Raw genomic sequence first — 109,177 nt, forward strand, 5'->3', positions numbered from 1 at the left:
TTTAAACCAAGTTCCTCTAAAGGTGAGTTGGTCCAATTAAGGATCAGAACAGAGAGGAAATTGTTCTTGCGAATAAATGACTGACTTTAAAAAAAGAAAATGTCTTGTGTCACTTCAGGGACCTTGGAGTGATCTCGGCGCTGCTAATGTGGGTTAACACAAAAGGCAACAGGACTCTGGATCAGAAAGACAAAGTGGAAGTAAATAAGTGAGACACTAATTGGCCTTTATCGGCTGTTCTGTGAGCGGCAGGGATCTGATTTGTTGCCGAGCTTGTGTCCTGGCCGAGAAGTCGGAGGTGAGCCGCCTGTCGCCTGGAGCTCTTCACTTCCAGGCATATCTCAAACTGATCTGCTGTCAGGACAGAGCAAAAATATCAATGTTTGTCTTGTCTTGTGGACGGAAGGCAAGTGCTGAGGTCCGTGAAAACCCACGTTGCAGTTCCATTCAGTACTTCACAATAAAAGTCAACTCTGTCTTTTAATGCGATGCTGCAACAGTAGGAATCAAGAAGAAAAGGGCAACTTCTGAAGCCGAGAACTGTCAGCTAACTACATTTTACATAGATATTACTCACTGGTTCGGCTATTGACCTTCTCCCCCATTGTAAGTTTGTGCAATCAAAATGATTTACATTTTTCTTTGCACAGCTTTGAATCATTCACCCACTTTTTCCCTGATACAACAGGGGATAAAGGGAAGAGTGGCTCGATGCTAATTGGTCTGTGTCTCTTCACAGCTACCCCCCCCCGATCGATTCCAGAATCGATGCATATCACACTTCACGGCCACACGTGTTCTTTTCAGTTGTGGCTTCCCGATGAAAACTAAATAAGCACTTTTGTTCAATTCACAGTTTCTCAGAAGACAAAACAACATTTACATTCACTTGATGTTTTATGTCGGGGAGAATGCGTGTGTCTCTCCGCGCTTCAAACGCAGCCTGACAGTCGGAATCAATTACCATTTTTATTTGCACTTGAATCACTGACTCACCAGCACAAGGGTGAATCAGGTTAAGAGTCAACTTTCATCAGTTATTTTCCATCATCTTCTTGACCAGTGGAGACGAGCTGGTTATCTTGAGGCGTTTTATAGACCGAGGGTAGTCATCACCTTATATCATCGTGAAACAGGGATAATTAAATGCTAAATTAATAGGGTCTAATCCCATATCGATGATAGCACAAGAAGCTTATACCTTCTAAATCACACTTCATTCTTTTATTCTCTTCAAAGAGATTACAAAACAAACCGTTCAAATATCAATGAAGATAAAAACAAGTGCAGAGAGGGAAATAAAAAGAGAAAGAAATAATTGAAAATTAAAACCATTTATTTTATCACAACTTGTTTACAAAAAGCAGAATCCTAAACATGAGAGCGTTAATATTATACGGGTCTCAGATGTAATAAAAAAAAAAAGACGACCTATCGCAGAACATGTAAGAGTTTACTGTCAAAGCAAAACTGATCTGAAAACACCAACACGGTTCAAACGCTAAATTCCACGGGCAAAACTAAACAAGAGAAGGTCGGTGGAGTTGGTTTCTCTCCGGCAGCTGCTGTGTTGAATAAAAGTCAGAGAAGTTTTTAATAATACACTGTACAAAAAAAAAAAGGAATATCATCAAACCCTCAAAACTCTTGGCGCATTGAAACTTTTTGACTTCTGTTTTATATCTATAAAAAAGTTGGAGGTCGGTTCACTTGCTGCTCAGCTTTGCTTTTCATCCCAGCAGCGCGTCTGCGTTTTGAATCTCGGAGCAGAGTGTGTGTGTGTGTGTGTGTGTGAGCGCTCTGGTCACCAGCAGGGCGATATGATGGATGACAACCCACTGGGAATGAGCTGGATCGTATTTTGTTCAATGAGGACGAAAAACATGGGTAAATTACTTATGTCAAATAAAAAGCAAATATTTTTGGGAAAATGTTGATCTTAAATAAAAAATATCATTTGCATTTCAATGTGCTCTCGCCAATAACAGCAGAAAACAAGGAATAGTTTGAAGGGAAGCTTTAGCAGAATAACAACGCCGCACGCAGAGACACAAAACTCTCAGGCTCCATCCACACTACTACGTTATAGAAAATGTATCTTTGTCTATATAAGGGTTTTGGCTCCATAACAGTTTTTTTAACCTTAAGGATTTGGTTTTTAGTTACGAATTGTTGCATATTCCTCAAATGTAAAAGCTTGTTGCAATCCTCACGAAATTCAGAATTTAAACTCTACGTCCTTTCCAAACATTTCAGTTCCTGTGTCCACGTGGACATTGATCTGGACTTGTTATTTTTGGTGTACATTTCTGTGAACTACACGTTTAACTGTTTGGCACAACAAATTATAGTTTGCTCAAGTTGAACAAAACCACAATCAGACATGTCTCTTTGATCCATTGCTGCCCCCCCCCCTACCCACCCACACACATAAATAATAATCAGATCTTCAACATGTCGACAAACAGAGTCAACAAAAATACACTATGAACAATATAATGATATTGTTGAATAGGTGAGGTAAGATAAAGAAGTAAAGCAGTTTTCACAACACAACTGATGGTCGGGTTCATGCTCAGTGGAAATGACCACATAGCTTCATTCCAATATTCACTTCATATGGCAGAATGAATGGGATCCTGATGAGTCCTCATGGCTTCACCTGAACTTATCCCCATCTTATCAAAACGTCAGCACTTTGGTCCGTTACATTGGTTCTGATTCACCTGAACTTTGCGAGGGATATTCATGGCCCCCTGGAGAAGATCTCTGCTGGTTCTGACCCTGTGATATTCCCCGTCCCTTTCTTCTAAAGTTTCCCAAGAGACTGGATATTCAGTGAACTCATCCAGTCTCTCGCTGCGCTCACTACTCATTTCATAATTCCGCCCCAAAGAAAGACTCTGATTGGTACGTTTTTTGTTTTTTTTTAAGGCTTGTGAGGCTCGGCGAAGACATTAACACAAGTGAGACGGTGCAACCCGACCAAACGCTGCAGTATCATTAATTCATGGCAGAGAGTTTGAGATGAAAGAGTTTCTATCAAGTTTCTGTCCACGGTGGGAGCGGCTCGGACTTTCTTCAAGACTTGTTATCACCAAGCTGCTCAAAAAGAAGAGGAAGGACTTTACATATCTTCGTCTTCACCCTCAACTGCACAAGCTCTGTGTCACTGTCACTGTCATCATTTGTCATCTCTGCCATAATCTCCGGTAAACGCATGTTGGGATCAGATCTGGTCCACCCCCACTCCTCGGCCTCCACTCTGGAATGACACGTGGAAGCCTCGGTCTCATCATGATGAGGAGGAGGAGGAGGAGGACGACAGCATCTTCATCTCTGCCCTGCTCATTGAGAGTTTGACAGTTTCAAACAGCCGTCTCCTGGTCCTCCCTCTGTATCATCTGGTAATGTTGCCTGTTCTCCAGATAGGCTGCCAGCTCAGCGTCCTGAGCCTTCTCTGCTCGGTTCTTTGGCGTGTCGCCCTGAAGGGACACAGAGACACTTTCAGAAACAGACACAGTTACAGATCTGGTATTTGCAACTGTTTGACTCTTTGACCAAGATTTACAGTCCACATCAGGCTTGATACAATTTCTCAAAAATCCCAAACCATGTTTCATATGATTTAATATCAATTTTATGCACAGTTTAAGTAGTCTACATTCAAAAAATGTATGGATCTGCAATTAATATCAAAATGCAATTTCACAGACAGTAAAACAAAAGGTATTTTAATAAAACAGAGGGTCTTGCAAAAAACAAGGCTCAAAAGAAAACACGGTCAAAAAACTAGGTTAGAAGTAACAACGTAAAACTGAAAATCAAATGAAACACGAGGAGCAACAGGACACTGGAAACATAGAAGCAACAGACGATGCAGAACTGACAAAGGGAAGCACAGATACTTATATACACCAGGGTCGATTGAACACAGGTGAAACACACGAGGAACAGGTGCAGACGATCACAGGACAAAGACAGGAAGTGGAGAACTTGGGGGGGGAGAGAGAGAAACAACTGAACACCGAACTAGACACAAGGACACACAGCTAAAAGTCAATAAACCAAAAGAGCCCATTATCAAAGACAATAGCACATTCACATCATTTAATTTAAAACCCAATAAAACATTTAAATGGGCTGTATCACTTTAACTGAAGCTCCTGACCTGTATCTGCAGGATCTGTTGCCACACTGCCGGCTGATTGGATAACTGCATAAATTAGCCTGTGTACAGGTTCCCTAACAAAGTGCTTGGTGAGTGTATCTCAGTATAAAGCGGGAGCACAGCCCACCGGCTGTACCTTCATCTGAAGAAGCCTGGTTTTGCCTCTGAGCTGAGCGGTGGATGTTCTTACTCGTCCCTAAAACTCCCCCTTATTATTTAAAACCTATCTGCCGAACAAACAGCGTAGAAGTTTCGTCCATTGTGAGGTATCTTAAAGTCTAATGGGCAGATTGGCAGCTTGCTGAACCCGCTCCTCAAGACGTGGATCTTACGAACCGGTCGTCTTCCCTCTTGTGACGGCCTCACCACGAGCGTGGTCAGGCCGCCGCTAAGCCTCCGACAACAGCATCAATATGTTGTTCAGTCTGTCAGACGCTAAGCCTTCAGGCTTTGATTCCTCCTCACAACAAAATGCGCTTTTGTTCCAGTCTGGCTCCCACTTGCCACAGTGACCAGTCTCCACTCGGCGCTGGAAACACACCGAGGTATTTCATGAGGCTCCAGCTGCCTGTGTGATAGCGAGTTTACAGGCCTGTGTCGGCAGCTTCTTCCGTTTCTTATTTCCGGATAATTGAAAAGTGCAGTTGTTGTTGAAGCAGCATTGTCTCCGACTGATAAAGCGGAGATAATGAGAAACAGCTGAATGTGAAATGAAATACGCAGCGTGTGTCCTTGGAAAGAAACAGAACACAACGCGTACAGTATTCTAAGCGGCTGTTTATGGGGAAGGGGCCACTGAATTTAGAACAGACACTAATTAGCTGGGTCCAGTGTGTACGAGTGTGTGTGTGTGTGTGTGTGCGCACATTTGTCTTTGCCGTTTATTTGGAGACATTCCCAGAGAGAGAGCGAGACAGAAACCAGCACAGCCCAACTGTTCCTGACGCCACAAGTTTGCATTAAGCATCCAGACAATGAGCAAAGTATCTCAGAGCGAGGAATGCTAAAATCCTGGTCTCCCGCAGGTCATCGGTCTCTTTCTCAGTGTCTCTCTCTTTCCTCTGCACTGTCTCTAACTCGCTCTCCCTACTGTCTTTCTTCCCCTCTCTCCCCCTCTTCTCTGTATCTAGGTCACTGCTGAGTCCAGACAGTTACAGGAGCTTTTCTACACGGCTGAAACCTCCACGGAAAAACCCAACACAAACGCGGGAGGATGCAGCACGGCCGCGCACACGCGTCCCCGCCAGTGGCAAGCTCTTAATTCCTGTGCCTTGTTCATTTGTTCTGCACACAGTCACGTACAGTGTTCCAACTCATCCACATCCACAATGGTGCTCGACCTCGCCGGACTCTACAAAGGAGTGTTCTCCATAAAAAAACACACGCACAAAAAAAAGAAGAACCAAACAAACTTTTTCGAGGACACCAACGTGAGCTCGGGGAAATAGTTTCAGAATAAAATGACTGTAATAAATGTATGTATGCAGTTAGTTTGGTTTCACTTCTTTCTGTGCTTCTTGTAGATGTCGATGTTCTGAGCTTCATCTCTTACTGCAACTGGTCTGATCTCTATTTTTTCTGGCCAAACCCTCGCAAATCACCTACTTCACACTTGGCTGCAGAAACCCATCCCAGCAGCTGCAGACCAAGCTAGAAAAACTTCATCGTGCACAAAAAATAAAAAGATAAAAAGCAGGAATCCAATCTCAGGTGCCCGGTTACAGGTCGCACACCCGCCCAGTTGCCATGCACAGGCAGATGGAGATGTTAACCAGCCCCAGTGATCCCATTTAGCCCATAGCTGTGACTCTGGGCCTCGCTGAACAACCCGTGTCGTCGGTGTGAAGCTCACCCAGGAGCTGCTTTCTGCTTAAACGGCGGTCGAGCCTACCTGCAGGTCGGTTTTCATCAGGGACGCCCCCGCTTCCACCAGATAGTGACAGATGGTCCTGTGGCACAGGGACGCAGCTCGATGAAGGACCGTCTCCCCACTGGTGGACAGTTCAGACACACAGGGAGAGAGAAGGAGTGAGTGAGTGATGAGGTAACGGTGGCTCGCGTCTTCAAGGAGTCAAACGCGACTGACAGTCGGACGTCCCGCTGCTTCGGTTTGCTGTCTTATGTTTATTCTCTTTTAAAATTTGCTTTACTAGCTCAGCTGCCCCGGCACATAGAGACAGAGCGGGGGGGCCCAGCTGCGCTCTATCAAAGCTGCTGCAGCAGTCACACAGCCAGACTTTCTCCCATGTCCAGGAAACTATTTGAATTTATTGTGACAGAATAAAAAGAAAAACTATTTTAAGAGCGGAACTTTAAAAACCTCTTTATGATTTATTCAAAGTTAACACTGAATATTTGATATTGTTGCGTGGTTTAGATGACAACAGCCACCGTTGACGGGACTTACTGAAGTTTCTCGGTGACATCCAGCAGGTCGTTCGGAGCTGAAAGACACGGGGAGCACACCGTGAGTCAAAACATCTGCTCTTACAGGATTCAGCTAATTAAACATGCGACTTCTCTGTGTCATGTTGTCAACTTACAATCAATGGGATGGGGAGCAATGATAATTTAGCTGAGACAATGTGATTTATGTTGCTGCTTTAATTTTTTCGGGCCAAGGACAACAATCAGAACCATCACATTTTGAAGAAGCAATAAAATAAAAACATCTTCCTCCTCTATCCAGTCTGATAAAATATATTTGAGGATTTATTCAATATATGGTTATGTGGTAATCTGTACTTCACAATGGAGGCTGGTGTGCTGCAGTTACCGTTGTCCAGGATGTAGCGGACCGTGTCTTTGCTCCCCGTGCTGACGGCGTGGTGCAACAGGCTGCAGTCCGATTGGTCCAGCGCCGTGAGGTCCGCCCCCTTCAGGTGCAGCTCCTGCAGCTTTTAGTGAAGGAGGGTCAGATGGGCTTTGAAAATGAAAACAAGATGCAAGTTTCGAGGCAACATTTTTCGACGGAAACAGAAACATCTTTCCTCTCAAAGATGCGTCAGGTTGTTAAGCCACTATCTGATTAGTGATCCTATAAAGCCGACATGCTGAATGGGCTCTGTGTGCCCTGTTCACTCTCCTATATTAAACTGTAAGTGCCTTCAGTGTGGTGCCGAGCAGCAGGTGTCTTCCAGTTGCCTGAAGCCTCGGGCCAAAATGATGCATGTCAGGGATGAGTGTGGAAACGCAAGATGATGGATCGGTTAATGAAACTGTTACTCACCCCCTTCACGTCCTTGTTCTTCACGCACTCAATCAACATCTCTGGCAGGAGAGAGACAGAGAGGCTGTTAGAGAGGAGCTGTCATGATGTCAATGCAGTTTATGGTTTAAAAACATGGATGAGAGCTTTGTGCGGATAAATCAGGGACAGAACAACATTATTTTGAGCTTAAGATGATGTCAGGTTAAAGAAAACAAGATGCAAACACACAACAAAGTGGATCTGAATCTTAGTCCTTGCCCTCAAATTAAACATATCTTGAATTCTATCGATCAGTGAAAGCAAGATTGAGCTGGCCAGAGGGATAGCGTGTAAAGACGCCTTAAAAAAACCCTAGACAGGCCTAAAAGCATCACGACAATACTATGTTATATTATATTGTATTATACATTATATCATATCCTTGTTAAAGCTATGAAATGCTCAGCATCTCTGTTTTAATTACTTATCTCACATTGATTGTGATATCTTGTAACCGGTTGCCTTCTAGGAATAAAATAAGAAACAGATATTGCTGAAATGTATAAAGAATTGTATTGAGTGTGTATAATACAAAGGGTCCTGTATTAAATCCCCTTTCATGTAGGGATGTGATGTTCTAATTCAGCTGTTTGGCCGAGGAGCCGATTCAACTCTATGATCCGCTGAGGTGTTCCCATTATTTTCGTTCACCCCCTCTGTGCCATTGTGGGCAGGTTGAAAACATCCCCCTTGCAAACGCAACTCAATTTAACACACCACAGTCTCCACCTGCCAAAAACAGCATCATGACGGCAGCGTACAGGACATCCTAATCCACCCCACTTCACACACACAGACACACACAGACAGACAGACACACAGTGTGCTCATGTCACTGAAACACATGCCGCTCGCTCGTATGCTGGAACACATTGAAACACTGTGTGTACGGCTGAAGCCAGGCTGGGATACGAGATGAATGTTTATTAGGCTGACCTCAATACTCGCTCGCACTCCTTCTCTCTCTAAATAGCTGAGTCCTAATCCAGTTATGTTAGGCTTAGTGTGTGTGCGTGTGCGTGTGAGTGAGGTTGGGGGGGGGGGACTTCAAAAAATCTCTAATAGCTTTTGTGGCTGCAAGACAAATCAAAAAACAACACACAAACCACAAAACCCAACACACTCCCTGAATGGAGGAATTAAATTAATCTAGCCCAGGGACAGAATTAAGAAGACAGGAGAGGAGGAAGAGGAGGAAGAGGAAGGACATATGAAAACAAAGGAGCAATGCATAGACCTCCCAGACTTATCAATTGGACACATCTTTCTGTCTCTCCTCCCCCTCCGTCTCTCTCTCTCACACAAACACACAGGCGTCACTCGCTCCGCTGAGCTCTTGAGTTTGATGCAGTCAACCTGTCTGACCCTTATGGGAGATTGTGCGTGAGGATTAAAGGGAGAGGTGGAGAAACAGAAGATGCGTGCGCGGCAGGAAGAAAGAATGAATCGGTTCCTCTGAACAAATAATGCAAATGAGGGAGAATAGAAACAGAGAGAAAGAAGGAAAGAGTCGTCTGTTGTGTGTGAAGTTGAGCTGAGGCGAGGTCTGCAGCCATGTTTACAGTTTCCTCTATGTTCCTAATCACTGAGGGATTCTGGGCCGCCTGACGTATGTGTTTTGTATCAGGGACAAAGATCCACACTCCCAGAATCCCACATCACTCTGAGCTGAACTTTAATGTGACTGTGTGAGTGTGTGCCACTCTGTGCCGAACATAAACTGAAATAACAAGGAGCCCCAAGGTAACAGTCGTATTATTGCTTTATATTGAATCCTGTAGTACGGCACAGAATGTGACTCCTGGAGTTCAAATACACTTTTAAAGTCTTTATCATTGAATTTATATTATTCTTACACGGAGCATATATAAAGACTAATAAACACAATATGTCAACAGTGGGGTTTAAATGAAGCCATACACATACAGGTGCACCTAAAAGATTGAGAACATGAAAAGTAACTTTGTTGTAGTAATTTATTTCCAAAAAGTAAAACTTTGACATGTTCTAGAGTCATTACATGTGAATTGTTTTTTTTTTTACTTTGAAGATTACGGCTTAGAGCTCATAAAAATCGAAAAAAATCCAGTTGTTCATCGCTAAATATTCAAATATTTCCCATGCATGATCATTGAAAAATAGATTACATTTAAAATTCAGAAATGTCCGACTTCTGACAAGTAAGTTCATGCAGTCAATCCTTTAGCACAAATGACCACCTCGGATCTGAAAAGACTCTGGACCCCCGAGGGCCGGTCCAGTTCTTTTTCCCCTCAGCCCAGTTCAGACACCTCTGAGGTCTCTGGTTCAGGACGGACCTGGTACGATAGGAATGTGACAGTCGTCGTCCATTTGCTGAAGACGTGTTCTCGATGCACTGACTCCAGCTTCAGTCCAACTTCCCAAGAATTTGGTTTGATGAGGAGCGATCAGCGAGGACATTATGTGACTCGTCCTCCATCTTCCAGACAACTTTTAAGACAACACTGTAATTATACGATATAAATAGAAATGTACTCAAACTCGAAATATTTCAGTATTTTGAGATGCTGAAGGCCTTCATTATCAATGTAGTTTACATGTTATGAGTCTTGTATGTTATAAACTTGCACTTTCTTATATAACTGACGGAAAAATGTTTCATGATATTCAGAATTGTTTAAATGCATCTGTCGTGATTCTCAACCAATCACATTACTGATCTCATGGCTCTGAAACATCTGAGCCAATCGCAGTAAAGTGTGTCACCCACGGCTCGACCAATGACGAGCCAGGCCTTTCTATTGGCTGTGTTCGAGATGGACTCGGCCTGACTGGGGGCGGATTTCATGCGACAATGTGATATGACCCTTTCTACTTCCTGTAGCGCATCAGACAAGTCTTTATCACATCTCAATTAAATTAAAGTACAGTTTCACTTAAGACACAGGGTGATGGGGTTAAGTTATATGAGGGAAAAGTTACACATGTAATAACTGTAAAGGTGTACTGTAAAAAAACAAAACACAAAAACCCTCTTATCTATACCAAAGATATAGAAATATATAAGTATATATACACATACTTTCATACATGTGCTTTATGCCTTAAATATTCCTTGTATAGTTTGTTTTCCTTCTCAACAACTTCCAGTTTGTTCGATATTTAACATTCAGTAAAGCAATAAAGTCAAAGATAAAAATACAATCTACGAGAGCATTACTTATTTTAAACAACTAAACCGTTTTAACAGCCTGAAAATTAAAACCGGTGTACAAAGTGTGTAAACAAATAACTGCCAGGAAGAGAACGAATACATCACAACCTCTTTTTAGCGGAGAGAAATAAACAGCAGATAATGGAACTGGATTTTTCTCAGGATAAAAATGTGAGACGGGTCATGCGTGTCAGTGAAGCTTTCAGCCAATCAGGGCGGAGTTGTGTCGTCACAGAGGCGGCTCCCCGGTGCTGCAGTTGGAGGAGAACATGGTTTTAAGATCGCGTCACACGCCGACGTTCTGCAGCGCTGGAAAAACTCGGACAGTACTTTTAACCAGCATGCATTGGGTTAAGTCCAGCATGCATCACATTAACAAATCCAAACGCCTCTTTTGGGTGGATGGAGCAGAAAAGCATGATGGGAACTCAGCCATCCCATTCATCCACAGCATGAGGAGTCCTTCTATGTACATTATAAGCAATATTTTGTTACGACTGTAATTTCTTTAAGCATTGAGTTTGAAAATAAATAGGCAGTCGAAAGTCGTTGGTCTGGGACCCTGCGATCACCTGTTGCACCAGAACACCACAGTGACGGGCACGGCTAATTTCAAGGTGAGGTCGGAGCGCTGCCTCTTCTATCAGCCTTAAAGGACAATAATAATAATGAGCGCAATTATTGGTCCAGATAATCTAGATAAACTGTTTCCTGTCGCTGTAATCCTACATATTTAACTCTGGGATGTCTAACTAACACATTATGCACTTAATTAAAAAACATGAGCCACGTTATAATTGTCGTTATCCTTAAGGATGCCACTGTTGATGTGTGTATGCCACACAGCTGAGAGTTGTTCACAGTGCTTTCCCATGAGGCAGCTGGCTCTATCAGGGAGCACAGCAGGACTCTTGCTGCAGAATGGGGCTGATTCCCACAGTGGCACAGGGAACTGGGTTACACTGGGCTCACAACAACCAAAGCTGGAATCAAAAAAACTCACCACCACGACAGACACGACTGGAGACAATGCAAGCGCAGACGCAGATTGCGGCGGGAAAAATGTACGTGTTCCAGAGGAGAACAAAAGCACGGACACACTGACAGACAGGAACGAGGGCTCACACACAGACTCCCAGCATGCACTGCGAGCGTGGGGAGACAGAAGCTGGGACGATGTGTGTCAGAATAAAAGAGTTTGTCTGGAGGAACAGATGCTGTCTTACATCTCTGTCCCCCCCCCACCTTTCAGGTTCGAATCAGGTTAGGGTTCTTATCAGTGAGGGTGTTGACAAGGGTTCAAAGTAAGTGTGTGTGTGTGTGTGTGTGTGTGTGCGTGTTTGTGTGTGTGTGTGTGTGTTTGTGTGAGAGTGTGTGTGTGGGTGTGTGTTACCTTTCTCTCTCTCTCCATCGGTGTCTTCCGTCTTCTGGCTCTGCTCTCGTCTGTAGAGACAGTGAGACTGTCTAACCACTTCCTGTTTCTGTTTCTCTTCCCCACACAAGTTACACAAACTACACAGACCCAATGCATCTCATTCCTCTCAGGATCAGTAGCTTTATAGTGTCAAGCTTCTCTTTGGCAAACTGCAGGTGCTGGGATGTTAACCAGCTCCACTGATTCCTGTTGCTCTGTGCTTGGTTTTAACCTCATTGAGCACTTTGAGACAAACAGTCTGCAGTTATCAACACTCTCCTCTTTGTCGACTTTACAACCAGTAACCGGTCATGCAAAGCAACAACTCTTCGGAGATCTCCACTTAGCAAAAATCTTAAATCAACTCGGCTAATCGCGTTGGGCGATGTGCTAAAAATCTTCCAATAGGCCCCCATTGGCTAAGCAACCATTGTTTTACACTGTGAGCATGTGGAATTATGGAAGAGCTCTTTGCAAAGAATACAAACTGACTCATTTGGGATTATTGTGGCTTTTAAATTAGACAAAACCAGCAAGATTAAGGACCTTAGTGTAGTAATGTGTCTTTAACTTTCTTATGGGATGTCCCCTCCCTGCTCTATGTATAAATAATCACATGTCATTTGTATTCTAAAGTGGAGTCAGGAGGGGGGTGAATGAATATGTAATAAGTACCAGTTCCTGGATGAATTGAATGAATGAACTCTCGAGGAGGCTCCTCATTATATTAACAAAGAAAAGCGACAAATCAACAACAGAAACAACCAACAATGGACTCAACAATAAAACAGCCCTTAACATTTCTAACACACGTCTCCAACCGTTTTAAGCGGACTCCGTGTTTCCTAACGACTGACTCCACTTAGTTCTTGGTGAGAGCTTCACAACGGTGTAAACAAACAGTTTGCAGGTTTACTGACCTCAGTCTCGGTTTAAAATCGGCAGCAGTGGTGTTGGAGCGATGGATGCAGCCGGCCCTGCGGAAAAACAAAACAGTGACGCACGATGACAAACAGTAAGAACGGGGAGAAATCATCATCCAGTGATAGCAAACACGCAAAGCAGAAGAGTGTGTCAGTGCCCAGAAGCTGCGGCTTGTGAATCATCTTGTTCCGGATCACGTCTCCGCGGCACAAGCTGACATTTGGTTGTTGTCAGTAGAAGACAGATTTTAAACGAAGATTATCTAAGTTTATACAGATATATCACGTACAGTATCTCCCCTTCCTCACACCGTACGAACAAGTTACCTTGGGTCTATACAGATGCTGCCATCTTGTCAATCTCCTGCTGTTACACACGCTCGACCAATTTATTTTTATAGCATCAAATGACTCAAATGATCTGGCTCTCTGGTGTTCGGCTGGTACTTCAACCGAGTTAGTGAAAGCACTGAGAACAACCTGTACACAGCTTGCTCAGGCTCAAGTCTATTATTTGTGTTTGCCCGTCTTTGGATATTTCCTGGAACAGAACCAGCGTGTGTGACGTGGGGACCAGAGTCAAGACAGAATCTGTGTTTGTGATGATTAGGCAGCCTGGTGTAAAGCTCCTTTTAACACCAAGCTGAGTTTCCCTTTAGAAACCTGCTCAGACTCACCTCTGGTCTCAGCGGCATGACTTTGTGAAAAGCCGTATTTAAATCAGTGGACGTGGCGACAGGTCAGGATCTGACTTTAAGCTTCAATCAGTTTTTTCCTAAACTTATAGTGTGCAGCGGTTCGGAGTTGCATCCTGATTTATAGCTCTGGTCACAAAAATTGCAGAAACAAAGCTTTTATATGTGTGTGAACTCTGAGAATACAGTCCTTGATTTAACTTTGATGAGTGGGAGGAATTTTGGGAATCATTTTTTGAAGCAGGACTCCTCAGAGAGCCGCTGGTGGGTGGTACTTTTCCGTGCTCACGTCTTATTTCACTCCACAACCAGCAGCTTGGGCACATAACACAACACGTTGAACACACTAACCTGGTGAGTTTGCTGGCCACGGGCGCCGCGTTGAGCGCGAAAGCCTCGGCTGCGGAGCTGTCGCTGTTCACCCGCTGCCTCTGAGAACAACTGCAGCAGAACACAGAGGAAACGAAGTCAGTGAGGTGAGATCGCAGCCTGGACTCGATGTTCCCACACAGAGTTCTGGGTGTGCACTGAGGCCGTCAGCCTGCAGACAGCTCAGGGACTCCTCTGCAGAGGAGGTGATCCATGTGGCCTGTTTTAAAGGAACCTGTTCGGCTCATTTACAGCTCCCTTTTTGTATTCTGGGATTCCACCGGAGCAGCTTTGCATGATTCACAGTTCAAAAAGGTGCTTATTCGTTTCAAAGTGCCTGTTATGCTGCCCCTCGGTTTAGCTTATGACTGAAATAAGTGATATTAGCTTCGGGCCTGGTGAGGGTCAGCACATACTCATCCTCTTCACAGTCGTGGGGTTCTGAAAGCTAACTGTTAGCACACGGCCCTGTTCAGACCTGGTATTAATATCTGTCCTGAGAGATCCGATCACAAGTGGTCCGCGCTAAGTACCCACGTTAACGCCCGGTGTTAAATTCGTTTTCTGAAGTGTCTCCTGTGAGCACTTGGGATCAGATCCCACTTCCCCGCTCTAGATGCAAATAATCCCAAAAGGTAATTTGTGTTTGTGAAAACCAAAGGTCGTTATTCTTCTACCCAGTCATGGTTTACAGATGTGAAGGAAACACAAAAAGTTATGTTGTGAGTAAAATGTTATTGAATATTTGCAAAACCAGCGTTAATTGCATATTGTAATATAAGATAAGAAACAAGGAAAGTAATTATTCTATGACTTTTAAATTAAATGTTTTTCCATAATAAACGATCTCTATTCAATAAGGGGACATGTTCAATTATAAGGTTAATATGCTGTGCATCAGGATTTACAGATACTGAACCTACAAAGATGAAATGAGGACTGAACACCTTATAATGACCATTGTGAGGTAGATTTGTGTTTTAGGACTTTGGTGATGCATGTCCGCCTTCGAGCCAATTGTGTCCTTGTGCTCACTTAGTGGTAAAGCTTGGATCCTCGCTGGATAAAGAATTAAAGAGTCTGAACACAGGGATAACGAGCCTGAGTGAGATAAAGGCAGGCGGAGAGAAAAGGAGAAAGAAGAGAAAAGCATTATTTTTTTTTTTTTCAGGGCATTAATGCAGGATGAGCTGAGGGAAAAGCAGAAATATAGGAAATTCTCTTTGAATTTCAAGTACGTGAGGAAAGCATCGCAAAAAAGAGCCTTTGGAGAATTCCCCCAAACTGCAACACTTGGAAAAATGAATGGAGCGAAGAGGATGTATATGATCGAGTCTGAGTGAGGTGCAACAGGTGTGCAGGAGCTTCTCCACCCTCCAACGACCCGTGTCCATGTTTACCCGACGAGAAACCTATTGTGGTAACGACTGTCCTCTCTCAGGAGCAGAGGTGGAATCAAAGTGATGCTGTTCTCACACCGCAAATTATACAACAGGAAATAAATACTTTATAATTACATCTCATCTTTCTACATAGTTATTACAGGACATTAAACAGGCCTGTTTCATCAAATCAAGCTCCCCTATGTCCCTTTTCAGGGGGACCCCTCTGTACCTCTGACCTTTTTGTGCCATTTCAATTGTGTAGGTACAAAACTGACATGGGGTTTGTAATCTGAAATCATTTGAAACGCACAAATCCTGAGACACCACCAATTGAAACTATGCAACTACAAGTCTGCCCTGACATAAGCTGAACTCCAAACAATCTCCAGACGTTCTCCGGAGAGGCTGAATATGAGAACACAAATGTCCGAGCTAGAGGCTTCTCTGGCCAGCCCCCTAGTAAAAACACAAAGATACAGAAACAGGATGTCACTGGCAGAATGAATACGTGTCGCACCACCCCCCACCTTTACACCCCGGAGATTTCTGTGGAGAATTTCCTGCTGCGTTATTTACGTGTGCAAGGACAAACTACGGAGAAAGTCCGGACCCAATTCTACGGCTATTCTCTGGAGTTTATGTCTGAAAACAGCTGCGCAGTATTAATCCAAGAGAAAGTCGAGCATTTGTTATGTTTCGCTCGACAAACTCAGGAAGAGTGGAAAAAACACAAAGGGAAGTTATTTCTCACTCGTGTGAAACCTCCCACAATTAGTCCGAGTCAGGTTTTCTCTCCTGAAATAACGGATTCTCCGTCCTGTGGAGATCCAGACCGTCGCCGGGTCAGATGTTCACCTGACGCCGAAGAGCCAACTGACAGCATGTGAGGCTTAACTCATTTTCTTTTTTAAAAAAACAAAATGTTTTGTGTGTGGGCGGCGTTCCGTGTGTTTGACAGAGAGCCAGAGAGAAGCAGAAGAGAGAGAGGTAATTACAGTGGGAGGAATAACGTTCACCTCTGGCCCTGCGTGGGCACACTGCTACACTGTTGGAGTGTGTGTGTGTGTGTGTGTCTGTGTGTGTGTGTGTGCGTACAGTAGATTGGTGTGACTCTGGAGTGCTCTGACATGTGTTCCATCTCTCTCTCACCATCCACTGTTTTTCTGACTCTTCCTCCCAAACCCATCTCTCCCTCACTCTGCCCCTGCCTCTCGGCCTCATCTCTCCTCCTCGTCCTCCCACTCGGTGCACTCAGCATTGCAAATCAGCCCGCCAACACACACGCACGTACGCACACACACAAATAGCCAAAGGGAAGTGATGCTGGGATCAGGAGGTTGTGTTGTTCTGCCTGTACTCACATTGTACCTGTTTATTTATTCCCTCTTTTGTATTCTGAAGACTGATCTTCCAGCATAGCATTAAAAAACAGTTTCATTTCAAATCCGCACGGATATCGTGATCCCGAAAGTGTCCGTTTCACCGCCGAGCTGTTCTCCAGAGCCGCAGTGTTCGCGTGTTCAACTTGAGGTGACTGCACAAGTAAACAACAGATCCTGGCTCTGAAGCAAACACGTAGCCGCTCGCTTGGGTTAATTAAATAAAGCTCTGCGCCCACTCGTGTTTACACTAATAACCGCCATTAATTATTGAAATGGCCGCAAAGAGCTCTGCTGCTAATGTAGGCACTTGTTACATTAGGTGATTAGGAGGGAGAGCAAGTCACGTGACCATGTTTAACGGACCAGTTTCTCTCTGGCAGTTTGATCACTGGTCATGTTATAATGTGCCGTGATCACCGATTAAAAAACAATCCAGGCTAATGTGCCGTTTTCTGAGCTACAGTTGATATCGTGGGGAGACGGTAAACACCCACTGCTGTGGCTTGTAAACTCGCTTCACTGTAAATTCAAAGTGATTGTTGTCATAATTGCTTCACTTGTGCTTTTTCCTTCTCCTCCAGAACACACACATACACACTGACAAACACACACAGTGCACAGGAAAGTTCATGATTAGGTTCAACTGGGAAAAGTCTCTCGGCGGGGATCGACTGATATCATGAGCAAAGGTGGAACTATTGTCACATTGTGATATATTGTAACACAACTTTTAAGGTTTTAGTAGGATTTTTTTAATTCCATGAGTGAGAGAGAGAGAGAGAGAGAGAGAGAGAGAGAGAGAGAGAGAGAGAGAGAGAGAGAGAGCGAGAGCATCACCTCACAGCTGCTCTAACTAACAGGTTCCTTTAGGTGTGAATTTAATCTGTGTGAGTGTGTGTGTAAATATGGTTAAAAGGATTTAATATGGAGGCAGGGGATGAAAAATATGCTACCCACAAACACAAACAAACACACACACACATTACAGTAACACTGTGGTTCTGGAGCAGAAAAATTCAGACAGAAATATTATCATTAAATTAATATTAATAATATGTATTTATACATGTATTTACATACACCTACACATAAACATACAGTACGCACACACACACACATACTGATGCAGTTCTACTTCATGCAGGCTTACAGCTTTAACAGGCTCAATAGGCAACACACTACAATTTGCATGCACAAGCTTGACCAATGAGAGCGAGCGAGCCCACCCCACACTGCCTAGGAGACGATGGAGTGTAGAGTGTGCTTCCTTTTCACCTGGGAACAGGGGATGAAGATGAAGGAAAGGAGGAAGAGACAGGGTGAACAAAGACGACAGAGTTCTGATAAGAGGGGCCCTCACCAGAAAGACATCACTATCACCAGAGCACAGATCGGACACACTGACATCCTGTTGTCCATAGTAACTTTAAGTTTTGGATGCAACACTGACTTGTGTTACATTACGGATGCATTTTGACAAAAGTCGGGTTTTACAGACAAAAAGGCAGGGGTGGGGGGGTAGAAGCAAAAGACTGGCTCATTAAAATGTAAAGTAAAAGGTCAAAGATTGACAGTGATGTAAAAGTGCCATTAAGTCTGATTACAATGCTGCTTCGCCTTCCTGCCTGCTGTTTCCACTCAGGCTCCGAGTCGATATGATTGGTTCATGGTGAAAGAAAAATGTGTTGGCCACCATCTTTGCACTGAACGGCCCCATCTCCCCCTTTTATTCATTATTACATCATTTGATCCTATAGACACTCCTATAAGCCGAATACTGTTGTTTGACAGAATATTTGACTACAAAGAATATATATAAAGGGCAAGAATAAAGACGTTATATCACACACACACACACACACACACGCGCGCATGGTTTTCTTGTTGGCTGGACATTATCAGGATTAACAAGTAATTCTTCCCCGCTCTGTAATCCTCAACAGCCAGTATGATGTTATCTACAGGACATTTCTCCGATGAGTCTGTTTACAAAGAGCTTCTTCCATCTGCCGTCTCTAACACAAGCGATAACGCACACTGACGAAACCACAATCGGGAGCCGCAGATCTGCTGGGTACGTTTGACACGGATGTTGCCTCACATCCACAAAAGCCTCCTGTGGACATCAAACCTGTTGTTTCTCGGGCTGATCAACAGGCGTGTCGGACACCGATTCATTAAAAATCTTTCGCTGACGCCTCCCTCAGGACTGTCCATCCCCTGCTGGTGCTCCCACACTGTCTCAAGCCCCCACATTAAACATTTGGATGGACAGTATGATGTAGAAGAGACTGAAAGGAATTTTCTAGTTTTTTCCGTTGTAGAGCAGGAATTGATTTCACTCAAAACCCTGCGCTCACATTCAAATAGCCTCTGCTTGTGCTCAAACTGCGCTTGCACTTATTTTGTTGCTCAGACAGTTTGCCTGCGCTCCAGCTTCTACTCTTCTCGCGCTCACTCTGCTTCTGTCAATCGGAGCACAAGCAGGGACCTTAGGGGGGTAAAAAGTTCTACCCGGAACTTTATTTAGAACCTGGTTCCTGCAAGTTCCTGAAATGGTTCCACGTTCTGTTTCCCTTTTAGAAAAGCCTCCAAAACTAGACTAGGTTGCAGGTGGGCCAGGCTCACCAAAATACCATAGTGGATTTAGCAGTAGCCTGCAATCTGTGCTGTGCTGCAGGGTTAGGACACGACTCTTTGTCTGTGATGTGCCCCCATTTCAAAATGTCATCCAAATATCTCCGTAGACAATCAAAGAGCCACTTTCCCTCCATCTCCTTCCATTTCTGTCTTATTTTGGATTCAATTACAAATGGCAGTCTGTGCCTGCTGCTTGATAATCAGTTCACTATGCTTCTCTTTGGGTTGGTTTCACAGTTGCAACGCTTTCCTGCAGGTATCCATCGAACACATCTGCAGACTGTGTAAATATGTGATTTCCTGTGAGCGTTCACATTAGCGCTGTGTCTCTGTGGAGAAGAGATAAACTGATTCTGGAAACTGGATTCTCTCTGTTAAATCACACCTGGCCTTTTTTTTGCCAGGGTAGACAGTGGCTTTGAAAATGCTCAACATGATACGTTAATGTTCTCTAGTGGTTTTAAGGTGAGGGTTCATCTGGTGGGGAGGCTGACTCACCTGCTGTTCACCAGGCTGGAGGCAGGGGTCGCTACGTCAAGACTGTCAGAGGGGGAGGTGCCGACGGTCGAGGTGACGATGAGCTCAGGGTCCAGGATGAAAAGCTCTTCCTGGGAGATTTCGGTTACGTAGTTGAGATGCTCCTGATGAAGCAAGACAAACAGTTTTATCGGCACCGTGCTTTGAAACGGACATTTCACTGAGCTATTATATATGATCAGATATTATTCTATTATTCTATAGCATAATCTATCTCATTAACAAACCACAGAAACATCTGGAGCTGAAGCAGAAGTCACTTCAAAACTGGTTTTCTGTCATATTTTCTTTTTTTATTGGCTCCATTTATAATAATAAATTATAATCTTGGTATCAAAATGATTAAAATCCTGTATCACAATTTATACACATAATAAATTTGATGTTTTTGGCTGATCTATCAAATCAAATGGTTAATTTGTCACACTGGGACAAAAGCCATTAAAAATGATTAAAAACAATAACTCTTCTTCCTCCTCTACACCAGAAGGATCAGGTTTACACCGGCTTTTGAAGAGGGCGATGATTCATTTCCCTTTGCCAGGAGAAAGATTGGCTTTTCATGTTTAACAAAACGACCATGATGGAAACTGGGAAGCATTTTGACACATGCATGATGTGTTCATGGCTAGGGAATCCTGGGTCTTAGTGGGTTTAGGACTCTACACACCTCCGTGGTACTGTACATACTGAACATGTAACTTAAAGCTGCAGACAGCTGGGGGGGGGGGGGGGGGGGGGCAGACGTACCTGTGCTCTGTCGATCCTGTAGAAGCGATCCGCTGTCGTTGCTGAGGAGACAAACACAAACACACGCCGTTAACCACCGAGCAGCGGAGACGACTCCCAGAGATCGTCGGCTTCCAAAACAAGAGAGTTGTCAGAAGTTGTTTATCTTCTTTTTTTCTTGACAGTCCAAAAGATCGCCCGCTGTGACGAGGGGGGGGGGGGGGGGGGGGGGGGGGGGCAGGTCTGTCGTCTGATCCTACAAATCTGAGTCGGCGTGTCATGGATCGTCAGCGGCTGCTACAGATGGTGAGATAACGTCACGCTCTTTTTTATGGATCCAATGCTTTGCCATTCGAACAAAATAAAAATGTTTTCCAGTGTGATTACTTGATAGTCTGTGCTTTAAAATGAAGATCAGGCCTGGTGCTGTCATCACTGTTCAGGCTCATATACGGGGCCTTTACTAACGAAACATTGTTAAGCAATACATCCAATAGAGGGCAGCGCAGAGCCAAGAGTTCCTTAAACTACTTTGTGACTTTTGGTCGTCTCGCTTGAACTATTGGCTCCACTGCCCCCCAATGACTTCCATTGTTATCGCTCTGTCTCGTCTGTTTTGTCCGTATCCGAGAAGATGTGAACAATTATTTTAGAAATGAAGAGTACGGGTAGAAGACTCTGTTCTTTTTCAAAAACGAATCTAATGTAGAGCATAAATGAGCCTTTAAAGGACCGAGACACGTCAGAGGCTAAAAAGAGGAGATGAACATTTCTCAGTGCTGTTACAACTGTGTGGCTGATGTATGAGGTCACATGGTTAAAAGAGGTAACTTTAAAAGGATGTCTGTAAATGTAAAACACTGATATTGGTTGGAAAGTCCCTGTGTAAACTTTTAACACTTCTCTCTTCTCGTAAAACTTTGAGCTATCGTTTCTTTTTTAGTCTCAACTTCTCGGGCGGAAATTCCACCAGGACTAGACGCTAGAGGAGTGTGTGTGTGTGTGTGTGTGTGTGTGTGTGTGTGTGTGTTTAAAACCCAGTTTTTTTCTGTGTGATATTTTTGGTAAGCTGATATTAATATTCATGACTGTCACCAATAAACAAAAGCTGATGAAACTGTGCTTTTGTTATTTTTGAGGCGAGAACCACAAACAACTAGAAATCTGTTTGAATGTCACTAACGACACCTGAACCACCTTTGTAGTCCCCGGCCATCGCTGCTACTGGTCCTAATAACACTGCTTCAATCCGTGGTTCTGCTTCACAGAGGTTTTAAAGCATTAAATCAAAACTACAATGGATCCTTTGAGTGTTGCTCAGACTTTATTTCAGTTTTTTGTTTGTGGCAGACTGTCTGTATCTGTCGGTCTGATCTAGTGGTAACAAGACTGAGAAGGTGGGGCCTTAGAAAAATAATGATCTGCGTGGGTTGTCACTCTGCCCCCTTCCTCATCTCAGCTACTGATATAATGAACCTCATCTAAGTCTGAAATGTAAGCGATGGCTGAAGAAAGCCTACATGAATACATTTTAATAACTAAAAACATTTCTTTGTCTTCTACTGACTTCTGCCACTTCCCCGTGTATATTATATTTCTTCTTTAGCTGGTGTAAAGCATAAGTCAGCCCCCCCTAAGCCACTGCCCACTACCATGTGTCTACCAGTCGGTCTCTATGCAGGTCAGTGAACTGGTGCCATTGACACTTCACATGTGTAGGAGTGCCTATTTTCCTATTTTTAACTCCACTTGGAGGAGTGCATGCACAGTTGGTGCCCAGGCAGCGCAGTGAGCACACAGGCCGAAATTGAAACAATTGCAGAAGATAATTTAACGAGAAAATAAGTAAATATTACGAGAATTGAGGGGACAAAAAAATCGAAGCAAAATCAGTTTTCATTCCTACTGGATCAAAATCACTTAGAATGTAACATTTCCTCCAAGTCTGTTTGGCTCTTTCTTCAGAATAGACACAGTTTCTTGCAGCAACAAATTTATTCCTGTTTTATAATAAGACGTTTTGGTTCCAAGTATTTGTAAGTGAAAGCAAATCAAATGCTGAAATTATCTTTTCTGCCCCGATAGTTCACAGAGAAGATTTGCACTGAAATGAAGAAAATACCTTTTGTTATTATCTCTTATAATTATTTATTGGAAATATATAAATTTGATGTAATAAGCTGTGATCAGTGATTTTAGCAGTCGACCAGGCTGTTTTAGGACAAATTGTGTCCTTTCAGAGTGATGCAGTCGTTGCCACGGAGACTTCATTCTCTGTCGCATGGGATGGCTAATGGATTCGCTCTGCTTTCAAATAATTGTTTTTAACATTTCCCCTCATATTAATGTTGGCTTACATGTAAGTGTATTGAGTGCTCAGGCGTCATTCTTGCCTGAAACCAATGCACATGGCTCCCTGCATGTATCCCTACAGTGATTCATTAGTACCTTCCAACTCACTTTTCATTTTAAAAGCTCTTTAACATTGTACAGGAGCTACTGAGGCGAGGGAGTCAGAGTAATGAACAAAAATCCAATCAAGGGGAAAAAGTGCTTTGTTAAAAATGGGATTTACTTACAGTCAAGGAAACACCACTTTGGAGATAACCTCTGCGAGGAGAGGATCTTTGGTTTGCCGGCCTCCTCCTGAGTGACAGAGAGACAGAACAGTGAGATGCCGGACGGCGGGTCAAGCAGTGAATACCAAAGACCGGACCAACGAGGCCACTGCCCAGGGGCCTCTGATCACTGGGATCGCATGCTAACTGCTCATGCTCCTGTTCAAATATCATACAAGACGCACATGGACACCAACCCGCTCCTGATGGTCATTTTTTTCTTTCTGTGCAACAAATCTGTCAAAATTCAGAACGCCAGGTGTATTTCAATTTCATCAAGCAACAGATTTTTTTGAGTGCAAGCGTGGGGCTTAAAGATCGAAACACAAGCAGGGGTGGTTTGAGGGATATTTGAGTGTGAGCGAAAGGTATGACGTGCAAGCATTACAAAATCTAAACATACAAAATAAACAAGTCATGCTCTCAAGCCGAGACACCAGGCGCTCGAATAAAAATAATGAGAAAAACCTGTGCACATCACGTCGTCATGTGATTTTATGAATGCAGTGGAGTCGTTCATTCGTGATCCAAATCCGTGAATATCTTTCCCAAAGGGAGATATTTCAAAAAACTTTGCCTTAAACATTTCTTCTAACTGTTTGGCATCTTGATGCAGTGTTCATCATCCTCGTCTCCCTGTCGCTCTACACCCGACTGTTCTCTCTGTGAGTTCCAGAGTGCACGCTCTGCTGCGTCCCTGAGTTGAATCAGGTCACTGCCTTGATTGTCTTGTGTGTGAGCAACTTGCCGTCCTTGCTGGGATCGAGGCCTCCAGCAGAAGCGTGTCAGTTACATTATACTACTCCTCTCCTCCATTCATGTTTTACTCTACATTTACCCACACAATATCCCGTTGAATATCTACTGTAGCTCCAGACACACACACACACACTCACACACTTGCATAACACCGATGCCAAATACCATTAAGTTTCAGTGTGTGTGTTTCCCCAAAGTACATACAGGGGAAACTGAATCGTTCCTAAAATAATGACTTCTAAAGTTTAGTTTCAGTCAGCTTTGACAGTTGCGTCTTTACTTTTTTGGTATTTTAGTATCATCTAGACTTTTTTCATTTTTTCATCCTGTCTCCAATTAGTGCAGAATGCTGTAGGAACACTTTTAACAAGATCAGAAAACAGACAGCCTCCTGCTCGGCTGCCTGTTATGAGTAGACGCCTGTTTAAAACCCTGCCATTTGTTTGCAGAACACTAAATGTTCCCCGACCAGTGGAGTCCAGCCCCCGCAGCACACTGTCAGACTCCTCAGATCCGTGGACCAAAGACTCTCGTCTGTCCACAGGTCAGGGACTAAATGCTGTGGTGCTGGATCTTTTTCATCACGATGCAAGAGAAAGTTATAAAAATCCTCCTCCATCATTTTCGTCTTCTCACTCGACTGATGTTTCAACTTAAAAACCATCCCTCGCTTTTACATTTCTCCTCCAATCTTTTCACCTGCATTGTCTTGTTTCTTCTTGTGCGGTAAAACACTGGATAAACTTCGCTTATTCCTCTCTAACTCATTGTCGTCCAACAGAACACTAGAATAAACTACAGCAGTGGTCAGCAATTGTTTTGGGGATAATTTGGTTATTGTAATTTCAACATATCCGACTGAGACAGACGCAGAAGGACTATTCACAAAATCATTACCTTTTTGGAAATTTGAGTTAAAAGTAAAAGCATGTCACTTTGCAATGCTTTATACGGAGGGGAATAACAGAGCTTTTATTTTGAAAAAACTTTGCGAACTCTGGCATAAAGATTGTTTCCACTTCTTGACAGATGTCTGAAGTAGCCGATATGCTTGATACCAAGTTAAAGCAGTTCAGTAAATCATTAAAACTTATAAACTTATATTAACCACACACATGAGGAGTAATAAAGCAAATTCAGTTACATTTTTATTAAAAACTGAGACTACAGAATCCTCATTGCAGATAAACCAGGTAGAAAGAATAACAAAATGTTCTAATTCTGCACCACAGGCTGTTTATAAAAAGCTCAAACTCAACGTCCAGCACATAAACCATAAAAAGTATACGGCAGTGCAATTTTAGGACAAACTCCCTACTGACATGGAATAATTCTGAAGTAGCCCTGAAGCTTTACCAAAGGACAAACCAAACAGGCCCTGCACTGGTCCTGTCAAACTGTGATAATCTAAGGGGTTATGTAAGTCTATCACACAACGGTGGTGGGGATATGTTGTCAAGATGCTGTCGTCATAGAAACGAAACCCACTCGCTCCCCAGCGTCCCGATAATGTTTTTTTTTTTTCTTTTTGCCTGAGAAAATGCAACCTGGCTCCTCCACAGTAACTGAGATAACATCCTGCAAGAGGGAGATTCAGCATAAAAAATAAAGCATCAACACAACACAAAACCAGGTATTTCAGTGCAGCACTGCAAGAAATATCTGAATGTGAAAAGTCCCAGGGAAAGAAGCCAAAGAAGTTATTTTCCTTTCAAAGCGCTTGTTTCGTGCAGACGGTGACAGAAAGTCGGGCTGAAGTAAACACCTCGACTCGCGCTCTATGCGTTTGTCTGTATTTATCTAAATCTGCTGTCGGGTTCAGCGGCAGTCTCGAGCCGAGTGAATTGCCAGAGGCTTCCACAGCAAACCTACAAACACTGAATCAAACGCTGAACTTGTCTGGCTGACTCTTTTCTTCTACTCCTCCTTTCTTCCTCTGTCTCTTCTCCATTCACTCCCGCTCGTCTCCTCGCACTTGAAGCTGCCGAGTTCCTGCTCTGCTGTGGTCGGACTCGGTTCTCCCTGATTCGCTCTGAGCACGGAGTCAGGCGTGCCTTTTATCGAAGGGGGCATCCAGCCCTGCAGTGCAGCTGACCTGTCAGTCAGGTGTCAGCCCTGAGACGCATCCCTCTTCAACTCCGCTTTAAACTCACAATGCCAAACAAATCCTCGCTGCGTCCACAAGTTCCCGACGTTCTCCAAAGGCCTGTTGCAAAAAAAGTGCAGCTATAGATTGAAGTGCTGGTGTGAAATAACTCTGAATATTAATAATTACTATTTTGATAACGCTACCGCTTCAGAGGAAATAACAGCACTAAGGTAGAGAAGCTGAGTCGAGAAATAAATAGAACGTACTGTTTAAATAAATAGGATTAGTCAGTGTTAATAGGAGCCAATGCAAAGTATTTGTAAAAGCTTTCACAAAAATAAAAGCTTGAAGAATGATTTATACGAATGTAGACTTCAGTATGTCTCAGTTCAATGGATAGGGAGGGGGGGGACTACATTACATTTCATTTAGCTGACGCTTTTATCCAAAGCGACTTACAATAAGTGCATAAAACCCCAAGGGTACAGACCCAGGACAACAAGAATCAAGAAAGTACAATTTCTTCAAAATAAAGCGAAACTACAAAGTGCTATAAGTAAGTGCCATCAAAGTGCTACTAAAGTGTTAGGTTTTTTTTTTCTATCTAATCAAGGTAAAATCGGAAGAGACTATTGACAAAAAGTGACTTTAAGGAGTAGTATGTAACTTTTCACTGATTTGTTCAGGCTAAAGGCAAAAGATAGGTGACCCATTGTTACGAGGGGGACACCTGGATGTAATCAGTAGGGCTCCAGCTGCTGATCCCATTGGCCAAGAGGGAAAATACCCTAATCAATTTCTCAATTTAGTAAGCTGAGTAAACCTGAAATATAGCATTGTATGTGTTGGGTCATGGGTACCGTGTGATTGACAGCCTGTATCGTCCAATTGGTGCATGTCGCAGGTATTGGTGGGCGTGCCGTGTCCTCAAGCTATCAGTCAAGCTCCACCCCCCACATCTCCCCATATGGTAACTTCTGGTTTAAAACTAATTAACAAAATGCCAAACCCCAGGCTACGAAACATGAATTACCACTTGCCGTGTTGTTTGAATGAACTGAATACCCTGCGATCAACAGATCAACGGTCAACAGATCAGAAAGAAGCTTTTCCTCCCATGCACCAGAGAGCAGGCGAACAAACGTTACATAACTTTGGTTGCCATGCAACACAAAGTCTGACAACAACCCAATAGCTGTCTTCTTAGTATCTGTGATCTAACACATACAGGGTTTAAAAGTAGTATATTTGTGTTATAAATAACATTGATAGAATAAAGTGTGGCTCCTGAAGGGTGAGATGAAAAGCTATCTGGGAGATGAAGGATGTGGGAACATGTCATCCACATAAAGAGAACAGACACCGAGTTTCCTCTCATCGCTGGCGTCTGCCTCAACACAGCATGTGGAAGAGCTGCTTCCACGTTCACTGCATTCACATGTACTTCTGTAACGGATCATCTGGGCTTCTCAGCATTGTGCCGAGGTTTGAGTCGTTGTGTAAACACAATACAGCGTTCTGCTGGATTAGACGCAATAACTCTTCACTGGGCTTGTTAATGGAACGGATCATATCTGTGAAAAGTTACATACAATTCCTTAAAGTCACTTTCTGTCAAGCAGAGCATTTTAAAACAGACTTCAGGGGGTTATGCTTTTCGAACACCTCTCCAGTTGCTAGAGAGCAGTGTGCTGTAAAAGCACAGCGGCCCCGTCCTCACACCACACGTCAGGGTGACAGAGCATACCAGTATAGAGTCTCCATGTCCACTGAGAGGTCAGAACCAAAAGGAACGGACAGTGGAGTGAAAATGAGAATCTTTGAGAATGACTCACGGGAGCGGTGAGCAGGTGAGCTTCTTCTGTTCCTTCTCCTCCACAACTAGATACTGTTTAATTCAAAGAATCTTAACAATCATCACAGATTGTTACTGGCCAGCTATAACGAGATACTGCTCATAAGCTTTTAAAAAATAATAAAAAGCACCCGCTGTATTCATATTCTCCGACTAAGCCGGGAAGTGCATGATCTTTCAAGCAAAGGGTTTTCGGTGGCGTCTCTCGGGTCCCAGGAGAGAGAGAGAAGAGTGGGAGTGAAAATGTACTGGATCACCTCGGGGTGGCTTTTCATCCACACTGCCTACACTGGACCCCCACTTGCTTCAATCTCTGGTAAATGATTTTAGAAGTTATTGTGCACGTTATTATGAATTCATGTTGCTAAATACATGTCATCTTTGCTGTCAGGGCCCCAAGCATGTGGAAAAGTTCACCTGAGGATCTTGAAACCTAACTTTCTGTTTTTAAATAATCTCTCAAACCTCGTGATCGGCTTTCACTAATATGCTTATGTGTTTTTATTATTATCATTACTAGTAGTAATGCAACTTTGTATAATGTGTGTGTTCATCCAAAATATCAGATATGCACATATGCTGTATATACACAATTAAAATGATTTGGGAGAACATCTGTCCATGTTAATTCATACAGCATCTGAAGCTTGTTGTGTACATTTCACCATGATTAATGCAAACATGATGCATAACCAAATGTTCTGTGACCTGCTTTTGCAAATTCGGTGGCTTAAAGCTTTGAGCAACATGACACCGAGAGCATTATTTTCGGTAGCGGTGCAGCGACCAGCGTGCACAGCGCTCTAATCGTTTGGTATTTTCCTGAGCTTGAAATTGGCTTTGCCTACATGGGCGCATTTGTAATACGAGCGCAGGGTGCAGGGGTGTAAATAGGTGCAAGCAGGTGGGAGGTTCATTCAAATGAAGCCGCACAAAGCTGATTTCATTTGACAGAAACGGCACTGGGCTGAGTTGCCTGAATTATGTCCGTTGATATGAAATAATATCGTTATGGCTGCAGCTCCTCTAACAAATCGCACCGCCTGTGATGAGCATGAGGGAAATTGGGAAAGTTTATGTAATAAATGGAGCTCGTACTTTGAACGCAGCACAGGGACTAATTAATCCTTGAAATCTGTAGCCTGTGAAAGAAAATTAATATGAAATACCCTCTCTTTTGTGCGGACGACATTGACATCCTTCATATTATTTTATTAAGTGTGGTTCATGGTGAATTAAAAGGGCAAAATAACCTCCTGGTGCTGCAAGACTTCATTTTGAGGTCAAGATTCAACATCAAGAGAAACTTCTTCTTTGATTTTGATTTCTAACATTTATTAATAGGTTTTCTTTGTCTGATCCTGTCTCTCTGCTGCCAAACTGTGATTTTTCCTGAACACAACAATGAAAAGGCTTCAAACTTCTGCCGACACTGGGACCCATAAGAAAGAAGAGCGGATTAACCTCGCAATTAAAGCTAAGAAAATAAAAAAACCTGACTGACCTTACTCTGCACTTCCTACATCTTTAGTCTCTCCCTCTTCAGACCCAACAGGATAAACCGCCTCCACATTATCGGACAAACGCACACTTTCTAAAAATGGGTCACAACAAACACGGCCACACAAACACACCAAAGAATATAGATTCCATGAGCACACTATACAATCAATACACTAAGCAAAGGTCTCGCATGCAGATGCTCAAACACAACAGTCCATGCATTGTGTGGTAACACCGAGACACACGGGGGAAACTAATCTCTGACAGTTAAAGTAATATGATGTCACCTGAAAGAGTGTGTGTGGTTCCCTCTTTTCAGTTTGACTGAAGTGAAATGTGAGTCAGAGGTGGGGTGGGGGGGAATTCATTCTCCTCTCAGCCAGTCACATCACTTGAAAGATATGTTCTTGGAAAAAGGTTTGCAAGTGACAGTGGAGCGCGATGAAATAGGGGGATAATCAAAAGCAGAGGAGAGATTGTTTGGTTGGCTTTTGGAATTGGTCTTTTGAAGTTCAAATCTTTGGTGCAAATGTCTCAGTGTGTCATTAGTTTGTTACCCGGCTCCTGACAAGATCACAAAGCTGACAAACTCAAGTATTGCTGTATATCTTGAGGTACCATTTTGGGGATCCTTTAGAACTCAGGTCCTAAATAGAAGGGAAAGGCACCTGGGGTGTTGAACAGGCCCCTGTTAGAGCCACCATGGTTTGACCAGGCTTGGACTTAGTCAGATAAAGTTTTGGGACAGACACCGTCTCTGGGACGCAAACCCAGACCCTGGGCGAGGTCTTCAAGTCAGATCTGTCCTGAGCAGGGAAGATCAGGGCGTCCATGGACATTCAAGGCCTGGATCTGTCAACATGGTGCCCAAACACAGACTCTATGATCCCTGCTGATCTTCAGGCTTCAAAAGGAAGATCAATCACTTTTTCAAAAGGTGGCTTATACCCCCCCTGAAAAAAAAGAAGCCTAGCCAGCAACGCCGGGTGAAAGAACGAGCTCAGGCTACCCTTTAGCAGACTAACTGAGGAGTTCTCGGTTGCCCGCGAAAGGAAGGTGCTTCATAGATACTCTTCAGAGGTAGAAGTCTTCAGAGATCGCTTGGAGGGCAGAGCAGGAAGTTAAGTTGGACTTGCTTCACTAAGTCGTGGCTGCACTGACTGTATCAGTGCAGAGTGGTCAGCTGATTTATTTTATAATAAGGCTGTATTGTCTTTATTAGTCTGACACATGTAGATCCATTTATTTTGTCTCGAGTTCTGAACTGGGTTTGGCTGAATATAGCCATGTCAGGACATCTGTAACATCTCTCCTTTCATTCTTCTCTTTAAGTAATGTCCTTTTCAAATACGGGTCTCCATTAAGGAGATGTTCCATAATGACTGCTCCAACATGAAAGGACTAGGGTTAGGGTTAGAGCAGAATGGATAGAGCTGCAATGCTCATGTGATATTTAGGGTCTGACACAAGACAAAGGTCCATTTTCTTTCTCCTCGCCACAACATAGACCCCACAACATTTTGGGGCAGGTCTGGTGCATATCTATACAGATACACAACACTTCCTTTCTAACATTTTGACGTTTTCCCCGACTTCCCAGGGAATAAAAAGTGTATGGATGTTGATATCAGGGCATATAACAGAAAGAGGCAGTTGAGTGTTGCGTTTGTTTTAATTACCAGCATCTGTGGAGGTCTCAGTAATGCCACTGTGTTACCAGATCTCAGATTTAAACACAAGGAACTGAGAGGAATCATGTTGTCGAGGTATTCTTGAGGTGGTAGTAGACATTTTAATGAGCGTTCTAGCGCCTTACAAAGTTAGGATGTCTACATTTTCCTGGGATTTGAAATGACTGAGAGGATGTTTTATTTTATTTTTTTACCTGATGCTTAAACCATGTTTTTTGTGTGTATTTGTGTGTTTATATTGTGTGTAATACACTAGCTGCTCTGTTTGTGCGTGGGTGTTTTTTCTTTTTTTTGTGTGTATGTGTGTGTGTGTGTGTGGGTGTGTGCTCGTGGAATAGAAAGCAGGATTTCATGCTGGTGGGACATTTAGAGCCTTCAATAACAGACGTCTTCAGCTGAAAGTCTCAAAGCTCCGGTGTCAGGTGTCACCTTTCTACCAGAATCAGGAGGCTTCATTCAGGAGTTTAGTTTTTTCATTCGGGAAAAAAGCAGCAGCAACAAAAGTGAAGCGATCTGAATGTTTCCCTCCACAGATGCTGCGGTTGAATAATGTTGCCTGCATGTGTTTAGGAGAAAAACTGTTTTTTCAATCTTTGGGGATGCTTAGCCCACAATATTTCATGTTTATATTAATTTCTTGTTTTTTGGCAACTACAAAAACAATCTCTTTCTTAAGTGCCTTTATGATGGAAAGCCGTTTCAGTTTTATCTCCTCCAGTGAATATCCCTGCAAAGCATTTTGAATGGTCAATAAGACTCGAACAGTATATAAATAAAGTAAATTGACCATTTAGATAATGAGAGTCAGTTCTGCAGCCACTGATAAACACCAACCGGCTGCTTTGACCCTATTGTCTCGTTTCTTCTGTGATTGGTCCAAAGTCAATTTTACGACCACCGGAATATATTTTCAATATCCATTGTTTATTAAACTCGACTGCTCTCCATTTTCCAAATCATTAAAAGACGCCCACACCAATATTGATAGACATGTTGTGTTTGTGCCAACACACTGATGAAGAAGGTATTGTGCGTATTTCTCACAACTGAATAAACTGAATATAAGTGTCACTAGTTCTGACCTAACACTGTTGCATGCACATACACATTTAATATACTATTACGTATAAGTGTTTAATTATTATACTTATAATATATACTACTATACACTAGTTTTGACTGTATACAGACAGTTTTTACAGTTACCAGAATTATTCAGAGTGACCATATGGTGAGAACTACATTACTGACCTCTGTTTCATTCTGTTTACTTAGTTATTAGATCACAAAATAGCTTGAACTGTTTTTAGTCTGAGGATGAATGACAATAAACTTTATGTTGAAGTTGACTTGACTTTAGTTGAACATCTCTATCACTGCTTCTATTTATTTATACATCTTAGACTGTTATGCAGGTATATCCTTTTTATTTCCATTTTATTCATTTATTGTCTTTACTTAATGATTTACTTAGTTTCAATTGTTTCGACTTTGTTGCCCTTCTTTTTTTATCTGGTTTGACAAACTCTTCTTTGGGCTTTTTATTATTTCATCTTCATCTTTTTATCTTTTTTGGTTTACCTGCCTTTGGTGTTCGCTCATTTGAATTTCATGAGATTTACGACAGCGTTTCCTCACTTTTCAGTTCTGGATTCATGGATGGATGGATTCATGGGTGGGAGGGCTTGGTTTTTATTGCTTTTATCATGTGAAGCACGTTGTGTTACATTGTTTGTACGAAAAGTACAAAAGAAATAAAAACTGACTGATAATTTATTTGCTCCCTTGATTTGAAACATTCGCGCTCTGCCATCCACTTGTAAAAGTATTTTCAAAGTGTGACGAAAACTTGCTTGTGATTGTTGATGCCACCGAAATTAGCGACTGCCTATTGTGATCATTGCTGTAATCGGAAGTGTGAGTGGTAGTCGTTAGTTTCCCGTGTGTCTCTGAGCCAAACAAAAAACCACACAGCAAACCCGGGAACATACAACTACCAACCTGCGGTCCCAAGCACCTAAAGGGAGGATGGACAGAGCAGAAGTCCTAGAGAAGAAGACAGAAGCGTAGGAGGATGGAAAGTAGAGTAGCGCAGAAATGAAGAAGGTTAGGATACACACACACACACACACACACACACGCTCACACACCCAGCTTAATTGGCTTGGCTTCCAATTAATAAAACAAAGTTTTCATGCTTCCTCTCTTCTCGGTGTCACCGCCTTTTTCCTTTTCTCTCAGAGAGACGGAACCGTGACCTTTTCATCTCATCCCTCCCCCAACTCCCTCCCCTCTCAGTCTTACCTCCTGCAGGCGCTGGATGTGTTCTCGGCAGGTTTCTAAGTCACTGTCACCAGGAACCACGATCAGGCCCAGAGGAATGGCTGCAGAATACAGAGGAACAAGACAATTATCCAGCAGCACTTTGGCTTCACACGGTCCGGTCCTCAGGAGCCCGGACAGAGCGCCGGTGACTTTTCGCTCTGCTCTGACTGAGACATGGGACTCCAGATGTAATTAAATAAAGAAGGACCCAAAAAAATTACAAATAAATGACCGCAACACGTCAACTGATATTCAATCTTGCTGCGTCGAGTGTTGCGGGACACAGGAACACAGCAGTGTTACTTTGAAGGGAAAGCGACCAATGGTTGCTGATGAGGTCAAAACCAGAGCTGCTAGAAGCCCAGAGGCAAATTACAAGTCAAGGGGGATTTAGCGTTCTTTAAATTTGGCTGATGACGCAGCTATGGAGCTTATTGTGGATAACTGTGTTGAGCCTGTCCACGCCCTCATGTCCCTGCTGCTACAGAGACTCCGCTGCTGCTGCAGGTCGGTTTCTCTTTTTAATTCCGTTGAATCGTTCTCAAGGATCGGCTGCTTTTCACCAGCACGCGTCTAACAAAGACGTCTCAGCTGCAATGCCACCATCACTGCTCGGCATCACAGCAAATAAAGGAACGCATACAGGCGCCTCTTCCCATTTCAGGGATGAGACATAGCTGTAAAACTCCAGCTCTGGATGAGCCAAGTTGATGTTGGCGCGGCCGTCTTTTATTTCACCAAATGAGCCTGACTAAGCCGGCTCGTCATCAATGAGCCAACGTAGGTCGCCGGAACAATGGAGACGGCGCCTTCCCTGAGGAGGCGCGGGCCGGCCGGCTGCCCGACGCACCGCTGCTGGCTGAACATCACACGGCTCATTGTGCTGAAAGAGCTGTCAAATCGAGCGAGGAGATCCTGAACCCACACACAGACGCATACACACACACACACCTCTCATTGATACTAAACACCTTTGTGAGGAAAGGCTCTCACTGGGAGCGAACAGAAAACCAGTCCGATTTGAGAGCTTTTAGTGTCACTTGTTAATTCACGTATATCTCAAACTGTTCCTCAGAGGGCAGAACAGCGTTTCCTCATTTAAACAAGGAAACAATATGAATATTAAGTTCTGATATTCCCAGAATGTGCAATAAAACACTACGAACAGTTACCAGGAATACATGTAAGTCAGTCTGATACAACCTGTAATGAATCCTCCTTCATTCAGGTTGTAATGGACGCTCTGTCCTCATTTAACTCAACATTATAATCTCCATGACGGATGATTCAGCCAGACAGTAAGCTGATGATATATGGACTCAACCAAACCTGCACATAAAAAAATGAGTATGATACAGATCAGGGTATTTTCCAATAGGTTAACTTGGAGGATTAATTTAACTTGTCTAATAAAATAAATTTCGATTTGTAAATATATATATATACACAAAAAATATATATATATATATATATATTTATATATTACATTACTTAATTACTTTGACAGTCAAATTATAACCTGCTACAGCTTTTAGAATTAATATGTCAATTTCATTCACTGGCCTTGTCAACAGAAATCTGCCATCTGCCTCATGTTATCATTTCAAATCTCTAAGTGACAGCAGATCAGGAAGCTGCGTTTGTCCCGGTCGGTTGTTAACTTGTAACTAAACCTCTTACATGATAAGAAATCTGTGCTCTTGACAGGTTTAATCCGAATCTCTGCTAATAAAGAGTTTGTATAATCGCTTCATGTTCGGGGACGGAGTGCGCGGTGAGAGAATCGGCTTTGAGAGACGACAGAACAGCGGCGCCTCGGGGCAAGAGCCGTATTTTTACCATCTCCCCGAATGCCGCACATCCACCAGTTGAGAAGCAGTGATTGATTTGCATAATGGGTGAGCAGACTCAGACTTCAAAGAGCTAGAACAAAGGACGAGTCTCAGAAAAAGATAAGAATCGTTTTTGAACTGATATAAGAAAAAAAACATTTTGGAAACAAATACAAAAAAAAGACATATGATTATGAATTATTGATGTAAATTAGGGTAAGATATGTATCCATATATATTTACTTCCACCCCAGATAACGTGGGATTAAGTCCCAGGAGAGATGATGTGAAATAGAGAAACAAGAAGAACAATGTCTACTTTACCAGTATTATAAAACATGCTGTTTGCACTATTGTAAAAGGAAATAGTGCCACCTTGTGTCAACACTATGAACTCATCCTGACGTATGCCTGCACGTGTGTGTGTGTGGTGTGTGTGTGCGTGTGTGTGTGTGTGTGTGTGTGTGCGTGTTGCTGCTGAGGCAAGACCAGCTGAGTTTAACTGTTCTTAATGAGAGAAACAGGGCCCTTTCTTCAGTTATATTCCTCAAACATGTGAATGTGTGTGTATGAGTGTGTTTGTGTGTGTGTGTGTGTGTGTGTGTGTGTGTGTGTGTGTGTGTGTGTGTGTGTGTGTGTGTGTGTGTGAGTGAAGAGGATGGAGGCACAGCTGACAATAATCTCCTTGACCTTCACATCACTGCTCCACCCTCCAATCATTCCCCACTTGAAGATGAAAACGCTGCCGTCACTCAGGCGGCTCTGCGGCCGCATCACAAAGCTTTTCCACAAGCTGACGAGCAACAAGTGGCCGAGGGTGAAGCGCCGCGATGACGCATTCGTCTTTTTAACATGTCTAAAATCGGAAGACTGGGATTGATCAGCACCACTCTTGATCATACGATCTGCGACGGACCAGAACGTCAGCTCGACAATAAGCTGGAAGGCGACATCACGGCTGATCAGAATATCTTCTTCAACAGGCATTACTGTCTGTTAAAGCCGACTGCTTCTCAAGCTCAATGAATGTTTCACTTTGACATTTAAAAATCATTAAAAGACTCCCGCTCAACTGTGCTGTGTTTCTGTCTAAACATGTGGAAGTTATTATGCATACTTAACCCTAACCCTTAAATCATATTCAACAGATTTTGTGTTTGAAAATTCAAACCATTTTAGATAACATCCTTCACATTAGGGTAACACATGCTTGGTAATTGAGTGTGTGTGTGTGTGTATGTGTGTGTGTGTGTGTGTGTGTGTCCTTACATGCTTGCCGTAGTTTGTCCTTGTCGTAGTGCAGAGCCTCATAGTCGGTCATACCGATCCTGCTGACTCGGATCCTCAGCCTCTCGGGGACCTGCTGCTGACTGACACGCAAACAGCAACACAACGCTTTTAACAACACATACATGTACATGCCTTAACAACATAAAGCTAGCGTGTGTGTGTCTGTGTGTGTGTTTCTTACTCGTTGAGGTGTGGCAGTGAGGTCCGTCGTTTGGTTTTCTGGATCATGTTGGCCTGGTTCCTGAGGCTGATGTGGATGACAGAGGGAGCAAGTCTGCACGGTTCTCCGTCCACCTGAACACAATCAATATCAACCAATCAATCAATATCGTAATAATCATAATAACAGTCATCATCATAGACATGTATGCACAATGCGTACCTGTACTGGGAGAGGCTTAGTGGTGGTGAGGGTGACTTCTCTGCACTGGTTCAACCTCTCGCCATGGCCGCCAACTTGGAGAGTAGCCTACACACACACACACAGACACACACAAACGGATCCTTCAAATTAATGAGTATTTATCATATACTACACTAATTTATGAACTTGTGATGCTTTAAATCTCCGGCTCCATCTGTCATCGTGACATTAAAGCGCAAAGCATCTGTTTTACTAAAAGATAAATCCTGTGTTATTTAAAAACTTAATTCGCTGCTGTTCTTTTCCAAAACTTCTCAGAAACTTTCTGGCCATCTGGAGAGAAAGTTATTCCTCCCACTGCAGAAAAAATATGATTTGTTTTTTCTTTTACACGAAAATATTACAACTTCAGCCACTGTAGGTGAGATTTTTGAGAATAAAGACATAATATTTGGTGAAAATGTTGTAAATTCACAAGATTTTAATGAGAAAAAAAGGTCATTTTTAGGAATTAATCAGCAGTGACCATGTTTCACTCCTTCTGTAGCAAAAGATTACTCGAGAAACTAAGAAATTCCTCCAACAGATGAAAGCAACAGTAACCTCACAGCCGACCTCTGCAAAATATGTCTTTCTCCACTAAAGAGACAATTTACTCCAAGTTCGTGTTCTCAGGATGGACTCGGTTTCTTGCATAATCTTTTGAAAATCATTGAAAGTCATGTAACAACTTTATGGGCCCGAGGTACCACGGCTACCGGGTCACAGTGAGAGCTCCGTACCAGGGACGTCATAGTGAATCCGATGACCTCGATGTATCCGTCGTCGTGGCGTTGAGGTTCAAAGTCGTGATGCTCACTGGGATTCCCCCACGGTGTTGTGCCCGCACAGTACCTGAAGTTCACACGCAGACAGACACACACATTCAGGTTAACTTCATCGGAGGGCGACAGTAACCCTCATCTTTATCGCCGTCTCTGCCCATCAGAGCATGGACGTATGATGAGGCTCACCCAGCCGATCACTGCTCTGACACCACACAGTCATTTACCAACGACAACAAAATAGATATCACACACATGAATGGTGGCTTCTTTCCTCAGTGTCATTACAGCTTGTGTAACATCAGGCGCTTCGCAACAAAACACAAGTGAAACAAGGGAATCAACTCATTAAAACACAGCAGCCGCGGCAGAGAGGAAGCCGCAGCTGAGGTAAAACACAGTGACATTCACAGTGAGTGTTTTCGAGCTGACTGCTCTGGCTCCTTCGTGTGCTAAAAATAAACCACGTGAACCACAATTTCATAATTTAAAAGAAAAGAATCCCACTTTACAACTCGATGGAAAACAGCTGCCTTCTGTTGCAGCTGCTCCGAGTGACGGGAGAGAACATATTTATACAGAGCCCTGTGGATCCCAGTGGACCGATTAGTCTGATGGTAAACAAAAAGCAAGGGACGGACACAAGTCCAATAGATGTTGCGTATGACTGAGGACATCGGCGACTTCTAATGTATGTACAACATTGATTAGAAGTATAAAGTTAATGTGTGTGTAGTAACATCACTGGCTGACCTGGGGATGTTGAGGAAGACCAGACACTGCAGCTTCAAGTCCTGAACCTTCGATGTTAAATCCGTCCCATCACACTGGACACAGAGAGAGAGACAATTAGAGAGACAGACCGAGAGAGACACGGAGCAGATTTGACAGCCACGTGCTCGATTGACAGCGACTCACCACCACTTTGATATGCTTGGACAGGTCTTTGGAGCTTCCCATCAGGAAATCTGAGAACGCTGTCTGTGGGAGAGACAGACAGGAGGACAGGTGAGCAGGCGGACACACAGGCAGTCGAGCAGGGCGCTCTCAGAGGACCGCATCACTAAATAAAGCCACAGTTGGATGCAGTTATCTTCCAGCGCCTCCGGCAAAGTCACAGACACAATGTGCTCCCAAACAGCAACTGTCGCCGCAGCAGGGTACTCGAATAGTTGTGTGTCTTTCAGCACATGCCATGGCCTGCTTGTACAGCACACACACACACAACAAACTGAGCAGCAACATCGCACACTGGCAACACGGGCCTCCATCACAGCAATACGACCTCCGCGTCAAATGCATGATATACATGTCAAATTGTTTGTGTCTGAAAATTGAACACAAGCGGAAATATAGAGGATACCATATAAACAACATTGATATTTAACATGAACTCACCCCAGCATAGAACATCTTATTCTTAAATCGACTGTTGAACTTCTCTGGGTTGGCCTCTGAAACAATGACAGACAAGAGCAAATCACTTCATGTACACTTTACAATCAATTCCCAAATCAGTAATAATGTGCACAGCGTTAGAGGACAGTGTACCTCTGGATTCATGGAACTCTAGAGTCACATGAGCGTCGAATCCCAGACTGAAGTAATTGTTGAAAACATCTAGAGGAAGCTGAGAGAGGACACAAACACACACCAGTTACGTTTGGGTTCAAAATATCATCTTGTCATAGTTTTAAGAGCTTGTCAACTAAATATTGTTGTTTGCTAGTGGCAGTGACACGTTGACACTTCCAGGTTCATAACCAAGGTTAGTTTTTCTCTCCCACAGGGGGCAGCTGTAAAAATACATCTTTCACATTAATGTGTGAGCGGAGCCAACAGGAAGCCAGAGGCGGCCTCGACCAGCTCGACTGCAGGAGGACAACAGTGCAAATGCGTTATGGGCCAAAAAATGAAGATATTTATTGGCATATTATTCAGGGAGCAACTTTATAGGAAAAACTGGACACTGGCTTTATAAAAACACTATTCAGTTTGAGACGAAAACCTGAGAAACATGTGGGGAGTGTGTACGGAAAAGATAAAGATACAGATAAAGAGTTTCAGACACTGTGCTGTAAGCGCACCGACCTTATCACTTTGTTGTTCGTCCAGTTCAGCCGCTGCACTGACGTTCGGCTCCACCAGCAGATTCCACCTGTCCAGCTGGACGACGGTGCCGTCCTCAACGTGGGACAGGATCTTAGACAGAGGTTCGTCTGTGTAGCCCTGGCAAAGACACACACGGTTATTTAATAACATGTGAAACAGGTGAAAGTGAGGCGACACACGGAATCGTTGTGTGAGTGTTGTTTTTGTCAGTTTTGTACACACCCCTCCCCAGTTGAGGGTCCTAGCGAGGTCATTTCCTGTCCCGAGTGGCAGCACGGCGACAGGAGGCTGAGGGTTTATTGCCAGCTCGTCGAGACAAGACAGGATCCAGCCCACCTGTGTTTAAACACACACACAGATATTGTGCTTTCTGAATTCACAGTACACGTGACTATTAGCTCATATCATCAGACAACATGATATTGATTCATTACTCACAGTGCCATCTCCTCCACAGGCCATGATCCTCAGGTTGTTGACTTTACGATACAGCTCCAGGCTACAAGATAATAAATGGTCAGTATTTATATAGAGCTCTTCTAATCTTGATCACCACTTAAAGCACTTTGGAGTAAAGCTTAAGATTAAATTGGTTTTAGGGAGCGAACAAGACAATTATCAGTTACGTTGAGTTCAAAAAGGTGTGTGTGTGTGTGTGTGTGCGTGTGTGCGTGTGTGAGACCTACCCTTCCTTTGGTCCTCCTTGGCTCAGGTCAAACACCTGTCTTGGGTTGAGATACCACATGAAGGACTGCATGATCTTAGTTCCCTGTGAGACAGAGAAACACACATGACATCAACCATGACACCCAACTAACTAACTAACTAACATGTTGTTGTGTAACACTTCAGTCCAGTTTCAATTGAGGGAGGAGATTAGTATCTGAGGCCTAAATATTGGGTTTTCCTAAATCAGCTGAATCATCGGATCGTCTCATCCTCTGACAATAAAGTTGTTCTTCATACAGCTTGTGTTGCTACAGTGTTGACCCCATGTCTTTCATGTCATAAACACGTACACATGCTCTCACATTCATATTCTTCATATTCTTATGACTCAACGTAGATATGGATCAAAAGTTGCCTCCAGCTCGTTCAGAACGCAGCATCGGCTTCATAGACGACTTATCAGCCCAATCCCGGCTTTCGCTCCATAATTGACTCCCTGTCTGGTTTGGAATTGATTTTAAGATTTGACTCTTCGCCTCGGTCTGGCATCAGGACCCTTCGGCTTTGACACGACCTGTCTGAGGAGATGAGGCGTGAAGATTTTCTTTTAAATCACTTAAATCCCATTTTTAGAGATTTGCCTTGCTGTGATGTCATCTTTTTATTAAATCTTTTAATGTTTTATTGCTTTTATTCATTTAATTTGTGTACATAAGCTTTTGATGTAATGTTGTTCCTTTTCTTTATTTGTAACTACTGCTGTTAAGTGATGTTTTCTTGTTATTGATTATGAATATGAGGTACAATGAGATTAAAACGATGACATAGGTCACATGATTTTGACTCTAAACCTCTCTGATTTATTGATTTAGTGCCTGATGCCTTAACTGGATGATTAACTGGTTTACCGATTTGCAGTGAAGAGTGACAAGTACAAACACAGGAAGACACAGCAGCCGACCAAAATGAATACCTGGTTCCCTCCACTCTTTGGGTTGACAAACACCAGCAGAGGCTTCATCAGCGGTGAGGGGATGGGTCGGATGATGAACGGCCTCCACATGCGTCCTTCCTGTCAGAACAAAAACATGATCTGCTCAGAGACTCTGCGACAGGATGTCGAACCTGCACCTTGTGTCCGAGCCAAACATGGACTCCCAGGAGGGATAACAAACAGCTCTCTTCTCCCTCTCTCATCTGCAGTTCAATGCATATTACGAGTGACATATACAGTTTGGTGGCACAGACGGAGACACGGCCATATCATCACACAGTGCAACACTGACCTCTGCCCCTTTCTTGCTGCTTTTCCTCTTGAACGACGTCCTCTTCTTCTTCTTGCTCGACTTCATGGACGACTGTTAAGAAACATCGGAGTCAGAGACGCCGGCCTAAACATATCCATGTCCTTTTGTCCTCCACACATTAAGGTCAGTAGCAGATAAAACGGTGACTGACGGTGGGGTTACCTGATTGCGTCGGACTCGGATGACCCATGTGGGCGGAACTATGAGGGCAGCGTGAGCCCCGATTGGACAAGCCTCCTCAATCTGCTGCAGCATGAAGCAGGAAACCTTGTTGTGGTACTGGAGGGAAACACAAATAAAAAAATGATGTATTTATGAATGGAAAGAGCCTCATTTGGATTATGAAAAAGATGGTTTTATGGTGTTTGAGTTCAAGTTAGTGACAGGGCCGTTGAAGAACTCATACTCACAGCCTGTTTGCACCAGGAGCAGCTGATGCCGACTATGTCTTTGCTGTGAAAAGCAAACTTTTGCTGGAAGCCCTGGGAAGAAGAACAAGAAGAGAAGTTCTACTGGACCGATTCCAAATGCTTTGGTAAGTACTATTTACTTATACACCCAAATATTTAAAGAATGGGGCCCACGTCAGGATTCCATTATTAGACATAGAAAAAACAGTTTTTACTATTGTAAGTAAATTAACAGTTGAAGAATTCAAAGGTAATGGATGCTTGGACACATATCCTCTCAGAAAGACCACCTACCTTCCCACATTGTTTGCATTTGCCTTCTTGCCGTCTCCGATGCACCCAGTGATGACGCACCACAATGGGCTGAACACAGAAATGACAAGTAGGAGAGCTAACTTAAGATCAGACAACAACAACAATATGGCACAAAGGGGAATGAGTTCCAGCAGGAGCACTTTTATGTTTGTTATGACGCCGAAACAACAAGAAAGTCCAGAACTCACCTCTCGAATGTTCCTCGAGCCCGATTCTCTGAAAGATGGTTTACACCTGAAGTTTATCTGGAGGAGAGCGGAGAGAGGCAGGCAGGTGTAAGAACATGATAATTGGGGAGAACCGGAGAAGGTTATGATGGAGAAAAAAAAACAGACAGCTGCTTCCCCACGGACGCACCAGTAGGTGAGTGCAATGATTTCAAGTGGTCATTGTCAGGTAGGACGTGTTTGAGGAGGAAGAGGACCAAGAGAAAAAGACATGTGGCTCTATGGCAGTGGAGGTGGAGGTGGGCTCCATGAATCCCAGTAATGAAGAGTGCACGGAAAAGAAGAACCAGAGGAGGGGTTTCTCAATGCCAACGATCCAGGTTTATCGGCCACTCAAAATACTTTAAAGTTAGTTGCATTCACCTGATCACACACACACACTCCTACACAGCAGTCAGGGGGAGTTTGGGGTTCTGGAGGAGTTTGGGATCGAACCTCTGACAACCCTCTCTACCTCCTTATCCACAGCCGCCCATTGATTGTTCACACGGTTAATGTGATGACAAGAAAAAAAGCTCAATGGACCAAAGACTCAATAAGACACTTTCCTAAACTCAGGCCCCGCATCAACACACTCACTGAGAATTCAAAGGAATGATCTGAAATATGTCCAACTTGAATATACTCAAAATATATTCTATAGTATTTCCACACAGTAATTACAAACAAGGAATCTGAGCCTGTAATGTTTCCCATGAAAAAAGAATCAACGCTGCACCGAGGGAAGAGTTTTATTTCTGTGTTGTACACTAATTGCAAAGAGGCAGTAACCATGGCGACAGGATGGTCTACACAGGCTGCTGCCTCTCTAATGCGACTCTGACTCTTTTCATTTGACAGCGAACAAGCTTTATGGTCATTCTGCTTACTGTTGATGAATGTGCACAATTAAAAATGATCATCCCTATGCAGGGGTTACATTAGGTTTTCCAACCGCTTCACAAAACGTTATTAGTCCGTCAAGACGTTAATCTCTCACTGAAGAACTTAGTTTGAGAAGATGTAGGTAGACATGTCTCTTTAACAATTGCTACATAAAAAGTAAGAAGCCATTCAAGAAACCCTCACATTACTTGTGAGCCCATAAAGTCAAATGACGAATGCATTTGTCTAATCATTACATTTCAGTGGGTGTAACTATGATACCTAATCTAAAAAGGTTAGTTAGTCTATAAATTATTTCCGAAAGCAATGGCATTACAATGGCGGATTTATCCCTAAACTGGTCACAGAGACGTTGTGGGGGTGAGTGTGAAACATCATTTATGGGAAAAGGAAGACAAGAGGTCAAAGGTCATGGTCCAGGAGTCAGAGGATGAATTATGGCTACACTCCAGTTAAATCCTGAACCTGTGCTATGATATGCCTGCTCTTAGTCTCAATGTAAGTCTGCTGTTAAAAAGGTGTGTGACACTGATTACCTCTTAACATTGAAGCAGATCTGTCAGTATGTTGGATACTGTATTCAGAGTAGAATATCCTAAACCTCCCAGGGATCTCCTCACTCTTACAGAGCTCACGCATGGCAGCATAGGAGGCAGAGTCGCAAGCAGCAGAAGTCGGGAAAAAGCTCAAGTTTTCAAGCAGCAGCGCAGTTTATTTCCTGTTACCTTCACTTTAGCATTGCAAAGGGAGCTAAGCACTACTTTGTGTGTCCTGATTGGGAAACCCTGTTCGGTCGTTGTTATAATGATCGCACCAGCACCAAGCATCGGGCACGCCCCAGAGACACAGCCATCTTTGAACCAACACGTTTGTGTGCGTGCTGCGTTAAACCAACAGAGTGAATAACTGTACCACTTTGATCGACAAGAAAATCAGATGTAGAAACCAAGGGATTATTAAAGACTATTAAAAGATTTGATAAAGTTTATTAGACAAAACAAAAAAATCTGGGAATTTCAGAGGGTGTGTCCGACCTGGATCAGATTGCAATTCAATTCACTCATTGTAAAAGTGCCATAAGAGCCTTTAGAGAATAATTATTCCATCTGTGCTCAAGAGTTTTTATCAACCACCTATAAAATATACATATAATGTAAATATTCTTTTGCACCAAATATATTCCGGCCTGGAGGAAAGACTATCATCATTTTGTGCAGTTATTTCATCATGAATGGATTGAAGTGATGTCCAGACACCCCCCTCTGCTCTGTGGAGTTCTCTCAGATTCAGATTAAGGCTCACAGAGGAGGAGAGAGGAGAGAAAGCGGCGTTGTTGTGTATCTCACTCTAAAGTTGGGGTCACTGAGGGGCGGGCTGGCCTCCAACAGAATGGCGTTAGAGCTGGGAAACTGCAGGTCAGACAGGAGGGACAGTTCAAGACAACCCGCTGTCCACTGCTTCAGAAATCAACGACATTCATTTAATGTGACAAGGGATAAATAAAGAACAGTTATTAGATGAAAAGCAACCGTCCCTGGACCCAGTTAAAGATTTCCTTCACGGTTGAGGGTTTAAAGTAATCCTCCTTTCTCCTTCTCGCTGATCTTGCCCTCATCCTTGAGGACGCAGCATTTAATCCTCCTTTATTCTTGCCTCCATCACCTTTTGTCCCTTATGAAAGATGCTTTAAACATCCTTCCTCTTATCCCCATTATCCACCTTCGTCTGTCATCGTTGGTGTTTTGCACCTTTTTTATATCTCCATACATTTACAAGGGTCAGTCAAGTTTAGTTTAACTACAGTGAAAACAGAAGAGAGTGATATTACCTTCTCCAGTTGTTCTATGCAGATGGTGTGGGCGACGATTTTGCAGGCGGAACACTTCCTTCGACTGACGGACTTTTGCTGGAAAGAGAATTAAAAAGTGAGAGAGGGATCATGACACGCTTTATACAAGAGAACAGAAAAATCACAGGGACAACAACTAAGGTTTTGGGATCTTCAGCAGCAATCGCAGTAGTACAATCTCTTACCTCTGGGGGTCAGCATTGTACTGTAAAAAGAGAATGTTGAATGCACCAAAGACAGAAATGATATGATATAACGTTTTTTGGAGGTAATTTTTGTACATTTTAAAATCTATTTTATAAAAATATAGAGACACTTAAAGATTGAATTTTGTTGGCAGCAGGTATAGTATAACTTTCTACTAACACCTAGATTTGTGCAGTTTCTCATTCTTCCTGACTGATCTTCTCAATCTCCGTCAGATTGGCTGGGACATATCTGTGACCTGTTATCTTCCAGTCTATCGACATATGTATATATTTATATATAGAATTATAATATCTGCTGAAAAATCCTAACTTCAGCACTGAAGACACCTCCACAAACACAATCACTGCTGTCTGTCATTAAACGTTATTCCAGTATTTTAAAGGTTTGGAAGAAGTCGATCATTCTTTATTTTTATCTCGCTGCATCAGTTCATCAGCAGCTACTTGATACTCTAACCCCACTTTCATAACATTGTGTTGTTAAAGCACAAAGGGGGAGAGACAAAGGTGGAGGAGGGGAACAGAGGAAACAAGAGGGAGATACTAACCAGTGCTCTGGCAATACAATGCTGTTCTCCCACGTAACAGTAATCACCGGACGCATTCGTCTCAAACCAGATGTGATCTCCATACACAGCTGATTCCTGCAGAGACAAACACACAGAGGTTTCAGGGGAGCAGAGAAAATGAAAAATGACGTTGAAAAACATTATCCATGAACGCTTATCGTTACAAAGACATTATTTAAAAAGCAGAAGGGTGATGTAGATATAAAACTAGTGTTGAATCCATGACAGAAAAGTATTGACACAGGGTTGAGTCACTTAGAATCAATTCTCGTGTTCAACCATAAAGATCATGGCACATTGGTTTCTTCTTATATTCTACCTGTACTTTCACATGTAGTGTTTTTATGAGTCACAGTAATACAATGAGTGTTAGTCTGTTTGATATCGGAGCTTTTCAAGGACCCTCTCAAAAATGCGAACATTCACTCCAAGGGGTTTATCGTCTTGAATAATAGGTACAGAGCGATGCCCACACTTACAGTCCAGTCCAGAGTACTGCGGATACTTGTTTCTGGGTCGGTCCTGTTCAGAGATGACGTGCTGGGTTGACAGGGCAGATGGTGCAGGCCAGACTTGGAGATCGCTTTCCTGAAAACACAAACACATGTTGAGTCCCGGAGACAGAAGAGTGTGAAGCTAGGTTTCATGTAAGATATCTGAGTAGGGTTCAGTGTCAAGGCAGAGAAACACAGCACACGAAAGAATATCACGAAAAAAAAAAACACAAGACAGTTTTCATTTTTTTATCTTTAGTTTTCTTGTGGTGAAAAATTGACATGACACTCCTCTGTACTTATCTACTGCAGGATATTTATTATAAACCACACTACTAGGGGAAGCTTTGGCTGAGGGGGTAACCAGAAGGTTGGCAGTTCCATCCCAGTTTTTCCCATCTGCATGCCGAAGTACCCTTGGGCAATTAACGGCTCCTCATAGAAAAGTGCCCAGATGCACTATGTGACCAGTTGTCATCACAGATCACTGTAGATTTGTAGGTCTATAGGCATATGTACTTTTGCTCCAAACTTTTATATGAGCACCCACACAAAGTACTGTCTTTTAATTTGAGCTGGAGATATTTTCAGGGTGTGTTTCTTTCCTATCGTCAAACGTAACATGAGAACATTTTTGGGTCGAACCCCTTTAATGTCAGATTTCAGAATTAATCCACTTCTAACTCTCTAATTTATAATATCCTGATGCTTTAGTCTGAAAGATATGAGTTTTTACACAACACCATGGCATTTTTTCAACTTTCCGATTGTGTCAAAACAGTTTCACTCCATCAAGCATCCTCTCTACGGTTATTGACCCAGACACAGTAATAAAGAAACCATTGTCAAGGGGACGCTTTGCCAGTTGCCTGAGACCAACTCTATATCACCCACATATAAAGGCAATTCATGCTCCTCATAGTGCCTTTGTTGAATATCACAAGACCACGAGGCTCAGGGGCAATCTCAAAATAAGAGGGGAGAGCAGGCATGCTGTTACGTGCCTGTGCCGTATAATTACACACTGGGTCTGTCAATACTAACAAAAATAACCGTTCTCTATGTCTGGTAAGAAAGCCCTGATAAAAACCATCCTCCCGAAACCCTGAAAGGCAAATACATTTCATTTAATTCATTAAAAGGGTGAAAAACGATGTTTGCAGTCACCTGCTTGTCCAAAAATGTTATAACGTATATATTTTTATGTTTCTTTTTGTAATAATTCTAGCTAAGGCTCCTACTATTCAAAATGAGTTGTGATGTGATCAGAGCTGTAATATTAGACCACATGAGGAATAAAAATGGGAAAATGTTGCAGCACCCCCAGTCAGTGGTCAAAATAGCCCAGAAAGGCCCAAAGCATGGAGGTGACAGATCTGCATTTGATTATAAGATAACTTGACATTTGTGCCTGTTGGTGACAGTACGGGGACAGTCAGGGGACACTGCTAACATAATATGGGCAATGAATACCACTCCACGGAAATCTGGGTTTTAGTTTTCAGGATAGTTTACAGAAACACAGAGTCCACCTCAAGGTCATGTAAATATCCAATACGGCAAAATGACCAGATGCTTCTCTGACTGGCAAGATCGAATCAAAGAAATACATTTTTTTATTGAAATGGAGATATCAGTTTGACATTTGTGAAAGGAGTGCCTCTCAGACAAGGAGAATCTGATCCTAACTCAGGATAAAGACAAGTCAATAAGCTATATCCTTATTCAGGGGGCTGCTTCCTCTGAAGGCTGCATTTGAAGACCAGTTGCAGCAAAGCAATCACGCTATCGAAGGCTATTGAGCCTCCTTCAAATTTTGTCCATCCATTCCTAAAACTATGGCGAATTCTCCTCAGGCCAACCTATCGTAAAAACACTCACAATGAAGTGGTAAGAGAAAGACAAGCTGGTGCCATAAATCCCCAGGACCTGACCAGACCGTCTCATTTGGGCTCAGCCTTCTCAGACTACTCGGTCTACAGAGGCCACCGCATCGTAGCCTGACGAGACCGTGAATCGGTAGCTCATTTGAAATCAGCAGTTGTCAAATTACACAGTGTATATACATGTGTGTGTGCATGTTTTACATACGACAGGAAGTTCTCCCACGTATCCAGATAAGGATCGTAGTATATGGTTCCCTCTTGGCCCCCAAGAGGTGAAGAACAGCTCTTATGCAGCGTAGACCCAGAGGAGGCTGCATCAGTCTCAGCAGACCCAGGATCAGGGCTCAGGCCTGCTGAGGCCATCTGACTCAGACTGGGGCTGGTCGTGGAGGTCTGGATTGATTTATTTGACATCTGGTAAAGTTCATTAGAACTTCGTCGATTATATCGACCATAAACTCCATAACTAGTTTCACTGCTCTGATACATAGAGTCTTCTGGGAAGAGGTGGGAGGAGTTTCTTCTGAGACAGCGAGGAGGTCGAAGCAAGGGGTGGGGTTTAATGGTTTTCATGATGACACCCTGAGTGAGATGCATTGGATTTCCTCTGTCTCTGTTGTCTACTTCTTCATCGCCAGGTTCTTCTCCATCTGACTCAGAGAAGGAGCACAGGGAAATATCCAGCTCCTCGTCTTCCTCTTCTTCTCCTTCCTTCTCGTTCACTCCTCTTCCCATCTGGACCACACTCGCAAGTAACATAGAGGACCCAAGTAAATGAGGTTCAATGGATTTGACTTTAGATGGACGTCGATATCGCAGCGGTAGCCCATGATGCACTCCGGAGCCGCTGCCAGAGGCTCGGCGGACATGGTGATGTTTATGCTGAAATGCTCTTCTTCCTCTCTTTATAGCTACATATCCTCTCTCTGCTCCTTTTCCAGATTCTCCCGATGCTTCACTGCCGTGTGTCAATCCCAGCTCTATACCTGATAGCCGCCTCGGCCCACTGGCCACCAGTAAGCCAACACTGGGGCGCCTGCGCTGGTCAGCACAAACTGGAGGCAACCCAATAGAGGAACGTCTGGACTGTGCTAGCGCCACAGAGGGCAGACCAACACTAGAGCGCCTCCTGGCTTTACTGGTCTGGACAGCAGGACCAGGCTGACGTGCTGCTGGGTGCTCCTGTCTGTTTTTCCGGCGATAACAAAAACGCCTTTGGAAGAAGAAATCCATCATGACTCACTGCAATGTGGACGTTACTAAAAATGTGCCCCTCTACTTTCCAGATCAAAGGTCAACAGTCACATATAATTTCAGATGATGTTTTAGTAACCATGTAACAAGAGATGGTATCCATGACAACTGGGCTTTGTCCATGCAAGCCAGTATCAGACGATGGTCCAGCGTCTGCTGGTCACCTACTAGTCCACCTCCTCCCCTCGTCTCCAGTCTTCCTGTAGAAATGCTAAAGGGGCAAGTAGGCTGAGTTGTAAATTTGATGTTGTACCATAATTATGACATCAGCAAAGAACTGTTAGTAAAAAACTTACTCAAACAATAACTACTTCCTTCCCCTGAATAAATAATGGATTACTACTAAATCAAATGGATCTGTGATGCAGTGCTGCTTTCTTCAAAGTCACTCAAGCCATTAATATGTCACCGGTTCCCACACTCCCAGTGTGATAGATTGGTTCAGTTTGAAATTAGAAGATAGAAGATAGAAGCTAATCAACTCTTGGATCTGGTCTGTTTAATTCCTTCTCAAACAGAAAGGGAAATAATAAATATCCTACGGGTCAAGACGCCAAAAACATGTTTTGCAAGGCCGCCTCAGCCTCGACCTTTGACCAACCCAATCTAATTAGAAAACATAACGCCACAGGCTGTATTCATTTAATGAACACTTAAACTGAACCTTGAATGAATTCTTGTGTAGCTTTCACCCATTTTGGCTCAGTTGTTTGGTTCCATGACGCATTCACGATAATTGACTCTCTAGGTAAATCTGTCGCTCTGAGCCCTGAGGTATCTGTTGAACCAGATTTTGCCGAGTCGAAAGTATCAGATTCTGCTGTCGTTGTCAAATGTTAAGCTTAAGGTAAACTGAGAAAGACTTCCATCTGAAAAACAACAAAACACTTTTGAACTGTGTAGTCTCACGTTACACCAAAGCCAAGGGTATAACTGCAGAGAAATGTCCAAATTCGTCTCCATTTTTTTGCTTTCAATGAATTCAAAGATTTTGTCAAAAGAGGTTGTTTTCATCTTCTCTATTTTCGACGATAGCTGCTGAGTGACGGTGTAATAATGTATCAATGACTGCAGAGTGCTGATAATGTAGAAACAACTACAAATAGCATATACAAAAACTTATGAAGGACCGTTGTGTGACACTGAGTTCCTTTCAGTTTAGTTGAGATAATAAACTTCAAACTGAGTGTGTATCTTTGCTCAGGATATGGCACATTTCAATGAACCTGAGTACTTACAGTGAAACCAATTACTTATTTAACCGTGGAAGCTCTACCTGTCAGGGAAGCACCAGTTTAACACAGTGTACGATTAACTCAGGATATGCTCTAGAGAACATGGACAGTGATGAGCTCTAAGGAACTTCTTGCAATCGGCGGAGTTACGGAATCTGCAACCTGCAAAAGCACATGGGGATGATTCAGTTTTATTACTCATGTTGAGCTTTTTAATGTTGCGAACAAAAGAGCTCTCTGTGGTTGCCTTGAATGAGGGGGACAACGAACAAAAGACCTTTTGGGTGTTTGTTTCCCCTGTGTGCCACTGAACTTACAGGAAACACAATGACTGAGTCAGGGACGCACAATATAGACGCCTGCGGACCACAACGCCACAGACAAACCTGAGTCTGTCTAACAGAATGGCACCGAAAGCACGATATGTGGCGCAATCGGTCACATTACTGAGAGTATACGTGTTCAACGGGTTTTTATGTAACACAAGACATGAGATGAGAGCAGTGCACGATGAAAGCTCGGAACTCCTCCATTTAAACCACCACACAATCTGACAGGAAGTCCCATCAGCGCACACTGAAACCTCTGCCACTCACTTAATCCCACCCCCACTGACATTAAACTGAGAAGCATTCTGTCTCCCCTAATGCTCTGTCAGAAAGGTCAGGGGTCGTCACAGTGATGGCTGGCCGTCATAATGCCACGCTGCCAAAGTCTGGGGCGATAAAACACATTTCCCAGCTCACACACAAAGAGCTTCTGGATTTTTCCTTCTCACTTCACAAAAGGCAAACCCACGGAGCTGCAACCTGTAACACACTTTGAACAAATCGGCTGTTCAGAGGCTGTGTGGCTAAATATCAATCATCCCTTTCAAAATATCTGGCATAATTATTTATATTGGGTTATAAGACACAAGAGAGGCTGCAGTTTCTGTATGTTGAACGCACATCTCAAGAACCGCGGCTTCACACCTGAAATGGGTTTCAATACAAATCTGATAAACATGCAAACAGTGCTCTGGAGCAGTGAGTGCGTGGCCAGTGTGTCTTCTTCTACTTCCTCGGAAACTGGGTCAAACCACAGGTCAAAACGTCACCTGATCATTTTGATGATTTTTGTATTCACCATATGAGACTGACACTGACACCGAGGTTCTCCTTATCGGCACCACTCCACCGTATCAAAATCACCACTGATAATTATTTTCTTTCTTCACCAGTCCCTCACACCCAACAGCGCTACCATTCCTGTTACATCCCTCCATTACTGTAACTGCCTTCTTTTTGGTCTCCCAAAAAGGTTATGAACTTTGGTCAGAAGATTGTGTAGATTGCTTAACAGACCGCTGCAATGGCTGACATATTATGGAGGAAATAACAGTTCAGTCAATCATTGAAAGATATATACAAGACACACTAATAAAGCCAATTCAGTTTTTCATTTTATGAAAAACGTGTCTATATATAAACCAGGTAGGATGACCACAAAGTTTTCCAACTTTACTCTGACAATAAAAAAAAAAAACTGCTCACAACGTCCGGCACGCAAACAATAAAATGTGAGAGTGTATTGTAGAAGGCCTGAGGAATGTGTTTAAATGTTGACCAGCTGTGAACCACAGCTTCATGACTCATACAGTTATATATAACTATATCTATAACTATAATGAAGTGATATTCATTTATCACTTACTAAAACAAACACATGGATTGTTACCAAAGAGTCCCACAACCCTCTCAGGCACTAACATCTGTCAGAGTACTTGCACTGATCAGGGATCAGATAAGCAGCGGGCCTTCTGAATGTGCATACGTGTCGAAGCCGCTGGAGTCACTTCCTTCCTGCCGCTGCGATGCGACAGGAAGTACAGTGAGTGACTTTTCCCACAGACCACTTGTTGACTCGGGCGTAAACAGAACACATGTGTCTGCGTTAAACTGACGCATGAACATCTGTCTTCCAAACCACTTAAAACACATCGAGAGTTTTAATGGGATAATACAGAGTGAAGCAGGTCAGATGTTAAGTATATTAACTGGTTTTCAGAACTCATCAGACATCAGTGTTTCCCAGTAATTATCTAGAATGTGGCTGCCAACCATATTCTAATTTGTCCCGCAAGAGTTTCATAGCGACCAAAAACTGATGTATCTGCTGATATTAGCTCTTTCGCAGTTGCATCTCATCAGCCAATATGTTGCATCAGCCAATAGGTAACAAGGAAAAGGAGACATTTTTCACAGGAAACCCACAGGAAACTATTTTAGGTGTTTGCATACAGTCAAATATCGATGTCAGCCTCAGAAATCTGACGTTACACTCCAGTCTGTTATCATGTCCTTGTTTGCAGTGTAAATAATGAAAGTTTAAAGCCTTTTCTCTGGTACTCTCCTCCCTGCCCCTCCTCTGAGGGTGTCGCTGTTACGCAACAGCTTCCACAATGATAATCCCTTACCATAACGGGGGAGAGTGAGGCAGACATGGGCTGAGAGGACTCGCTAATAAAAACCCTATCCACCTGAGTGTGTGCGTTTGCATGTCAACACTGCAAGCGCTCTCTGGCGACTGAGACACACACACACATGGGCCTATTTCAAACTGCTCCCGGAGCCAGGCACTTCCACAAATAGAGAGGTTGTAGTGAAGAGGGCCGGACTCCTTTTATGGGGGATGAAGCCGACAGAGGTGCTTCTCAGTGGTCTGCAAGTGAACTCCCTTCACAGAAAGCCTAACATCTTTGAGTCTCCACTGACTTGTTGAGTGTTAAGAGGTGAGAGCTGCCCTCTGACCCGCACATGCTCAATTTTTGGAAAGTTCTCCTGCCAGCCCTCGAGTAAAATGTCCAAGTAAGCCCATGTAAGATGTAACAAGATGTAGGAGATACATTCAAAGGCTATTTTCTGCAGCAGAATTCAGAGAGCGTGTCCTGCAATTTTTTTTTTCTTCCTGTAATGTAAATGTATTATATCATATACTGTGGATTTACATGTAATGATGTTTACAGCTGGTAAACATGGCGCCCGGTGATAAATCGAGCCATAAATCAAATTCCCTGTCAAAATGTGTATTAATTACACTCAGAGCCTAAATTTCCATGTCTGGACTGTTGACAACAACAGGAGACTGTCCTCCTATAAATGAGACCAGGTCCAACCACAGTGCTGTTGAAAGAACTGCTGTTACCAAGGAAATTTGCTTCATCCTCCACGAAAAGTCACCAGATGATGTAACCAGCGATTTTGCATATTCATGTAGACGTCGTGTCATATTTGCCTTCGCCCATAGTCGGTCAGCTTCTCCGACTATGCAGCCGTTTGCTGCTCTCCTACTTACGTATACAGTTTTTTGATTTGCTTAAAGAGCTCAGGGGATAGAGAAGTTATCCTCCTCCTATCTTCCCCATTCCCGCATTGCCAAAGTGTCCTTGGGCAATACTGCATCCCCCAAAACTGCCCCTTCTCATAGAGAAAGTGCTGCACGTAGATGCACTGTATGAATGTGTGTGAAGCTCTTCGAGTGCTCATCAAGACTAGAAAAAAAGCACTATGTCAATACAAAACCATTCACCAGTCAGACACCCACTCAAATGACAGAAATAGAATCTGTTGATGTCAATTCATTTTCAAATAAACACCAGCTGACCGATGGCGTAACTTCACAAGCCAGCCAGGGAGGAGTATTTGGAGATGCCGTACCAACCGCTGGCCAGGCCGGCCCAAACAGTGTGGCTGAGTGCCAGGATACAGTCAGAGAGAACAAAGGTAGTGTTAGAGTGCGAGAGACCGACCAGAGCGCTGTGCCGCTGGATTAAATATTTACATAAAACATAGTGGTGGACTATGCAAATGCACTGGTATAAAGAGCGCTCTATAACAATGAGCCTTCCAGCTGTCTGCAGCTGCAATGAGATGTACGCTGTATGCAGACCTGCTATTTGCTAATTGTTCAATGCTTTTATTCTTAAAATATGCACTGCCCATGCACTACAGAGTAAAAATAGCCTCTGTGGCTAACTCTGGCATATTTTCAGAAATGTTATCAATATGCACTGTCCCTGACAAATACAGTCATAGAGGTAAAGAGGAACCTGAAGAAGGAACTGCCTCGGCTGTCCAAAATAACCCATCACACATTTATGGGAAGAGAGCTCTTTAAAAGTCAAACGAACATCTGAATGGACTTCACGCTTTTCTATTTGGTTGCACAGCATGAAACTGACGGAAATTCAGGCCACTGGCGTCCGTCAGTAATTCTCAAGGGGTCCGGACATTTCCTAGAACGTTTCAGTCTAGCCCAAAAGTATAATGTATGGAAAAGTCTGCTTTTAAAACTAAAAAATAAACACTTCCAGGACCGGGCAAAGAAAATATTGTAATCAATGAAGCACTTATGTTTCTTTCACATGTCAAGAAATTGTGTTAAAAATACATGATTTCAGAATAAAGGTAGTTGAGTGAGACCTTACAAACTTCAGTGTATATGTTTCTATAGTAATCTCTATCATACTTTGTAAACACCACGTTTTTACAGAATATTCAGTGTGTGTTTACCAGACCCACACGTCTTATTTGTGTGCATGTGTGTGTTTGTGTAGAGATGTTGTCAGTATAAACAGAAGCCGTCTCTCACGCTCCTATTCCAACTCTCATGGTGACATGTTTGTTGTCTAAACAGCTGCTTTCATGTCGGCCTCATGACGCAAATTACACACACACACATCACTGCTTCTTGAGAAGTGGCACAAAACAGAACATAATATTGAAAGGCTGAGACAAACTACACAACATATGTGTATCTACCATGTACTGAGCTGCCGAGCTATGCTTTGATACAACAGACTTTTCTCTTTCTTGACAAACTTTGCTTTTTGCCTTGCCATCACTGACTTTCAGACACAGATTCATTTTCACTCACATTATGCTGGGCAAATAAAAACTAATACTTTCAATATGGATATATCTTAATATTATTAGATTTTAAAAATACATTCTCATGTTAGGAGACGGATAACATTTTCACATATGACCTTAAATTCCTCAGAAAATATAGAATATCCTGCTGAAATATGATCAAAATATGCATCTGATGGACGTGGAGTCACTCTTGAATGCATTGGACATTATGGAACAGAAGGGTTGACTCCAGTGACGGACAGCTGGTATTTGTTCCACGCAGCATTCTGTCTGTGCTGGTGCTTGGTGAATCACACGGTTGGGCTCGTCTGTGTTTTCTGCTCTAACCCCATGTCTGCTTTCTTAATTTGCTCTCATCATTTCTGAGATTTATGTTTTTCATTTCTCTACAATGTCTCTGCCTTGATTTGATCCCCCTCTCTTTTCTTGCCTGTTGGTCGGTGGTGTCTCAGTCAAGTCATCTGAGGGACTATCTGGGGGTGTTGGTTAAGTCTGTCTTCGCTTCCTTGGTTCTCTTTGGCTTTTGCTGCCAATTCTTTCTCCTTTTCCTCTTTCAGTCAAATTCTTTGTCTGATTTATTTGTCCTTCACTAACTCTCCGTCTCCCTCTCTGTTTCTCCTGTCTTACAAATTCTTCTTTTAATTCCGGCTCTGTACTGATTTTCTCTCGCCGCTTTCTTTTGATACTCACAATATTATGAACCATATGTTGCTGTACTAGAGAGGGAGTGTGTCTATGTAACTTCACCATTATGTGTGTGTACAGCCCCATCCTTCAACTAAACCCTGATAGAGCTGATGACTATCAATGCACAAAATGAAAAAGAAAAAATGCTGATGTAAAGTATTAATCTATTTCTATATATGACTCACAAAGCCCATTACAACATGACGCCTTCCCATTAAATGTCAACTCCGTAATATGCGTGTCGCCACCGTCAGACAGAAAATCAGACCGATTCGACATAATAGGAATTTTGTTCGCAAAACAAACAGAGTCCATGTAGCAACCATTTTCTTTTCGGCTTGATGCTAGACGCTAACAGAAACTACTTCAGGAGAATTAAATTATTAACATTAAGATTTAAAATACTATAAAACTACAAAACTGACTTGAACCTGTCAGCCTTGGATTAACTCTGCATAGTTCGAAAGTCAAAATGGACATGAACATTAAACCAAATATCAGTTTCAACTGCCGGACGTGTTTTGTCCCATGTCTCAAGAATCAGTGACATAAGCACGTTTAATGAATATGACGTGCACACTGTGAGAAGCGCAAGAGAAAATGAGACTGAACCTATTAACATTCGCTGACTTGTAATTAATCTTTCATTATTTATGTACTCTCTCCTCGACGTTTGCTTATCTTGGGCCCTGTCCAACGTGTGTAGAACACGATTCTCCTTTTCACTCTGTTTTTAGTCTTTAGTCTTTAAGTCCTGAGAAAAAAGATCAGCCGAACGCTCCAGTGCGTCGCAGCTGCTGCAGCTGGACTGTGTGCTGTAAGCATTCAGTACACTCTGTTCTGAGGTTATTACAGATATATCAGCTTTAGCCTCAGCCTCTTTACTTATGCAAGGAACTCGCTTCTTCTGCTGTGTCATTATGTCTCAACCCAAAAGGTTTAAGAGGCTACGGAGAATACCGCAAGAGATCAAAAGAGAAAAAGTCTGATTCAAATCGCTCTTTGTTTGAATAATCTGATATTGATCTTTTAATCTATGTGGCACAAACTAATGCTAGACAGCGCTCATCAGTCTTTGACTCCGTGGCAGAGACCCTCATCCACTTCTACATCCACTCCTGTCTGCGGAAGCCAGCAAGAACCTGGACATGCTCCACTTTGTGCAGAACACAGCAGCCTGGGTTCTCACCAAAACCAAGCCTTTGACAAAGTACAGCAGTCGCTCTGAGAACCTTTCATATCCAAGACTAGAATAACACCTCTGTGGCTGAATGTCTCTGCTGAGCAGTTTCAGTCTACATGCATTCATTTTCAGACTCGTAAAGGTCAACCTGACTTTTGAATTCTACCCACTAAAGTTTCATTTTTACCTTTAGCCTCAGAGTAACCTCAAGTTCTGCAAAAAAACATTTGATGGCACGAATGAGCCCAACTGAGGTTATGTCCCTGAAATCATCTGGCGGGACGCTAACACCTGCTTACATCTACTGTTGGTTCGTCAGTTAAATTGTGCAGAGGAACTTTAAACGGACAAGGGACATTCAACATCTACATCATCCTAGAGTCCAACTGAACATGTGTAAATGCCGGCGCAGAAGCATTACAAAAATATATATTTCTGACCTTATTACTATTTAACAAAATCTGATATAATTCAAACCAGAAATTAAATTCATTACGGACATTGCAAATTGGAAGCGACCCAATTTGAGGATTTTCTGGGATAAGATATTTCTTATTTCTGCAGCAGACCCTGTGAATTCTGGGTTCACTTTGGTTTAACTGTTCAATCTTATAAAATGAATGCCGATGAAAAGTTTCAGTTAAGTAAAAAAACTCAAATGTAACTGCACCTGCGAATGTGGCACATCATCTAAAAACTTGTTAAACCACAACAGGATTTGAAATCTAACATTTTACAAACTGAGGGGGGGGGAAAAGGTCGCACTCTGTGTCAGAGAGGGTATTTTAAAAACGCCTGTGGTTTCAAATCCAGAGTGATACTTTGTGACATTTCTTCATATAGTGACTTTGTTTAAGGCATTTATCGTCCGTAGAACTCCACCCACCCCTCGAATGAAACCCACAATTCACCTGGAGGTTGTCAGGACTTCATTGTCAGGAGCATTCTGTTATACGACTGACAACTAGGAAGAGCACAGCACTGCATCAGTCTACACTTTACACTAAACTCTCTTTAACACAACAAGCACAAGGTCAAGGGATTTCTATCCCTGCCTGCTACATTCACAATATTAAATAAAGTCTATTCCAAAAAATAAAATTAAAATAATAAATTTAGAGCCAACCTGAAAAAAGGAGGGGAAAACTATCCATCCATGCCTCCACTCCTCTTTCTCATCTATCTATCTGATGAGCTCACACTAAACCCTGGTGTGCAGTGACCGCTAACAGGGAGGGAGGCAGAGGGAGGGGTGAGAGAGAGGTAGAGAGAGAGAGAGAGAGGTGGAGAGAGAGAGATCAAGTGGGTGTGGCCCTGAGAGAGAGAGAGCGCCTGAGAGATGACTAAAATAACTTTTGTGTACTTTCTTTACAAGATGAGTGCAACGCTGTCTAATAAAACACACACACACACACACACACACACACACACACACACACACACACACACACACACAGAGAGAGAGAGAGTGGTGAGTTACGTCCCCTCTCAGTTGCAGATTGTTGATAAGCAACTCATGAGTGAATGACATCAACTGCAGATGCAAATATAAAATAGATTTGTTACACATTTTCATAACCCACAACCGTACACAACACATGCACTGTGCCACAGAGATAGTCTAATGGTTTATCTTGAATTACTGTCAAAACACTCAAAACAGCAACAGCATTTATAGAAACACATCCTGTCGCGCAACTTGTCAACAAAGTGAACAAATGCTTTTATTTTGAAAAGTTGTGAACTCAGCCGTTATTCACAATATGGAAAGGGGAAATTAAACAGAGATCCTTATAAACATTTCATGATTGCAATAGGTCAACAATGGGCCTTTATTGTTTTCCATTCTCTGTGTAAACTCTGGTGAATAGAAGGGGAAGGAGGTTTCAGCCAATGGGTGTGAACATCTTTGGCACATCTCTTAAAATGTTTGGGGAGTTACTCACTGCACAGCACTACCAGCCGGTAACTGTTACATCTGCATCTCCCACGTGTGTGAATAGAGACATGAGCCAGATTAGGTGTTTCAACATTTTGAACCCCCGTGCACACAACTGTGGCTCTTTTTGTATGTGACTGCACAAAGCATTGTGATGACAGTAACAGTTTGTCACAATTAAAAGTAATTTATTTTATTAATTTAGCTTTGGGGGGATTTTCTTGCACCATCTACTGGCTTAGGAAAAAAATGCCACAAAAAATAAAAAGGCCAAGACACAAATAACGAATTTAAACCAAACTCACTGAAAAAGAAATATACATCAATGGACTAGGCAGCAGTTAAATGTAGGTAATGTGTACTTTGACTTTTTAGTTTTGTCCTTGTCCCATCAGCTAAACACAGAGGAGGTCATGTCATCCATCTTTATACAGGTCTTCTGTGTTTAGAACCTAAATACAGGCCTGGAGTGGAGAATAATGCGATTCAAATATACACCATCATCATATTAGGCCTTTGATAATAAATCAGCATAAGTGAATAAACCAATAATGAACCTTGTGTGACACAGAATCACAGAGTTTCAGACTCAACTGGTCCCAGCTCTCCACCCGTGAACACTGACAAAGGTGTTTTTTTTTTCGATTATCTAGTCAAGCAGGAGGCAACACTGTCATCGTTGTTTCTGTTGGCATGACAACCGTGGCCCCTGTTGCTGTGGGAATCGTGTCCCCTGTTCACATGATGACGAATAATGACCCGCTGGCGAGGTTATACACACACACACACACACTCACAGACACACGTACACACACTCACGGACACATGTACATACACAAACAAATATAATCCATATCCTGCCCGGACTTACCGGTACAGCAGTAAATAGCACTGCGGGAAAAACCCAGATCATTTCCCAAATGTGTGAATGTTTGATGGGACAGGATCATATGGGCTCCTTATCTGACGTCTGTAGAGGGGGAGGGGGATGCTCTGCAGCTTATATAATACTAATTAATATAAAAGTGCAAGGTTACAACAGCAGTGTTTGTGTGTGTGGGTGTATTTATGGGGGGAGATATTTATTTATATGGGGGAGAGGCGGTGGTCTAGTGGCAGAAACTTGGACTATGGGCAGAGAAGGTCTCTGGTTCGTCTCAGGTTCAACTCCACGGAGAGACAACAAAAGACGAACCTGGATTGATCTGTCCAAAAATCCAAGAGTCTCCCTACCATGTCTAGTGCCCCTGAGCAAGGCACCTTACTCCCCCAACATCTGCTCCCCGAGCGCCGTACATGGCCGCTCACTGCTCTGTGTGTCCTGCACCAGATGGGTCAAAAGCAGAGATTAAATTTCCCTACCTGTATGAGTGTGCCTTTGCATGTCAGATCTGTGCATCTGTTTGGGATGAATAAATGGATCTTAATCTTATTTGTGTGTGGGTGTGCATGTGTCTGTGGATAAGGCTTGAATGACGTTGGAACAGTTTGGAGTTTCAGATGTTCACATCCTGTCTAATCAGGATGGAAGGCTGAGTTTTTAGTCAATGGCGCCACCTGTCGGTCAATGCATGTTACTTCAACCCATTCAACACCTCACTTCACGCCTCGCTGTCTCCTCTCACTCCTGCCATCTTACCTCCGGTTGAAGATCTTGAGTCCGGTGAAAGACTTGGAGCAGCCGCTCATCATCTCCTTCTCCTCTTCCACGCAGGGCGGTGGCGGCCAGGAGGAGGACGGCGCAGGGAGGGTGGAGGAGGAGCGCAGGGAGGCGTTCGACGAGGAGGACTCGGAGCTGAACTCTCCATCGACTCCTTTCACATTTGCAAACCCTTCTCCTCCTTCTCCCTCCGTCTCAAACTCTTCTTGTTCAGTTGTGTCCACACAAGTCGCCGGCGCTGCCCCTTGTCCCAGATCAGCGTCTGCCCCCAGCTCCAGATCCATGACAGACAATAAGCTACTGTGATCTCATGGCCGGTCACATTTTGCCAGGATAAACCACAGCTCCTGAAATTTAGGCAGTCCGTGTAAAAACTTGGCCGAGACAGAAGAGTCTTTATGCGACTTAAGTTCTGAATATCATGTGCAGGCCGTCCCAGAGCAGGCCTCCGAACATCACCTTAACTATTCCAAATATTCCCCAAGGAATTCTGTGTGTTTAGAGGAATCCCATGTGGAGTAGTCACACTCCTCCTGACTCAAGGTCCTGAAGGCGCTCTATAAAACCCCCCCTCTGACCCTGGCTGCTTCACTGCGGTCAGGTCATAAGGTTTTCATGGTGCGAAAATGTGACCTGCAGCAATTAGGTCAAAGTGCTGTTTTAAGAACAGCAAACAAAGGAGCAGACTTTACTCGAACCAGTGTTTGTCTACACTTCAAGTCACAATGAGGCCAGTAGAATAAATGGCACAGGGACGACAGCCCTGCTAACTTCCGTAAAAAGCAAATAAGGTATCAAAGTTGATCAATTATGAAAGTTATACAGAGTCTTATTATAAAGATCTGAAAAGTTTGACACAGTAATGTAACGACAGTGAATGCTTACTATCCATAGACTGCTCTAGGACTTCAAACATGGCTACCCTAATCCAAAGGTCTCTTTACAAGACACACAAGGTATGTGTGTGTTTGTCTGCGTGTGTGTGTGCGTGTGTGTGTGGTGAGAGATTAGTGTCGAGTCCTGAGGGAGAGATAATCCCTCCCAGCATTCCTCTCAACGTCTCCACTCAGCGTTGGCGCTGTCAGCAGCCAGAGTATCAGTGCGAGCGCAGCAGTCGTCCAATCGTCCCGTGGCTGTCACTCACTCTTCTTCTTCTCTCGTCTTTGTTTGTTCTCCAGCTCTTCACTTCCCCTTCCTCCTCCCTCGCTTCTTCCTCTTCTCCTCCTCGTCCCCTCTGCACTGCGATTAGCCGTGTTGGCCTCCTCCTCCTCGCTCTCTTCTTCTTCAGTTTCTCGCCAAGTTTAATTACACTCCATTCCACGTGAGGCTCACACACACACACACACACACGCTCACATACACACATGCACTCTGATCTTTTCCTGCTCTGCCCGCCCGGCAACAACCAGGAAGTGGATAATGACAACACAGAGGGCCTCATGTATAGCTGCTCGGTCACATGCCTGACTGAAAATGTTTGACAGAATAACTGCTGCTCACAGACTGCTGCCCCTCCACCACAAGAGAAGCTGATGTGACTTTGACTTGAGCATTTTTTCAAAGCACTTTTTCATGTCTTTGACCTTTGACCACCAGTCCAGGTGAAATTCTCTAAGGGTGTTCCTGATGTATTACCATCACTAGGACATAAGAATACTGTGACCATGACCTTTGACCTCCAGCAACTGAAATGGAATCAGTTCGTCCTCCAGACTAAGTTAATGTTTCATATCTCTTGACATAAACGATCATCCCAGAAGAACAATGCCTCCCTCCACTGGCTGTTGCCGGCACAGCAGCATAAGGGCCCAGTCGTACTGTGTAGGGGACGAAACCTGCTCTTTGACTGAAACTGAAACACACACACACACACACACACACAGACACACACAGGGTTGTGCCTCCCTTAGTTCAGGGGACATAACATTGACTTATATTGATTTTCTGGAGATTTGAACTAACCTTAACCATAGATACTACTTGGCTTCCCCCGAATCCTTAACCTTATCTTACCTTCAAACATGTCCTCATCTTAAAATGTAATAATTTGAAAATACAACATGAGTTATACCACACACACACACACAATCAATCACAGGCATTCAAGCCCCTATTCATTTGTGATACTGTAAATGATCACATGAGGGCGCTGTCTGCAAGGCAGGGGAGCAGCTCCTCAATCTCAATACCAAGGTTCCCTTGAGTACATCAATGATAATAATACATCTTATTTATAGACGGCTTCTAAAGAAACTAAAATGCTTAAAATAGAAGAAAAATATTGAATCATATAAAAATTCTTTGTAAAGTAGTTTAAATGAGTGTGGATATGTTTGTAATACACATGTTGATGCTGCAGCAGTTGATGATAGGGCTCTTCTTAATATACTGATGAGTGTTTGAATGTTTATCAATGTGTTCATAGACTTCATCTTTCTTTTGTTTTGTTTGTCCGAGATACAACGTGAAACAAGAGGACAGACATTTAGAGGAAGCGTGAAGAGGATGTGTGTAAATCTCAAATTATGTTGTTTGTCTGAGGAACCGTGAACACGACGAAAGCTTTTTCTCATCCAGGGCTCAGGTTTGTGGAGAGAGCACCGTTTGAGATGAAATCAATTTGTGTTAAATTAAACTGAGCTGTGGCTGAGGGTGGTGAAGCGTTCATACTCAGCGGTTCGATCCCAGCCTTCCCAAGGGCCACATTACTGAACCCAAGATTTGCCCCTTCTCATAGAGAGCAGCTGCAACAGTGGGCAACAAGGAAAGAAAAGTTCTATTTACCATATTTAAACTACTGCTGAATCATTCATCGCTCTGCTGGAATGCTGCACAACGATACAAAAACCCAACAATGTCATAGAAAAAGCAAACTTATCCAACAAAACATTAACGGAGCCAGAATGCTGAACTTTACCACAATTTTTTTTTGCCCTGAACGTGACCTTTCAGGTTGCGTCTAATCCCTGGAGTGTTCACCTTTTCTGAGGATTACAAGTGCGATGAAATAACATTATGTTTGTGGATCATTGTAGTTCCATCCCAGCACGCTTATATCTGTATCATGCAAGAGAAACACAATACATTTCTTTAAAAAGTGTCAAAACTAAATTTAAAGTGTGACGGAACCAACGTTAAACCAATGTTAACGTAATTGAGACCTTTAAAATAACTGGTAGATAATATGCATGGCAGAAGCCTTCATCCTACTCTTATTATTTATATATATATATACACTTTATTATACTTTAACAGAGCTTAGTTACAAAAATATATTCACCAGTTATATTTTTGTAACGGGTGTGACAACGTACATCCTGAATTGTTTCTCTGGCAGGATCACAGAGCCCACAACTAAAAATAAACGTCTCTATTGGAATTATGATGTAAGCATTACTTAACTGTACCCGGGCCTATTCTGTCCTGAGCGTAACATCATAAGATGTATTTTTATGTAAGCATTCACATATCTATATACTGTGTGTGGGAGCAGGAGGAATTAGAAGACTGCTGTTACGCTGCAATGTGATTATCGCTCCCATCCTCTCCACAGACAGAACACATCCTAATACTTTTATGTGTATTTGCGCACACACATACACACACACCCACGCACACACACACACCTGCTCCTTACCACTGCTCCCTCGCCTCCGCCGCCCACTCCATATTTCCATGACAAATAAAATGCCACTCGACAGCTCGACACACAATTCAGAGAGAATCCTTTTAACTTACCAACACCCACAACTGACCTACCCCCCCCCCCCCCCGTTTTCTCTGTGAGTGAAGCGCTGATTATAAATTATAACATTAATCCTAAACCTGACCCCAAACCAAACAATGTCCCTAATGAGGTGCATGAAGCGGCGCGGCACAGTGCTAAGCCCGTCTCTCTCCTCTGTGGTCCAGTAGGGACATTTACATCTGAGGACACAGTGGAAATGCACGACATGTACAGGCGGCTTCTGCTGTCCTCATTTAATCCTGTGTACAAAATAATACCTGCCTGTATATATTTTGTCCAAATGTATGTATCAAGTTGCAGAAATGAAAGTAGGAGTAAAACTGTAACAGCTGCACGAGTGGCTGTAGGCAGCAGTCGTGTCGGGAATTTCCAACGTGACGTTGCCTCTGAATGAATTTCAAGAATTTGGAATTCTTTCTGATTGGCTGTTACGCACCTTTCAAGAGATAAGTGGAGGGCACACATTGCACAAAGCTCAATAATACGCTCTTAACAAGCAGCATAGTATGTGTCATCGTGGAAATATTCAGCTCTAGGCTACAAAAAGCTTATAACACACAACACGTCAACTCAACCTACTGGGATCAGCAATGTGCTGGTGCTTTGTCATAAGTTAATTTATACCGTATGACAATCATGGACTCATTGTGCTTATGTATTGTAAGACCTGTCAGTTTGAACCCTGCAATCCTTGTGTGTGTGTGTGTGTGTGTGTGTGTGTGTGTGTGTGTGTGTGTGTGTGTTGCGTGCGTGTGTGTGTGTGTGTGTGTATGTGTGTGCGTTGCGTGCGTGTGTTTGTTTGTGTGTGTGTGTGTGTGTGTGACGTAAATCGCTTTGTGCTCCATAATTGTTAATACTTGACTCTACTCAGGTTTCAGTATTTGCTTACATGTAACTTCTATCTAGAATAGCTTCCTAGAGCATGTTTAATGGTCTCTGGTGTGTAGGTATAACAGTTTATCAGTTATCAGCTATTAGGAATGGATATTAATATTAGATAATAACTTAAATCAACATTAATAATCAATCATAATAATAATTCAAGTCACCTCAGGGCACCGCCCTTCAGAGGAACGAAAAAGATTGCCAATCAATCAAAAAGAAAAGTGAAACAAATTCCTGGATCCACACCAGATGTTTAATTCAAGTTTTTGGTCAATGCTGCTAAATAAAAGAACAAAAAGGCCACGCAGACAAAAGCTTCTGATGTGGGACATGATGCGACGGCAACTCTGTCATCAGCGATGAACTCACTTTCTACGAACACACTACAGAGAAATGAAAGAGGTGTGACGCGTCCGTGCATCATAAGTGACTCTGTCTTATCTGCGCTGTGGAGGGTTGGCAGCGATCAGTGACAGTGAGTAACCTGCTTACCGCACTGACCGCGTCAACTGACAGCCGACGCTAACGGGAAGTTTTCTGTCAGTCGGCTGCTGAATGAGCCGGAGCAGGCAGCTGCTGGTCGGTGTGTTTCATATCTAATTTATTATTGTCCGACCCAAGAATCATGTGTAAACATCAGTATATCGTATAATCACAGTGCTGTAATGGAATGGAAACTTGTATTAACTTGTTGAGCTGGTTTAAACAAGTGGCCTGGTGATCAAATCTGCCCTCCCACCTGAAAGATTTCACTTTATTGAGCTCGACCTATCGTGGCTACATTATTAATAAAACTAACATTATAACTATGTTAAAATACATACAAGGAAAATAACCACATTAACTAAATGAGATCATTAACGCAACATAAATATAATTATTATTTATTGAGGACATTTAACCGATGCTACATTAAACAGTAAAAACCGACTTAACTTTGAATTCTAATAAGAACTAATTGTGAAAGTGGACAAAGAGTACAAACTGACGCTGTGTCACGTTTCACCAGATCGCACCGTGACAGAACAGACAACTCCTGCTGCTGAGATGTGGTTCGCTCCTTGTTAACATCACTGAACACACACTGGGTCTGGCAGCGGCCGATGATGGGAGGTGTGAAAGCTGTGAACGCAGCCACAGACAAGGAGATTACTTTCTGCGTTCAGCATGTTATTTAGAAAAAAATGAAGGAACCAGAGGAAGCACGAGTAGTTATTTTGTTTTCTATTCAGCATATTCAAAACATCTGAATCACTGGACTTAACAGAAAAACCAGAGAAACACATTAGTGCCGCACATGACGTCACCGGCAGTGTCCTGCAGCTGTGGTGTCAATGTTTACTAGGTTTTCCGCTGTCTACTGTCGCCCGCTCACAATCAGGTCAATAGGGCACCATTTATAGCAGGGTCGTTTCCTGTGTGAGATTTACAAACACAGAAAAAAACGAATCCCACAAACCTCAGATGTGGGGGTTTGAAGACACAGTTGGCAACATTTTCCCACATTTCAATTTCCACAACAGTCATTAAGCTTTTGCCAAGGATTATATGAATAAACCGGTTAACCTGAATATAATTTTTTTTTATATATAGAAAAGCTTATACACCTGTGTTTTTAGTTTCTTAGTATTTAGAGATGAAATATTTTTCGTCAGGAGGATTCACTTTCCAGGGGACAGACAACAACAATGGAACCGTGTGTGAGTTACAGAAGTCGTACCCACACCACCACACAGAGTCCCAGCGTGTGCGACACTGATCTGAACATTGCAACTGTGCAAAGTGCAAATGAGATTTCTGCGTTATGAATTCTCAAATAGCTCAGTGTCAGAGAGCTTTTCGCTCAAAACAAGCTCGGCACCCTGGTAATGTCCTCAGTGTTTCACTGAGGGATGTTAAACATTAACCGAGAAAGAATGCACAGTGTATACACTAAAAAGGGATTGAACTGGTATTTGTATTCTTGTTACTTCATCCAGGCCTTATCTCTCCCAGACAACATCCTGCTGTGTTCTCACATAGGCTTTATAATGTTATCCAGAGTTTTTACTAGGGGGGTGCCAGGAAAAACTGGGGAGAATGTCCAGAGCCTCTGAATCGGACATTTGAAAGAAGCTTAAAACAAATGCACAACAAACAAAGGGATCCTGCACGTCTTCCTTCAACTGTTTCATATCGAATTGACTATGTTTTTAGCATTTAATATCTAACTGGTTTTACAGAGAGAAACAGTGATTATCATCTCTATTGGAAGGTCTGGGTGAGCACATGCTTCAGTCATGTTCTTCATCGAGATGCAACATCAGCATTCATACACACTCACAGTGAAAACTACTCGACGTCTACGGACAGGAGGAGTTTGGTCAGTTTGGGATTGTTGGTCTGAAGCTCCTGTCGGTTCTTTTGGCTGTCTGTCTTTGCCATCTGTGTTAGCTCCACCATCTGGTGTGCGGACGTGCTCTATTATGCAACTTTTCTGGCTTTAGGCAGGAAGGGCATTGTTCTTTCCCTCCCACTCCCTCAGTTGGTCAAGTCAATGCGTCAATACGTGTCGATGGCGCTCATCAGCGGGACCGTCAGTGTGTCGCCGGAGCCTGAGGCAAAACCGCCACAGACGGCAAAGCATCATATCGCACAGATGATTAAAAGATGGAAGGCTTGTTAGCTGCTGCCTCAGGCGGGAAAAATCACAGTCGAAACAAAAATAAATATTTATTTTCCCGTAGGGTGCTGCTAGATTTTAAATTATGAAAGACAATGAGCTCATTTGAGTGAAAGGGTTCAGGATGTCATCCTCTGTCAGCCTCCAATCAGGGACCAAGATAGCCTCTGACCTGCTCCTGCACCAGCTAGGTGATAACAGGATAATCTTTCCTGGCTACTTTGCTATCTCCAGGATGTGTGTAGATCCTGTACATCCATGTAGCCGCAAAGACCCCAGTCATCATCCTGTCTACTGAATGTCTTTCAGCATCTACCAACCCAAGGTCTGTGCTTGTCCTCAAGAGGAGATCGGCCTTGACCACTGCCCTCCTGCTTTTCTGACCGGGTTTTTTGTCGCCATCTTAACCAGACCCTTCCTCCTCCCTGGTCCAGAGGCCATTCATCAGAAGCCTTCTGGTTAGCTGGTCTCCAGACCATGGGCCATTCCTTCCCATTTATCATTATCATAATTTATTCAACAGGTCTATGAGTTTAAAGGGCTGCTACACAACCAAGAAGTACCCAAAGGTTTACGATTCAGTGAGGAAGCACTTAACAACTCTTTGCTTTCAAGTTATTGTGTCATAAGTGATTGAAAGATAAATTGAAGTTCAATTGTATCGGACAAGAATTGGCTCCAAACTATACTATGATGTCATAAATGCTACTGGTTTCCAGCTACCATGAAGTGGGATCATCGTCCAGAATTAAAAGTTAATCATTTAGGATCAAGAAAAATCCTGATTTTGACTATAGTCCATTTTATTTCCTGTGTACAGATGGACATTTTGTCCTGAATGTATAAGACTCAAGTAAGTAAGACGGAAACCTGTGTCAGCAACAAACTGTTTAGGGCCGACTACACATCCACTGCTGCCTGCTCGTCAACAGTGCTCAAGGACTTGGCACATCTTTGGTCTGGGTTATTTTTAATAACTGTAATCAGTTGACCGCAAACTCGACACAAACCCTTTTTAGTCATGTTTGTAATTGTGTGTTTTATTTCCAGTACACATCCTGCAGACAGTAGCCATATCTAATCATACAGAGTAAACACAATTTCATTCCAATTAGGCAAATAACTGCCAGGAAGACGGACACGGTTCTTATTAGCATCTGTCATCTGCGGCAACAAAGTATGTATGAAGTCTTTTTTCAAATACAGTTAATTAAATTTCTGTGCGGCCATCTGGAGGCAGCAGGTCTGGGTTCCATCTCCAGCCTCTGTTGTCAGTAACAACCGACATGTCCTTACAAAAACCAGATACAGTGGAAACCTTTGATTATTTAGTTTCAAACTGCTTCTGTGTCGCTGTCATGTAAAGCCCATGAGTCACATCTAGGTGTTCTCGAGCTGTAAGACGAGGTGTCTGCGATCATAAATGATTCTTCAAATAGTTTATACCTGCAACACAGAGAAGCTCAAACTAGTCCAATAAATTAAAATCTTCCTGTAGCCAATGGTTTCCACCATAGACTGAAAATAAAGAGGGACAACGTGTCTCCACTTCCTGCCACTATCATAGAAAGTAGCATTAGCAATTCTGGGGATGAAACTGCGTGAACAGAAATACACACACAACCGACGAATCGTAGGTTGGTCTCGGCTGTCAATAATGAACTTCTGCCTGTTTACTCAATAAAACCAAACTAACCAGAGAAACTAGCACTTCAACATACGTCGGTGTGGTTAAAACTACCTCAAGTGACACAAAACCTTCTTTGGTGGTTGAAACGCTTTGGTTTCACTTTTGTTGAAGCTGTCATGTCCATGGTCTCAACAGGTGATGAAATGTGAAAATACATTTGATTTAGCTGCTTTTTTTAAATGATTGACAACCTTAATAGACAGAACACGTGATTCACTCAGTACACAAACAACATGAAAAGATAATTACAACTTCCCTGCCTGCTTCTCTGATTTCCCCCGCATCACATGCAAAAAGAGCATATTACAAAGTCATGGTTCCCTTTAAGATAAAGGTGCTTCTAGTTTTCCTGTAGTAGAGTGTGGGACAGTTTTGAGGAAGTGGAGATCCCTGCTGATGTTTTTTCCGAGCTTTGCAAGTTGGAGATGGAGAGGTCACCTCGTGAGAGAAAAGGCCGCACACACAGACACGTATACAGCTGATCCTCATGCAAAGGGGAATCGACAGCTGTGACATCTGGCCTCGCCCCCACCACCCACACACACACAATCCTATCTGGATTACTGATTATACTAAATTATATTGAGATTATGCCTCTTGCTGGCAGTGACATAAGAAGCCGCCTGATGAACCGTGTCCCGTCGGACGCTGCACTGTCTGATCTCCACGCAGTGATTGCAAACTCCGGAAATCAGACACCGGCCGTGGAAAGACCGAAACCTGCCTGGCATGTATTTATTTGTCGCGACCCAGTTCAATATCAGACAGGCTATCGTCTGCCCGTCGATTCACACGCCCCTTCTTAAATCATCAGTGTTCTGGTTTAATCTCTCTCTCCTCCAAAAACACAGACACAACCCTCCTCCTGCCAAGGTGAGTAACAGGAGGAGGAGGAGGAGGAAACATGGCCACTCCTGACAGTGACACCTTTAGTAACATACCTGAATAATCAAAAAACATATTATAAATGTATAAACATGTTTCATTTGAAACATCAAACTGCTCTGCACACACATGCATTCAATCCTACTGCGACATCCAGGTGCTAATATTGCAAGCTGGGATTAGTGGGATATCTTTGGCTCACTTCTAACCGGAATACATCACCATGGTGGAGCTGTGCACACGCTGTGCGACTTTAGAAATGTTGTTGTTAAATTCCCAGTCACACTGTATGCGTAAATCTTCTGCGAGGTGAAGCCAAAACTACTAATTCCTGTGTTCATACACCTTGGTCATATACATGTCATCCCCCAAAACGGTGTCTGCATACGGACACACTGGTGGCTTGGAAGAAGTGGGGATTTTGTGTTTAGCCATTTTTCAATCCACTCCCATGTAGATGACACAAACGACACGTGGAAAAGCTGGAATTGGGTCTGACTCTATAATGAGTTTAACACTCCCCTTAACATTTTCATGGGGTCTGAAGGTGTTGGAAACTCCCAGAGGAAAGAGTGGCCCTTAAAGATGGAGGTCATCTCTTTCTCCCAGAAATCCAGGGCCTCGCCAGAGCCTCCTCAGTCAACACTACTGCCAAGCACAGGGATGCAGAAGTGCACTCGGGTGTGATCAGAGGAGCAACATCCAAACGGTTCAATGGAACAATGGTTTGGTTTTGAGTTCCCCCCTAAATAATTCAGTCTGTGTATTCCCCCTCATCTGTGTATATATGTCTGTGTTGGTGTGTTTGTCCATGACATGAAACGTTCAGGTTAGTGAGGGTCAAAGTGGGGGGGCAGCTGCTCCAGCTGTCGGTTTATGAGGAGGGACAGCAATTAGGTTAGAGATTCACACGCCAGCCGTCTCCAAGGCAACGGACAGGCCAATATTTCATTCACAGAGAAACCAACAGCAACAGTGTCCTGGAAAAACCCATCGGAAACACTTTAGATGTTGAGAGCCTGACTTCATATCACAGAGGACTTCGCCTTGAGGTCCTTCCTACTTGGGTTTCTCACCCAGTTTGGAAATGGGTGCGGCATTAAGATGAAAAACAATCTTTAATCTTTTCAAAGGGGGCTACATGTGGAAGATGACACGTGACACACGTCAGCGACCTGGTAACAGTTCACAATGAGGTTGAATCAATGACACAACAGAGCTAATAAGTGAGGCGGCTGCTGTGTGTTTGAGAACAATGAAAACCTGAGGCCTTGACGGTAATTATAAAGCATCTCGACAAAATTTCTGCATAATCAGAACTCCAGTGGACACTTGTTTGCGTTGCCGAGGGATTAGCAGCAAACCCTTACGAGTGAACGATGCATGGTCTGAATAATGAGGATGTTCCGTCATGGAGACAGAGAACAGCTAAAGAATATGCATGGGAAGCCACTGTGTTTCAACAAAAGACTGAACAAACCACATCATCTAGTCTTAAGCACCAGAGGAGGAGAATAATAACCCAAAATTTGATGAATACAACTGATGTCTGATTTCAACGGCAACAGTCTCTTGTGCTTCTCTGCTGTCCAACTCCGAGGCTACATCCATACTACTTGTTTTTATTTGAAAATAGCGTATTCAATCTTAAACAATCTCTGTCCAAATGAGCGTACTGGATATGCATTAGTTTGAATCCCCATCCCTACTAACACCCTGAAATGCATATCCATGTTCGCTGGGCCTGCACAAGAAGCATTTGGTTGTTTGTTGCGGAAAAGGCTTGATCTTTTGGGAAGACTCGACCATAAATAACAAGGCTTCAAATAACCAAGTAGGTACAAAACTACTACTTCAAAAAAGAATAAAATGAAAAAGATAAGGATAAGATAAATCACACTATCGGTAAAATTGTTTTTAAATTCTGTGTCTCACTCATGCACACTCTGTGAGGGCGCTCAGTTCCCACTGCATATTCTGATTGTATATAAATAGAAGTTTCTGTGTAGGATGTGCTGATGCATGTTTCAGCCAATTGCATTTATTCTGCACCAGGTCCGAGGACTCATCCAACTGACAGAGAAAGATGCAGGGGACCAAGCGGCTGCTTTCATAGCTTGAGATATGTAGGTCACATGATGTGGTTGCATATGATCGCGGGGGGATCAGCAACATTCACATATATGTAGAATATAAAAGGAAAGAAAAGGGTTAGGATGCTAGAGTTAGGAAGCCAGGGTTAGGATGCTAAAGTTAGGAAGCCAGGGTAAGGATACTTGAGGTACAGACACATGGCTTTGTTAGAGGCTTTGACTGAGGCGCTGCTCATCTACTTTGAATGAGGAGACGTCATGTATTACCGAGCAGCGTGGTTGGTTTCCGTTGCTTTACTCTGTATGTGTTAGATGTTTTCCAATCAAATTACATTTTTTACAAACACACAAGTGCAAGCACTAGCTAATTCAATCAGGTTACTGACAATGCAGGTCCTGCCCGAGATCAAACATGAGCCTTGAAAGAGGAGCCAGAGGCAGCTGGTGAACCTGGTCTGGATGGATTGGTTAGGACGGCATGAAAGGCAGCTATGTTGTGTGTTCTGAGGGGGGGGGACTGTGATTGGTCGTTGTGGTTATGCAATCACGCCAGCAACAGCACCAGCCATGTCTACTGTCAAGCATTAAGTAATGTATACATGCAAGTTCTCAGCTAGGAAGTCAATCCTAGGATCCTAACTAGGATGCTAGACTTAGGATGCTAAGATGCTCTATAAATAGATATTTGCTTGCACATGCAATCACAGACACAACACACACAGACGCATACCGCCACGCTACTCACGGTAGTAGTAAGGACGAGAGAGTATTGTTCAGGTAAAACAGGTTAGCAGGAAGTGGGACGCATTCTATGTTTTCTGTTTACAGAGTGTTTCCTACCTGTAGGATACTTGCTTCCTGAGGTTCAGCTGGACAAACTCCGCCTCCATCCGGGACATGGTCATGTGGCCCTCGTCCTCCTTTGCAGCCTTCACATTCATCTCTCTAGGCAGCTACAAAATACAAACATGGATTAATTACTATTCTTAGTGTGCAGTTTTTCCGGGCAAGTTGACAGAGGTCATATGAATACATCCCTCCAGGGACGTAGGGTAAACTTCCAGTACTAACGGTGCTGCTTTACTCATTCAGACAGGGATTATATCTGTAGTGGATCCAGGACTTTTCGGTAAATAGAGGCGACAATTTACACTGAGGGGCCAAACATTTGAGGCGAACATTTATGTCATTCCTTGTTCACTGTTAGCTCGATACCTTTCAAAAAAGCAACACACCAGCAACAGGCAGAGGCAGGAAGTAAGGTCCGCTGCAGAAATCACGTGATTTTCTTGAAAGCACACCTGTGGCAGCTGTTATCACCACATCTTTGTCGGTGCCGTCTACAAATGTTATTTTTTTTTTTAGTCTGTCCTATGTCAGAAGCATCACCAACCCACTCAAAGGGGATTCTCCCGACTGCGGCTCCCACCCGGCAAACACACACGCACCTCCGCCAGAGGATGTGCGGAGATCAGTGCATGTCTGGAAACAGCTGACGAGTCTGTTTGAACAAATTTAACGTGACACACAATTTGCTGGAATAGATTTGAACCCAAACAGCGTCACCTTTGATTTTTTTTACTTTGCCGTCCATAAACACAACCCAGAATACTTCCACTGGAGACGTCTCTACTTGCCAGGGATGGAATATCACTGACTTACTTAAGTGAAAGGTCAAGAGGGCATGCGATCAGTCAGTGATCTCCCCCCCAATGAATGTTAAAAACCATAACTGACTGCCCTACTGACAGGACAGGGTGCCAGTCAGGGTTACTGCCCCCCCCTGCCCACGCTCCTAGACTCGCCCCTGAGTTCAACAACACTTCTGCAGGGGCTCCATAAACAGAGGGAACACACAACTCTGGAGATGATGACAACACAGTACAGACATAACTCTCAGGTGAAACACACAGGGACACCGAACAAAAACACCACCTGGTAGTCGTTCGGCTGCCGCGGGATCCTGAGGCTCCCGTCCGCCGCGAACACGTCCTCCTCCTCGGACACGTCCTCCAGCCCGGGCCGCTGCAGCAGCGGAGCCGCGGCGTCTCTCATCATCCCTGCGGTTGTCCCCCACCCGGTCCCCTCGTGTCTCCTCACGACAGAAAGATGTCACAACGTGCGCTCACCAGTCCGCCTCGGCCGCTTCCTGTTGTTCTGTCCCCGTGTGCTTGTGGACAAGTTCCTGCTCGGTGCGTGTCTGAACGAGCTGTGGACCGAGCGGTGCAACTGCCCAGCCCGGACACCGGAGGAGCGGACACGGGGCGGAGGAGCAGGAGGGAACACGGAAGAAGATCCACGCAGTCATGAAAAGTTACCGAGGGCAGGTGACAGGAAATCAGCTGTGAGCAACCTGTCCCTCTCCCTCTCCCTCTCTCTCTCTCTCTCTCTCTCTCTCTCCCTCTCTCTCTCCTCCTGTCATAATACAACTGATCGTGACGACTGAGATGACGAGATCGTGCATTATCATCTTCTAATCTTTCCTGTGATTGGACTGCACGACACCCTGACCCCGCCCTCATCATATGATTGATAAACAGGTTTTATGTTGCAAGGGCTTTTAGTGTGTGTGTGTGTGGGGGGGGGGGGGGGGTCCATGTGGAGGCTTTTTAGCCAACATGTCTTCATAGTGTTCATCTGCAAAACATCTGATTACAGTTGTGTTGAGTGTCAAGGTCAACCAACCAATCAATCAATTATTTGTATGGCCCACATTCACTAATCACAGTTTGTCTCATAGGGGCGAAGAGGGTCAGTTCACCCAAAAATAAAAATAAATCCCCTCCTCATCTACTCACCAGTAGGCCGATGGAGGGGTGGGCAAACAAAACACGTTTCAAGGGTAAACTGTGTTGCAGGAAAAATCTGTCTGGATTTGGCTGCAACACTGTTTACCCCTGAAAATCAAAAAGTGTTTTCAGGACTTAAACACTTCACCCACCCCTCCATCGGCACAGTAGGTTTGAATTTTGTGAAGAATTGCACTCGATTCTCTCTGTGGCTGAGATCAATGTACTCCCGATGACAATCCACTATTATAATAATGGCTGACCCGTGCAATGATTATATATCTCATAGAAAACTTATACAAGAAATATCAGAGCTAGCTTTTTTTTTTTTTTTTAAATCCGAGCTGTGCAACCACACACCTCCGCAGGGATCCACCCACAGTCCTCCTCCGAGCTGCATGGGCCTGGAAGGGAAACGCTAAAAATAACACAGGGTTCTGCTAGTACACCTGGTTTCATAATGTATGTGAGAGGATGGTGCTGGGGTGCGGGGGCCTGGCGGTCAAAGGAGATGGAAAAAGTACTGTGAAGCGATTTGAGTGATCATCAAGAACAGAAAAACACATTTACAGACTATTTATCATTAAATGTGGACATGCTACATGCTACAGAATAGCTGTTGTCCCCCTTTAACTGTATTTTAGTCTGCAATTCATCCCCAAAGACAGACACACACACACAAATAGTATCAAATCAACCGAAATATGTGTTAAACAGGACAATTACACGAAGCCTATTTGTCGCAGTAAAACCGTGAAAATGAACAATCTCTACAGCAGACCCCCTCTACATAAGCGCGTGTGTCCTGAAGGCGTTTGGCTCCAACCCGCCACCACCAGCAAGGCCTATGTTTGTGAATGAGGCCTGGTCGTAGACAGTGAGCAGCTTCAAAGCCTTCATGTAAACTGAAATCAGGGAGGGTTGTGGTTCTGTTCACCTCCAGATGAACTCAAGTGTTTGGAGGCTTTGGGTTCAGGGAGGGGGACAGAGAGTTCAGAGGGAGACAGAGGGAATATGATGTCAGTCCAGCTGGGGGCAGCAGAGCCCAGCTTCTCTGACACGGTGAAGAACAGAAGGGATATCTCTCTTTCAAATGCTATTATTTACATACATATACATTCTATTAGGTACCCTCACCTGGCAGTGAAAAAACACAGAAACCTAATGAGAAAACATTTAAGAGAAAAGACAGGGTAATTAAAATAAATACATGTATCAATTTAAGATTTTGTGTAATAAGTAAGTGCATGAAACAAAAAGTAGTAATAGCAGGAATCAGGAGTTTTTCGAAAACGCTCCAACTTTGAAAAGACCGGTTGTGGTGGAAAATTCTATATTTTAACTTGTTTCATGTTCATATCCTCTGTCCAGCCTTGGAGCCGTTTCTCCCAGGGCTTCAATCAGATCAACTTCATATTGAGATGAGTGTCCTCACAACAAGAGGTGAGGACACAACTCATGTATCCCTTACACAGAACAACGGATTGCATTTCTTTCATTTTGAGCAGGTTTGACTTGTGTAATGTCGAATGTGAGGTCGACCCAGAATGGTCAGAAATGATCTACAGGCTGATTCAGAACTCTGCAGCCAGAGTGTTACCCAAACCAGAGAGAAATGAAAGGCTCATGACCCAACTTTACAAATCTAAATTATCATGCAATAAAACAAACACAGCACACTTTACAAAACACTGCAAGCGATGTAATACAATAAAATGACAGAAGAGGGCCTCTAGTTTAAGGTGCCAATAACTCACCACTATTCAAGTCATTACACCCGGATTGCACAGTACCAGGACTCACAAGTCTCCACGACCTTCTCATCCATAACTACAGCCAGAAATCTAGCCTTAAACCTGACGCCAATCCCTTAGCACATTTGCAGAAATTGGATTTTTCTCTTCTGAAGGTCGTAGTAGCTCGGGGATGGCACCATTCAACCTGGAGTGCCCGCATTAATGGGGGTAGAGCCTACTCGCAAGTCTCCACGGCCTTCTCATCTATAATTACAGCCTGAAATCTAGCCTTAAACCCGACGCCATACCCCCCCTTGCCACATTTAAAGAAATTGGGTTTTTCTCTCCCGAAGGTCGTTGCAGCTCGGGGATGGCACCATTCGATTGGGAGTACCTGCATTAGTGTTTTTTACCAGGGCAAGAGTACTTTTTTGAAAAAATAGATCATATAGTCTGTGTTTCATTTACCATGTGAATTGTTTCTCTATGATATTATTATTATTATTAGGTCTCAACTTCACATTGTAAAGACTTTGGATGTAATGAATATTTGGCACAATTTCATGCAAATAACACTGAAATTAATTCGCCTTTGGGTTGTTGGATTTGTTTACATTTTTTGCAAGGTTGAAGTTCTTAATAGTTCAGCAAACGAACTAATGAACTAAAACTCTATTTTGGACAACATACTAAGCTCTGACTTTTTCTTATATTTTCAACAATATACTAACAATTCAGTTAATTATTTTACAGAATGATCTCGTTTCTATTAAACCTTCAACACAAATGTATTGTTTCATCTGCATTGTTTGGAAATTCATGAATATATATGAGGGGAGCTGGGACAGCAGAAAATCAATCCGAACAGGTGACAGCTGATTGACCCACCTCAGGGAACAGACTCATGATATGAGCAAAGCTCACAGAGACACATTAGAAGTTGAAGTTGGACTTCTGAATTTATGTTTACACTTGGATTTAACAAAGTAGGCCTAAAAGCTACTCCCATGTCTCTGGCTATGTGTGGGAGAGTCTTGTGGCACTGCCACAGTGAATGTATATGTGTGTATGTATGAATATATACACACATATTCTACGCAACTTATCATATTTTAACTATTGCATTTTGCACTATTGCACACACTTGCACTCTTGTTTTTCTGTAGGTGCATATATATATATACTTTAGATATGTATATTTTATTTATATTTTTTAAATTTGTATATTATATTTTATCTTATTTTACTCAATATTTATTTTTGTCTGCTTGTAATTTTCTGAGCATTGATATGAGATCCTGTGACCCAACTATTTCATTGCAAGCGACTGCTTAATGTAATCGTTATGCATATGACAAACGCTTGAATCTTGAATATATAAATAAATAACTTACTCCTGCTATTACAATGACATGTGTGATTTCTTTCTGTAACCGCATCAACCTTTAAAACAACAAACCACCAGTGTGTCTGTTAAGCTGGGAGTTTAACATTACATGCAGTTAGTCCATGCAGCCACCAGAAGACACTGTCGTGCACCACCTCCAGGGAACTTCACTGCCTTTCTGTGGGTGCATCAGCCGAAATTAAGGTCTCGGTCTCCAGATGACGACATTGGCACAAAACGCCCGAGTTCGGACCTGGGTTGTTTAGGCTTCGTTTCTGAATAGCGGCAGAAAGTGGACACTGATGAATAAACCTTGATAAAGGCTCTGTGGTACTATTAAAAAATAAAACAGTGTCAATGAGCTAGTAGAATATTCTTTGTTTCTACGTATTTTAAACCTCTTCAACAATGACAGTCTCCTCCAGAGGGGAAAACTGCTACATTTAAATCGATCACTTATTGGTGTCATGTTTTTTTCTGGGTTTGTTAGTTTGGTATAAGTTAAGGGGATGAAGGGTCAGATAGATGACATGTGTTCAAGGGTCATGAGTTTTTCATTCAAGGCCACATTCTGACCATGATTTGGGACCTCATAGGCTAATAGAAATGCTGCTGCCATTAATAATAAGTGATAAAGACAGACTGAACTTTACTAGGAAATATACTTAAAGTCATTTGGGCCTTTTTAGAAACAAAACTTATCAGTCACCATCTCTGGTCAAATCAGAGTCGTGTGTGATTCCTTTCATCATGGAAAGTTGCCGCTGGTGGACTAGACTTTGGCTCCACCTACTGGTTTAATTTAATTACCATTTCATTGTACGTGTGTATTTGCGTCATCACAATTCTTCAAACCTTGGAGAAGGATTGAAGAGTTGTGATGACGCAAATTGCAGATTATTAGGTTTCATGTAGATAGGAATACTTCAAAATACGTAAAGCAAAAAAAGAACCTTTCACAATAATACTCTATCAGCAAACTGCCTGCCTGTTTGTTTTATGAAGAGGATCAATTGCTTTCTCTCTCTCTCGTTGGATCAGGGAGAGCCCGACGGAATCCCAGATGCCAACTGCCAACTGTAACCACTGTTTACTCTTGCAAGGCCAGGCTCCTACAATTTTTACTGAACATATTTGGAGATTTTTCAAAGTAAAGTCCAACATTTTCACTGTGGAATAGATTATTTCAGGCTAGTTCAAAATACTGTGAAAACACTTTGCTCAATAAGTTCAGAGAGAGAGACTGATATGCCTCTGTTCAGGACCTCCCTGACTACCTACATACTGAATATCAAACACTTTTACTGGATATATTTGGAGATTTTGCAAAACTGTTGATCTACACACAACTATCTCTACAATAAGCTATTACAATTAAATTTTGCCTCATAAAATCAAATACATATCATTTAAGTTAATTATATTGCCTAATTGCTTTTTTTTATTTTAACTAAATATGTATCAATATCTCATCACACTGTCATCGCCTGGAATTGGTGAAAACATGAAAATCTCAAAGAGTAAATTTGGCTTCAGCTGCAGGTCGTTCATAATCCAGTGGAATTCTTAAGCCCTTTGGTTTCCTGTTGTTTACACTCAGTGATGACATACTTAATTTGATGGCCTCACGCTGGGACATTTTACACTTTTACTGCACCTGTTGTGAGTTGGAGTTTTGCTTTGCCCATCATGTTTTTTCCTCTCTCTTCTCGGGGGAGAAATTTGACACCGACTTCCCTGGCCAACGTTTCACGATACTGTATGATGGTGTCATACGTTCCTCCTTCTTACTGAGCCATGACTTATTTATCGGAGGTGGAGTCAGAGGCCTACTTAGGCCTCCTTACCTGTTTTACAATGCAACGGCAAGGATAAACTCAAATTCTGCTTCAATTGCGTGCAAATAAGTGTTTCTATATTTGTTTTTTAAATGACAAACATAAATATATATATATATATATATAAACACATACGAGGGGAATTGTTGAAACTGCAGATTGAAATGAGATGGTTCACACAAGCCATTAGGGAAACAGAGAGTGGAAAGCAAGGTGAAAGACTAAATTCCCGTAACAATAAACCGCGCGCCCCACCTTTATACTGTCAATCATTCACAGTTCACAAATATTATGGGAAACTGTATCCAGGTTTTTTGCCAGCAACATGGGGAAGTGATCCGGCATCTGGGAATAGAATAAACCCTCTCCTCTCTTTCAGTCTCCCTGTGTCGGGTTTTGAAGACGACTCATGAGCCGCACTCAGGTATGTCACCAAAAATAATTTATATGTGATTGATGATAAAGTAAAGACTATTTGTCAACATGGCTTACTTTTTATATTCAAAGGGACGAAAATTAATGCAGATATTAGTTTTTAGGGTGTTTTCTCAGGATGTGCAGTCATGGATTGTGTTGTGGATGATGTTGTGTTGTACATTTGTGTGGCTGCTTAACAGCTCCTCGTCATAATGGAACAACAGAAGATGAAGAACAAACATGGTCAGTGTGTAGCCAAACAAGCGTATTTGATTATCATCACTTGCACACACCGTCGTAAATCTCACACACGACTGCGCCGCCTTTTCCCCTGATGAGGGGTCCCAAGACTTGAGATTTTCCCACCACAATCACATGCTTATAAATACATTTTTTATATTTGTCAATATCCGACCAATCTATTTATGAGGAGAAGGTCCCATGATGAAACTACAACATACGTTCAGTGATGGTGAGTGACGTGAAGTAAACATCTTATGATACCAATGAACTAAATTATAAGTTGTCCATTTGCTTATATCTACTAAGTTATTAATCAAAACTGGTACATTTTAGGCGACATTATATTATCATATTATTTGCTAACATGCAGTAAAGAACTTCCAATTTGAAACAGTCTTTCTTCAGCAGGGCACAAGTTTCTGTCTAAAACTTCCCACAGTGTCTATTGGTTTATTTTATTCCTATAAATACATGTCAGTGTGTATATATTCATATATAAAAGAACATCAATACAAAACAGCTGTTCATAATCTCTTCCTTATAAGTGAAAAGGACTAATAAATTAATTAATAAAACTTCAGAAAACGGCAATCTTCTGACTGTGCCGACACACTGAGGAGAAGTTACATCTGTGTCTGTGTTTCTGTTCTCTCAGAGGAAGCTGCAGGTGATTGTTTGCCAGGTTTCCCGGGTGACAAAAGAGCATCAGGAAAACAAATCTGTCAGGTGGAGAAGAGCGTAAACAAAAGGGAGAGGCTGAATGAGCTGGAGTGAGAGAGATCAACGGGCGGGTGTGACCACAACACCACACCTCGGACTGGGACTGCCTCAGGATCTGCCGTGGCCCCATGGTCTACCTGGCTCACACGGCCCACGCCCAGCTCGGCGCCCTCTGGTTGAGCTGCGTGGGCTGGACTCTCACGGCCGTGGCGCTCGGACTCATCCAGTGGAGGGTCTGGCTGGTGTCTGAAAGTGTCATCAGCTCCGGCCTGGCCTGGGTGGGCATCTGGAGGACCTGCTTCTACAGCCACACCCTGGTGTCCGCGGGGTTCAAGGTCATGCACTGCAGGTACATCGGCCTGACCGAGGCCTTCACACCACCGGAGATTCGGGCGGGTCAGGTTCTCATGGTGCTGTCCCTGCTGGCGGGGCTTTGTGGGAACGCCAGCGGAGTTTACGCCCTGAGGAACGTCTACTTCGGGATTGGGAAAGAAACGCCATTGCGCTTGTCCTTCTCCACCGCTGGAGCTCTGTGCCTGTTGGCTGCTTTGATGTCTCTCATCCCTCTGGTGTGGAATCTGACCTCAGTGGTGACCAATCAGAACATCAGCTTCCCCCCTGAGTTCAAAATGCCCCAGGGGCCGGATTCCCAGTATGCGGGGTGCGGCATAGGGGTCGGGATGGTGGGAACAATCATGATGATTGTCTCTGGGATTATTTTCTGTATGTACAAAATACCAGCGAGGCCTCAGCGCGAGATCCAGCCATCTCTCAAAGAACAGGCGCACGTGGACAGGTCATCACGTGCACAACCTGCGCCTGACAGTCAGGGGGGGGGAAACAACCCAGCGTTTGAGGCCCACGAACACTTGTGATCAGACCACAGAGGAAACACATGTTGAGATATTCACAGTTTAAAAGGCTGTTTACATTGTGTCAAGTTGGACAAGTTGTGTGTCTCTTGCGCCATAAGCTGAGTTTATGTTTCAGCAACACTGCAGCTCTTTGATTCCAGTGACTCACCTGCTTTCACGCCCACAGGAGGGTTGAATTGAATGATTCACCTCGTTTACTGCAAATTAACTTGACGCCTCAACTGTGACAAAAAACAGAAGCACATTGGTTGGAATTCGGAAAACACCAACTGAAATACTGGCCTAATAACACTTTGGTGATGTATTAAATGTTAACGACAGTAACGTCGGTGAGCGATGTGAGACAGATTTAATGTAGCTGTCATTATAATCAAGCTGTAAGGCTTTTTATCTTAGTCTGTTACACAAATGTGTGCATATCAAATGCACATCATAACTTAGGCTGTAAAAAAGTATTGTATTGTGTCAATGTCCTTCCCTTCCTCCTCAGATTTTGAAGCTTTTTGCATTATTAATTCAAAAATGTTTTACTGTATTAATTGTGTTCCATATTTGGACTCAAATAAAGGAGAATGTCTTTAATGTTAAATGAGTTTCATTATCTTTGGGCTTCTGAAAACAAAACTAAGGGGTATAAATCTTCCATAGATGGACATGTTTATGCTTTTGTTATGTCTAGAAGACTTTGACCCTGTTGCTATTAAGTCACCAATCACGAATTGCACTTTGGAACTTGAGGTAAAGCAGGAATTCAGAATATACTATAATGATAAAACATGCACCACACTGCAGTTATTTCTTTAAATATTTTAATCAAAAAAAGCAAAAAAGCTCATTTCCAGAATTTCAAACCATCTGTATCAATGTTCCCCTAATGATGAACGGTCCTCTCACCTCGCGGAGATCAGTGCTGTGGCTCAGATCACAGCCCACCCTCACTCGAGGGGGGTTTGGGTGGTGTCTGCTTCACCTGAGCTGCTCACTGATGTACAAGGTACGAGTAGGAAAGGTCCGTCAGGCTGCGAAAATCCAATTGAGGCAATGTTTTACTTTGAAAAGACAGGTTTTCTTTTTGCCATACACACACCTCTGGGAGATGACGGCAAGGGAAGGATAATTATTTCCTTGTAGAATCCCGGCGGTGCGGTGAAACCACCCTCCACTGCATCTTTAACCTGACGTTTTGAGTGTTTGTGAAGAGTGAAATAACCAGACAGAAGACATTTGTGGTTGTCTCAGCCTTCAGGAGATGAGCATCTATATCTTGCCATTATCTTTGTCTCCCCATTCAACCTTCTCACTAACTTCAGTTCACATAACTTCTGGGGGCTACTGATGATCTTAACCCTCTTGAGGAACTTCACACAGTACACAGATTTCAGAGTTTCATCCCAAAAAAGGAGAAAGAAAAGCTTTTAAAACAAACGCCGTCACCGCAGTTCATTGTTTGTGGATGACTGATTTTTTTCTCGCACAAAATGCCGGAGGATAGAGTTTAAAACTCTGTGAATGTCAGGGAGCAAGATAAATCCAGAACAGGTTTAAATATATATATATATATATATTTCTATATATCATCACAGAATGGAACCCTCCAATATAAATAAAAAGACGACACTGGAGATACATGTGACATGTCATTCAAACACACTAATACTGAACACAACATATACAAGTCAAGCACAATTGTCGTTTAAAACAAAAAAAAAACTGTCAAAAGGTCAAATATTATCATGTTAGCTCAATTATAATCAGAATTTTACAATTTCTCCAGGGTGCAGTTCTTCATACACGAATAGACAAGAGGCTGTAAAGCAAATTATTCAGATCACCAGTAACAATCGGTGTGGATATGAGGATGAGGAGTCCAGCTGTTTATGAGCGTGTGGGTCGGAAAAACCCTCAATCTGCTAAATGCCCTGACTGTAAACGTGTGGAATGGACTGCCTTTTGTACAAAGAACTCCATTTTCAAATATCTAACTGGGTGCGTCAATTTCCTTAGGTGAACATCCGGGGAACAAGCTAAATCCTTTCCACTTCCCCCCAACTTCTGTACAGATGAAATGTAAGATGATGTTTTTAGAACCACAACTAGCCGAAAAAGGAATAGTTAACCCAGAAATTGCCTTTTGTAACGGCGTTTGCTCAGTGTCCACAACTTTGTTCCGGTTCCCTCAAACTATTAAACCCCCAGTAGCGGCTTTGATAGTCTGATATTTAGAAATCAGTTACAGAGAGACTCTTGTTTGGGACCTAAAGACTCAAATTTGTTCATCCTCAAAGTAACATAACTTAAACTTGATCTTGAGTCCTCTAGTGTTGTAACTCTGAGCAAACGTGATCACGGCCACTTTATTTTCCTTGAAGTTAAAGCCCAGCTGTACAAGTGCACTTGTTGTGTAGTATCATATGACAACAACACTACTCGTCTTACAACTACATGATCATCACTTTTGGCTGAACTGTTCCTTTAGACGCAGTGTGGTCCTTGATAGGATTATTTGCTTCTGCCGACATCGTCAACAAGACATGATAAAGGAAACAAAAAGACACCACAAACAAGATCCAATACTACTGAACGCTATTGCTCGGGCCAAAAGCACAAGCATCCCTGCACTTCAGAATAAGAGACCCGTTGTCCTTTTCCTCGTCCGCTTACCTCAGATTATTCACCTCCCTTTCACGCATGGAAGCCCTGATAGTCGGTTTTGATCCAGATGGTTTGAAACTGAACGAAAAATCGAACATACATACAAAATAAAATACAAAATCAGAAAAAAGAAAAGAAAAAAAAGAAAGATTTAGAAATGCAGGGGGGTTTAATTGTTCCAAAGTCCACCGGTCTGTTCTTGATAAACCTCGATGACATCCTCGTCCTCCATCCCCAGCTGACCGGAACAGCAGAGGAGACATTTTTAGTAACAGAATCAACAACACATGACTCTCACAACACTCTTCTTTTAAGTTCTTCTTCTACCTATACATTTTTCCTAATGACAAAAACCCTTTATTAATAATTTCCCAACAAATTAAAGCATAAAAGTAACAGAATTTAAGCACTGTGTCCAAGCTTTGGAAAAAAAAACGCTTTTATCAGTGACATTACCAGCCAGCTAAACATTCAAAGTATTAATTAAACATATATTAATTGTTTAATTGTTGATAGTATTGTTTTATTCTGAAATATTGCTACAACCAATTGTCTACTGATTTACTCCCGCTGCCTGTGTCGATACTGTATATGTGTGCCAGTTTACTCAGCTAAAAGATAATCAGATGCTCATGTCAAGAGAAACAAGTTTTACCTCTTTCGGAGTTTGGTTATCTGCGATTCTCTGTCCTTCAAACAGGAACCGTAGTGTGCTTGCTGGGACGCCCTGAAAGAGACAGAAATCTATAATTCCATGCTTTTCTGACATCGTTTGATACAGAAAATCCAACTGGTTTCCCTCTTCCCTTGTACCTGTCTCTGGCTGTAGGACTCCTTCAGCTTTTTTAAATGTGTCGTCATTTTCACCTTAAAGTGGATTTCACTGCTGTCCTGTGGGCGGCGAGAGAAAACAATGATTAGAAGCGGCGGAAGTTCCGGCCTGGAGCAACAAGGCCAAAGCAAGGAAGCAGGTAAGACGAAAGCAATGTGCTGCTAGGTAAATATAAGTAGTTACAGAAACACAAAATGAAAGGATCTGTATCTATTTCTATGACATGATTGTCTGAAGCTTTGCTTCTTCTAATCCATTTTGTAAATACTCTTATATTTGTTGATGGTCTCAGTTACACGCGACATCTATTGCACTTCTGTCCGTCCTGGGAGAGGGATCCCTCACATGTGGCCCTCTCTGAGGTTTCTACGTTTTTCCCCCCATGGTAATATGTTTTTTGTGGTAGGTTTCCTTACTCTTGTTGAGGGTTAAGGACGATGCACCTTGTTAAAGCCCTATGAGACAAATTGTGATTCAGGAATATGGCTTATAAAAGTAAAACTTAATTGATTGAGGATGGAACGACAAACAGATTATTGTTGGTTACTTTCATCAGATTTGACATTCCTTATCCATGCACCTCTAGTGTTTTTAATGCACATTTAAGCAACTATTCCATATATTGCCAGAGTACTACATACATATGTTATAATTACATTGTATAACCCTTATAAAAACTGTAAGAAAATGTCCCCATTTTTACTCAATTGTTATTTGTTGATTGAGGGACTCTGCATCAGCAGCTATGCTACACATCGCTAGGTTGAGCTAGCTGGGTCCCATCCATCCTGCCTGCACCGTTACCCACCTGACCGATCACTTTTAACTTGATGTACTCTCCGTCCTTCTTGTCCCCGCCGTCTTGGCTGGATGGTTTTGTCTCCTTCGGGGAAGAAAAGAAAAACAACAACAACAAATAAAGCACGAAGCATTCAACACACAAGACGCTCGCTTCGGGCAGACCCGCGGGGGCTGGTTTTAGCGGATTGTGCCGACACACCGAGACTCGTGCACGTTTACATCTCCGGGTTCGAAAAGTGAGCGAGGCTTGTTGTCCCCGAGGCAGAACTTTGAAGCTGAAGAAGCCATGCTAGCTGTTCAGCTGAGCCCTGTGGGCCCGGAGCTACACGGAGCTAATGGCTAAGCACGTTAGGACGCCAGCACACAGGGAGGCAGCAAGCCGCGAAAATCACGCCAACGTCCATTTATTTCATTTCACGAGGCTGCGAATAGTAAAATACAGTTCAAAGTGTTCATCTCACCGAGTCTGACATGTTTCAGTTGTGTGTGTTCGCCTCTGTGTGTTGTTACAACTGCGTTCACGTTAGCTCCCAGCCGCAGCTCTAGCCCGATGTTGTGAGAAGGCGACATCGACCGAGCATGACGCCGGAAGATGGACTCCTTTCAGAATAAGAGTCTTGTTGACAAGAAAGTTGTTTTGGCAACAGCGCCGTTAAATCTCACACATTACCAAAACAATGAAGCAGTTAATTAATCTAGCATGAAGGCAAATGTGTACACCTAAGTTAGAAGCATCACAGTTAATGTGGTTTGATGTAGCATTGGTTTATAACTACAGTATTGTCCTTGTAAAGAAGGTAATTAAAATCAAATCCAATTGGACGGTCGAAATATCACAAATTCAAAGTATATGAAATATCATCTATACATCCATAATAACAACATGATTATAAATCATTTAAATGAACACACTCATTACGATGGCAATTATCCTTGTCTAGTTTAAGATTATATTGTTTTGTTTTTACTTCATAGTGTTTATCTGCTTCTAGTGTTCTATTTCATCGCTGCTTGCCCTGTACTTAGATTAATTGCATCTCATGTACCTCATGTTTCCGAATGGCAATAAATCTTCTACAAATGAATTACATTTTTTTCAATATAGCTAAATAATCTCAGTATACGTGAAATCAGATTGCGTTCATTGTATTATTACAGGTTGTAGTTATGGACCAGATCATGCGAAACCCTATCAATCAGGTTTATCGGACAGGATTTGACGAGTGATGCAGGAATTTAATACATTTCATTCACAGCAGAAGTTGTGTTTTTGTTAGACTCCTCCAAAGAAGCTGTCAAGCGATGTAAACTGAAATTGATCATTTCCGGTTGATACCTATCAACGTAAAACACCACAATTCTACAGCTGGTGGGAAAAAAAGACCACAAGACATTTCCTGCTTTTATTTTGTCAGCAAAATATCAAAATTTTCCGGTGGACTTTTGTGTGTCATCCGCTAACTTGACGCGATTGTGGGGGAACCAGCGAGCGAAGCTACCGTCAAAGCAGCGTGTGGAGTGAAACTAAATGGAAGCTGCGCGTTAACTTTGCCCTCTCACCGCGGCGCAGACACCGGGAGGGTTGCTTCGGACCCGCCGTCATCTTGTCCGTGCCGCCTCCGTAAGATATCCGCCGGGGTTCGGCCTGACAGCCGCCGGGCCTCGTCGCCGCGGCCCAGCAGGACTCGAGTGAAGTTGTGAGCGGACTGACAAACTTCTGCTTCCTGCAGCCATCTCTCACCGCAGGGCCCGGGGCTCCCGTCGCCGGCCCTGTGGATGAGGGAGTGAGCACGGACCGCATCGCGCCCAGGTGAGGCCGCGCACCGGTCGGCCCGCACTTGACATGTGTCCGCGTTTGATTCTCGCTTTCTGCGCGGCCGTGCGCTGCGAGAGAGAGAAGAGAGAGAGGGAGAGCTCCGAATTAGCATTAGCTTAGCTTGTCAACTTCCCTGGCCCTGACAGCTAGCTGTGTACGGAACTCTCGACTAGCCACTTAGCTTCCTCTCTCAGCTTTATCTAAGCAGCTGACTGTGTTTGGGTCATTTTCGAACGTGCAAAAGCCTCTATTGACATCATTGTATCGTGACACGCAAGACTGAATTCGCTAACAACACTTGTGAAGTCAATTTTAGCTTCCAGGGCTGCTGAGCTAACGCTAGCAAGTTCCTTTAAAGCTAATTATCTACCAAAGCAGGCCATAACAGTGGCAGTGTTGTTGGTGTCAACTCTGTAGCGATCGGCCCCTAAACCAGTGATTTGCAGGGGATGCACCATTAGCCGCACGACAGAGAAGTGCTAAGCTAATGTTGATATTGCAGCCTGCTCTCACCAGCGTGGTGGAATAGTCAGATTTGACGTCAGCCGCAGAGAGTGATCGATCAGCAATATCCAATCAGCTCCTCATCAGCAGAGGCCATCTTGACCGTCCAGACTTAACTATCCAGACCCACTGCACTGTCTGTAGTGTTGGACGGTATCTGAACCCCCTCACAGTAACAGCCAACATTTAACAATGACAGCTAGTGGGGGTGATTCTGCAAGAGAAATGCTGGGGTGGTATATTTATGCCTAATTCTTATGATATCCCATACAATGTTATGCTTTTGAATGCAAACGAAGGATTGTTTAATCATCACATATGAATGGATTGCTTTCATCCATGTGTGTGTTACTCTGTCTGTCCCACTCCACCTCAGAGGAAGTTATTATACTTTTTACTCCAGTTTCAAGGTGATCACTTGATCAATTGAAATACAACATGCGCCTATTTTGACAGTAGATTATTCCCTCACTTCATATTTCAAGCAAAAATAGCCGATATTCTTAGATTTCATCTTGACAACCTTTCCTGTTAATGTGAAGACACTACATGCATCCACAGTTGTAGTGACAGGCACTTCTTTATGATTCATAAACTAAATGATCAATAAATCCTTCATAAAGATAATCAGCAAATTAGTGAATAATGAATATAGTGACCCGCAGCCTGATTTTTTTTTTTCCCCCACATCCATCTGAGAGCTTCGATTGCTCCTTACTTGGCATATTAAGATTTTTATTTCCAGATCCATTTCTGAAATGTGATATATTTTTAAAAATCAGGTTATCCTACAGTTTATGGGTTTTAAATTTGTTCTGTTCTGCAGTGGCCAGCTTCAACACCACGCTGCTCGTGCATGACTGCAGCAATAATAATAACCAATTTATATAACTTTAAATACACTCTGTTTGCTAGCCCCATAAAGCTGGAACTCATTGTCTAATGTCGTTTGTATAAATAGCTGGGACAACATTTTAGAAAACATAAGAGCAACACTTAACAGTACTAAGCAAAACAATTTCTCAAAACATACAAAGAAGTATTTTCTCCCAAACAAATTCAGAAATGCCTTTTGCTTTAAAACAAACATTAATGTCCTCAGTTATTGTGGCTGTCAGCCCACAGACACATCCTACCCGTGCAGTCGAGAGGTTTTCTGGCTCCACTCACACTTTACAGATGTGTCCGTCAGCAGCTTCAGGCTCTTACTTGTGTCCCACTCATCTGCATGTCATGATTTATGTTGTTCTTTTGCTGTTGCAGGAGAAAGGAATCCCTTTGATGGGAGAATCCTCTTTCCTGGCCTCCTGGGTTAATCGCCGTGGCATGATGATGGGTATGTGCGTGTGTGTGTTTTCAAGATTGTGTTACTGTCTGGCAGGAGGCCAGGATTTTGTCTTTTGTCAAACTTACAACCAAAGGAATGTTTTTTTTCTCTCTTTCTGTGAACAATGTTTCTTTGACACCTTTATATTACAATAAACCTTTGTGTGATGTGCTCCTCTGCAAGTGGTAAAACATGTTAAAACTGCAGGTCTGGATACACAGATAAAAAGTATGTGTACTGTGTCTATTGTTAGTGTTTTTAAGGATTTGAAAATGTGCAAAACAGAGCTGTGGAAAGTTTTGTGCACTTCAACTGATGCAAAGGAAAACATAGTGGGTTCACAGCAATGTTTTGTCGTCACTCAGATGAGCAGGAGGCACTGAAATCAATCATGCAGGACTTGGCCGAACTGCACCGCTCTAGCCGTCCTGCCATGTTCCTGTCGGACCTGGGCAAACCCAAAGCCTCGTCGCCGAAGAACCAGGTAGCCTCACAAGCACAATGTTGGGCAAAAATCCTTTTATGAAATCGGTATAATGTTGCAACAGCAAAGTAATACAATGAAAGAGTCCAGTAAAGAAACCAATATAACATACCAGAACTTAGTTTCATTGATTGCCTCTATTTTGTAATTGGTGATCGATTATAATAATTACTTGATAGGATATTGTATGGTTTTAAAACATGGAGAACATCTTGTTATCCTTTTTTTTTTTTAAACGCCCACATTCATTTACAAACAAGGATCAGTGAAAGGATTACATTTTCCACCTGCTGTGTGTAATGCTCCGTTTTCATCTCTTGACACGCTCTTCCTCTTTTTGCTGAACTGTCTGTGGCAGAACGATGTCAGAGTGAAGTTCGAGTTCAAAGGGGAGAAGAGGTGAGACCTCGATGTTGCTCATCTCTCTGAAATCACCAGTGGATACCTGTAGCCCTGTCCTCGTGACCTCTGACCTCCTGATCTTTTCTTGTCCCTAGGATTTTGCAGTTTCCTCGCCCTGTCAAGCTGGACGACCTGAGGTCTAAAGCCAAAGTGGCTTTCGGTCAGATGATGGACCTTCACTACACCAATAATGAGGTACAAAGCTGCACATTTTAAATTATCGAGAGTGAATAAAATGTATAAGACATAAACGACAAATCTGTTTTTCTCTCTCTTTTTGCAGCTGGTGATTCCACTGACGACTCAGGATGACCTGGACAAAGCCGTGGAGCTACTGGATCGCAGTGTTCACATGAAGAGCCTGAAGATCCTCCTGGTGCTGCAGATGTCCTCTCAGGTCAGCAGCTCTCACGTCCAAGGAATAGCCCAAGTTTTATTATTAGGCACAATTTTACTCTTGCACAGAAGTACTTTATTCTGCTATAGTAACCTTACAAGGCAGAATTTAATGACTTTCAAGGGCATCTATCAAATGAAGCTAGCTAATGATGTTAGGTTATATGTAGCCTAAGTAAAGTGTCAACGTTTTTGTGCAGATTCAGAATTTTTCAGAAACACTGCATCTTTCTGCCTTTTTTCAGTCTTTCAGGAAATAATGCCCAATGAAAAAAACATTTATGCTATTGAGATGTATAAGTTATTGCTGGTTGGTTCAGATTATCTCTCATAAGAGCTGGACATTTGTGTTAGATTTATTTAACAACGTCAAAGCTGCTTTATTTTTTCCGTGTCCCAAAGAATGGTAAAAATAAAGTAAATAGAAAATGTCTCGGCATGGTAAGAATCTGAGTTGTCCCCTGACCTGTAATGATTTAAAAAGCTGTGTTTTGTTTCCCTGTTTCGTTAACAGCCTTTTTTGTGTCACTGTTTCTCTAGAACTCTTCCTCTAACATGGACCTCTTGCCGTCGCATGAGGAGCTGGACAACACAGGAATCAGGGCGTCCGACAAGAAGAGTATGCTTGCGTTAATAGGTGAATAATGTCTCTCGTAAAACTATCCAGAATTCTTTTTAATTCGAGATGAAGAGACAATACACTAAATATGCAATGGAAAAATTCCGGTTTTTAGTTTTCCTGTTTGCTACCAGTGTGATTCACACAAGCAGTATGCAATTATGAATCACAAATATTTATTAATACGGTTCCCACTCCCCCAAACAACCTCAGGCTCCCATTCGACGGATCGTAGCTCTCCTCCTCCAGGATACATTCCCGATGCTCTCCAGCAGGTGGCGAGAAACGGCTCCTTCACCAGCATCAACAGCGAGGGAGAGTTCATTCCTGAGAGCATGGACCAGGTACCAGCACTCAGAAATTTGAACTTAAGGAATCAGTCCGTTTGATAAACTGACTCTTGAGAACAGTCTGACTAAGGCAAAGGCATTTCTTATTCTATTCTCACACTGAAGCAGATGTTGCGACTGATGCAAGTGTCCTGTTCTTTGTTGTCTCCAGATGTTGGACCCACTGTCCATGAGCAGTCCAGAGAACTCGGCCTCTGGGAGTTGTCCGTCTTTAGACAGCCCACTGGACAGGTCAGGAACTCAGCGTTTTAATTATAGAACAATGCACTCAAGGGATCAGATACCAGGATGACTGTTGTTTATAAATCCTCTTTAATAATTACGGATCAGAGTCTTTTATTATTAAATATTTGGCGATACTCCCGACCTATAGCTTCCCACATAATAAAGCCCTGAAATGCACTCAAGTAAAGAACACTCACATTAAAATGTTTGTAATTCACTGTAAATAATGAATTAAAGGTTAGAGTTTTGTGTGTTATTGTGTCTTAATGCAGTGACTACCCAAAGTCCAGGATGCCCAGAGCGCAGAGCTACCCAGACAACCACCAGGACTATCCAGGTACATGTGTGTGTATGGGTGTGTTTGCAGAGAACAGTCAAGAATAGTGCGACTGTTAATCCCTGCTGCTGTTGTCTTTCCTTTCCTTCTGGATGTCACTTCTCCTCATCGCCACCCTCTTCTTTGTCTGCAGAGTACGACATCCCGGTGTTTGAGAAGGTGGGGAAAGGGGGAACGTATCCTCGGCGATATGGCATTCCCTTTGGCCTGCAGGACTACAGTGATGGTGGGCAAGATTTCTCATTGACCCTAAAAGGTATTGATTCTTAATTGTGTAGACAAAATTCATAACCCTGTCTTCCTCTGCCTGGCAGGGAGGAAGACCTTCCCCCGGGCTCGGCGAACACAGGTTCACGGCTTCCGTTCGCCGGTCAGCTTTAGTCCAACCGAGCAGTCGCCCAGCACCAGCAGCGGCAGCAGCGTCTTCACACCCGACCTGGAGGAGGCCCCGGGACCCACCAGGAGGCCGCGGAGGGGCAGCGACATTGAGCCCAATCTGACGGGCGCTCCCACCCTCTCCGTCATGGACATCAGTCCACCCAGCCGCTGTGAGTCCCCACGCTGTTTTTTAGAGGTGCACAAGGGATCTCTCCCATTTCTCTTTTCTTGTGGTTTAAGTATATCTGATGTTTGCCCTCAGCCCCGCGTGCTCCAACCAACTGGAGGCTGGGAAAGCTCCTGGGTCAGGGTGCCTTCGGACGGGTTTTCCTCTGTTATGATGCGGATACCGGACGGGAATTGGCTTGCAAACAAGTCCAGTTTGACCCGGAGAGTCCGGAGACCAGCAAGGTAAGAATCCAGAAACCCGCGTGTCGATTATTGGTTCAATTTATACTGTATCCAGATGTTCCACCCTATATGTTTGTGTGGTATTGTATTCTGGGAATAACGACAGCATGGCATGAAGAGATGTCTGTGTTTTTTCCCTCACTCCAATAGGAGGTGAGCGCGCTTGAGTGTGAAATCCAGCTTCTGAAGAACTTGTGCCATGAGCGGATTGTCCAGTACTACGGCTGCCTGCGAGACACGATGGAGCGAACGCTCTCCATTTTCATGGAGTACATGCCTGGCGTGAGTGCTCCGTTCCACGTTTACTTTGCACTAGTGCAAACGCTAAAAGAAAATGGCACAAACAAGAAAAGCGCGATATTTACTGGCTTACATTTTTCATTTCTGGGGTTGTCAGGGCTCCATTAAGGACCAGTTGAAGTCGTACGGAGCTCTGACGGAAAATGTGACACGCCGCTACACCCGGCAGATCCTGGAAGGCGTTTCTTACCTGCACAGCAACATGATCGTCCACAGGGACATCAAAGGTGAGGGGGAGTGTTTTAATTGAGGTGTTTTAGGGGCAGAGGTAATGTTCTGGCCACAGCTATAAAAGCAGGCTGATGTGTTTGACTTCTCTTTGTTCAGGAGCAAATATCCTTCGTGACTCTGTGGGTAACGTGAAGCTGGGAGACTTCGGGGCCAGCCGGCGGCTACAGACCATCTGTCTGTCAGGGACAGGCATCAAGTCAGTGACAGGCACCCCCTACTGGATGAGCCCGGAAGTGATTAGTGGAGAGGGCTACGGCAGGAAGGCTGACATCTGGTGAGGCCACACACACGTTGATGCTTAAATGAATTTCCAGGTTTATCCAAAACCGTTTTCAGCAATTTGCAATAGCCATGATTAGTAGTAGAGTAGCTTTTTGCTGTTTGAAATGATTACAGAACTGGGCCTTGATTCAAACACTTATTTTGCCCTCAGGAGTGTTGGCTGCACCGTCGTGGAGATGCTGACCCAGCGACCCCCATGGGCAGAGTTTGAGGCCATGGCCGCCATCTTTAAGATTGCCACCCAGCCGACAAACCCGGTTCTGCCCGCCCACGTGTCGGACCACTGCCGGGAGTTTCTCAAACGGATCTTTGTAGAGACCAAGCAGCGCCTGTCTGCTGATGAGCTATTGAGGCACATCTTTGTACATTAACCCAACCCCTGAACCTTTAATCCCCCGCCCACCTGCCGAACTGCCAGACACGGCCTTACCTGATGGGGTGTCCCTACCTCTGACCCCATTCCCTCCATCTCCAAGCTGAAACCCAGTGGACCAGGAAGAACCGGCTGGAAGAAGGTGGGGTTGCGCAGGCGGAGGGGTGGTACCTACCTGATCCTCCTGTCTCTGTTTGTATGAGACTGCCATTGAGGACATGAATTTTTTTATTTTATTTTTCTCTGCAAGTTGCACCTTAATTTGTCAAAAGTGGAGGCTTTGAGCACTTCCTCCTGAAGAGATGAAAAACAAATATTTGAAAAAAAATGTCTTCTTTTTTATGTTTTTACGGTAACTCGCTCCTGGAGTGGGATAGTGTCAGTGTTGTGGACCTACAGGAGGCGGTGCCTGACTCTCGAGAGACTCTGCTCCCCCGATGTTGCTGACCTGACCCCAGAATGTAGTCTCCTGCCAAAACCCGGAGCGATGGTGTTGACCTGGGCCCGCTGCTATAGACGAACTCCCCCCCCCCCCAATTGCGGAGAACACTCCCCTTAACGGTTCCCACTCACTTTCCGGTCTGCTCTGCGCTCTGATGAAATGTTTTGTCTCTGCTTTATTGTCTGCAAACTACCTTCCCTCGAACCCTTCTCCTCCTCCTCCTCCTCCCCCTCCCCCCCCCCCCCCCGTCTTCGTTCTTTGCCGTGTGCCTTTTCTGTTTTTAAACGCAGTGTAGGAATGAGTCTTTTGGAGATTTTGGATAATCTCATTTGTTTTTAGGCGCTATAGTTCTGTGTTTTATTTTGCCCCCTTGGATAAACTGCCTTTGCACGGTTAGCACAAATCTAGCTGATCTCAGTTCAGTCGTAATATCCGCTTTTTTGCCTTCTCTGTAACATATTCCTGGTAATAAGTGGGGGATTTATTTTGCCAACTAACCAAATACCTTCAGATGTTCTTCGAAAAAAGCATGCCTGATGAACTTCTAGGTTTCACAAACCAACTTGCGCTCAGACAAGGTTCGGTACTTCTGCTTCAGCTGTTCAAAGACAGGAACAGTATCCAGATTTTTCTCCTCAAATGTTTCCTCCTCTGCTTCTCAAAGAATTCATTGGTTGAACTCAGGGCAGAATTAGAATTTTGGACAACCTAGACCTTTAATTAGGTTACTCTGGGCTCGGGGTGGTGTGTTAGTCTTATCAAGTAGACGATTATTCGAGAAGGTAACAATCGGATTGATTAAAAAATGATTTCCAGTTTCATCTCCAGCATAACTGCGAAAAAGTAAGCAACCTAACCCAAAAGTGTGACCTTTTGGGGGAGAAAATGTAGTTTTGAAATGGACACAAGTCAAGCGGTACTTATTGTGGGGTACCTGTGGTCGTGCTCCGACAGACCACTCGCTTACTACTGCAACACGAGGAGCACTTGAAGAGTGTTGATGTAGTTTTACAAGGCAAAGACGCTCACAGCTGATTAGCCAGAGGGTCTGGCTGCATGACGCTGTCTCGCTGTTGTATGTTTTTATCGCTCGAGAGAAATCGAGTGTACGACGTGAAGCGGGGACATTTCTCGCTGTCTTACAAGCTGCTTGACATTTCACCAACCGGTACATTCTCAGCTAATGTCTCTTCGCGCTCCACTGCTGCATCGGTACCTTTTAACACTCTGCGGCCAAGGCGTCCCTGTGCCATATCAGAGCATCCTCATTATGTTGTGTTTTGTGTTGTACATTTTTTGGCCTTAAACATGCACTCCTATAGAAGAGATTCCCTCTCGCTGTGGTCCAAATCAAACGTGTCAAAGTTGACCGAAAACACTCCGTTCAACGTGCGTCCGGCTCAGTTTCCTCTCGGGCTGAGTTGCGAAGGACACAACTATGCACCAGTAAACTGTCCTGCGATTAAATCCGTTTTCGACAACCAGTAACTTGCAGGCAGCTCTTACTGCAACCAATCGAATGCAAATTGCATCAAATGTCCTTCCTCTCGCTCCGAAATAATGGACAATTCTATTTACGCTAAAGACTCAGTTTAAGAGGATTTATCATTGACTTCCTTATTTCTGTAAAAGAATTGAAGCTGGTAACACAACAAGCTTCCTTAACCTCCCAGCTTGCACTCTGCAACCTGCTTATTTCTCCAAAGTCTTTGGAGACCTAAGAACACGAAACATTCTGACATTCCTGTCCATTTCCACAAGAGTCAACGTGGCCGTGTGGATTTGCAGATGTTGTGTTTTCCTGCAGTGTCCACTAGTAATAACTAAGGAGCCATATTTTTCTGATAACGCCTTTTTAAAGGCAGATAGGAACCAGGTGCTTTTGCTTGCGATGCTCATCAATTGGTGAAGGCAAACACACTCAATCTTTCACATGACTTTCCCGTGAAGACGCTTATATTCTTTTTGTTGGTCTGTGGTACATTTTCTTTGACCGCCGATTATATTCACTGTCCAGGAAAGTGAAACAGACGCCTCTTTCACTCATATGCATTTTCAAAACGACACCAGAATAAAGCCCCAGAAAAAAAAGTTTGCGAATCAGCCCGAGTTTGAGGCAACGTACAGTTAAAACTGTCAGGTACAGGGGGAGATTTTCAATTGCCGCCAGCACTGGTAAACCTGGGGACGCACTACCATTATGCACTTATCGATTATTCACTGATGCTTTTACTCGATTCCTCATCGGCTGCTGCCCGCGCAGCTCGGTTCAGTGACCTATTTTTCTTTTGCACATTTTAAAGACTATTTTTTTAATTTTTACATGAGTGCGAGTGTGAGCGTGTGTGTCTGCGTGTCGATGGTTTGGTTTGCGATGACTTGTACATGAATGTAATGTCTCCTCTTACCGCCAGATGGCCTCGTTCACCACAGTGAATTAACTCTTTGGTATCAGTATTTGTCACCTGCAAAACACCAAGATAAACCTGTAGTTCTCTCTTTAGTGTCTAAAGCCACTGCTGCCACTCCTCTGTGTGTGTGTGTGTGTGTCTCTGTGTGTGTGTATGAGTGCGATTTGTGTGTGCGAGCAAGTTGTGTGTGCGAGCGTGAGTTTGTTAACGTGCATTTACTGCAATTTGTGCTCATTGGACACTGCGCCCGAAATGCCTCGAGCATTCTAACTGTAAGGGGTGAGATCATTGAAATAATATTGAAAATGAAACAAAAAATAATGTACAAAGGTGTAAAATAAAATGTACCCTTTTTTTTAAAAAGAAAAGTACACTTATATCCCACATGTTAGGTCTCTGTGTATTGTAAAAGAAGCCATGTTTATAATTCTAATTGGTTTGTGACCAATACGCCTGTTTATATCAGATCTGTATATCAGTGGTACGCATAATTTTTTAATATATATTTTTTATTTTACCTTTTTTTTAAATGGGAGATTTTATGCATGGTTGGGTCCTGAGAGACGCAGCGGTGCCGTTAAATGGTTGCTGTATTTTGGCAAAATTCTGGAGTATTGCCACAGCTCTGTGTTCATAATTATAACAATTATGATGATGAAAACAATAAAAAAAATATTTATTTCACATCTGGCTGGTTGCATTTTTACTCCGTGAAAGGCCAGGCTGCCTGGGCTGCTGTTTGTAATGTGTTTTCTGAATTCTCAAAGACAAGGTCTGATATCCTGGATATAATGTTAGTAATAATAGCTTTATTGACATAGCACCTTTCAAAAAAACAGTAACAAGCTGCAAGTGTAAGAACAAGATCTTGGATAACTTTGTGCAGGGGTGTACACATAGCAACCTGCAGCTGAACACCCCTAAAACCAAGGAGATGGTGGTGGACTTTAAGAGGTCTCAGCCTCCTCTGCTTCCAGTCTCCACCGAGGGGTTCAGTGTGGAGGTGGTCAACACCTACAAGTACTTAGGAGTCCATATGGACAACAAACTGGACTGGTCAGCCAACGTTGATGCAGTCTACAAAAAGGGTCAGAGGCGGCTCTACTTCCTGAGGAGGTTGAGGTCCTTTAATATCTGCAACAAACTCCTGCGCATGTTCTACCAGTCTGTTGTTGCCAGCATCCTTTTTTATGCTGTGGTGTGCTGGGGAGACAGCATAAAGAAGAGGCATGCGGGGCAACTGGACAGGCTGGTGAGGAAGGCGGGAGCTGTTGTTGGCACTGAACTGGACTGCCTCACAACAGTGGAGGAGAGTAGGACACTTTACTGGCTATACTAGCTCCATGCACAGACTTTTACCTTTTACCACTTCAAATTCTTATATATTTATATATATATATATTTTGTTGTTTTTATATATATATAGATATCTTTTTGTAATACTCCACTCCAGCAGCACAAGAACACCTTTATACTAGACACTGACACAAGCTCATCATTGCATTCTGTAGAATAGGGTCAGACCCATTCATGCACCTGTATCTGCAATGTTCTACCTATGTATACGTGTTTTATGAATGTACGTCGGTTAAGTGTATAAGCTACTGGATGACCTAAATTAATAAAGTATCCATCTATCTATCTATCTATCAAATAAGAACAAAATGATTTAAATAGATGATAATATAATAACTAGGAGAAAACCCATGTATAAAAATCTGGCGGTCTCCATAGAGAGCATATAAAGTGTTTAAATTCGTGGCAATTTCTACAATCCCACTTTATCAACGAGGCCCCCTGATGGGCCATGAAGCCACTGCAGGTGGGCCGTGAGAGGTCATCAGAAAATAAATAGATACAAAAGTTTCAGATTAGTAAGTAAGCGTTTAATGCCACAAAACATTTATGATTGATTCCAAAAAAAGTTATCACAGGTAATGAAACAAAGACATGAGGTTTGAATTCCACATTGTTCTTATTTTATTTGACCTATATAGCAGGTGTTGTTGTATTTGCTGACCGTCAGCCCAGAGGACAACCCCCAAGCCTGTGTGGTTGTATGTGCCGTGCGCTGAGATGCTAACTAACAAGACCCGGGGACCATGTAAAGTGCGCAGCCGCCATTTAGAAACTAAACATGGACAATATTTATCCAAGCCTCGAGGGTTGGTTATGCCTCAAATGTGTTGTTCTTCTGCCGGATATCCTTGTCGTGCTCTGTTATACAAACAGTAAGAATATAATTTTAACAATACCCTATTTGCACTTAATGTTTTGTTTACATTGGTTGCCCTGCAAATTGTAACGCTTAAATGTGGATGTTAATGGATTTGCACTGCATGTGCCTGCGTTCATGGACAATTATTTTTGCTAGAAAATTTATAATACGTATGGTTCTAGTCCTGTGTGTGGATCATATAGTTTGGGAATGGCTGCTGTGAAACAATGAAACTCTCAGACTTGAGTTGCCATTGAGTCTTTATCATAGTAATCGCTGCAGAGTTACACAAGCTCAGGTGCTCAGGATGGAACAACTGGCTGCAAGTGTGAAAAAGCCAGGACTCATACAAAGTGGCGTTTCACAAGACAATGTGAAAAAAAGAAGACATGCCAGAACTAATACGTGCTTCATAAAACGTAATGAGAAAAAAAGAAATGAAATCCTCCTCTGTGTCTATTTGCTGTGTCCGTCCACTGTAGCAAACTCCCTGTTTGCCAAGACCACAGCAGTGAGACACCTGGTCAGTTGAATTTTCCGTTACACTGCTCTAGCAGATTAGATAATACAGAATATGGCATTGACAAAGTGACCTCTTGTTAATGATCTGTTTTGATCTGGTAGTCCCAGGGTAGGTGTGGAAGTCAGTATGTTGTAGCTGGGTTAATGCTCTGTCGTCCACGTCGGGTTGTCTGTTGGTGTCAGTCCTTGGCCATGCATAACATACAAGAGTGGAGCCTCCAGGGATGCATAATCCCAGATCCAGTGTTTACAGTAGCCTGTCATCCCTTAAAATGACATTTATTGTCTTTGGGACGCGGTTTTGGAATCTTGAGGATGGCTTCCACTCGTTTTGTACTTGATATTGAATCACATATCGCGTGAAGTGACATTGTGTCCCCTGTAACTCACCCGATGAGAGGGGTGATGTTGACGCGTATTTTTAAAAGATGCTTGAGGCTTGGATAAATATTGTCCATGTTTAGTTTCTAAATGGACAATATTTGTTTGCTAGCATATTAGCGAACAGCACACACAGGCTTGGGTGTTGTCCTCTGGGCCTGCGACTTGAGTCCTTTCTGCGAGTCCTCTTTTTAGTTTTGAATGATTCAGTTGGACTTTGTGATTCCTGTTCGTCCTCAGCAGCTTTCCTCTGCTCCATCTTGCTCGACCCAGCACACAACAAAGTTCTCCCTCACCTAGATTCAATCATGAATCAATCATAGGGGAAATTAACATGAACATATTGTGGTCAAAATGTTACATTTCCCTTACAGGTCCATTCTAGGGAAGAGAAAAACAACAATTTGTACGATTTAGGTGATCACACACAAGTGAAAACATCACCAGGATAATTTTCTATTCAATTCCTACTAAAAGATCCCTTTCACCAAAGTCTTACACACCAATGCAGTGTGTACGATTTTTCTAATCATTACACAAAGGTGTTTCACTACAAAATAAATCTAAATTGAAGAAGATCTAATGTCCCTCCCTTTTGGAAAGTGGCCGAGTTATAACAATAACTGTCACATGTTGAGGGCTCAGCTCCACACGCCCCCCCCCACATTCATTCAGGACTTTCTCTCTGGCGCCCCCTATAGAGGGAAGTTCTCGCTATCACAAAGTCACACATATGAATACAGTGTATGGTGAAGACGCGCTTCCCAGATCGGATCAGACACTCGCTTGTAAGCATGAGCGTCCCTGCGGCTGCGCTCGGGTCCGTGCGGCTCTCCAGAGCTCTCCAGAGCCGCATGAGGGGTCTCCGGTCACTCCATGCGGCGGGCAGCGGGTCGGAGCTCCAGCCCGGAGCCTCTTCCGTCAGGAGGAACCTGGACGTCCAGACGACGACGGACACAGGGAGGCTGAAGACCATCGATGACCTGCCGGGGCCCAGTTTGGCCACCTCCCTGTACCTGATGCTATTCAAAGGATATTCAGATAAGACGCACCTAATCCAGGTACGAATAAATTCGTTAGGGGCTGCAGAGGGTTTATTTCAATTTTTTATTTCATTACAATTCAAGTTCAAAGAGGTTTTTGAGAAGAACTTTACAAAGCAAAAAACAATACAGAACAATAGACACAGAACAACCAATACATGCAATTACAGCAGTGCAGTGCAAGTAGTATTGTAAGTATTTGTTTTAGCAGCAGAATTGAAATCCAATATATTTATTATAATTATGATATTCTTTTTGTCTTACTGATTTACCTCTTTACTGCTGTAACACGGTAATATCCCCTTCTATTATCTTATCTTATCTTATAGTATTCACTATTTCAAAAAATGAGATTATTGCATTCTTTTACACAGTATGTCATTGCTGTATAGCTGGGTTGGATGATGCTAATCTGACTTCTGTTAAACAGTAACATATTAGTACATATTATGTATTATTTTACAAACTATTGATTGGATTTTATAAATGTTTTGATAACATTGTTTTCAAGCACTGCACCTCCTGGTAGTAGGCAACCTCAAAAACATGTGTAAATAAAAAAAAATATTTCTGAAGTCTGACTCACTGTCACTGTTTTCAAGGTTTTACAGAAGAATCAGCACGGGCCCATTTGGCGCACTAAGTATGGTTTGTTTGAAATGGTCAATGTGGCGAGTCCGGAATTCATAGCTCAAGTGATCCGGCAAGAGGGTCGCTACCCGGTCCGAGTTGATATGTCTCACTGGAATGATTACATGGACCTGAGAGGACACGACTATGGTCTGCACACGAGGTGAGTGGAGACAGGCGGTGTTTGGAGTCGTACTAACTTAACTATCGTAAGGAGATGAATTTGGGAAGGAGTTCCTCAGGGCTCCTTCGTGGTTCACCTTCAATTTGTAATCTGCAGCTCTTTCCCTTTTTAGCTCAGGACCAGAATGGTACCAGATCCGCAAACAGCTGAACCCCAAAATGCTGAAGCTGGGGGAAGTGTCGGCGTATGCCTCCGACATCCAAGAGGTGGTCGGAGATATGCTGCAGCGCATTGAGGTCCTGCGCTGTCGCAGTCAGGACCAGGCCACGGTTCCGGACATGGCGGCTGAGCTCTACAAGTTTGGCTTTGAGGGTAAGAGGCTCTGAAGTAACAATGGTTAATTGATGTCAGAGAGCTATGTTTTTAATTCTTGTGAACCTTTACCTCAACTTGACCCCACACAGCTGTCTCTTCAATCCTGTTTGAAACCAGGCTGGGCTGCCTGCAGGAGGATATTCCCAAAGACACACTGCGATTCATCGCCGCTGTCAACACCATGTTAATGTTGTCTAATGCCGTGCTTTTTACCCCACGCTGGAGCCGCAGCATCCTCCCTTACTGGAAACGCTTTGTTCAAGCTTGGGACGTCCTCTGTAGCGTAGGTAGGCGGTGAAAGAATGAATGGAGTTTGGATTTTGTTTCAAGCCAGTGGAATTGCATGAATATCTGCATACATATCCTCTGACTGGTGTGTTTGTATGGAAGGCCAGAAAATAATCGACAAGAGGATGGCTGAAATCGAGGCTCAGGTGCGCAGCGGTGAGCCGACAGACGGTCTGTACCTGAGTTATCTGTTGTCCAGTGAAAAGCTGAGCCGATCCCAGATCTACATCACTATCATAGAGCTGCTACTTGGAGGAGTTGACACGGTGAGGGGGGAGGGGGGAGGTCTGGTACTATTGGAGGGGATTTCTTTTGTCCGCAGCCTTTACACTCAGATGGCACAGTTGCATTTGTTAGGGCTGCTTTCGACATTTACAATCACCCTGGCTCTCTCGACTGTTTTCACATACAGTTCAATTCTCGGACTATTAGTTTCAATGTGACCTTTAAAGGGATAGTTGACCCCAAAAGGAAAATTCCCTCATTATCTACTCACCACTGTGCCGAGGTAGGGGGTCCAAAAAAAACCCTTTTGGAGTCGCAAGGTTGAACAGCGTTGAAGCCATATCCAACACAACTGAAGTAAATAGTGACCACTTGTTCAAACGTAAAAAAAGAAGAAAAACATTAAACGCCTCCACACACTGCACAGGCCTGCGCCTCTATGCTCACGTCAAGGGGCACGTTACGCCATCAGCGATACTTTGCCGACTCACACACCCTTGGGCGAGAGCATCTGGGCTAACGTGAACTCGGCACAAGGCAGAGCAAGTGTTGTTGTGGACACTTCTCCAAAAATAACACACCCAGAGAGACTAACCCTGAGGGAGTATCACATAAAGGAACTTTGGGAGGACTTATTACACCTAATTTGTAATTCAGGGTAAATAGGAATAGAGATCAGAGTAGAAGTCGATAAAGTTACCAACCTGATTCCGGCACAGTACAAGCATTTCTGTACCAGTATTCAAACCATATCAGAATCTCTCGGACCGGCTATTATGTAGCTGTGGACTTTAAGAAATACGAGAGGTCTTTCCGGTCCGGAGAACAGTCTGAAATTGTTTAATTCCTCAAAGAATTTGGCTGCTCTCTGAGAAATCAGTCAGTTATGGCCTGTTGCCTTCGACAACAAAAACCGACACGTTCAACATTCTTCATGGGGTTGGTTGCACAGCCGGTCTGGCTACATTCCAAGTGGAGGTTGAGACTTGTAGGTTTTGATCTGCGAGGTTTGTAGAACATATGAAAACTGTCTGACCTCAGTCTGTTCATAAATCATTCATTAAATCTTAATTTAATCAAATAAACATAATTTTATGCTTTTATTTTAATTTTAAATTTGAATCCTATGAAATGCATACCTAAACTACATATTAACTGTGTATTTGTTTACCTTCACAGAGCTATAGCAGGTATTCCACCCCCAAATCTCCTGAATGTATATATATTTTTTTATTTTCTAAAGGCTTTCCTGGAGCTGTGCCACCGTCTCTCCCAATTAGTTTATTTCCTTTGTGCATTTTATTGTGGGAGAGTTGTGTGCAACAACAGCCCACTCACAAATCAGTTCTTCAGACAGCATATTATTTGGGGTGTATTTTTGGACTCATGCGTTCTGCGAATGGGTCTTAAACTTTGTATATTTGTATTCTTTGAGCACAGTGTGACTCCTTTTTTCTTCCCTTCCCCCCTGTCATTTCCTCCCACCTTAACTCAGACGTCCAACACCTTGACCTGGACGTTGTACCACTTAGCACGGGACGAGAGGGCCCAGGAGCTGCTGTACGGGGAGGTGAACTCCGTGTGTCCCAACAAACGGGAGCCGACCACGGGTGACCTGAGCAGGATGCCCTACCTGAGGGCCGTCATAAAGGAGACGTTACGGTGAGCAGACGTCCCCTGTAGAAACTGTGTGTACACTGGCTGGCAAAAAGTAAGTGGACACCTGCAGCTTTCCCCAAACCATTAATACAAAGTGCACTTTTGTCTAAAACCTCCCTGTATCTTGAAGTATTAAGAGTTTCATTTAATTGAACTAAGAAATCATTGACCACAGGATGAAAAGCAGGTGTCCATATGCTTTGAACCAGTGTTAGATGCAGTGTTATTTAGAAGAGTTATTTAGTTAAAATGCATTGGTGATAATATCATTCTAAATACTCTGAAAAGAGTTATACTTCAAAACCTGATAAGGTTTACATCGTCATCATGGTATCACTATTGCACTTACATTAGCTGAGTGTCCTGATCTGTGACCGTGACAAACCTGTTCTGTGCTTTTAGCCTTTATCCCGTCGTACCTGGTAATGGACGCTATGTTACTGAGAACGAGGTGATTGTGGGCGACTACTGGTTCCCAAAGAAGGTAGGGAGGCAGAATCCAAAGGCTGTGATGCTGTGTCACCTCTTAAGTGCTTATTGGACTCGTCTTGTCTTTAATTCTATTATTGTTCTCTCTTTTAAGACTCAGTTCCATCTGTGTCATTTTGCCGTCTGCCATGATGAGGCAGTGTTTCCGAATCCAGAGGAATTTGTCCCGGAGCGCTGGCTCCGCTCTCAGATGCCCGGCTTCGACAAGCCCCAGCCGTACAGCTATGTCCCGTTTGGCGTCGGGGTGCGAGCGTGCGTGGGGAAGAGGGTGGCAGAGATGGAGATGCATTTTGCTCTCTCGAGGGTCTGTGGCGATTTGTTCTCTTAAAGCATAATAAGTGCTGGGCACAAAGTGTTTTCAGCAAAATGTCACTAAAGTCTTTTCTTAGAGTTCTCTATCCATCAACATTGCACATATCTGTCTGCAGATGATGCAGCACTACAAGGTCAAGCCCGAGAAAGGCGCCCCGATCGTGCACCCTCATACCCGAATCCTGATGATCCCCGAGAAGCCCATCAACCTGCGCTTCCTGCCCAGGGCCGAGTGACGAGCGGAGGTCAGTGACTCCCGAAGGTTTGGATTCAAGTGTTTTGACTGCAATCGTCTGTATGTCTAATTAAGTCGAAGGTTGAATGCTTTGTCAGAAGCATTTCCCTTTTTATATTTAAAAAGCTCTTGTGGTGGGAATGCATAGATTTTATTAGTCCAGGTCTTTCTACAGAGTCAGCTTTTCCAGCTGGAGGTAACTGAATGTTTTCCTCCTCAGAGGTTCTGGAAGGAGATGAGGACTTTTTTGCTTTGTGGTTCTCTAGACTAATGAAATTGGTTCATCGGCTGTGTCCACAACACACACACTCAAACACAAACACTTGCTTTTAAAAATGTGTTTAGAAGCCGTACAGGGAGAACACTGCCCCTCTTTGACAATGAGTGGAAATGCAGCTTTTACATAACCTGGCACCAATTTCTTTCAGGAGGAAGTCTTGTGCTTTTGTTTCGTTTTGAAACAGCCACGTTGAAAGTTGTTTCACATTTAACACAAGGTTAAGCATTATACATAAAGAAAAACTTTTCGTGGCGGAGGCAAGGAAAGGAGGATTTAGGAAACGAAGCAACAGGAGGCAGAAGGAAGGAAACAAGGAGGCATGGAAAGGAAGGAGGATTGCTTAAAGGGAAAAGTTGTTGCACTTTTTTAGGTTTCCTGTGTGAAAACTGCAAATATCTTTCTTTTATTCGAGAATTGTTGCAAAAAATTATGATTTAACGTCAAGGTTTTGCATTTATAAGTTACAAACAAGAACATGCAGCTTAAATACATGAATACTTTAAAGCCTTAATCTCGGTGAATGAATGTAATTGTTCTAATATGTATTTTATTTTTGTAATTTAGTTATTCATGTGTTTAACTGTTTTAAATGTTGTTACTAATTTAAATGTATACTGTTGAGCCTCCTCCCTGTGCTGGAGTTTATAGATTGGGAAACAAAATCCCAATGTGGAAATAAAAGATGATTGATATGGTCTTGTTGTGGTAATTCAACTGTGCAAGAGGATAGGCGTGCAGTGTTTTTATATATTTGTGGCCTTAACTCTCATTTTTCTCATTCACCATGATGCACAATTTAACACACAAATTATCTTAAAAGGGTTGTGTGAGCTTTTCATCTTCTACAGCAACCAACAATCACCATTTAATGATAAGAGGGTAATAATTAGAGAAAATGTTAACTTGAAAATCTTAAATGAAGTGACTCCTCTTGCTCTAGCTCTAGTTTTCTGGGTTTTTTATATTTTTCGAGTCTGCACAGTCAGAAACAGACACTGGGCCTATGACCTACCTCCTGTGGCCAGAGCATTGGTTGACTTGAGGCCTGTCATCTGCAGATGCATAAGGAACATTGTTACTGCAAAAAGAGTCACGTTTATTTTAACATCTGCACAGGTACAATTATTGCAGTTATATCAAGATCTATGTGACAGAGGTGCGATGAATGTAATCCACACTGACTGATAAACAGTATATATATATATATA

At 43.1% G+C, this 109,177-nt stretch overlaps 5 protein-coding genes across 9 annotated transcripts; 3 read left to right on the forward strand and 2 right to left on the reverse strand.

Annotated features, from left to right (window-relative positions):
- Positions 1-1,318: 1,318 nt before the first annotated feature.
- dgkza (diacylglycerol kinase, zeta a) lies at positions 1,319-75,953 on the reverse strand. Of its 4 annotated transcripts, none has more exons than XM_062380236.1 (37): positions 75,546-75,953; positions 74,451-74,563; positions 46,873-46,981; positions 46,373-46,468; positions 45,595-45,672; positions 45,113-45,175; positions 42,843-42,899; positions 42,634-42,702; positions 42,340-42,411; positions 42,092-42,208; positions 41,909-41,980; positions 41,596-41,694; positions 40,640-40,722; positions 40,392-40,452; positions 40,176-40,289; positions 39,933-40,070; positions 39,393-39,471; positions 39,240-39,295; positions 38,760-38,822; positions 38,595-38,668; positions 37,800-37,911; positions 37,036-37,122; positions 36,835-36,947; positions 36,633-36,733; positions 33,511-33,590; positions 33,208-33,252; positions 23,271-23,337; positions 20,713-20,753; positions 19,924-20,066; positions 14,001-14,090; positions 12,952-13,008; positions 12,011-12,060; positions 7,401-7,441; positions 6,948-7,068; positions 6,579-6,615; positions 6,063-6,162; positions 1,319-3,485 (listed from the first exon to the last, which is right to left on the reverse strand). In XM_062380236.1, the coding sequence occupies exons 1-37, from the start codon at positions 75,666-75,668 to the stop codon at positions 3,369-3,371; spliced, it is 3,138 nt and encodes a 1,045-aa protein (XP_062236220.1). In that variant the 5' UTR covers positions 75,669-75,953; the 3' UTR covers positions 1,319-3,368. The 4 variants fall into 4 exon arrangements, with proteins under 4 accessions (XP_062236220.1, XP_062236217.1, XP_062236219.1 ...); XM_062380233.1 differs by lacking the exons at positions 74,451-74,563; positions 75,546-75,953 and adding exons at positions 48,979-50,238; positions 59,175-59,320; XM_062380235.1 differs by lacking the exons at positions 74,451-74,563; positions 75,546-75,953 and adding an exon at positions 61,627-63,050.
- Positions 75,954-81,678: 5,725 nt separating this feature from the next.
- Positions 81,679-84,180, forward strand: LOC133933761 (claudin-34-like). The gene is made up of 2 exons (XM_062380974.1): positions 81,679-81,784; positions 82,676-84,180. Exon 2 carries the CDS (start codon positions 82,869-82,871, stop codon positions 83,613-83,615), a length of 747 nt encoding a protein of 248 aa, XP_062236958.1. The 5' UTR covers positions 81,679-81,784; positions 82,676-82,868; the 3' UTR covers positions 83,616-84,180.
- Positions 84,181-85,239: 1,059 nt separating this feature from the next.
- On the reverse strand, positions 85,240-88,496 carry sumo1 (small ubiquitin like modifier 1). The gene is made up of 5 exons (XM_062380822.1): positions 88,362-88,496; positions 87,908-87,982; positions 87,081-87,158; positions 86,923-86,994; positions 85,240-86,505 (listed from the first exon to the last, which is right to left on the reverse strand). The coding sequence occupies exons 1-5, from the start codon at positions 88,371-88,373 to the stop codon at positions 86,437-86,439; spliced, it is 306 nt and encodes a 101-aa protein (XP_062236806.1). The 5' UTR covers positions 88,374-88,496; the 3' UTR covers positions 85,240-86,436.
- An 865-nt stretch (positions 88,497-89,361) lies between these two features.
- On the forward strand, positions 89,362-96,983 carry map3k2 (mitogen-activated protein kinase kinase kinase 2). Its single transcript, XM_062380847.1, has 17 exons — positions 89,362-89,710; positions 91,484-91,556; positions 91,913-92,031; positions 92,390-92,430; positions 92,529-92,628; positions 92,717-92,830; positions 93,370-93,466; positions 93,662-93,792; positions 93,950-94,029; positions 94,296-94,360; positions 94,494-94,586; positions 94,675-94,908; positions 95,001-95,149; positions 95,300-95,431; positions 95,547-95,676; positions 95,777-95,954; positions 96,114-96,983. Exons 2-17 carry the CDS (start codon positions 91,502-91,504, stop codon positions 96,331-96,333), a joined length of 1,938 nt encoding a protein of 645 aa, XP_062236831.1. The 5' UTR covers positions 89,362-89,710; positions 91,484-91,501; the 3' UTR covers positions 96,334-96,983.
- Positions 96,984-101,306: 4,323 nt separating this feature from the next.
- LOC133933655 (sterol 26-hydroxylase, mitochondrial) lies at positions 101,307-108,664 on the forward strand. 2 transcript variants are annotated; one of them, XM_062380815.1, is made up of 10 exons: positions 101,307-103,370; positions 103,955-104,145; positions 104,279-104,478; positions 104,571-104,768; positions 104,872-105,035; positions 106,490-106,656; positions 107,056-107,137; positions 107,237-107,446; positions 107,571-107,699; positions 107,910-108,664. In XM_062380815.1, the coding sequence occupies exons 1-9, from the start codon at positions 103,056-103,058 to the stop codon at positions 107,688-107,690; spliced, it is 1,647 nt and encodes a 548-aa protein (XP_062236799.1). In that variant the 5' UTR covers positions 101,307-103,055; the 3' UTR covers positions 107,691-107,699; positions 107,910-108,664. The 2 variants fall into 2 exon arrangements, with proteins under 2 accessions (XP_062236799.1, XP_062236798.1); XM_062380814.1 differs by having other exon boundaries at positions 101,308-103,370; positions 107,571-108,664.
- The last annotated feature ends 513 nt before the right edge of the window (positions 108,665-109,177 follow it).

The sequence above is a fragment of the Platichthys flesus genome, chromosome 22 (genome assembly GCF_949316205.1).
Source record: "Platichthys flesus chromosome 22, fPlaFle2.1, whole genome shotgun sequence".
In the NCBI taxonomy this organism is placed as follows: domain Eukaryota; kingdom Metazoa; phylum Chordata; class Actinopteri; order Pleuronectiformes; family Pleuronectidae; genus Platichthys; species Platichthys flesus.

Coding starts and splice junctions, on each gene's coding strand:
- dgkza (XM_062380233.1), bottom strand. CDS start 50,009: ATGATGGATTTCTTCTTCCAAAGGCGTTTTTGTTATCGCCGGAAAAAC. Junction 37,912..38,594: donor GTCTTCCTCAACATCCCCAG/GTCAGCCAGTGA, acceptor TGTGAACTTCAG/GTACTGTGCGGGCACAACAC. Junction 36,948..37,035: donor CTAAGCCTCTCCCAGTACAG/GTACGCATTGTG, acceptor GATTGTGTTCAG/GTGGACGGAGAACCGTGCAG.
- LOC133933761 (XM_062380974.1), top strand. CDS start 82,869: ATGGTCTACCTGGCTCACACGGCCCACGCCCAGCTCGGCGCCCTCTGG.
- sumo1 (XM_062380822.1), bottom strand. Junction 87,159..87,907: donor AGTTAAAAGTGATCGGTCAG/GTGGGTAACGGT, acceptor CGCCGCCCACAG/GACAGCAGTGAAATCCACTT. Junction 86,995..87,080: donor AGTCCTACAGCCAGAGACAG/GTACAAGGGAAG, acceptor TGTCTCTTTCAG/GGCGTCCCAGCAAGCACACT.
- map3k2 (XM_062380847.1), top strand. CDS start 91,502: ATGGGAGAATCCTCTTTCCTGGCCTCCTGGGTTAATCGCCGTGGCATG. Junction 91,557..91,912: donor TCGCCGTGGCATGATGATGG/GTATGTGCGTGT, acceptor GTCGTCACTCAG/ATGAGCAGGAGGCACTGAAA. Junction 94,361..94,493: donor CAACCACCAGGACTATCCAG/GTACATGTGTGT, acceptor CTTTGTCTGCAG/AGTACGACATCCCGGTGTTT.
- LOC133933655 (XM_062380815.1), top strand. CDS start 103,056: ATGGTGAAGACGCGCTTCCCAGATCGGATCAGACACTCGCTTGTAAGC. Junction 105,036..106,489: donor TACTTGGAGGAGTTGACACG/GTGAGGGGGGAG, acceptor ACCTTAACTCAG/ACGTCCAACACCTTGACCTG. Junction 107,138..107,236: donor ACTACTGGTTCCCAAAGAAG/GTAGGGAGGCAG, acceptor CTCTCTTTTAAG/ACTCAGTTCCATCTGTGTCA.